The sequence below is a fragment of the Tyto alba genome, unplaced genomic scaffold, assembly GCF_018691265.1.
Source record: "Tyto alba isolate M040663 unplaced genomic scaffold, T.alba_DEE_v4.0 Super-Scaffold_14, whole genome shotgun sequence".
Taxonomy (NCBI): Eukaryota; Metazoa; Chordata; class Aves; order Strigiformes; family Tytonidae; genus Tyto; species Tyto alba.
Window position 1 is genome coordinate 58218655 of NW_024881276.1, and position 123210 is coordinate 58341864.

A 123210-nucleotide genomic window follows, 5' to 3' on the forward strand; every position below is an offset into this window, starting at 1 on the left:
AAAAGTGAACATCAAGAAGAATAAATTTCTGCGTATACCCATAACTGAATACCCACAGAGAGGTTTGGTGACATTCTTCAAAAGTGTAAAGTGCCCATAAGGGCACATGGGAAGACTGTAATGCTCAGCAGTTTATAGGATGCCTGACTTATCCATTAAGGCTTGCTGCTTCTCTGGTGGACCATGGACTTAGAAAAATTTTATTGGGATGCTGAGTGTGCACCCATTTTGTTCTGTCTCACCACAGTTGCTGGCATCTTTATGGTTGTCACTCAGTCTTTTGGACACCTGGTGTCTGGGGAGAGAATGAGGAAGTCCACTGAATTTTGTTGTCATTGAAAATATGGCTTGCTCAGGATGGAGAGGTGTGAAAGAAGGTATCTCCTGGATAACCATTCCTGCTTCCTCCTGTCTGCCTTCTGTGTCTGTACTTCTAGCTCTATCAGTCTTATCGCCTTCTTTCCTCTCCTCTCGCCTCCTCCCTTCCTTCTCCTTCAGGAGTTCCCCTCTTGCCCATACCTGATATTCAATCCCAGCAGAGTTATTGCCTTTTGCTGAGATCAGGCACAGCACTGAGGAATCACGTGGCAGGGTAAGGTTGCTATAAATATAGTTAAACCCTGCAATCACTGCCTTTGGGCAGGAAGGGGAGAAAGTGAGAGAGGCACAAGGAGGAGGAGGGGCAGAGAGAAAGTGAGGCTGGAACAGGACAAGCCAAAGTGGTGTGAGGAGAAAAAGAAAGGAAGGAGGGAGCAGGAGAAAGTGGGGAGGCCATGCTCTCGGCCAGAACATGAGGTGGTTTTAGGTAAGACCCAGAGCAGCAGCTCTGTTACAACCAAGTGTGAGGAAGAGTAGAGGCATGGATTGCTCAGAGACCATGACGCAGGACCCCAGATCGAAGTCAGCTTTGGGGGGGGGCACACCGCAATACGACTATGTCTGCTTTGAGAAATGCACCCATTACGGGATACCTTTGGAGGCAGAACGCGAGGCCGGGGGGACAGGGGACGACCTGCACTACCTGGAGAACTCTCTCAGCTATCCACAGGTAGGGCTGGACAACTGGGACGTTTGTGGCAGCACAGGTTTCCCTGGGATCACATAGGCTCTTGGGGCTCCCAGAACGGTGCTGACAGAGCACACATCCCCATCCATTCCCAATCCTACCAACTCTCCCCTTCGCTTGCTGACTCCCAGGTCAGGCATTGACTTTCACGGTTGTACTTACATCCAGGAGTGCTATCAGCATTTCCAGTCTGGGGTCATTTTCACCTGCCATGGACACAAAGCGAGTTAGAATGGGTAATCTGGGATGAGGAAAATCAACCAGATTATTAATGTATTTGTAACAACAGAGAGAAACTGCAGCTACCTTCAGCTGGATAGTAACTAGAGCAGAAGAGTGAATAAACCTGAAGAGAACAGTGATGTATATATATGGGTATCTATCTGCACAGCTGTATAACAAAGTCATGCAGACTTTTCTCTGACCAAAAAGCAATTCACGGTCATAGATCCATACATGTATATTGATAGCTTTGGTAGCTCTTAGGACAGCTGTAAGTGAGGGATTTTCTAGCCCTTAAATTTGACCTGACACTTGCTCTGGTTCATACAAGCAGCAGTTTAGAAAAATATCTGGGACATAAATGTACTCTGGTTAGGTCTTCTTGTTCCATATACCCTCTGTATCTCCTCTACCTCTCCTGGGACAGCCTCCTGCAAAGGGGAGGTTTTACAGCAAAGTCCTGGTGTCTTATTTCCTACCACTCTGCTCAGACTAAGCTGATGTAAGAGGGCTTTAGAGCAATGAAGGATCCAGTCAAATGATGAGGGAGAGAGCATATGAATGTGAAATTCATACAGAGTGGATGTTTCTCCTTACATGAATAAAAATTCCATTGCATGAAAATTTAGGTGAATGATAGGGGGATGAGGGAGGTAATGCATTCATCATCTCCTGAAGACTTTTGTGATTTACTGATAAGGAAAAAAACACATTTACCACCGATAAAATCTCTTCCAGATAAGCATGGCACTGAGGATTATATGTGCCACATTGCAAAATAATATGGAATCAGTTCCACTGCCATATTCAGAAATTTCTCTTCTGAAACTGTCTAAAACATCTGAAAGTTTGCAAATGTCTCCTATACTAAACTCTTCTAAAACTACTCTGTGGCTGATTTGGAAGCAGCAGCCCAAATGGGAAGTTGTCTGAACAGTGGTCTGACAGGAACAGTTTATGCTTTATTTACTAACACAGGGGAATGGTCTGGCTGCAGCAGCCACACTAACAGGGTGAGAACAGAGTGGGATGGATGGAGAGGTGCGTGCATCCAGCTGGATCTGAACTCCACTGGGGTTCAGCCTTTGAATCGCTGCCTGTGCTGGGTAGGGCCTGAGGTAGGGGCAGGTGGCGGGAAGGAGGCATGGGGTGCAAGTGGCACAGCGCCTAGGGCTGGAGAGCTGAGGTGGAGTAAGGAAATACACCTTGTGCTACATGAACTGTTAGTAAGTTAGGGTGGGGGGAGCTATGGGATGCAAACTGTTTCTCCAGTAAAGTACATCCATGCACAAAACTATCCCAGTTCACATGCATCCATCCAAAATGCTAGTCCCACACCTCTAAAACCACTCTCACAAGCAGGTGCAGGTGGCACAGTGAGGCAGTACAACCCACCTCTGTGATCTTGCTATCTGGCACTGGAGTATCTTTGGTCTCAGCTCCAGAGGCATGCCGGTCAATGCATGTAGATAGACAACCTCATGTACAAACCAGCCTACCATCAAATGCATTCCCATGCATATCTTCAGGCAGTAATGTCCCCAGGCAAGCATGCATTTGTGAGCATAATTTACAATCTAAAAAACAGACAGCTGTATTTATAGATTTACTGCTAAATATGCTCTAGAAATACTTTTACATAAATAATCATGTACATATGTGGATGTATGTTAACGTATGAACCTTTGTATGCAGACATACTGTGGCAAAACCAGGCTTGCTCTGCATATGTATATTTTGCTAGCCATTCATATACATGCAGATAAAGTGTAAATAGGTGTGCTAACCTTGTACAAACATGTACATTTACATTATTAGCATGAAAAACAGCCTGCTGCACACATTTTCATCCATTTCCATGCAGAGTAACCATCAAGATTTCTTTTCCCACTGTCATGTGAAAAAATAGTTGGCAAGAGAGATTTTGATTCTGTTGTGCCTTTTTCTTTTTGCTAGCTGTTGCCTTCTTTATATGTAGGTTGCAAGCTATTTCAGACAGGCTCTGTGACTTGGTTGGGTTAACACAGGCCACAGAACAGTGAAATCTTGGCCTTTGGCCTGGGACGTTCAGATAATTGATGGTCAAAAACCATTTAGTGTTTAATAGATAATAAAACAATAGTAGTAATAGGATAATAATAGTAATATATATAAAATTCTGGACAATTAAGAGAGCAAACAGTAGATACATGATAGACGTTGTAATATACATTGATAAACATATACATTCTCATACACTGTAGGATTTTGTATTGTTTTCTTTCTGCATGAGAAAGCAGCTACAGCTGGTAAAGTATTTAGAAGTTGTGTTATTTGTGGCTATAGAAAGGGTGTTCGTGGCAGAGAGCTCACTCGGCAATACACAGATGAATGTAGTGGGAGGGTTTAGGCAGTGCAATGATATAGAATAACAGACTCAGAGAAAGGTATAGGAGGCAGTGGTCTCTGGAGGTCTCTAGCCCAAACCCCTGCTCACAACAGGCCTGACTCCAAAGATGGGTCAAGTTGTCCAGGCAGTTGTCCACACACATTCTAAACATCTGCAAGACTGAAGTTCACTCAGCTGCTCAGGGCACCTGTTCCTGTGTTGAACCACCTTCAAGAGGAGCTGAATGGGGATGTGTTGTCCTTTTGCACGGACTTTCCGTTCCTTTTCCTTCACTGTGCCCCTCCAAAAAGTCTCTCTGATATTTCTCTCCAACCCCACTCTCACTCCAGGTGGTGGGACTGCTGTTAGATCTCACTTTTGTCTTCTGTTCTTCAGGAAGAACAATTATTCTGTTGCTGCCCCCTGCCCCTCACGTGTGCCTCATTGGCTCTGTGTCCAAGCAGTTGAGCCTAGACTTTTTACTGACATTTAAATTTGCTTAAAAGTGAGTTTTGAGAGGTTTCACCTTTGAGACCAAATATGGCTACTCTTTTGTTATCCATCAGAAAAAAAACCTAACAAAGATCAGTTCAGGAATAGCAGGATGGCTACAAGGCAGGAGAGGGATGAGCAGTAGCGCCTAAGGCTGTCTCAATGGTCAGGAGCAGCAGATTAAAAACAGTATGTGCTGGCACTGCTGGGGGAAGGGATTTCAGGACTTGAGTATGCTATGGAGAACATATTGTTCAATCTGAATGGCATGGGAAATAGCTTAGGCTTTGGAATCTGAAAGGAGGGCAGTTTTATGCAAGTGCTGAGGTCTCAGGAAATAGTTCCCAGTAAAGTCTTGACATTATGGTGCTGTACATATTTTTCTCCTGAGATTCTGTGCAGCTTTTCCTCCATTACTCAAGCACTGAAACTTTCCCATCTCTTTTGGAAAGACAAACCCTGCTGGTTTACAGTCAAACATTAATAAATGCCTCCTTTCCCAAAATGAACTTTACCCTGGTTGTGCTTTCTCCCTGGATGCTTTTAGTTTATACACACACACACACACGGCTTCAGTGATATTTATATCTTCATCTGGTTTTGCACCATTATCATGGTCTCACTCAGCATTTAGCCAGGCTGGGCATCGTAGTACTTCTTCCGGCTCAACCCTTTAGGTGGTAATTGATATGTCTTAAAATTCTATCCAGTTTTTCTGGTGCTCAGAAAGCCTGTGTTCCTTGTGTGTGAGAGGGAGCATGAGAAGAAGGAACAGACTAAGTCCTACTGTATTATATTTTTACTTTTACATGTCTTCTAATGGAGTAGATATTTCTTGCCTAATCTAATTTTGCTTTAAGGTCATCCTCTAATTTCTGGATTCTTCTTCTGTCCCACAATCTCCTACCATTTTAAACAGTGCTAGAGTCCTGGAGAAGCAAAGCACATGTGTGAAGCATTCTTTAAGTGAGTTGAAACTAACTTGTTCTCCGGAAAAGAACCTTCATTTTTGTGTCTGGAGATTAACTCCTTTTTTTCCCCACATCCTGAGTGCACCATGTTCCAGTCAGATAGAAGCAGTGAACTAGGATGCCTTATGAGGATTTTTACTATTCACACTATTATACTGCCATGCTCTTCCATATGGGCAGATGGAAGACTAATTTGAATGTCATACTGGGCATAGATTTGAGTTCATAGTTTGTATTAAACTGTATTTGATATAAACCCATCCCTTATGACCATGTAAAGGCAATGAAACATTAGCTGAGGTGATGTGAAGATGCATTTGTCTAAAATCTGCTAGTACTTGGCATTTCTGGCTGAAATAGACATAGTAAGAAAAAAAGAAACAGCCTGTTATTTAGGACTGAATTCTGTATGTGACAGCTTACCTTGTATATGAAGTTCTTCAACCTGATGTTTCACTGTCCTGTCTGTATTATGGGGGTTAGAGCATGGCCATTCCTCACTGCAAAGAATGTGCATTACTTAGTATGCCTAGAGTGCGCTGATAATCATGTGGTTAATAATGACATTAAATTTGTCAGGTTCCAATACAGTGATGAATGGAAGAATACTTTCAGATATTCAGATAGGATCAATTTGTTTTAGAGACAGCAGGTAAGTCACCATAAGGACAGGATGACTTAAAAAAGCCTAGGTGTATGTTCTGAAAAAAATACTAGGGTTTTTGAAGGGAGCTATTGCACATGGTTCAAGTGTCTCTTGAGGAACATATGCAAATAAATAAACTACTTAGCGCCTTCAGTCTTATTTATTATGTGGAAATATGAATTGGTAGAACACTGAAACAGATGCTCAGAGAATCTGGGGAATTTCCACCCTTGGAGATGTTTAGATGTTGCCTGAGCAACGTCTTGAGCAGCCTGATATGGCTTTGCAGTTCGCATACTGTGAGCAGAGGCCTGGACTAGAAACCTCCAGAGGTGTCTTCCAGTATAAATCTTTCTGTGAATCTCTGAATCTATTTGATCTCAAGAGAACAGGAGCAACATCTGTGTCACTTTGAAAGGAGGAGACACGAAGTTGTCAAATAGAAATATTGCCTAAGCTTGTGGTAGTGCTTTATATCTTTCATATGTCTTGTAATTCTCTAGCTGAAGTGTCTGACTTTGCTGATCAAAGCATTGCTCACTCTCCTGCTGCCACTCAGAAAATCTTAGAGAAGATGATGTGCTGGGCAGGAAGCAAAGGGTCACCTTCTTACAGGTGTGAAGTGCCAACATCACAGGCCATGCATGAGGTGATAGCCTGACCACAAGTAAAGCTGAACGTGGTTCACTGATGGCGTGAGGTGAGGAGACTTGTTCTCTGCTTCTCAAATGCCCACCTTCCCCACCTATACTTTGAAAGAGTGAGGTGGGATGGCTGCTCTTCAGGGAATCTGATAAACAAACATAGGGGCATAGTCAGGATCCTTCAAGGTCCCTTGAGATCTCATTGTTGACAAGACAACACAACTGTCAAATTTACTACAGATCCATGTATGAAATGCCATTGGTAAGCGTGTGTAGTTGGTTGTGAATTGCATGCAACCAATTACATTTCAAGATTAGTATCTGAAGACAAAGACTAGATTAAGTAGTTAGAAATTCAGAGGAACTGAGGAATTGGAGACATGTGAGGACTTAATATGTTGATTTGGGTAAATAATGGGAGGAGGTGTGCAGTATCCTGTGATATTTCTGAGCTGATGCTGCTTCTTTTCCTCTGCAGGCACTATTAGTGTCTGGGTGTCCTGCTAAGCATTCCTTGGCAGCAGGAGGAACAGATGCAGGACATTCCTGCAGCCTGTTCAATAGTGTAATACCTCTCAAAACCTTCACAGATGTTTTACAGTGCTACTGAAATCTGTGAGACAGCCCTGCAGGTGACAGCCTCATGAACTATTTTGACCTTTTTTTGTACCTCCAGAAAGCCTGCTCAATCTCTTCAGACCACACCCAGGTCTTTCTCAGGATGTTAGAAAGCAGTTAATATTCCGTGATCATATCTTGTAACCTCAAAAAGAAGATGAAAATATTTTGGAGAGATTGGGAAGAGAGAACTAGAAAGGAAAAAGAAAAAAAAAAAAAAAAAAAGATGAGCTGCATCTGTCTGAGAGTTTCTGTCTCTGTCTCCCTGCTTGGGTACATTTGGGTCTGCACCTCAGACTGTTAGTAGATCTGCCTTTTCATCTTTAGTGCTATTTGTGAAGGAGCATTTGCCTTGCCTTTTCCTTTTGATCTCTCCTGCTCTCTGTTCCTCTAGCTTTATGGCCAATACACAGACCAGGTAACCGACTTTGCAGAGAAGGAAGCAGCAAAACTACTGAATAAGAAGCAGGCCCAAAAGAACAGTGAAAGATCCTTGAAACGTGAGAGTCAAATAGAGATCAAAGAAGAACAATATTCCAAATGTCAAGGTAGGGACAATTCATGTTTCATTACCCTATGACCATATATTGGGTAAGCCAGCCAGAGAGACTGAATTTAAGCAAGGCAAAAAGACAAGAAAACTGTGACTGGGGAGAAACTGTGAAGGAAGGAAAAGGAATCACAATAGATCAAAACATTCTTTTCATGTGAGCATTCATCCTAAGAAGAGCCAAGATTTGTTTGGAAAGAAGACCAGTCCCAAGTTAATAATTTATTCTACAACAGATCTCAGTAACGGGAGGAAAAGGACTTTCTTGTGTCCGATTTTTGCTGCTAGTGCATAAGACATTTAATTCTGGCCCCCCTCCCACCCTCTGTTCTTTTTTTTTGAAATTGCATAATATTTTGCAGGACTGTGTAAAAGAGGGATGGGTACCAGTCCTTCAGCACGAAGCCCATGATGCTTCCAAATAAATCTTTATTTTAGTCAGTTCCCAGCATAAGAAAGGAGATACAGACACAGGCTATGTTCCCTCAGTTTTTCTCGTTCACTCTTCCCCCCACAGACTGTGCTAGACGCATCCAGAAATATGTTACCAAGAAGCTTGGAGAAGACTGGATTTTCTTGGTTCTATTGGGTCTGGTCATGGCGCTGGTGAGCTGGGGAATGGATTATGCCAGTGCGAAGAGCCTACAGGGTGGGTCCCATTCAGGTGTTGCAAAACCACGTTGTAAATTAGATTAATGTTTTTACAAAGCCCAGTGACTAATGTTTCTCCTTCTTTAGTATCAGTGTCCCATTTCACCCCTCACTGCCTGTGAAGTTTGAAGTATTTGCAACATAGCAGAGAACAGGTTAACTAGGGAGAGGTTCTTTAAAGGGATAGCAGGGAAAAATTTGGAACTGGGCAGAAACAAAGGATATGTGTATGACAAATCAAACCACTATTTTGACTCCCTTTCCCTCCTATTCCCTTGAATATGTAGGGGCACAGGGAAGTGGTACTATGGTCTTTCCTATTATACTGGTTCCCATCTACCCCAGCAATCCTGAGCACATGGGGAATGGGGAGGGGAAAGGGCTCTTAAATGCCCTCCTGACACTGTTTTTGCTTTTTATCTCATTATTGTTCTTTCTAATTTTTATTTCTACAGTGCCCTGCAGTTTCCTGCTACCTGGACACATAGGGCTATCTCCTCTACCTGTTTTCACACAGATCCCCTAATCACTGTCTTAATATCCCTTCCCTGCATTTTTCCTGTGGTCCCTCTCCCCTTTGCCAGCTATAACAATTACAAGATCCTTCAGTTCCCCTGACCCCATCTTGGTGCACCCACGCATACACATTACCCACTGCACTGTTCCTTTGTCCTTAACCTCAGTGTCCCAATCCTGACCTGCACATGCACACCAACCCTTTTCTCTCAGCGCTCTTGGCTGCTGATGTCCACCAGACACTGCAGTTCCTCCAAGCTCACAATACTCCTTCAGCCCAGTGTTGTTTCTCTAGATATTCTCCATCTACCAGGCTTACCCTACCAGTCTCGGAGAGTCCCTGTCCTTTATACTCACTGCAGCTAAGTCCTTTGGTTTTTTTTTTCCTTTCCCTCCACCAAGTCTCAGCCTCCTGTGGTGTGGGAAGCCAGTTCAGGCAAAGATGAACTGCACAGGAGCTGCAGTTCAGATTGGATTCTTGGCAGCTCATGCTGTTGTACCTGGCTGAGCAATGGTATCACTGCTGTTTTAAGAGTTGGCAGAGCTCCCTTCATGAAAATCAACCTTTTAAGCTAGTTTTTATGAAGAAATGATTTTTCATGTGATTGAGATGGAGGAGAGGGCACTAGCTCTTGGTGGACCACTTTATTGTCCTTCAGGAACCAAATAAGGCCCTCAGGCTCCTGAGTGAAAAGATGCTGTACAGCGATTCATCCTCACAACTGCATGTAACACACCTCTTACACCACACTTGGGCACAGGTATTACTAGTGCCTCAGAACAGAGATCCACTTCTGACCATTCCTGCAAAATGCCTGTTGTGTTTGGGAACTCATACTCAAAATGTAACAAGGCTTGTCTTAGAAAATGAGGCCTTAGAGAATGAGATAACGTTTCTCAGGGAGATTTAGTATGGGCAGGTTTAGCAACTGTGTGATTCTTTGATGTCTACCAACCTGTTTGGAGCAGCTGTGGTTACTGACAACTTTTTTGTTTGTCTGTCTACAGCCTACAAGTGGATGTACAGAGAGCTGCACCCGAATATTCCTATGCAGTATCTGGCGTGGGTCACATACCCACTTGTTCTTATTCTGTTTGCGGCCATTTTCTGCCACCTCGTCTCTCCACAGGCTGTTGGTGAGGGCAAAAGGCATGGCAAGATCTGTTTCTGTCTGTCTCGTTTTTCTTATTCCATTTGCCTGCAGGTTTTGTTCATCCCCTGCTCTGCTGTTGTTTTCAGGGTCTGGGATCCCAGAGCTCAAGACCATTATGAGGGGAGTGGTCCTCAAGGAATATCTCACTCTCAAAGCTTTTGTGGCCAAAGTTGTGGGCCTCACAGCTGGACTTGGAAGTGGCATGCCTGTGGGGAAAGAGGTAAATATTGCTGTTTTCATGTGCAGTAGCGGCCATGGTCTGGGAGGTGGGTGGAATGGAAGAAGAGTCTATAAGTGTTTTCTTTCTTTTGCCACCATTCCTCTTCTCAAAGCTCTGCTCTTTCCAGCAACACTTATCTTCCATTGGCAATTTTCCTTCTACTATGAAAAACTGCATGTAGAAAACATCAAGGAACTCAAGTCAGGTAGTCTCTGAGAGGGAAAAAAAAGATTGGAGGATTGGCTGAGATGACCAAAGAGAAATTATGAGATCTGCAATAGCTAAATGCTTGTCAGTAACCAGAGGGTAACCCTCTCTGATTTCCTCCTCCTCTTCTCTTGCAGGGTCCTTTTGTGCATATTGCCAGTATCTGTGCTGCGGTACTCAGCAAATTCATGTCAATCTTTTGTGGTGTTTATGAGGTAAGGCACATGTCTTTGCATACAGCTCTTCCACAGGTTGAACTCCTAAGACACATAAGATAGTATTGGTGGGCCACAAAACACAGAGGAAGCATATGGATTGAAATTCACTGTGATGCTACAGAGCAGTAAAATACAAACCAAAGGAAATGGTATTGGGAGACCAGATATACAGTCAGATAACTGTGCAGGACCACCAATGTTATCTACCAATTACACAGAGGCTGGTTAGGAATATGCATTTGACATGTTTTCAGTCTCATGATGCTGATACCTTTGCGCTGTGATCACTGTCTGTATAAAGAAGTAGCTGCAGACAAAGATCAATTTGTCTTTAAGCCAAATTTATGTAGCATTGGTAATTATAGACACTGACACTGTCTCCAGGCTTTTGCTGTCACAGATCAGCCTCTGTAGGCTGATCACTGTATTGGCTAGATGTATAAAAAAAATCTATTAACTGCATATATAGATAAACGTAGGAACTGCTTTACATACAGGTTTTTTTAGCAGAAATTGGCTGTGTAATACAACAATGTAAGGCGCTGCTCTACTTGAGTAGATCCTGTCTGTGCATAAGGACCAATGTCACTGCTGAAGACCAGCTGACATACTAAATACTGCACTAAAGCGTGTAGAGCCTCCTATTTGTAATAGCAATGGCTAAGTCTGCTGCTGGCTGTTGCTTTGTATCATTGTTCTGGAACATAACCCCCTGGCTTTGCTCCCTCTAACCCCAGCATGCTCTTCTCTGGCTGCACTCTGTTCCAGAATGTGCATAGGCAGTTCAGTCTCCTGGTGGCGGCTTGCGCAGTTGGAGTTGGATGTTGCTTCGGGGCTCCTCTTGGAGGCAAGTGTCTTCCTATATGTGACATTTAATGTACAACTCATTCAACCTCTTGTTGTGAGATTTCCTGTTCTCAGGAAAGGTTTTCCACAGATACCTCTCCACTCTAGCAACACGAGTACTTTCTTTTCACCTGTAACTGGTGGCAGTGAAAGAAATGAAAGGTTATAAAAAAAGTGACACCTATTAATGTGCTAATTTCTAATGAAGCAGCTTGTTCAGTCCCTGCGTGCCATGGACATTATTCAACCTGAAGAGCACCAAGGACTGTCCAGAAAATCAATAAGGATCAAGTAGAGAACAGAAGTTAAAAAAAAAAAATCATGTAAGGAGTAACAATATCGAAGGGCAGGAGATGATGGCAAGTATGAGAGGAAGTGACAATATGAACAGGAAACTACTATATGAATACTTCATCAGTGGACTGGAGAACAGAAATATCGTTGTGTAAAGTTTTGGGCTCCTCATATAAGAGAGATGTGAAGGGCCAGTAAGATGTTTAGAAGGTTGGAGTAATGGTATTTGAGAAGCTGAGGAAGCTCAGGTTGCTCAGCCTAAAGGAGAAAAGGCTAAAGGGGGGGCGGTTTAACTGATGTCATCAACCACTTAAAGGAGGATTCTAGGGAAGATTGATGCAGGGTTTTTTCATAGCAGCACAGAGCAAGAGGCAACAGGCACAACTTGGAACAAGGGAAATTCTGACTGTGTATGAGGAAAATATGTTCCCCTCCTCCAAGGGTGGTTCAGCACTGGCACAGATGTCCAGAGGGAATCTCCACCCTTGGAGATGTTCAGGACTCACCTGGACAAAAACCTAATATAGCCTTGGATTAGCACAATTCTGAGCAGGCAGTTGGAGGAGACACATCCAGTGGTCCCTTCCCACCTTTCTATGATCCTGCTGTAAAGAGAAATGTGGAAATTTATTTCTGTCCCCTCACATTTGTACTATTAGTCTCATTTATGGAACTTCCTTGACCAGCACATGTGCCAGAGGCACATGGTAACTTCTTCCTAAAACAGTGGCAATACATTACTAAATAATTTGTCTTAAAATGTTCTCCATTCTTTGTTGTGCCTTCATTTCACTCTCCCTCCATGCACTGCCTTGAACATCTCTCCATGGTTATTGTGCCCAGAAGTTTAAGGAGTTTTTGAAATGCAATGTTTTTTCTAAGTTGGTTTTATTTCTTGCTTGTACTACTTTCCTCTTAGTCTTCAAATGAATGAGTCAGCTGACAAATGCAACGTGGTCTTGCATCAGCAATAATAATGATTTTTCCTCTGGTTTGCTATTAAAAAAAAAAAAAAGGAAGTAACATGGTTTGTCAGCTGCAAATTAGAGGTTCTTCAGTTGATAGCTTGAGAAAAGATGTGCCAGGAAGAAAATTAGGTTCAGCAAGAGAGAGGCTGAGAGCTGTGTATATGTAGGCAATATAGCAAGTTGGAGACAGCCAGAGATGAAGCCTGAGGCTTCAAGGCAAAATTTGTAAGTCTGCCAAAAACCTTGAAAGAAACCAGCTTCAGAACCAAGGATTAGATCACAGTCAGGTGGAACCACTGGTAGGATACAGGAGAACGGTATCTCTCTTAATGGTAAAAAAAGAATAAAAAAAAAAAAACAAAACAACAAAACACCTTCCATAACTCAGTCTACAGTTCTTGTTTCTTTCTCTGTACCTGGAATTAATATAGCCTCCAAGACTGCAGGATGCATTATATGTAGTTCACTAGGAGAGGCTAGAGAAGAAAAGAGAAGGCTAAAGGGGCAGTAGTCTAATTGCTGTCTTCTGTAGCTAAAGGGGATACTAGAAACACAAAATATCCAAACTCTTCTCAGAAAACAGTGAAAGGACAAGAGACAACAGGCACACCTTGCAACAAAGGAAATTTTATCTATGCATTAAAAAAATTTCTCCCCTTGCCCCAAAGGTGGTTCAGGATGGCACAGGTGTCAAGAGAGACTGGGGAATCTCGACCCCTGGAGGTGCTCAGGGCTCACCTAGCACCCTGATCCTGAGCACCCTGATCTAGCCTTGAAGTTACCCCAGCTCTGAGCAGAGTTGGAGAAGCAGCATTCAGAGGTACCTTTCAGACTAAAACTTGCTGTGAGTCTATGATAACATTGTGGTATGGAAACAAACTGAAAGTTAACATAGCTTTTTTAGCTCTAGTTGGGTTCCTCTTATGGATTCACACCAAATTGATGAATGTAATTTCCATTGCATGGGAGTCATGTAATCTTTAGCTGACGTTAGTCCAAGATATAACTTACAACTTCATATCATATATAAGTGTGTAACTTCCCGGTGCTCTTGCTCGTGAACACCTCCCTGTGCATTAAGGAAGAATCCTCAAAATTAATTTGAAAATCCACTTTAGCCCTTGACAATCAAAAAGTGCCCAGCTTACTTTTTCTGAGTGCACTCTAGTACTCTTCGTGCTTGTTTTGGTCTATCTGGTTATTCCTATGCTGCTACACAACACCAGCAGTCTTACACAGTGCTAGGTCCTGGAAGATGCCTTATGCCACAGGCTGTTCTCAGTGGTTGCTATAGGTCTCTCTATCTCATACTATTCTTCAACGCTGTCCTGTCAGGCTTTGCACCTTCAAACAACTCTAATTACTTCTTGCCATACTGCAGGCGATGTTGCATGTACTCTCAGCTTCAAGCTGTTAATCACCATGTTGGTGAGCCATAAACACAACCCTCTTACTATTCCAGACACTTTGAACTGAATGCCACCCCTGCTCTGGACATGGTTATGTCTTAAGGCCATAGGGGCACTAATAAAGCCCAGAAGTTACCCAGAAGTTACAAAGCCATGGATTAGGACAGGGAACGGTCCACAGCCATTTTACATTGGGTAGTGCAAAGATAGCCTTGAGACACCTTTAGGTTGAACCTATATCAAACACCTGCTCAGATAAACAGGAATTCATGGTGCTCTGGCCTTAGAATTTAGCCTGGCCACTAAGATTCCCACCTTAACACAGGACCAACCTTTCTCAAAACTCTCATGGGAGATTTAACAGGCTACTTTAGGAACACATGGTAGTAAAAAGTACCAAATACACAGGCTTTAATACTGGTGCATTATACACTACCTAGGATTTAGACAAAATAAAATAAAAACTATCTGCTCACCTTTCACCATTTTTAGGCCCTTCAGGGCCAAATCTTGGAGAAAGAGTGGAAGAGAATTTTCTCCCTTTCTACAGCTCTATGTCTTCCAAAACTGTCTGAGGAGACACTCTACCTTTTACACCTTCCATTTCCTTTTGTTATCATGATTGTTTTTAGCAGGACAGCACAATGCTTTACTAGGTGATCTGTTACCTACTCACCTACTTGGGTGACAGGACCTTCAGCATCTGTCCACACTCAGTTCTGGACACGCATGTGCCTTGTGCACACAGACTCGCAGGGTGGCTTTTTTGAGGCACTCTCTGGCACGTGTGCACGCTGAGATTCCCTGCCAAAGTAAAAGAGATGGAGCAAAACATACTTATGCACCCTCCACCCTCTGGAGGATTTTCCACGAGACATTTCTTCTACAGTAACAGAAACGTGCATGTTTCAATGAAAGATTGGATGCTGCCTTCTCCACATGTCTTGAAGATGTGCTTCCAGTTATATGCCTGTCTCAGGACAGGTCTTGTCTTTTGAGTATTTTGAGACCATCCAGAAGGGAGAAGTAAGATAAATATAGGTATAACTCTGAGACTGGTGAGAGAACTGAGTGACAGCATGTGGCTATACCTGCCAATTCTGTTACTCAGAATTTCTTTCCTGCTTTCTTTCCTTCTTTCTTCTGTTTGTCTGTCTCTGTCTCTTTCACCAGTAGCAGCCATATTATTACACAGATGTCCTGACTGTGGGTTGTGCCGTGGGGGTCGGCTGCTGCTTTGGGACACCACTTGGAGGCAAGTGGCTGTTCTGTTTCCTTTTTCTCAGGTACCTAAATCCTCTGCTGCCTAGTCCTGTTCTCCTCTCCCCCTTTCCTGCACTGTAATTTTGATCTGTCATCTACTTTGAACAAAGAAGCTTTCCTTTATCATTACTAACGTCCCCAGCATCTCTGATAGTCTTTTTTCCACATGTTGTCAGCCTTCTGGAGGCAAGAAAAGAAGGCTGTCTATAACTGTGGTCTCCAAATTGGGGTATGCATACCCCAGGGTGTGCACAAGATAATCCATTGCGATGTGGGAAGGAAATACTGGAATTTCTATTTTTTTTTTTTAATGTTAAAAAAAAAAAGAAAAAAAAAAAAAGAAAGAAAAGAAAGAAATTAAGTTTTACTAATATAATACTCAGTAGACGTGTTGGCAGTGGTGAATTCACTCAGTCCATATGTCAGATGGCCACTTGTCACATACATTACATGAGGTGTTACAACACAGAGGGTTGACACTGTTGCCCTCACTCGTTTGCTTGTTTTCAGCATATTGCAATGTATTGCATTCAGTGTGTGCCCACTTAAGTGATTTATGGATTATATTATCTAGTGTTAACTAAACTAACCCTCACAAAATGGACAACTGGCTTTAAAAGATTCCTGCAAAGAGACTGCAGATTGAAGGTGATACTAATAATATGAGCACAGATGAATGACAAGAAAATGGCAGAGCTGACACTTCTCCTACTCCTAGTACAGGCTCAACCACATTATGAGGTACAAACAATGACCAGATAATCAGTTCTGACAAGTTGACTAAAAAAACAAAAATATCAAAATCTTTTTTAAATATGGATTTACATCCTTTATCGTTATCAATGAACCTCACCCTAACTGAGTATTGTGATTTGAGAAGTTAGCTAATGATGGTATTAGCATCAGAATTAGCAAGACATTTAAAAAGTAAGCATTCAGAACATGAAGACAAACCCCTCTACAATTTATTCAGTGATATTTCAAGCTATGTGATATTCAACCCAGTATTTTACAAAATTTCACTGAACTTAATGATACATGTATAGAAGCTTATTTTGAGGTTTCTTGCTTCGTAGCAAAAATATCCAAAAATCCACGTATCACTGCAGAAACACTTGTTCTTCCTGCCACAGTGAAAATGGCTGAAATAATACACAGAAAGCAATATGGTGGCAAAATAAAATACATTCCTTTGTCAGCAAACACTGTTGGGGGATGCATAGAAAACATTGCTGGAGGTTTGAAGAAATAAGTATCAGTGCAAATTACATAGTGTGAGAGGCTTGCTATGCAGGTGGATGAAAGTACAGCTGTTTGTTTCGTTAATGTCTCAACTTACAATATTTGCTAGATTCTATTTTGATAGTAAAATACATGAAGAACTACTTTTCTGTGTGCCACTAAAGGAAAGATCTACCAGAGAAGCTATACTCTCAACAGTAAATTACTTCTTTAATAAAAATGTTTTATGGAAAAGATCTGCAAGCATTATGACCAGTGGAGCAACTGCTTTGACTGGCATAGAAAATGATTGCATGGTAAAGTTACATAGGTTGCACCACACCTGAAATTCATTTACTGTGTTGTTCATAAGCAAGTTATTGCAGCAAAGAAATGGGAGCCAGACATGCACAGGTTGGCATTGATGTGGTTAATTACATTAAAAAAAAAAAAAAAAAAAAGACCTTGAAACAATAGAATCTTTACAATATTTCATAATGATATGAGGAGTGACCATGCAAATCCTTTGTACCATACAGTCATGTGCCGGTTAAAATAGTTGTTGAATTTAAAGACCAGATACACATTTTTCTTTTACAAAAAGACAGGTGTTCTGAATTTACTGACCTTTTCCATGGTGACAAGCATCTGTCAGTAGCATGCTACCCAGAAGTTATTTTTAAAAACAAAACCAAAAACAAACAAACAAACAAAACCTCCATACTTGATATATCCCTTCAGGGTGAACCTGATGTTCTAACAGTGAGAAAGTAAATGCTTTTCAAAAGAAACCTGTGGACATTTTGTTAGCTTGTTGGCAAATAAAATGCAAGTGTGTCACCTACAAAAACTTGGAAACAGAAATTTCTACTGTGTTTAAAAATTTTCCAGATTGAGAGTTTCAGTGGGTTTTGAACCCATTTGTTAAAGATACAAAAATTCAACACCTTCTCATTAGCTTGCAAGAACAACTGATTGACATCAGGGAAGATGGAAATTTACTATCCGAATTTCAACAAAAATCTTTGCATAAGTGGTGGATGGGATTGAAAAATTAGTATCACAACTTAGTCAGCACAGCCAACAATGTATTTCTTGCATTTGGATCTATATATCTTTGTGAGAGATCTTTTTCAGCTATGACAGCCATTAAGACCAACCATCAAAATAAACTGAACATAGAACCAGACCTCTGAATCACTGTATCACAAAATGTTAAGCCAAGATTTTAAAAAATAAAGAAGAATATCAGTATTTTTAGTGAGAACAAAAAAATTGTGTTCCATTAATAAATAAACCAAATTATTTAAAAAAAAAAATTCCTCTTTATCTCATTCTTTTTTAATTTCTGTTTTTTGTGTATGTTTTATATTGTACATAATATAGTAGTACAGTAGTACATGGATATAATTTTTAAATATATTGGGGGTTACGTGCTGAAAAATCTTTTATTGGTAGGGGTGAGCAATCAAAGAAGTGAGGATACCACTGCTCTAGAAGTCTATTTAGAAGCCTCTCGTGCTTCTAACATTACACTTCCGAATTTAACTTTGCTCCCTTTCCATCTATTTCTAGGGGTTCTTTTCAGCATTGAGGTCACTTCCACTTACTTTGCTGTACGCAATTATTGGAGAGGTTTCTTTGCAGCTACCTTTAGTGCCTTCATTTTCCGAGTCCTTGCTGTTTGGAACAAGGATGCAGGTAAGCTAAGAGCCATTCCTACTCTCTTTGTACAAAAGTTGATCTATTAATTTATTATTTTCTATCTTCCTCAAAACTACAACATTGCATGATGTTTGAAACTTCTTCCATGACATGAGACTTCCAGCATTACAGAAGAAAAGAGAAGGGAAAGTATCTTATGTCATCAGTTGTATAAGCCAACCTATTTGCTAGGTTGTGACTGAAAAATGACTGGATATGAGTCCTCAGCAAGTAAGAGGGCCATGAGGTGGTATTTTTGCCTCTACTCATCATAATGTCAAGGCTGCAAATGTAGAGGTATCTCATCACAGAAGATGTAATACATAATACAGTGTATTCTGCTTCAATCTGCTGGAAATACCATGGCCTGCTTTGGTCATCTCCTGATTAGAAGCATAAAAACCAAATAGTCTAGAAAACTGAGATTATAAAATTATTAGAAGGCTATAGGTAGAATCTGGCTGAAGGTCCTGAAAAAATAGCTGTCTCAAGTAACTGAAAAGCATGAGCACAATATTTGTGCAGACAGAAATAGCACAAGAAGAGCTTGTTCAGGAGAACATTTCAGATACTGTGGGACTGGAGTTCCAGCTGATGTAGAAGGCTCATTTCTTTGTAAACTTCTTGTTTACAATGTCTTTACCTTTTATTCTCACAGTTGTATCTATTTTATTGATCCTCCATGTGGGCAGTTCCTTTACTTAAAATTTCTATAACTTACGTTTCTTAACTTCACAGGGTTGGATTTTTTTTTTATTGTGCTAAAATGTTATTTAGCTTGAATATTCTCTTGAATGTAGAAAGTGAAAACATCTATGTGAAACACTGCCTTATATCGAGGGCTACTCAACCATCAGCTCTGTCACAAAAAAACATGTCTTTCTGTTCTTTCCAGAGGAAAATATAAGCAATTCAAAGACAGATGACAGAACATAATCTCCTATCCTTCACTTTATCTACTCTAGCTCCCTTGCTGATCTCCCAAATCATTAGAAATTAGCTTAATCCTGAAACATCTTAATTATTGTCCCTTCTTCAAAATCATCCAACAATACCCACTACAATGGTTCCTTACATTCTGCTTTAATGACTGTCTGGGTTAAAAAGTTCCATGATTCAACTGTCTATGAAAAACAGTTCCTTTTCATAGTTCTGAATTTTCTTTGCTTGTGTTGCAAGTCTCCTTGTCCTTGTATTAATTAAATTTTTTTCTAGCTAAGTCATTATTTTATGATCTTTCATCATGCCTGCTCTAACTTATCTTTCATGTCTTTTCTTGCTCATTTCCTTCTGAAAGTTACAGACCAGTTCTATTCAGTCTTTGTTCATGCAAGGGTTTTTCTCAGGCCCCTTCTCTGATGTCTTAACAATCTCTAAAGTCTCATCTACTCCCAGAAGTTATGCCCTTGGTAGATAGTGGATGTCTTTGTGCTAGTTTCCTGTATGGCTACTATTATCACCCACTAAGAAAGCCTTTGTATGAAGTAGGTTAATGTACTTGAAAGTGGAAAAAACTGCTTCCCTTAATGTACATCATGTGTATCTATCTGTAATGTTCATGTGGAACATGTAAACTATTGCAGTGAACTAATTTTTCTGCTTGGGCAAACATTTGTCATCTTCTTCCAGAATATTTTTGGGATAAAATGATCAGAGTTACAAGCAAGTGTGGCTATTGCATGAATCTATTGGAAGACATTGCAATATTGCAATGCAATACTGTATGTTGTAGTACTATTTTGGTGCAGCTTTTACACATTTCTAGCATCTGCAGTTAGGAAAAGGTAAAAAGACCATTTTCTTAGAGCTGTCTACACTGATCCAACTCTTCTTCTTGAAATACTACTGTTAAATTAGATTCCTTTCTAATGTACCAATAATCTTCCCCCACTGTATTACTTTGCATTCATCAACACAAAACATTGTCTTTCTTATTAAGTCCTCTCTGCCTCCAACCAGGGTAAACTGCTTCAGTAGCACATGCAGAATTTCCTGTCTTCCACAGAAAATTCTGAATCATAGAAAAATTTAATTTGGAAAAGACCCCCAAAACTCTCTACTCTGAACACCTGCTCACAGCAGGGACAACTTTCCACTGCCTCTCTGGGCATCTCTTCCAGTGCTGAACCATTTCCTCAAAAAGAAGCATTTTTTCATTACATAGACAAAATTCCTTTGTTGGAAGTTGTGCCTATTGCCTCTTTTTCTTTCACCGTGTCTTTACAACTTCCCCGGGAGGTAGAGGAGACTGCTGTTAGAATCCCCTTGGACCTTCTCATTTCCAGGCTGAGTAGACCTAGTTCCTGCAGCCTCTCCATCTGCCTATGCTCTGGACCATCTTGGAGCTCATCACTGGACTTGTTTTGTAACATTTCATTTGTACTGGATTTTCTAGATGTGGCTTCATCAGTGCCATAGAAGGAAATAATCACCACCCTCAACCAGCTGTCGTGCGTTTGGGGATGTGACCCAGTATGTGGTTAGCTTTCGTTGCCACAAGGGCAAATATTAAGCATCATATCCACCAGGACCCACTGGCATGAGAGCAGAGCTTTTCCTGTTCACTAGGCCCCCAGGCTGTACTGACACACTTGTCATGCCAGGTGCAGGACTAAATATTTGTCTTTGTTGGATTTATGATATTCCTACTAGTCAACTCCTCCAGTTTGTGGAGACCGCTCTGAGTGAAGCCCTCCAGGTGACAAACCACCACCTTCTCTCCCTCCCCAGTTCAGTATGGTCACTTATGAGTGAGTTCTGTCTTATCATCTAGGACCTTGATGCAGATTTTAAACAGAATCAGCTCCAATATTGACCTGTGAAGAAATCCATTCAACACCACAGGGCCTCAAGACAACAACTAACAATCCCTGCTACATGTGTCCTATAACATGTATCATTACATGTCTGATATGATAAATTTACCTTTTTTCTCTCTCTGGGCTAGCTTCTGATCCATGGTAATATTTTCCCTTTTGTTGTTTGATCAGAGAACCTCTACGTGAGTCTCCACAGCCTCATGTGGGCCCTCTTAATAATCTAAATAAATACCATTTCCCTTAATCTGGTTTTACTGTTTTGTTAAAAAGCTCCACATCACAAAGTTTTTATTCATTTGAATTATCCTTCAGGATTTTTGCCTTGGCTTTGCGATTCAAAATAGATATTGCCAGGGTTGTGCTTGCTTTCACAATCTGTATGTATTTTACCAGTTAGCCAGGTGTTAATGCACATCTCTCTTTGCACTTCACTACATTGCTCCACAACCTTCTTAAACACATATGTTATCCATTGGTCCCCCTCCTGTCTCTGGAAGCCCTGATGCTCGTTAGAGAACATGAATTATTTTTTTTAATAGCACATCTACCTCATGCCTAATCTGCCTCAGATCTTAATGCCTTTTAAGTCCACAGCTTGTTTAACATCGCTCTTACTGTAATTTTTTACCTCCAAGCTGCATCTTTGTTACCAGAGATTAGCAAGCAGGGAAACAATCACATCAGAGTAGACAAATGCAAATAAGTTGTGTAGGATCTCACCAAAATTCTTTTCTTTCTTAGACCCACCAGATCTTTACTGGCATCTGGATACTAATGGCTTTGTTGGCTGGTTTTACACCATTATCTGTACTTTCCAAATAACATTTGGCCCATTCTTGTTGGCTGCTGCAACTTAGGCCCCTGTTTGCTAAGTATGGAAGAATGGAGTTCTGCAATTTGCAGGATTTCTGTTTTATCATGTCCTGAGACTTCATCTTATTTGACACAGCATTTTACACCTTGCCTTCCTCCTGCTCCTTCTGATTGCTTCTACACTTGGCTCAGTGTTATTTTAAAGTTCAAAGCTTTTTTAAGTAGACTTTTAAATTAACTAGACTTTCTCATTTCTTTTTATTTCTTTTAACTTTCGTCTTATAAGGGTTGGACAGCTACTCTAAACTAGTTGAATTTGTAGCCAAGGGAGAGAAAAGGGAGTAGCCTTTCAGTTTCAGGATGTCTTCGTCACTCAGGAAAGAGGATGAAGATAGGTGATATGAATCTTCCTATAGAAATCTCTTTCTGTCCTGTGGGAGTAGAAAGGGAACCTAGAAAGACTCTAAGGGCTGTGGCTGTTTCCCTTTGCTCTGGTCATCTTTGCCACCATGTGGCAAAATTCTTTGAAAGTGAGCCCTACTTTACTATTTAATGCAGTGTCATTTAATGGCCTGGACTATCCATTTCCTATAGCTAAATTGAGATGATTCCTTTCTTAGGCTGATATAAAAAAGAAAAGGACATCCTGCTTTTCACCGTTTTCCATCCCTGACTATTCTTCTACCACTCCCTTGTATCATCTCTTTGTTTGTTGGACTCCTCAATTCAACTCATTTCCCTGGCAGAGGACTAATCCGGGAAAAAAGCAGATAGGTTTTCTTGTAGGTTTTAATGAGATGAAAGAACTCATTGAAGGCTTTGACATGTGTCAGAGTGGGCCTGACAGAGGGGAGGACAGTGCAGCAGGGAGATAAAGAATGGGGTGAAGAAACAGGGAGTAAGATGTTCCCATTTTGGATACTAGAATTCAGTTAGACAGGCTTATCTATCTTAGGTAACATGACCCACAGAGGTCTGATTAAATCATTGCTCTAAACATAGTCCTGTCAGACCAATTAACAAGTAATTAATACCTCCTGTAATTATATAATGCTAGATTTTCACTGCTTCTTTTCTTTCCTCATTGTGCAAATAATTCCTTCATCCAGGGCAAATTCGGGTTTATATCCATCCTCATTCAGCTGCATTTCCACTCTGCACTAGATTGCTAATTTTTATTTCACCTGTTGGCATACAGATATACATTTCCACACAGCTAGGTACCTCTAGGTACCTAAAGCAGGACAGGTTTCAACATCTGAGTCATTTTAGCAGTGCAACACTACCAGGAGAGATGAGCTAGAGAAAATGAGGCTTAGCTGATATTTTCTCTCTCTGATTCCTAAGATGTTTATTCTTTTGGTACCAATCAAAAATTTTGCAGATGTAACTTCAGAGAGGATCTGAGTTCTGTTTCCAGAAGGCAATCACAACTGTGCATGACACAGCTTCTCCAGATATGTAAGCACTGTCTGCCTCAGCAAAGAGAGTTTTCAGAATCAATGAGTATAGTGGGAAGAGTTTTTATTTTCTGGAGAATGGATGGTAGAAGAAAAGAAAACCCTTTAAAAATCCGGGATCGTAGCTAAAAAAAGTATATACATTCTCTGAAAACAAACTTATACCATCTACAGTGTTAGGATTGCAAGTGCTCAAAGTCAGGCACTACTAAAATCGGAGCAGTCTGACAACCTGTAATATTGTATGTAATGTCATGAAACCACACAGGAGCATATATGAACTAGATCCTCTGTCCCTACCCTTAACTTTTATGGCATTTAACTTCTCACCTCATTATTCCTTTTCCTCCTCTACCTCTTTATTCTCTCACAGTTACCATCACAGCCCTATTCAGAACAAACTTTCGTATGGATTTCCCCTTTGATCTGCAAGAGCTGCCAGCATTTGCTGTAATAGGGTAAGTTCCCAGGAACCTGGCTTCTTGCTCTACAAAGGTTCTCTTGTCAGTTCTGTTAGGAATTTTTTTGCAAAACAGTTACATACATCTCTTTTAGACATTTGGATTGTCACAAATAAGGCCTCTTCATTCCCCCTTCAGAAACGATGCCCATCTAGCACAATGTGTAAGGAAGGAAATGTGGGTATTATCAAGCTTTGTTTGTTATTTCCTTTCCTTTTTCAGGAGTTAAGTTCTGGGGAAAAAAAAAAAAAAAAAAAGTTAAGTCTAACTTGGTCTGGGTTCTGGGTGTAGATTCACTGAATGGCTCTTTAACTTTTATGATGGCACCCTCAAATGAACTGACCCAACAAGTATGGCCTTTTCATTTGATAAAAATGGCACAAAATATTTAACCAAGAAGTTTCCCTTTTACAAGGTCAGAATAGTTATCCTTTTCAAGAGAGGTTGGTACACTCGACATGGTGGCAAGGGTAACTGAACTGTAATTACATTCAGTGAGAAAACAGTTAATTTCATTTGTATTTTATTTATGGAGATATCTGAATTGGTTTAATTTGTGGAGGAAATTTTGGGAAATGAAAGAATAAACCTAAGAAAAACTGAGAAGGTAATTGGGAAATGCTAGAGAAAAACTGAGTTTGGAATTGCTGTGAGGAAAAGGTTTAGGTTAGAGCTTGAGAGAGGCTCCAGTGAAATCACTGCAGAGCAGTAGCGAAGGCAATACACTATAGGAACAAATACCTGTGCTAGCTTTGTGAACATACTCTGTTGCAAGACCTGGATCCAAGACCAGAAATATATCTGAGCTTTTCCAGTTCCTTTTAGTAGACTGACCTCCTATTCATTTACTTGAATATGAACTCAGTGGGATTTTTTGAAGACCTCAGATAGAGATTGAAAATCTGTGAGTATACAGGAGCTTTTGCTAGTAACATGTATCCACTTCATTATTCTCCTTACTTAAACTCGCATACTGAACTCAGGGGAATCTATTTGTTTAGACTGGCAAGGAAAAAGGTAATCCTTATGATTTACAAATGACAGAATGCAAGATTTCTTGTTGTGTTTTGAACAGAGTTGGCAGAGCTGGGTTCTTTCAGTACAGCACATAGGCTAGGAAAGGAGTATATGACAACTGTGAAATACTTTCAAATGCCTGGCTGTCCAGTGTGGTATTTTTTTGAATTTAAAAAAAAAAAAAAAAAGCTAAAGACTTGGATAGCCTTGGATAAAAACCTGATACCAACTTGGAATGCTCTGAATTCTTTTAAGTCTCAAAGTTGAACTCTCTTTCTATCCAACATATTTCTTCGCTTTCAGATAGAACAGAAAAACTGAACCACTCTAAGCACTATCAACAGGTAGATCTTGTTCTTCTGTGTCAGCAAATGTTGTTAATTTGCAAAAGACATACAGGAGGAGCGCTTCTCTTTTATTGACAAATTGATAGGAAGGAATGGAGTGGTCTGTTTTTTAATATAAACTATTATAAAGAAATTCAGTTCACTGTGCAGCCCCTGGGCTTATACTGCCTGAGGGACTAGTCTATTTTTACATTAGTGCTAAACAAAGCTGGCTTAAAATATTTAAGAAAAGCTCATTGGATATATTGAACAGCTTTATACTTAGTTTAAACTTGGTTTTATGCAATTTTCAGATGATCGAGAAGGATTTTTTCAACATACAACTTTTTAAGTAAGCTAAATTAATCTTTGAATGAGATTTGGCACAATCCTGCATACCATATAACAAAGGAAAATTCCACTAATTTTTAAAATTAATAGAATGAAGATGCTATCTGTTTATCCTCATTATTCTGTGGGTTAATTATGTGCCACATAAAATCATACTTCCCCTTACCAATTCAAAAGTGCACTGGTTTTTCACTTTTTTTTTTTTTTTTTTTTTTTTAATCTCAATTTTGAGCATTTGGCCCTATTTATTCAGGTCTCATTAAGCTACAGAGCATAAGGATCAAGGCCAGTCCTTGCACAATTGTACTTTTTTTGGCTTTATTAGGATCAGGAACATAGGGTTAAGTGATTAGGGCCATAGACATTACTTTGCACAAGAGTTGCTATTACTTTTAATATTTGATGTAGGTGTCTAATTTTGCTGAATCGGAGTTTAACTCCCTTCATTTTTACTATTTCCTGTTCCAACTTGATGTCTAAATTCTGACAATACTGGTCTTTGCCCAGTTGCTCTTTGCCAGCCCCCACTGAGATTTGTCAGTCCCTTTTTATAGATTATTTCTGTAGATTATTTCATAGGTTTTTATAGAGGAGATTTCCCCCTCTAAGAAAAAGATAATTTAAGTGGTGAAATGGCAGTGTGTGTGAAAGAGGTCCAAGATAATGGCTCCCCTTTCATCAGGGAGTCAATGTCTTCAAGTGAGTTGCTGCAGGAATAACCCTCTAGGTGACATTTAAAGGACTTCATAAAAAGCTGAAGATGAAAAACACTTAAACTCATTTTCTTGATTGATGGTTTGTTTATTTTCTGTTATTTGGTGCGATTTTACTTCTTTTTTCTCCACTTTAGGATATGTTCTGGGTTCCTTGGAGCATTTTTCGTTTATCTCAATCGCCAAGTGGTCCTGTGCATCCGGCGTCATACGGCTCTGAGCGAGTTTCTCACCAAACAGTGAGTGCCTTCAAAGATACTCTCTTTAGGGGTCAGATTTTTATACTTTACTGGTATTGGATAGTAACAAATGCTTTATGGGAACTAGTAGAACTATTTCACATGTAAGATAGTAAAGCTATAAGAAACGGAAATTATATGAGAGTAAGATATCTGGAAATATCAAGAGAATTTGTTCTGCACTGGATTTTCTTTTTGATCAGCTCCAATAGTTTCAAATCACCTCTTGATTCAGAAAGGACAGTCTGTAATATTCATTAAGAAAACAAGGGAAACTATTGACTGTGTAGAAAATGTTTTTAATTAGAAAATGAATGATCATATTTCTTAAGATCTTGCTGGTTTTGTGTATTTTTTTAGAATTTGTAAAAGAAAAATTCAACATCATTTTAAGAAAATTAAATACAACTGAAATCTAACTATGTCTTTAAAATCTATATTTTTTTTAAATCAAAACGTAAGCAAAAATATAAAATGTGCTGCAGTATTGCAATTCGTGCATATTTACGAACCAAAAGCTGAAACTGATAGTAACCAAATGGTGTGAATTGCAGCATGGAAGATAAATGCAAAACAAAGTAAAAATCTTAGCAATTAAGGCTTTACATTGCACTTGATACTTTTTTTCCCTCTCTAATACAGTTATAACCTCCAAAGTTACAACCTGAAGAAGAAAACGTGGTTAACTGTAAATGTCTTCAGCCTCTTTACAAAATTCTGATGCTGTGATATTTTTTTAAGTTGAGGAGCGTGGAGGACCCACATTTCTTAGCAAGTTGCAGATCTGAGCAGAAGAAAACTACTAGTTAAAAAGAAGTTCAAACTAACTTTATTATGTGGAAGAAAAATCATCTTTCTTCATTATGCAGCATTACCCACAATCACCAACAGAGACCTCAAAAAAAGTTAATAGACAAGTGTAGAAAAGCCTGAAAAGCAGGAATTTACTTTAAACTGTTGACTAATTTTTCAGAGTTTTGTAGGTCCTTGACTGAAAGAAATTAAAGGTTATATTTTGTCTTCCTAAATATCACAGCTTCTCACCCAGAGCTTCCTGTGTGAAACAGTAATTTTTCAGAGGAAAACTGACAAGATTAGTTCATAACACGGAGGCAGCTTAGACTCATGCCGTCTCAGTGCCCATAAAGTGTCACAGTGACCCAGAAACACATCCTGGGATTGGACACAGCAGTAGGAAAACACAGATGGCTTCAGCCTGCTGTTTAGTTATACGCCACTGGCTCAGCACAGCTAGACCCATTGGCCACCAAGGACACCTTCCCAAAAATTGTGATGGTCAGCAATTCAATGGAAAGAAAAGCAGTTTTCCTCACGAGAATTAATCCAATGGGGGGTGCATACAGAAACATATGAAAAAAAAAATATGTACATTTAAATGCACTGGGACAGGATACATTTCATGGTGGATGAAGAAGCAAGACTGGCATAATCAGGACAAACAGAGGAAGTGCTGGCTTTCCACAATAGGTCAACACATCATTGTAAATACATATCCCACCCCCCACATATTCAAGTCTGTGCATTCTGTAGATCCCTCTCTCCCTCTGTCCCTCCCATTACATCAATTCTGTTGGGAATAATGTCTTTGCTGACAGTTGAACTCTATGAATCATGATGATCAGTGGAGCAGGATATTAAATTGCCAGTAACAGAACTCCAAAGCAATGGATACAGATGTGGCAGAGAGATTTCACAGAAATAGCATTCATAGTCCTGAAGTGATAGTGCTACAAGAAAAGCATGTGAGTTTATATTTTAATAAACTTGTCTTTCTTTTCAGCCGTCTCATATACCCTGGGGTTATAACCTTCCTTATAGCAACTGTGACCTTTCCTCCTGGATTTGGGCAGTTCATGGCAGGAGAGGTGAGAGTGGCACGTGTATTTGCAAATCTACACAATTCTGAGGAACCGACCTGGTTTTGAGTGAGTGGTGAGGGTTTTTGGTGGCAGGGGAGGGGGCTACAGCAATGGCCCCCTGTGAGAAGCTTCTTGAAGCTCCCCTCAGCATCAAGTTGGCCCCATCTCTGCACCACGGCCAAGCCAATCAGCTGTGCCTCTATGATAATGTACTTAAGAAAGGACCTGGTGAGGAGGAGTCAGATTTGTGAGGAAGAGTTGCAGCAGCCGCATGAACACCAAGCTCAGTGGAGGAATGGAGGAAGAAAGGAAGGGGGAGGTGTAGTTCAGCACTGGGAGGATTGCAGCATGCAGGGGTGTCACACGCCGGAGCAGCTCGGGATGAGCTGCAGCCGTGGGAGGGACTCCAGTTGGAGAAAGTTGGTGTCCGATGCTGGAGCAGTGAGGGAAATGCTGCAGCCCGTGGGAGGGACTCACATCAGAGAAAGTTGATGGAGGACTGTCTCCTATGAGAAGGGGACCATGCTGGAACAGGGGGAAGAAGTTCCAGAAGCTGCCCCCACCAAAGATGGCAGAAGTGGCAGCGCTGACTGCACCCCCCATTCCCTGCCCCTGTGCTGCCAGGGGGAGGAGGTAGAGGTATCAGGAGCAGAGCTGAGCCCGGGAAGAAGAGAGGGGTGGGGGGAATGTGTTCTCAAGATGTGGCAATGCTTCTCACTGTCCTACTCTGCTATGTGTTGTTAGTGTCTGTAATAAATCTATGTACTTTTTTCCTTCCCCTAATGAGTCTGCCTTTTGCATGTGACCGTAATGGGTGATTTGCCCCTCCCTGACCTATCTCAAATCCCAAGCCTTTCTTATTTTCCCCTTCTCATCACTGGGGCAGAAGGGGGAAGTGAGCGGCTGTGTGATGCTCAGTCGCCCTCTGAGCTTAAACCATGACAGGAACAGTCTCCCCTTACCCTGTGCCCCAATAACCTTATGTCATGGAAAGGGGAAGAAAGAAACGGGAGGAGTTTGGACTGAGGAGGGACTATATTCTGAGACTCCTGATCTCTGTTATCTCCTTCATATAAAACTTGAAAAAGATCCACTCTATTAAGCAATTAATAAGAAAGATGTTACCACCTATGTAAAAGTAGTTATACTTTCACCAGTTCAAGTCCCACCTCTCTTCCCGAACATGAGAAATGTGAATTAAGTCTCATAATCATGAATTACTGAATTAAAAATCTCCTCCACTTTCTTGGAATAGAAGTAGAATATTTACTATGTCTAATCTCATGGCTCATGCCTGTTTTTTTGTTGTTTAGTTGATGCCACGGGAAGCCATCAGCTCTCTCTTTGATAATTATACCTGGGCAAAATACACAGGGGACCCTCAGATCCTAGGGAAATCTGCTGCCTGGATCCATCCTAAAGTCAGCGTCTTCATCATCATCCTGCTCTTCTTCCTCACAAAGGTAGGAAACTCAGCTCACCATAATCCTTCTCCACTCAGAGTGAATATTCTTGATCCTTTGTAAAACAGTTTTTGAACTGCCAGTGAGGAGTTGCTTGGTATTAAATGAAGCACTAGAGCTGAAGTGCGTTCTTACATATTTTGATGTGATGTTTTCCCGCCCTGATTATTAGGGTGCCCACCAAAATTATTAGGGAATAGTTTTCTGGCCTTAATATAGTGACCTCCTTCACTGCTCCCTAGGTCATCTTCCTCATGCATCCTGCTGAGTGACCTTTGGTACCCACTGTATAGTAGTTGGTAGCGAGGATTACATCAGGAAAGATTTCTCGAGTTCCACAAAAATAAATAATTGAGTAAGAAGCTCTCAAATAATTTATATTTGGTCTAAATAAAGTCTGATGCAGGCTACTTGATATTCCTGACTATAGATAGGAGACAAGTAAGAATATGCAAGCACAATCTATAGTTGTGTGAGGCTCAAGGATTTGTTAGCAGTATAGTAACTTGATGAAGAAATGCAGCTGAAAACAGTTTTGCTCACTTCTCAGAAAGCAACAGCAGTTAAATATTCTGAGCTGACATGGTCTGTGGAAGTTGCAACTGTTCAGCTTCTGCAAGGATCATCTGTGTAACTGATACATGACAGAGCAAGAGAGGAGATTTGAAAGAAGAAAACATTATATTCCAGTTGTGTTATATTCCTCTTTCCAGCAAGAAAGAGGTTTTCCTAAGAGGTGGGGAAAAAAAAAAAAAAAAAAAAAAAAAAGAGAGAGATAAAAGGGGAAAAATATCATAGAAATGGTGATTTTTGTTGCTGTTGTTGTTGCAAAGGAGCAAAAGAGCTGATGCCACCTTGCAGTATCAGCTGAATATTTCAGTAGATCAGGAATGGACATCAATGATTGATTGACACAGCTGATTCCACCTAAAGTAAAACGCTATATCAAATTTCTCACAGGCAGTTAAGGGTTCTGCTTCTGTGATAATTCTGATTATAGTGTACCAAGCAGATAAGGTCTCATTTACTCAAATGAAAGAGGGATGGACTACATAGTGTATCTATCCTGAGTCCATCCGTTCTCCTTCGAAAGAGCTGTAGCCTCAGACACTAAATTCATTGGCCTTGTCCCATTAACCAAACACTTTCTCAACTCACTAGATAACTGCTCCAAGCAGTTTATTTTCTTCTGGATATATTCGGAGTTGGGATAGACCACATAATAAAGAAACTGCTGTTTTGACTCTGGGCAAAGACTTGGCCTGATTCTCCACTGTACTACAGTCCCAGTTCTCAGCTGTATTTGGTCTGGGTTTGGTACTGCAAAGGCAGCTTAATTAGCAGCACTCCACTTCTCCAGCTTGCTGACCTCTGTAGCCAGACAGGAACATTCAAATCACTTATAGAAGGGAGAGCAAAAGCCAGTATAAAATTGATGTTCCAACCCATCCTCACAGCATGTTCCTCTACCATTGGCTAAGTAATGTTTTTCTGCTGGCTCTTTGTTACGTTTGTAGAGGGCTTTCCTAAATGGTAGGCTATATCTTAGCTTCATTTTCCCTTTTATGCCAACCATCCTATGAGAGTTACAACAAAAAAGCTGTCTTGGGTTGGATTTCCTCTCACCAGACTGTCTACAGATAAGTATCTCATCTGTCTACAGCTACAACAATGTCTGCAGAGGCATCACCTCCTCAAATGTGGACTTTGAACATGGAGAATTTGTCCACTCTGAGGAGATTATGGTCCTGAAACAGCTGAAAGTATTGCTCTTGATATGCTGGACCATGGTTGTCTCTCTCTTACGGGTGATACTGCTGCAGCAAGGGACATCTTGCTAGTACACTTCTTTGTACACGCTTTTGAAACAGCAGCATTCTCTGTGTTTCCCTCAACTGTGAAGATCTCTTGTCATATTGTCTGAAAAAGTATGAGCATATTGGCCTTTGAGGTGTTTGTAAGATTAGCCTGTTGCTTCCAGAAGTCTGTGTGTGCTGGGCTAAGTCAACATTTGAATTGGTCTTAGAAGTACCAGGATGGATTTTGTAATTTTGCCCAACATAATGATAGAACAAGAGGCAATAGACACAAGCTAGAATAAAGGAAACCTATGACAGTTGGACTTCAGGAAAAAGTTCTTCCCTGAGTGTGTGTCAGCAGTGATGCAAATGCCCAGAAAACTGGGGAATCTCCACCCTTCAAGATGTCCAGACCTCACCTGGATAAGGCCCTGAGCAACCTGATCTAACTTAGGAATTAGCCCTCCTGGGAGCAAGGATTTGGGGGAGAGATCTCCAGAGTACCCTTTGCCCTGATATCTTTCTGAGTTTGTACAATTTTGACAACCTTGTTCCATCAAAAGCTAAGCTTTTTGGAACTGTAGGAAATCTCCACTTCTGAGGTTCAAGGCAAAGGTGTTCTGAAGTTCATCCATCCCCTTGGTGATTCAGCTTCCCTGTCACCACAGCAGTTGCCCAGAGGTCCTCTGTGTCAGTGTTGCTGTGTTCCCAAAGTTTTTCCAGCTCCTCTTCACACCCCACAGCCCCTTTACCCTTCACTTTCTTGCTGAACTGCCGGATCCCTCAGAATGTGTTTCCTTATGGATTCACAGGCTGGTCCATAGAGTGGGGTCAAAATTTCACAAGTGCCACAGAAAAGTTGTGGGGTTGCAGGAAATGCTATTGCAGCTCAGTAACATCTGCACCCTCTGCCTCTGTTCTAGTTCTGGATGTCTGTCATTGCTACCACGATGCCAATCCCCTGTGGAGGGTTCATGCCTGTTTTTGTTCTAGGTGAGTTTTAATTTTGTGTTGCAGCATATAGGTCTTACAGGTGGAAAGGGTAAGAGAGGCATCGTGCACATGCCCATTTTGTTTCTCCCAGTGGATGATGAGTTAACACCTGATGTCTATGACAAGCTCCATGAGCAGTCCATATAACCAGCCTGAGTCTGCTTTTGTAATTTTCCCACCCTCTAAATCCAAATGCTGAGGAGGAAATCCCTGTCCTTTTACATAAGGAAAGCCACACTGTGGGTGGGGGGGGCATGCTGAGCCATGACCTTCTAATTTCTCTGTCTCTTCACCTACAGAGAAACTTTCATCCTAGAATTAGTAGTAATTGCTCCTTTCACCTCTAGAAATCAACTAGAAGAGATAACCTCAAAACTAGTACCTGCAATGTAATTCACCACTTACTCATTTCGTCTTAGTGAACTATGGTAACATACATGAGTTCTCTTTTTTAACTGGTTTTAATTCCAAGACCAAAAAATAAAAATAAGATGATGCTAATGTTATGAAAGAGAAGCTATACTTTAGTTAGACTAAATTATACAGGCTCATGAAGTTCAGCATTTAACCCACAGCTCTTAAAAGAAATGGTGTGCATGAAAGGACCTCTGGGTTCTGGCAGGTAGCAACTGAAGATGAGTCGGTAGCATGCCCTTGCAGTGATGAAGGCTAACCACAAACAAGGCTGTATTAGGAAAAGGCTAGCCAGCAAGGCAAAGAAACTGGTTATTGCCCTGCATTCAGCATTTTGGACACAATTCTGGAATACTGCGGCGTTCTGTGTCCACCAATACAAGAGATTTTGACAAAGTGGAACGAGTCCAGTGGAGGCCGCCAAGATTGATGGGGAGCTGGAGCACAAAAAAAAACAAGGAGAGCCCAGTGAAGTTGGGCTTGTTCAGGCTGCAGAAGAGAAGGGCAAGAAGGTTCTGTCTGTGGCCTTCACCACCTAATGCATCAGGGGATAGAGAGGATAGAAAGAGACACAAAATAAATAGGAGGTAAAGGCACAAGTTACAACAAGGAAAATTCTGATGGGATGTATGGAAAAAGTTGTTTCATTAGTTAAAGTGCTCAGAAAAGCTGGAGAATCTCCATCCTTGCAGACTTTAAAAGCTTGTCTGGACAAGGCCCTGGGTGACTTGATCTCACTTTGAAATTAGCCCTGTTCTGAGCAGGGGTCAGAACAAGACCTCCAAAAGCCCGTTCCCACCTAAACTCATCTGTAAGCTGTGATTCTAGTGTTTGGACATTCATAGAATGAGTGTGTGAAGGGCCTCAACTGTGATTTGGACTGACATTGTACATATTCTGAAAATATTTCCTCCTACCTGGGAGTCACAGATACCACTGTGCCTGGTGTGCCTAAGCAGAGAAATGAGGGGTCAACCATATTTACCTATCTTGGTACCTTTTTCTCTTCTCAGAGCCTAACCTCTGTATTTTGTAACTGATAACTACCCTTTAGTCCCCAGTGTCATTTTAATATAAGTTTTGATTTTGTTTCTGCTAGAAAATACCCAAGTAGTTGCCCAGCATAGCGCTGACTGTGTGTTCCTTAGATGTTAATACCGTAATTGTCAGTGATATTTTCCAGGTGCTGCATTTGGACGTCTTATTGGGGAAATCATGGCATCACTCTTTCCCAACGGGATCCTCTTTGATGGTATAGTTTATCAAATCTTACCTGGAGGATATGCTGTCATTGGTGAGTTTCCGTGTCCTTTTTGCTTGCCAGGTCCCATCCCCATGACTTTCCTGGTTGACATGACGTTCTTTTTAATGAGACAGTCGTCTTCTCTCCCTATTCCTTTTCCACCCTGCCTGGGAAAGGTGCAGCAGCTCTGACAGGAGCAGTAAGCCACACTGTCTCCACTGCTGTGATCTGCTTCGAGCTGACAGGTCAGATCTCTCACATCCTCCCCATGATGGTGGCTGTCATTCTTGCCAACATGGTGGCCCAGAGTCTGCAGCCCAGCCTCTATGACAGCATCATCCAGGTGAAGAAGTTGCCCTACCTGCCAGACCTGGGCTGGAATCACATAAGGTACAGTAGTAAAACAGAGGTGGAGGTAGGGAGTGGCAAAGAAATAAAGCAGAAGAGGATGAGACCATAGGAGAATAAAAGGTCATGAAAAGGGGATAGTACTACGAAGACAATAAAAAGGCAGAATAGGCCCGCAGCAAGGAAAAAAAAAAAAAAAAGTGGTGGTGTAGAATGAGGATTCATACCAATAAATGGAGAAAAGTCCTCTTCTGTTTTTCACTTAATGCACAGGTCTGAATAATCTGCAACATTACTACATTACTGAATTTGTATTAAGATTGCCAAATTGCTTCAGCTTAAAAATTTAAAAATTAAATGTCTAATTTCTATTTTTTTCTGAATATAGTGGGGTTTGGAATTTTTTTCTGTGGCAAATGTTTGATATATAATTTTATTTTGACATTTTACTTAAAAGAAAATTCAGTTATTTATATACATGTCATCCTCATATATAATATACATAGGTATGTATATATAAAACTTCTATATGTATATGTGTGTATTTGTATAGTGAGGGGTAATGGAATGGAATACACCTGTTATGAAAATCCAGCTACTCTGTGTTGGTCCTGTTGGAAAGTTGTCTTTGGTTACTCTCACAGAATATTATTTAGCAACTCTACTGAGAACATGTTTTAAAGAAGTGGTCATTTATATATTTCTTTAAGGAATCTATCTTCTAGACATTTTTAATACACTAACTCTTCCCCTTATTGTCCATAAATTCACAGCAAATACAATATCTTTGTTGAGGATATTATGGTCCAAGATGTGAAATTCGTCTCCTCCAACTGTAAATATCGAGACTTGCAAACTCTACTCCAAAGCACCTCTGTCAAGACTTTGCCTGTGGTGGACTCACCAGGTAAGCAATGTGGAGAAACTGGTCCTTCCCGAAGATTATCTCAGTTTAAAGAGCCAAAGAAACTAGATTTCAAATTACGCGCTGTGAAGGAGATAGTGTGACCCACTACATAAAAAAGTCATCCTAAAAATCTTCCACTATCAATGCTGAATGGCAAAAGGCTGTTTCAGCTGCTCAGACAGGTAAGGTGGAGTGTGGGCAGTGAAGCAGATCTAGCAGGTAAAGGAGGTGTGGGGGAAGTCTGTGGACTGAACTGTGACAAGAGGGAGGGATCTTGCGTAAGTGAAGAGCCTGCTGCTGATGTGGTACTGAGGAGTGTCACAACTCAGGGACGGTGAGCTTCCCAGAGCCCCACAGTGTATTGGCAGCAACTAGCAGGGCCGGTCAATGACTCTTGTATAGCTCTAGATAGTATGAGTCAAGAACTTTAAAGGGGTTGGAGGGCGGAAGGGGCAGTGTGTGGCAGGGGCCGTTCAAAACTCTGAAGTAGCTTAATGGCTTCTCTGCTCTGTGTTATGCAGAGACCATGATCCTTCTGGGGTCTGTAGAGCGATCTGAACTGCAGGCTCTCCTCCAGAGACATATAAGCCCAGAACGGCGACGGCTCCTCAACAAAGAAATGCAGCAGAAGCTGTCTGAGGCACCCTACGATGGGCACAGCAAGGGACCATGGGCAACCCTGACAAAGCTGAAGCATGAATCTTTTGCTTATGTTGATGAGGATGAGGATACAGATGAGAAGGGAGAGGTGAGGAAGAGAAGTGTAGAGTTTGAGGCATCTGGAGAGGCTGAGAAAGAAATGACATAGGGTGGACTTTATTTTCTCTCCTTTCCGTAACAGTCCCCAAGTCCCACTCCCAGTTACCCAGAGGAGCCCAATGGCCCGACAAGTCCTCTTAAACAAATGCCTGAAACTTTGGACTCACAGCAATTCCCAGGTATAGTAATTTCTGGCATGCCTCCGCCACATCCTAGCCAGTTTGTGGAAGCTTTCACGCTGACTGTGTCTACATGCCTGTGCGAGGTGCTGATTTCCCAGAGACTGAGGGAAGGAGCTTTCTCTGTTGTTCCTGTATTAAAGGTATTTTGTTAATGCACCTCAACGTCAGGGTAATGTACCTGGAAGTATCTTCTGTGATCCCTCAGAGAGCATGGCAATAGTCCCACTCAGGCTGCCCTCTCTCTGTCAATACTCCCCACTCCATCCTTCGCAATAACATCTCCTTGGACTTTTTCTGAGGACTTTTTGCCTGGAAGGGTCCCGTCTCTTCCCTCTTTCAGCCTGTGAGTGAATTTTGCTGGGAAAAGCAGCCTGAAAGCTAAACATCTGTACTTGTTTTTTGAGTAGCTTAGGCTGTCACTCAGCCATCTTTTGGACATGCATCTCTGATTCAGCTACATTAATATCATGGACAAATACTGATGTGTTGCGTTTCTTCTGTGCCACCCCAGCCTATATTAGCTTTGCTTACAAGATTGTACTCATAGCTCATTCGAGATTCATCTATTATGTATATTGGAAGCAGGACGATGGGGATACGTTTTGTCTTTGAAGTAATTTCCAAATTCTCACCTCCACTTTCCACGTGCATCCTCCAAACCACATTCTCTTTGTGGACTGCAGAAACCTCTCATCGCAGCAGTTCATCCCTTGTATCAGACTGTTTGCTGTGTTAGTAGTCTTGCCCGTGGGGAGGGGGGTTGTGGTTTTTTTCCTTCGGGAACACTGATCTATGACTACTACCCAAAAGTGTTACTTTGTAATGGTTTGTTTCCTCTGCTTGAATAAAAGCTACTGCATGGGAATATTTATTCTCACACATCCCAGACACCATTTTACGAACTGAACGCTAGATTGTGACTAGCTCAGCCCTCTCATATACCATCTAGTATGTCCCTCGTATTATTTCCCAGACTGCCTTGGGCAAAGAAATGGGCATAGGGCTTTGTATTTTTGCCTCTCACCTGCTCTTCTCTCTTATCTATGTGTTTGTTTTCATCCTTCAGGCAATTTCAGGAGTTTGAGGCAACTGATCCAGCAGCTCTTGTGCCGTTACAACCGTCCACTCGAAACAGAGAGTGCTGTCCAGGTTAGGGATACAAAGAGCCTAGTAGTACCCTGAAGAGGGAAGGGAATGCGATGGAAATAGAACTTACTCAGAGTCATTCAGCATTTGGCCAAAGCATGGACATGTTTATGGTCCTAAACTCTGGCAGCATCAGTGGGAAACTCTCCCCAGGGAGAAAGGGTGTGATTACTGTAAAGAAGTGTGAATCTTCCTAAAGAAGATTCATCTGTTCTCAGATGCCAAGGCTACCATCATGACTGAATGTGGACATCTTTTTCTCAGTGAATAACTTAATACTATTTTGGCCAATCTGGAATAAAGTGCAGTTCTATTCTATTTGGCAAACAGTTTTGTCCAGATAAAAATGAAAAAATGCTTTTGCCTTGTGCCATGTTAGGTGCCCTTGGGTATCTCACGTATCTGCACAGGGTTGGTGGATATCCTACATATCCTATGGGAGACCCATCCACTCTAGAGCAGTGGTTGGACCCTATGTGGGATATCTGAGAGCATCTAAAGCAGTACTAGGTGATCATGTTTAGGCACCTAAATTGCTCCACCAGCATTCCATAGTCAATCTTCATTGGCAAGGGAAGCACAGCAAGTACAGAGTACACCTTATAACGTATGAGTATAAAGGAAATCTGAACACTCAGTAATACACTATTTGGAACAAAAAGACCATATGGGGTGAGGAGGCTGTGCAAATTCTTCATTTCTGTACTCTGTGAAACTGTGGGTTCTTTGTCTGTCCTGAACAGTGTTTTCTCCTACAGGAGACAGAGGAAGTCATTGACATAATGAGGCCAGAAGAGGTAAGACTGAGTGCAGAAAGGGAGTGATGTTAATTGAGTGCTTCTTTTGCCCATTGTCTACCATTTGCAATACTTCCTGAGCTCTGACAACCTCAGTGATTGCCACATAGAGCCACAGCTAAAGCCGTTTTCTTTTCAGAATTGCACAGTGGTCAAGTCTCACCCAATAAGAGAAGAGATTGTTCTGCTAGATGTGCTGAGTAAGGCTCTGACTCATCTGATCTAGCTTTAAAGTCAGCCCTGCTGTGAGCAGGATTTTGGATTAGAGACCTCCACAGGTTCCCCCTTAGCTAAATCTTTTGGTGGGTCTATGTTGTTCCTTTGGTTTTTTTACACAAAGGAACAATTATCTTGCAATGACAAGGGGAAGATGCACTCTGAAAGGAAAGCTGAGATGTTCACTCCATCTTTAAGCATGAAGGAGCAAAAGCTCACTTTCTCAGAAACTTCTGATGTACTGGAATTGCTCTGTTTCCACAGAGACTTGACATCTGGCAAGAAAGAGATAGATGGGAGACCTGAGGGGTGTGATATAATGGGCAAGACAAATGAACTACATAGGAAGGAAGAAGCATTGACAGTAGAATGGGTCTAGGTTGGGTACACAAGACAGCAACACTGCTAATTACTGTAAAAGTGATTCCTCTTCTTTCCTGTGTCAGATAGATGCTTGGGAACAGGAGGAGCTGAACAAGAATGTATGCTTTGACAGCTGCCACATAGACCCTTCCCCTTTCCAACTGGTGGAGAGAACTTCCCTGCACAAGGTGGGTGCAGATGTCTCTCTGAGGCATACGTCATTTTTCTCCACCCTAGCTATCATTACAAGTCTAGCCTACAACTTATTTCTTCTCCTTGTCTTTACCTACAACTACTATCAACAGCTATATCCAACTCGGTTCCTATAACCTTCCGCATATACCTCCAATCTCCTGCAAAATGAAAGGCTATATGATAATAAGTCTGAGTGCATTTATTAAAATAGCTTTTGAACACCATATAGGCTTTTCCAGCCACTACATTAACAGACACATTGTATGCCTTGCTGCTGGGGGCATTATACTGAGATTTACACTGTGCTTTGTCAGTGGGCAGCACTGGAATGAGCACTCCTGGATTTATCAGGGTGTTTATGTCAGGGTGTAAAGTCTGCCTCAGTGCATGAGAAGATTGCTTGAAACCACCCTATATCATAGGCTCTTCACTGAACTGAAGCACAAGGAAAGAGGAACCTGGATCGTACAACCTCTAGCACAGAGTTAGCACAGAGTGTCCGGAGATAAAGGCACTCATGTATCAGGAGTAAGAGAGGACTGAGCTTTCATTCTATGGGAAGGAAGAGCAGTCTACTGAAGCAGAAGTGCACAGTTCACGTTTTTATCAATATTAATTTAATGTGAAGAGTCAGCATATGCCTTGCACAAAATTAATTAATCACTGTTATAAAAGGGGTAAGAGCTCAGCCTTGAGCAAAATAGGAACAGGTTAACATACACTGAAGATAAATCTGGTGTTTTCCAAAGGGTTGGATGAAGTGATCTGAAAACCACTAGCATTTATCTTTGAGAATATAGGGATTACAATAAATTATACCTGAAGGCTGCAAATGGATAAAGTTTCATATCTCTTGTAAAAAAAATCAAATGAGAAACTCTGAAATAACAGACAAAATCAACTTAACTTGGATGCACAAAAAATGCAGGAATAAATAATCAAACTGTCTGAGGTACACATATATAGAGCTAAATGTGAGACTACTGACAATGGCAAGAATATCACACCTTATCACGATCAAATTGTATTTAACCAGTCTGATTTTCTTTTACATTAAGGTAAAATGTCTTGTTCCTGAGAAATGAGATTTTCCCTAGTTTACATTTGAACGTGACATTCAATATCTCATGTGATGTTAAAAAAAAAAAACGCAAACTCCAGATGTGAAAGAATGACTTCATGTAAGGCCACAGGTAAAGTCCAGCTACAGCTCAGGTTAAAGAACTTGGAGGCTGGAAATATGCCACAGATGAGCACTGAGAATGCTGAAAGTTTTAGAAAGTCTGATCTATGAAGAACAGTAAAATAATGGGGCATATTTAGACTGAATAAAAGAAGGCTGTCCTTTTAAGAAGGTTTTGTAAGAGAAAGGGAATAGCTTGTTCTCATTGTTCCCACTGCACTGGATAAGCAGCAACAAACTTAAATTCTGATGGGAAATATTCTGGAAGAGGAAAAAAGAAATCTTGTAGTGTTAAAGGAATCACTGGAATAAATAATCTTTACAGGTTCTGACTTTGCATATTACTATATGATAGTTTCGTTTCCAGCACCAAAATGAAATAGGATTTGCATAAATCCCCCGATCCAGAGGGTATTGCATGTGAATCTCTGTTTGCCATATGCAGGATGGGAGTGACCTTGAGAATGTGCTCTCCATCATCAACCCGATCCCAAGTATGGCTTCACAGAAGAGGGATCAAAGGGTAGTACTTGCTAGCTACAAAAGGGGAAGGGAAGATGTAGTTTCTCACTGGGATAGCTACAGACGTGCACCTTTTTAATTCCAATTTCTAAGTCCCAAGTCCCAGCTCTAGCACTGAGTATCATGTTACTAGTTTCCGAAGTCCCTGAAATGGTCTTTTGTGGTTTTGCTCATAGACACATACATTGTTCTCATTACTGGGCCTCAGCCATGCCTATGTAACGAGTATGGGGAAGCTGAGGGGAGTGTTGGCTTTGGAAGAGGTAAGTAAAGATCCTTTCATCTCCCTCTGATCAACTGCAAATGTCTTGTGGATCATTGAAATAATTTACAAGTTCTGGAGGATCCAGCTGGGAATATATATAACTGTGATTTCTACATTTTCAATCCAGTGTTGAATTCTGAGTCAACCCCTTGGAAGCCAGGTAGAGGAATGGATGACTGTATTTCAGAGAAGGCAGCAGGTGTTGCTTACAGTGATGTTAGATGGTTCATCCTTTTCATTAACATAGGGCTCTTAATTGGATGGCTATTACTGTCTCTGAAAGTGGTGTGGAATTTGTTATTTACCGTGGAATAAAGAATTACACCACCAGTGTAAAAGACGATCTCCACAGGCCCCAGAGATAGACCTGTCCCTCCTTCTATTTGTGATGCTTTTACCCTGGAGTGTAGATGAATCTATGCTGGGTAGGGCTGGATCAGACTCCCTTTCATCCATTTTTTCTGAGCTTTTTTTCTTCCCATAGCTACAGAAGGCAATAGAGGGCTCCACACGCTCTGGGGTTCGCCTCCGCCCACCCCTTGCCAGTTTCCGTGATACGAACCGGACTTCCATCAGCAGTGAGAAGGTCAGTCAGGCCACTCAGGTGTGGAGCCAGCAGGACAACTGCATGGAGGCAGCACAGCAAGCAGCACACTTGGGCACAGAGAGCCCACTGCCTCCCTGCTCACACTCCTCCCAGCCCTCGCACTTGCATGAAGAGGGGGAAGTCCTGTGTTCCACCTATGCCACTGATAATGAGTTGGAAGAGATGGAGCTGGCAGGGCCAGTAGCTGAAAATATCTCAGACATCCTCAAGGACATAAGCCTACGCTCCACTGACCTGGATGAGGATGAAGATGAAGATGAGGATGTCCCCTTATAGCTGGTGTGAGGGGAATAGTCCATCACACTCTTCAGTTGAGCCAGTCTTCTTGTGTTTGCTCCTCAAAGAGAAGCTTTGGGATGGTCTTTGCAATCCCCACAGAGAATTGATTCAGCTGGGAGAAGGGGCATCAGACTGACCCTTTCTTCTGCTGCTTTATTTCTGTGCAAAGACTGTTGTACTATACAGGTGTGTGCAGGAGTCAGATGTGGTCTGCAAGGTGGTTAAGGGCTGGTTTGTAATGCTTACGTGTCTACACGAGATGGCAGAAGGTATTGTAACAGTACATGAATACTGTTGGACACAGGATGCTCTGGGTCAATCTGCCATGTGGAAAGTGGAGGAGGAGAAGCTCTTCTCTGCTCTGGGTCAATCTGCCATGTGGAAAGTGGAGGAGGAGCAGCTCTTCTCATTCTCCGTTGGTGTCATCCTTCCAGTCACACCTGGCTTGCATGCACCAGTGTAAACACAGCTAGATCTCCAGCCTAGAAGCATATTGCTGCTTCTGACTGAAAACCTGCCCGTGTTGCTGCAGTTCCTTTTCATTAGATCTTATCTTGAATCTCCCCCAAACATTCCCATGTAGAACATTTTTCCTCTTTCTCAATCTTTACTCTGGGATTTTCCTTGATGGGGTGAAAGTTAGGAGCTTCATCTCTGTCCTTTAGCTGAGCCATGACCTAAAAACAGATGGGAGGAAAATATTTGGTCTATGTCTCATGTCTTGAATTCAGCCAGGGCTCTAAGAAAAGCACTGGAAGGGTGGAAAGCCTCTCTGTTGCCCTTTATTTCTGGAATTTTTAAACAGAATGAGAAAATCTTAAGAGGGGGCATCCTCAGTGTTGGAGGAAGAGGAGTAAACCAGCATATATGCACCTATATTTCAAATACCTGTGTTTGTCTCTCTGAGTCACTGTTCACAATTTTTACAAAGCTATAGTCTTAAAAGATAAGAACTCAAAAAAAAAAAAAATATGGAGTGTTAGCAGGCTGACAAGAAATACAGCAGAGGGAAACCACGTTTTCTACGCTTTGAAAACAGGTTTCTCTCTGAAAACTCCTGCTCTCTTTCCTGGTAATTCTACCCTGCCTACCTTCTATACATTTCTGCATACCTCAGATCTGAGAATTCCAGCTCTAACTTCTTCCAGCTTGTCTCCATTGTGACTAACAGCAGACACCCCAACCCTTGTCTGCAGCATCCTTCTCTGTTCCAGTTCTAAATCCAGAGCAGATCTTGAGCAGTATCTTGCAAAAAGATGTCTTGTCAGTTTGTGTTATGCATGCAAAATCTTAGCATCTGAAGATAAGATGCCGCTTTGTTTAATTTACTGTCCTTGTGAGATTTTCTCAGTAAATAGGCAAAATCAAATTCTGTGTATTCTGCAGCTTTCCTCTAACAGTATACATCTCTTTCTATCATATTTTGGTGTGTCATGGCACTTAGACGCGGTCCCAAGCAGACTATGGGATGTGTTTCCACTTATCAGCAACAGAAAAGAAATCCAGGCTCTGAGGATATGCTCTTGGGAGTATTCTCCTGGATGTTGGGCCACATCACCTTTCCCTATATTAGTAAAACATTATCTAACTTAGAGTGACCAATTTCACCTTAACAGGTGGTTTTTCATAGGCTGTTCTGGGAGCAAGTAAAAAATATCATGACCTCTAACCCGGTCTCCCTAGGAAAATTCCCTCTGGGCTTCAATTCCAAGGATTGACCTTGCACCAGTTCCTCTCTGATGATGCTCATGGGTGGGATAGTCTGTGACAAGGTTACAGTAGAGGGAAATCTCCCCAGGTAGTCCTTAATGAGGGATAGATTTATCTTTGCTGTCTGGAATTCAGAGCCCACCAGCTCTGCATTGTCTTTGATCCATGATCCCCCTCTATAAGCTAACTGGGAACAGCCTTTCACTGCCTAAGTGATCTTCAGTTCTCCTAGGGTCACCCTGTCCTTGTGAAGAAATGGTGATCTGAGGGCCAGGCTCTTGTGCATACCAGCTGCTTGCCTCTGCCAGAGGGTTGTGGCACATTTCTGGCTGCCAGGCATTAGCACACAGACTCCCTGATACCTTTACATCAACTTCCCTTGCCTGCAGAGAAGAGGCAAGCAACTGCTATTTTTTTCTCAGGGAACAGCGATAGTCCTTTAAATAAGCAGGGGAGAAAGGACATTCCTTTTAAAAACTCATAAATGTGCAGTGAGTGGCATCACTCTGAGATTAAATCTGATCAGTGTCCACAAACCCTCAGGATGGACAAGTTTCTCCAGGTCAGCCCCAGCCTTATCACTAGTAAGTACAGACTTACATTTTGCAGCTTAACCAAATGCTTGCACTGAGACAGATGAGACAAGGCGAAACTTTGAGACTGGAGTCAGTACACCTCCCCCTCCTCTCTCCTGAATACCAATATATGTTCTGTTCCAGTCCCACATTTCTCCTACGGTGTGTCACAGAAGAGCTGGGATCTGACTGGCTGAGAAAGCAGATGGAGTCTAAATCAAAGCCAGAGAGCGTGTGAGTCATGACAGACAGATTGTGAGCTGGGGGAGATGAAGCTGGAACAAAAACAATGCACATGAAGAGGCTTGGGGAGACCAGAGTAGGGCACAAGCTAACCTGGAAAGTTTCTTGAGGTTTGTCACCTGAGAGTACAAGAGCACACACGTGTGCCCATGCATGCGCGCACACGTACCGATCCGTTCCTATTGCCTTTAGCTGCCCCAGAGTTACCGTGAGGAGCTGGACTGCTCTCTGTGGGGAAGCTGAAAGGTGGGTGTTATTGCTGCTCTTTGAAGGCACGTCTCAAAATCCATTCCAGGTATGCCCCCCACTCTTGGAGCTGAAGCAGCATTCATCTGCACCGTTTTCTCACCTGGGAAAAAGTATGCATACATAAATGTGTTTCGGGAGCTAGGAGGGGACAAAAAACATGCTGCAAAGATGGTTTGTGATGGCTGAAGTTTCCAGTTCTATTTTACCAATAAAATCTCCACTGAGCTGATGTCAAGTACTTTATAGGTGTGCAGTAAACTGACACTGAACCTTTGTCAAGGGAACTCTAAGCTCACACCCTCTCAGACAATCCCAGTAAGTCCCCTCCGAGTTTAATCTTGAAACCTTTGTCCAGCAACTAAAGTCACACTCATCTGTCACTCTAAAACCTGCATCTCTCATCCTATCCAAGTAGCACAGACTTGGCTACCTACACACAAAAATAATTTTTTTCCCCAACACAAAATATCCCCAGAATTTGTATCAGCACTGAGGCCTTACCATTCAGCTAGAAGGTCGAATGTCAGCTCTTCCCCCCAAAATACAAGCACAAGCCTGAACAATAAGCTCTGAGGCTGGTTAGAACCACAGAAGCTTGGTTTTCTCCTAAATAATATGTGCAGTTGCTTAGATTCATCGTTTTGGCTAGAGATTCATGTTACACCACGCTTGCCACTACCACTCAAAGCACGAAAATAGAACTGATCTTGTTCAGCATTTTCAACTCCAAGCACCTGCTGCACTACATTTGGTACCCAACATATAACAGTCTGAGAAAAACATGATAGTGAAAAGTTTCCATCAGAGCCAAAAATTTTGGGAAAACACCACCAATACCAACACAACCACCACCAAAAAAAAAAAATAAATCCTTTGACCTTGTACCTTCGAGATAAATGTAGTCTTAATTGCTACTAATTGCCAGTTTACTGATATTCAGTTAATGAAGGCAAGAAGTTATTTTTAAATTTTAACCTAGAAAAAGTTGAGCTCTTCCTTTTACATGGCATTTAAATGTGAAAGCAGAAGTTTTGCTTTTAAACCCATCAGTATAAATAATTGAAAAAATAAGGAAGACTTAAGGTTGACAATACAATAGATAGAGCCTTGGGTAATTATGGCAAGGCTAAGAGACTTGGTCATGATTGTGATGAAGGAGAAAACACATGGAGATGGACTACTGGACAAGAAAAAATTTCGTGAACAATTATTTTAGACTAAAAAAATAGCTAACCCGATGGACAAAACCAGTTAGTACAAGCAGAGATAGAGACAGACAGAATCAGGAATTCATAAAAAATAAGTCCCCATCTCTCTCCAGTTATGCAAGCACTGTATAGAAGTGTGGGTTTTGTGGCCAAAGAGTACAAGACAGGGTAATAACCAGCTGAGCAAGTAAAGTTCACTCATTGACAAATTGGTCCAACCCCAGGAAGGGTATAATTAAAACCACACTATTAAAAATACTGTCACAGCAAGCGCTAAATTTTTCATGGCCACATAAGCAAGGATTTGGGCACAACTCTCATAAAAATATAATCAACAGTGGCCATCAATAATTAATATTCCTGCACAAAAGCCATGCCTGAACATTAGCATTCTCAAATAGAGAAAAACATGATCTGAAGCCACGAGATGCAAAACTTTTGAAGGCTTTATTTGTGGGAGGTAATCTTAAATTGGTCCTGACTGTAAATCGCAGGCTGCCATTGTGGGCCCCTGCCATAGCGGGCAGACAACCCTGTGCTCGTGTATTCACAGCACACACACACACACACACGCAAGCACCACCTTTTTCAAATCACGGGTGTGCAATAGTAGGTAGCTCTTCAATTACGCTGCCTGTGCTCTGAGACACATCTCCCCCTCCCTCAGCTTGCTGGAAGCCGGTAAGCCCTGATGCAGGCTCGCAGCACGACATGGGCACACGGGATAGGTGTGCCAGCTAAATCAAGACAGTCTCAGCCAAACCTACTACTGGTTCAAGCACTGGCCTCTCAAATGAGCGTTTGCTCACATCCCACCCGTTCTGGCGTGCTGCTGGTGCAAACATCTTGTGCTCCATAGTAAAACCAGTTACTGAAACATATCTCACCAGCCTGAAAGATTGCACCTGATATGGGGGACAAAGTATGTTGAGGAAAAGTCCAGCAGCAAATTTATAAAGGGAACAGAATGTAGAGAAATGAAAATTTGAATTTCCCGCTTTATATGAACAACAATGTAAAAGCCACTAGCATCTGTCTACTTACTGAATAGCTACTTAGTTTGAAGAACAAAAGGTAAAAATACAAGACCTACTAAGATATGTTCAGAATTATATTCACATAAAATCAAGTTAGAAGCTTTTCGGTTTTTCCACACAGAAACAAGTGCAAAAGACAGTAATGGAAGGTTTATGAGAAATACATTTGCAAAAAAAAAAAAAATTCTGCTTTTTCCCCTCCTCAAACTTCCACAGTGCACTTAAGGAAATGGTCTGTGAAAAGAAACGGGAACTGTGAGATGGTTGGATCATGACCAAAAAGGTCACAGAACCTTATGCTTCAAGCAAATTTGCAGTTTCTCTAACACAGAAAATATGAATTGTCTGAGGGATGGTATAGAAAAATATCCTTCCAGCTGGCAAAGTGCAGAGCCAGCAAGGTGTGCAGCATAAGAATGGTCTTACGCCCTTTTTATTTACTGTTTTCATTAATGACATGGAAGTAACATAGGAGAGCTTGTAAGACAGTAACATGAGAGAAACACAATCGATTTGCCATCTAGTCTAAACAGGGAAATAAGCAGAAAGTAGAGATCAGAGACGGGGGCAGACACCACAGAATTAGGCTCCTGTTGGGGAAAAGCAGCTAAATCCAGAGGAGATGCACTTAATTGAGGGATAAATCTAGACTAGTATGATGGTAAAAGAGTTCTGTTAGGTGAAGCACTTAGCAGCTGGACACCATCTTTGTAGCATAATGTGAAATTAAGAAAAAAAAGACTTCTTTCCTATGCAGAGGTATGACTTCCAGGCCCAGAGACATGTTATTTTCCCAGGGACTCAAGTCTTAAACTTATGTAGAATAATAGATTTTATTTGACACACTACATTAAAAAAAAAAAAATAGTGACAACTTAGAGGCCATTTGGGAAAAAAAAAAGCCAGGAGCAAGTACTAGGGTACTTACAGGATTGACAAAACAAACAAACAAACAACACAAAACAAAACAAAACAAATCTAAAGGAGTTAAGTATGCGTGTCTTATGTAAGTCACAATTAATTATATGAACATAATTATGCAGACATACATACCAAGGGGAAGGTAGGAATCTATTCAGTAGCAAAGGCAGGTAAACTGGAAGGAAGCAAACTAACTTCAAATAGAACACAGAAATCAAAGATCAGCTAAGTAGTCCCAGTTGTGAAATATACTATGCCTTAAGCAGGGCAAGTGATACTGCTTAGCCCAGTAAGAACTGGTAGAAAAGCGCAAGTATCTTCACAAGGAAATAGGTATCTTTTATGGCTAGAACTTCAAATTCTCTTATGGTAAACAAAGCGCTACTGGATCTGGCCTGATGTCTTAAATCAGGAGCAGATGATCCAACAACGTTGGAAGTGCAGAGATGCTCCTTTCCCTCTGGGTCAACCAATTCCCCAACCTGCTATGAGGGCAGCAGGCTGGGAAGCACCAATTTAGAAGTGAAATGTGATCCCAGAGTCTTGCTATCCAGTGTCAGTGCCTTTTACAATCCCAGCATCAGCCTCCTCTTTGTGTCCTGTCCTAACTTGCTGTTGTGAATCTTCTGTCCAACTCTGTACCAGATGTGTCTGCACGTCACCAATACCAGGGCAAAACTTAATATATATCATCTGAAAAATGCTGTTTCAGTGTAACAGGAAAACTCACTCTATGCTAAACGAGAGGATCCTGTTGATATGATGCTGTCTATCATGAAATCTGCCACGATGGCCTGGGATTTGTGTCATGATAGCCACAGGCACACAGGAGATTTTAGCCCTGTACAGTCAAACATGTGATGTTCTTATCTTAATGAGAAATAGTGTTGTTACAGATTTCCTACTCTGGGGTGCTTCTCCAAGAGACCATGTATCTTTTCCAATGTCCTCCATCGGACTACCTTACTGAGACCCACCCCGTCTTCCTAGGATACTCCTTCCTCAGACGCAACTCCCCTGGAACCAGTCCCACAGAAATAAAACACTTCCACCAGCCAGGACGGCAAGATCACATTCTGTTTAATAACAACTCCATAAAGGACTGTACATGCTATTTTGAGCTACCTCCCCTCCTTTACTGTGGTTGCTGCCACATACAGGCATGGAGGTGTATAGTGCCATATAGTTTCCTAAGTCTATATGTAGTGCGTGTACATGTATGTACGTGGTTGTATATGTATGCATTTATATATCTTTGTAGAAGTGTTCTAAGTCACATTATCAAAACATGCGAAGTATATCCAACAAAAAGTTTCAGGCAAACATGTTTTGGAGCTGGAAGACCAAAGGCAAATCAGACTCATTTTAGTTATTAAGGGCTAGCGTGGGACAAGGTAAGGATGAAAGCTTTCAATAGTGGGTCCCTTTCTCTTTTTGTTTTACTTCCATTCAGTACTCTCCCCCCAAACATCAATGCACTAGCTTGAAAGAATATATATAATCACCATGCAGCCTCCCCCCTACAGAAAATGTGTACAGGCTTGGAGGAAGCTCTTTGAATTGCTTTGCGGCAACCTCCATTGTTCCATAAGTTTATGTTAAAGCAGTTTCAGATACTGAGAATACAACATTTGAAGACCCAAGCCTTTAGTTACTTTTAAGCATGCTTCAGGAATCCATTCTACATGCCACCCCTGAGATTCCCATCCTCCATCCTTGTACCTCCCAAGTCCTCAGTCTGTATCCCATATCTGAAAAGAGCTGAAACAAGAGAAATCCTGTTCCCTGTAAAATCGCTTTTGTGTCCAAATTTTATAGTGCAGGGATTCCCAGAGACCTGCAATCATGCACAACAGCCACAAATCAGAGAAGAAAAATTGAAGTCAAACAAGAAAATATACCTGCAAAAGAGCTTTTGGCTTGCTAGATTGCTCACACATGCAGTATCTGAAAAAATGGGAAGCCCACCTGTACTTGCCTCATGGGAACTTGGCAGAACCCTGGAAGAGCTGGATTTCATGCACAACAAAAATGAATCCAGAAGGCCAGTGAATCTGGACTAGATGCCTTTAGCTTATTAGAAGTAAATCCTGGTGCATGGTCATGTCTCCATAATGGAAAAGAGCCTTTTTAGATGTTTTTTTTTTGTCTTGCTAGCATGGACATTTGATCCCTTATGGGAAAGCGAAAACAAGACTAGGTTTCAGAGGGCATTTAAAATGTTCCCAGTCAAAGGAAGATGAGGAAGATCCTCAGTAGCACTTCTTTCCACAGAACACTGCAGTCCCTCTTCCTAGAAGACAGGAGCCACCATTCATCTGTAGGTAAGTCCTGCCCATGGCAGGGGGCTTGGCACCAGATGATCTTTAAGGTCCCTTCCAACCCAAACCATTCTGTGATTCTGTGATATTTACACCGAGGACATTCTTGAACAAGTCTTTACAGTTTTAGTAAACATACGCTTTCTCAGAGATGCACAACCTGACTAAATTTTTCCTTTTCCAACAACATGTATCTGATCTGAAAAAGTGTATCACATGTATTTTCTTTTGCACCAACCAACACTGGCAATCATAGAGCTTCTCTCGATTTCCAAGGAAAATATAACACTTTGTTCTGCCCATGCTGGGGAAAAATATCAGCACAAGGATGTAAATAGTCCCTAATGTTCTAAGTGCAGGTCTTCCACGTCCATTTGCTAACATAATAAACGCTTGTCTTCATCCCTACCCCAGTCAATTCATGAAGGTGGCTGTGCTACTGAGAGAGCATAGTGTCCCCAACAGTCTTGCCCAGGCTTCATGACATCTTCCGAGACAAAGAAAGACATTGATCTGGCACAGATGTCCAGCTGTTCTCTTTTGCTCCTGTGCAGATTCACTATTCCTTAGCCTGGGAAAAGCCTATGATACAAAAGAGGCACCTTGATGTCAACTTTACAGCTTGCATTCGTATTTGAGACTGTGTTTTAATGAGACTGTAGGCTGTCCTACACATACATTTAGTTCTAATAGGCACTACTTTACTCATATTTTCCCTGTTTATTGTTATTTTCCCTGAGCTGTGGCACAGAATCTGTCTCCCTTTCAGATTGCTACAGCGGAGGAGAATGATGAAACTGTTACTTATTTATATTTTTCTAGATTTAAGGGCACCAGCTACTGAAAATCTCTGTATTGGGATGGATTTTTTTTTTCCTTTCCTTTCTTTGTCTTTTGGAAAAAATCAAACAGTTTAAGGGAATGGGAATCTGGGAATGCCAGATTGTTTAACGTTGTCTGAACAAGGAACATGGGAAATTCCATCTGGGAGAAATTAGAAGGAAAAGCTTAGACTATGCCAATGTTGCTCTGCTCTCTACAATGTTTAGAGGTTGATTTAATTTAGTTTCTTCTCCTTCTAGGCAATTACCAATACAACAGTTAAGGCAAACTGAACTAAATTTAGATATTTTGGGTTTCCAATGAGAACTGTGTGTTCCACAGTAACTTTGTTTGGACAGTGACTAAGTCCTTATTTGGTGTATTTCTTATATGATTCTCCTGAAGCGTATTTTGAACTGTTTTTCAAAGATGATAAAAAAGAAGCCAGCAGGTGCCCAAATTCAAGGAGGTCTCTTTCCTATCACTCAGCCTTACAGAAAGAAGTGTGGCTTGGACTAAGGAGTACCATAAACTGCATCAATCCTGGAGCTACAGCTTGTGTAGCAATCCTACACCTGAGCCCCTTCTGCCCGGAGTCTGCCATGAAGCTTCCTACCTGTGCTGTGTAAACATTAAGATGTCAAGCTTTTCTTAATCTTTTTCCCAAGCCTTGTTCTCTCTGGCTAGACTTCTCCTTCCTATTGCACAGAGCATGCACAGTTGTTCACAAGCCTGAACCATTGCACACTACCTTCCCTCACCACCGTACCTCATACCTCTGTCCAGTGAAGGGAACAGTTTCCTTCTCTCCAGTTCTCTTCTCTGGGCCTACAACTAGTATTTTTAGTTGCTGTTGTACACAGTTCATCATGCACAGACTCTGCCTAAGTGTGAAGTGCCATTCTGGATCTCACACTAGAGTGGAACTGGCTTACAGGTAGGGACAAACCTCACCTCTAACAGCTGTACTCCACCCCTGTACGAGGCTCTGCCTCTTGCAATTACAGGAGAAGGCTTATCAGTATGTTTAGCTGCCATGGAGTGTAATCACTGAGTGCATACAAGATTTGTGCATGTTAATTTTATTAATTCCATGTCTATACCAAGTTACTCATCTCCTCCTGCCTGACTGCAAGGGTTTCTCTCAAAGGAACATGTGGAATGGGAGGGAATAGTGAGGAAAATAACAAGGCATTAAATAACAAGAGACCAAATGAGATAAGAGCATACTCGAAATTCTAAGGAAAACACTATGGAAGGAAGCAAGGAATATAGCCCCAGTGGTACCCCAGCTGGGTTTATTCTTCTCAGACAGGTATTTCACAATGAGCTTAAGCCAATTTAAGTTGCATCTGCAACTAAAGAAATATTCTTCAACGTGACCATCTGCATATTTCACCAACCCTCAGTTATGCTTGCCTCACCAAGTGAAACAATACAAGGAGCTGATCCCACTGAAACCCTTATTTGATAGGGGACTGGGTTAGTTTTTAATGGGACCAAATCCCAAGTACCCAAATGAGTGTTAGCACTGGTACTTCTTAGGCAGCATAAGTATACAACTGGTGGTGACGGAAGGCAAGAGACATGACAGCTCCTTTTAGCAGCTTAGACTCATCACGAAGTTGCCATTTCAAAGTGCACTTTCGCAGTTTCCCTAACCTGATATAAAGGACAGCTGCTGAGAATAGTGCTCTCTCTCCCTAAGGTCACAGCTGTTCCCTCTTCACTTTCATAGTAGGGTACAGTGGATAAAGTGCAGTGGCTTGCTGCGGGGTCAGCTGTGCCTCAGCATCTGCATGAGGACTGTGGGAGGTGAGCACAGTCAGGGGAGACGGTTTCCTCCTTCACAGCAGCTCACCCTGCCATCAGCTTAGGTGTACAGTTAAACTATGTTCTCTGCATCAAACTTACCATGAAAGGTGATGTTAAAGTTTTTAAGGGGGAAAAGCAAGTGGGTGACTTGTCAGCAGCTTCCCAGAGGAAGATGATGACTTAGAGGCACAGAAGCTGATAGAAGCAGATTGATTTCTCCATCCCAGAGCCTGAGATAGTGGAGTTGAAGAGAACTCACAAGGCTTTTAAAGCTTAAGATTTCTATAAAAGACTTATGAAATAAGTTGTATGTAACTGATCAGATATGAGCAGTCATGGGAGAAGGAACAAGAGAGAATTTTCTTGCAGTGGAATCTGAGATCTTTTTCAATTAGGGTCACTTGTGTTTAAGCCTTCATTCATGTTCAGTACAATAATTTCAACAAGTTCCCACTGAAGGCAAAGTCTTAGGCAGAAAGATGGGAATCTTCTACCTCTATTGCTTCCAGAAAATCCAAAATTTTTATGTACTTCAGCTCTGATTTACAAAGGGTTTCTGTAAATGAACAGCAGGGCTCAGTTTCTTAATAACTGTAGCTCAGGGATACTGATCTTACCTTTCCTTCTTATTTTCAGCCTCACATATTCAATTTGGGCTCTATTTGGCTGGACTCTTTGCAACTCATCCCTTCTCACCAGGATAAAGAAACTGCACGCCAAATTTTTCTCACAGAGCACCTGTGCCTCCCATATGCTTGAATAGGTGTAGCTATATAATAACAGCTTTTATGGGAAATGTACAGGAGGTTCCAGGCCCCTCTCTCTGATATTCAATACACACAAGCAGCAGCCTGTTACATAAGAAAAGGCCAGATTATACAAACCATTTTCCAAAAGATTCAAACTGCCTTTTCAGTTCAGCTCAAGATGCTCATTCAGGTAGCAAGTGTGGGTGGGCAGACCTGCTCCCTCCAGTCAAGCTCCTGGCAAATGTAAATACATTTCTCTTTTGGTTTGTGGAGAGGTCACGGAAAATAGCCTTTTTCTTTTTTTTTCAGAAAAAGGCTGAAATTTCATTATTCACAGAAACTCAAAACCTTTATAAAAAAAATATAGAATTTAGTAAGCTTGAAAGTTTTTATAGAGAGTAGTGTTCAAACCAGTCTGAATTCACAGAGAATGAGAGTCTATCTACAAGTTTCTAGAGATCAAATTATGGAACTATACAGCATGGTATAATTCTCTATCCCATTCCAGAGAGGTTAGTAAACTCTACACATTTTCTATTCCTATTGAACCCCACAGAATTTTCTACGAGGTCAATTTTTTTCACACCTTTTCCCATGTAGATAATTTCCTGTCACTGCCTTGCATGGAGATAGTGTACATCTTTTAGACATCAATCAGACATCTTAGTAAATGTACCACATGTCCACATTAAAGGAAAAAGAAGCCCTGGACAAGTTGTACCAATCCTGTAAACAACACACAAAGATCATTAGAAGCTACTCTGAAAGTTACTGTAAACATCCAGACTGGTTCCGGAGAGGCACGTGGGAACAAAATGGTTTGGAGAAAAAAAACAAGCCACACAAATCTTCTCCCACAAAGGAACATACCTAACCATTTTTGTTTCCCTGAAGGCTTTTTAAAAAAGCAATAATAAAAGATTAACATTTACTCATTTGTCATCTTCTGAGATGCTCTTGGGACTTGCTCCATTTCCCTGTTCTGGCTAGTGTGATTTCCTAGGCCCTGCTCCGTGGTTAGACTCAAACCAGTTCAGGACAATAAGCTAGCACTGGCCCTCCAAGAACTGTAGGAGATCATCTTTATCAAGCCCTCTTGCCCAGGGGAGGTTAGCACCTGAATGTGTAAACATCTTTAAACAGATACAGAAAGGTCATCATTCAGGAAAAGAGCTACCTCTTTAGAGAGCTGTAAGCAAGCTCGAGCAAAGATGGTCACAAAAACTTGTATCACCTCTTACCTACACCAAATTACCAGTCTTAAATATCCCAAAGGTCTTTCCTTTAGAGGTGCAGTGGAGAGGGAAGACAGATCCACTTGAAAATGGACTTGGCTGGAAAGAGTTGGGCATTCATATAGGAGACCTTCTTCATGCAGCTGCCTGTATAAGCGGGAGAAAGCTGAGTGGGGTAAAGTTCTACCTGAGAGTCCCATTTTTACTTTTCATTATTCCTGGACATCATCTGCTTTGCTTGCCAGGAGCTGTGTGAACTCTGACACTTGGTGATACTACTTCAGTCACATTTTATACTCTTCAGACATTCTTCCCTGCAAATATGCGAGTACTAAACCTGAATCAGGAAAGGAGCACGTATCACTCTCCTGTCATCCAAAAAAATACACCAAGCCTGAAGAGAAGGCAAAGAGGAGAAAATTGTATCATGATTTAAACAGAGTGGGTATGAGTCAGAGTAAGTGAGAAAGAGTTGCCCCTGGGATAGTATGGCAGTGCCCAGGCAAATTCCTTTCTCTAGCTCATCAGATCTGTCATCTGATTTAAATACATGCTTTGCTGGTGCTTCCTTGCAAGAGGTATTGCAATTAAAACACAGCACTCGTGTAATCTCTAATGGTTCTATTCAGTCCTCCAGCAAAATCGACAGCCTTGTACAATGTTTGCTTTTGCTTTTGCCCCTGTTTGTTTTCTGGTAAGAGCCCAAAATGAGACAGTTTGTTCCTTTCAAAACCCCTCCCCCTCAAAAGGAGGTCTGTAGAAACATGGTGAGGAACTGCAAGAGACCAAATTTCCCCTAGTCAGTGAACCATATTTTTTTAACAAAAAAAAATACAGAACCTGTACAAATGTGGAAAACTCCTGAAATAAGCTTTCTCCACTCCTAAAGAGAGATGGGAGGGAAAAACATACAGACCAAGCACTGAGAATGATTTACATTGCTTGGGGGTAGGAAAACAAAAGAAAATATAGGCAGGAAGAAGAAATAAATGGGAGGGGGAAACTTCCTCTCACCCCTTTTTCTCCAGTTACATTTGGCACTGGAGAAGGAGTGGCAGAAATGGGAAAGGTGCAGTATTTCTGTTAAGTGATGACTGGAGTACAGGCCTTTCTCACTATTAACTGCTTTGTTAGGAACACTTACCCAGCAATACAAAACTGTTAAAAAAAGCAAGAACTGAAAACTCCAATGTAAACTCGGTAGCTGTGATCTCATAGCTGTACACACTGCTCCTGGATGTGCTGCCTACTCTCTGGGTCTCCCCATACTGCTGGCAAGGGAAAAGACAGAAGGATACAGCAGCAGCACCAAGATGGATGTGTTCTCAAGACCCTTGCAAAAGCCAGCTTTTTATGACTGTCTCCGTAGCTGAAAATGTCTTTTCCACTGGCATCCAGTGCCCAGTGCCAAAAGGACACACCACTCTTACCAGATCCTGCAAAGGTAGAAATGTCAAAGAGACAAGTAAGTGAAAGATTAGAAAGAGATCGAAGCATGAATATCCAAGAGCAGGGCTAGATTCGTATCTGCATCCATTCTTCCATGTCACAGCAGAGCCATGCCCACAGAGACACACCATCTCTACTGCAGCACTGCCCATGCCTGTGGAGTGCAGTTTGTATCCACTGAGCCTACAATGTCATATCAAGGTGCTACTGAGGATCTGGTTACACAGCGAACCTTTCATCTCGGTACAGCCTGTATTAAATACAGCCTTATCCTCTGTATCAGCCACAATCACAATATTAGTGCAATCTATATTTGTAAAGCCACATCTTCATTTTAAACCAGTTTATATTCATATACTCTACGAAAGGGGACCACGTCCACAGAGCAACATCCATTCTGCTAAGGTGGATTCTAGCCACATAGCTGCTCCCTATACCAAGCCTGTCTCATCTGCCATATCTCCAGTACCAGAAAAGTTTGTATCCACAGCCAAGACTTTGTATTAAAAAGATTCAGAAATGATTTACCAATCCAGATCTCTCCAAGCACCTCACATATGTTGCCCAGAGCAATATAAATCAAAAATACGAGTCCATAGTGGAGAGGAAGAAGAGGTCTTCATGCGTCAAGCACTTTGAGTTTTCCTCTTGTTTAAAAAAATAATTATATGTCAGGAATGGAAGGTGTGCCTGCTTGGAAGTATGGGGAGCTGGAGAGAAGAATCCCTGTAATTTCATTCCTTGCCACCCCTCTCTTTGTTCAGCAGTGATGACAACTTCAGAGAAAGCATCAGTTGTTTGTTTCTCCCTCTTCCTCATCAAAGGACTGCACCCCAGAGGAGGTGACATCTGAGACTTTGCGGCTCAGTGCAGCATGTTCCATCTCCTCTCGAGGAGACAGTGATTCCAGGTCCCGGCACACTGCATCATCCTCCTCTGGAGAGGGCTTCTTGTTTAGGAGAGGAGCCTTCTCCAGCCGTGGGTTCCCTTCATCCTCAATGTGGTCCTCTGTGTATGTGCTAGACTCAGCCCCAACCCCACCCTGAGCAGTCTGCAGGGGCCAAACGTGGACCAGCCCTGTGCTCTGGATGAAGTTCTGCTCCTGCCGCTGTTGCTGCAGCTGTTGCTGATGCAGAAGGCTGCTCTGGATCAAAATGCTCTCCTGAAGGTTTGTCTGGGATTCATCAAAATTCTGGCCTAAGTAGGAGCCAGTTGCTGGGGAAGCGATGAGGGACTGGTCACTGGTCTCCCAGGCTTCAGATGAACCTAAGCAATACATGCCCTGCGAGACGTAGGAATGAGGCCAGCTATCATACTGAGTCTGGGCCATATGCTCTGCAAGTAAAGAAGGGAAACAACACACAGTTAGACATTCTCTCTAGGCCAAGCTGGCCCATTCTGACAGCTTCTGTGCCTGTGCATGGCACTGTACTGTACAGGGTAGATAAAACCTTTAGAGGGGAGAAGGGTGAAGAGAAAAAGCAGTTCTAGGCAGTTGACAGATGAACTTGATTACACCCACAGTTGACTTCAAGAGCTGTTAGCTTTCCACAGCTGCACCAAAAAAAGGCAAAGGACCTGGACTTTGGAGCCTCCCTGTTACGACTAGATTCTTTGGACAGCTCCACAAACAGGTGATGTCTCTGCTAGACCCCAATCCCAAAAATTGAGGCTACAGAATAAAACAGGGTAGAGGGAAAGAGAACAACATGACAAGAGCAGGTAAGGGGTATTACAAGATTAGCAAGAAGCACTGGAGCTCACCTTGGCTCTCCATTAGCTCCTGATAGTTCTCAGAGTAGTTGCCTGCTGGGTTCTCCTGATTTGAGTTTACACTCACATCCTCACCATCCATGGAGGACCAGGCCATGAGAGTTGCCTCAGAAATAGCAAATTGTTCCATCACTCCTGTGCAAAGGTGACAGGGAGGGGAAGCAGGAATGTGTGAAAGTCTCCATTTCTCACCACCCTCTTTAACCTCATCCCTTGGTCACACTGTCCCACTCTTGTCCTATCAGCAATGCCCATCACCCACAATTGGCCTTCACCCTCTCCACTCTGCATTCCGTTGGCAATACTCCAGCCATGGTGTCTCTCTCCTTCAGCCATTTGAACCACCCACAGTGTGTCTTTCAGGTATCTGCCCTTTTGGTCTTTCTCTTGGGATTCTGCTCTGGGACATCCCAACCAATCCAATCCACATACCAAAAAGTTAGCACTACCTGCAAGGAACCGGGCCTCCTTTTCACCATCACTCAGGTCTGAGTAGGCATCAGCGTCTTTGCGTGCTGTCTCATGCGTGTGCTGCTGCTGCTGGCTGTTTCCTTTGCCCCAGCCTTGCCATTCAATCATGTGAGCCACACGGCCTTGGCCCATAGCCGTTGGCTTTGTGACATGGTCCTTCATGCTGCGAGATATCCCTAAGGGGCCAGACATTAGAAAACAAGGAGGGGCTATTACACAGCTCCAGGGTTGTCTGCCATGCTGTTTACCTCTCTTGGAAGTAGAGCTTCTCCCCTCCTTTCCTGACAGGGTTCAGGCTTGGGATTGGGTGTCTCTCACCTTTCACTGTATCACTCTCTAGGAGAGTTTCTGTGTCTTTCCTTGGGCTGGGTCTCAGAAGGGGGAAAAAGGGAAACTCGAGATGTGAAACACTCTTTCCTTTCTTGCCTAGAATCCATTTAGGACACAGCTGGGCATGAAGGATGGAGCCTGGAAGTGAACAAACTAAGAAATAGAAAATGGGCTTAAACCCGAGACTGTTTGAGGGAAAGCAATTGAAGATGTCTAAGCTGGGGTGAGAGGCCACAGGAGTAAGAAAATCTGTTCTTTGAAAGAGCAACAACTAAGAGATTTCTGTGTCTAGGACTATGGTGATGGAGACTCCTCTAAGGCCTCAAAAAGGCAAAAGTCAGAAAGGAGCAGCTGGGATAGCAACAGGGAGATATGAGAAGAGGCACAAAGGCCTGTGGAGAGAAGCTGCCAAGGATAAAACCAAATTTTGAGGACCTCACCAGAGAAAGATGATTTAGCCAGAGCTCCAATCCCATAAGCATTGGAGTTGCGTTTCAGCTTGGGGAGGATGGAGGTCGTATCTTCCATGGAAAGCTGAAAAGAGAGACAATATGAAGAAATTATATACAGGAAGTAGAAAAGAAAGTGAATTGAAGTGAGAAATCAGTGTAAGGATGCCAGAAGGTAGGGGGAAGGTGAGGAGCAGAAGCAAGCAACAAGAAAAAGAACAAAAGGGAAGGAAAAAATTGAGGCTACTTAACCAAGACTGGATATTGCATAGCATTGGGATGCAGTGAGGCAAGGTCAGCGGGAACAGCAGAAGCAGGCTGTGAGAAGCCTCCCTTCAGCTGCTGCCAGTCCTCCACAGACATGCTGCACTGTCCCTAACTCTTTGTTAGAGATGCATGAGATGGCTGATAGACAATTCAGGGAGCTTACAATGGGGAGCTGACAATGTAATAGGCAAGACCCAGTAATGCATCACATATGCACCGTACTACAGATATTAATTTTTATATGTTACTTTTGGTTTCCATTTCTTCTCATGCGGTCTTAATAAAATGAATGTGACTGTATCAGTGATGCACCATGTTTCAAGCACCAACAACTACCTGTAAAGAAATAAGGTCTACAGTTCTGCTTAATTCTTTTTATTCTCTATGTTCACCCTCAGTCCCTGAATAACAAGGACAGGAAACTACTGGGACAGTCAGGAGTCACAAACATCATCATAAAACACAATCCCTCAAGATTAATTCATCGGGCTTGTTCAGAGATGCCAGGCATTGCATATGAGGCCTAATTTTCACAAGGGCTAAACAAGCATTGCTTCTGTTCTTCATCTCAACCTCTCTGAAAATCAAGTCCAGCATGTTTCAGACACAAAGATACTCAAAAGTAGTGGTCATGATACTGGAAATTTTAAATCCTGACATGAAGGAAGCATTTGGTCATAGGCACAAACCTCACAAAGGTCAGTGGAACAATAACTGGGCAGTCAAATAGTTGAAGGCAAAGGAAGGTATTGTAAAGATGTTGAACTGCATATAATCCCGCTCAATGGCCAAAATGTGAGAGGTGAGTTTCTCTGGAAACTGAGTATAAATGCAACGGTTAAGGCATCCTGTAACTTTGGAGCCAGGAACGTCTGTGTGTAACGTGAGCTGAAGAAATCAGAAAGTAGGGGAAGAATAGTTAAAAAATGAGAACATAGCCTTTGTTCCATGATGCGTTTCCTTTGGTGATGAAGCTGGTTGAAGAACGTCCATCTGTGTCCCCACTGGTCATTCCTGCCTGGGTGCTGCTGTTCATTACCCACCCATTTGTTTCAAGACAGCCTGAGGGCTGTTCTGTGAGCCACCTCATGGAAATGGCCCCTAAAAGAAAGTAAACTGCAGAAGGTCTCTACCACTATGAGGTTGGAGAGCCATGAGAAAGAGAAAAGGAAGGGAAAAAGAAGAGAAGAGAAGGGGAAGGGAAGAGAAAAGGAAAGGGAAGGGGAAGGGGAAGGGGAAGGGGAAGGGGAAGGGGAAGGGGAAGGGGAAGGGGAAGGGGGAGGGGAAGGGGGAGGGGGAGGGGGAGGGGGAGGGGGAGGGGGGAGGGGGAGGGGGAGGGGGAGGGGGAGGGGGAGGGGGAGGGGGAGGGGGAGGGGGAGGGGGAGGGGGAGGGGAAGGGGAAGGGAATTCATGAGCCAGCTTTGATACCAAAGAAGATCTATGGAATTACACTCAGAAAGAGAAAGAAGTGCATAATGAAAGAGCTCCATGGATTCAGAATGGGTTGGAAAATGGTGATCTGCAAGTAAGGAAACTGTCTTCTACTATCTACAAGGAAACATGACTGTTTCCTTACTGTACCTTTCAGCTAGACAGAGGTGCAGTGAAGAAAAAACTGGCAAATTTCTTCTAGACAGTTGATGCATGAACCATTATTTTCCTGCACAATTTGTTTCTCTAACTGAGCCTAGACAACAGATCCCAAGCCATAAGTGCCATAATGAAAGAGATGTCAGTGCTATTAAAACGTTTGCTTGTTTTTTCTTCTGCTTGTTAATTGAAGTTAACTGGTACTGACCATCTCCCCCAGGGGACATTTAAGAATTCTTTCACTTCTGTATGCAGCTGAAAATGAGGGACACATTTCTCCCAAACTCCTGGAGAAGATCAAATGATGCTCTGATCAAAGACTACTGATTTTTTTAAACTTGCTGGACAGACACCTTTTTTATCTAGCTGTGCCCAGAAATTTCAGAAATAGAACATATGAAATGACACACACTTGTCCTAAAGAAGACAAAGATAATTTAAAAGGCACCTGTAGATCTAAATACCAGCCAGAGCAAAAGACCCAGAGGCAAACAAAAATTCACCACCATTCTCTGAATTGTAGACAATTCCCAGAAATTCAGTGGCACTATAGATTTTCACTCATGTTTCCATTCTGGTCTCCACTGTATCCAATGGCAGACAAATCCTATGACTAGAAAGCTGAACAGTGGTGTGGTGTATACTCACATTGATACCATCCCATGAGAAATCTGTCCGTGTTTGCTAAACAAAGTGAAGAAAGACATCATGTTAGTGTAACAAACAAGTTGCAAACAGCCATGCATCTATCTACTAGTTTGCCATAATCAACAGTCATTACTTTATCTGATATATTAAAAGAATTTGTGTCTTTCAAGCTGGTTTCATTCCCTGCTGTTGATTATGGTGTTCATAAGTATCACAGTGTTTGAAGGTACAATAGTGAATAGGATCCTAGACAGAGTAAGAGAGAGAAAAACAAACCCCTTTCCATAAGGCTCCCCTTCTAACAGCTCTTTGCTAAATGTTGCAATGCTGGCACCCCTGTGTGGGAGTTGCATCACTTTGAGGCTAACACAAGGAGGAGCTACACTACCTATGTATTCTGAGTATAATACAGCAAGTTACAGAATTATTTCCTCCTGAAATCATTTGCTCTTGTAGTCTTTCAGTTTGTCCAGTCTGACCCACTTTCCCCTTGTAAACTACATCCATTTCCCACATCGGCCATTACAGCACTAATTCATTGAGCATTTTCTTCAGCTGGGAGGAGTCACATTTCAGCATCTTGGGTTTGGGGATGTGGTCACTCAGGAAAATTTAAATTAATCAATTACACCTATGGTACCTGTTCATATAAATCAAAATGTTCACTGAGGTATAGTTTATGCTCATTGACTTTTAGATCTGCGTTTGATTTAACTGAACTTTCCATACACGGTTGGGCCTCACAATTTCTGACAGGAGGACTCCATGAAACTCTTCAAATTACATTCCAAGACAGTAAGGTATAATAGCTATACATTAGCCTTTTATAAGGTTTTGCAAATTGTATGTTATTTTTAAATGTTATTTGACAATATTACTTATGATTCCTCAAATATTGTGTGTTTAAAATAGCTTTGATCTTTTATTAGTCATGACTGCATATCTTGAACCTTACAGAGCTGAAAATTCAGATCTATAAGATTGCAAAAGCTGCAGTAATTCAGAACAGCAAATGAATCAGCCTTAAGATACTGCATGGTAAATCAGTTGGCAGTGAGTTACTAGTAAATGCATCCCTAAAAATCAAAGTGGAGACAAATGTGTTTCTTCAAAATATTTTATGGCTGTGCTGCAGAATCTGGGACAGACACAGAGATGGACATTTCAGTGAATCCATTATTCAAGGAATAAAGACCTACAGGCTTGTCAGAACTGCCACAGTTTTTTCCATGTTCTGTTCCACTCCACTCAGGAGTGTTTAAAAGCAGTTTCATTTGCAAATTCTTACTCACAATGGATATTGTGAAGAGAGTGACTCATTTCTATTCAATGCAAGCCAAACTGCACAGATACGGAAGTCCAATCCTTGGGTGCACATTGGCACTCCAGTCCTCTCTCAGATGATGCCTCAGTGATGCACAACACCCATTTCTGAACTCAGAAATAACTGAAACTTTCTGATCCCCCTGGGTAAGTGGGTCTGGGACAGGCACTCACCTCAGTGGAAGGTCGATGGAAGTTGCTGCCATGCAGTGAACTGGTGCTGTCCATATTGATTTGGTCCACATCCTTCAGTCCTTTCCAGTCTACTGCAATTACCTCATTTCCTGTGGGAGCAGATCTAGTCAGGCTTTTGAATGCTACTACAATTTGTTCTAGCAGTCTTAAGCCAATTCAGCTCAGCATATGAAATAGACCCCCCCTGATTTTAGTCAGACCACCTGTACGTCATCAACTATTATATTTCACACAGAGAAGTTCTGGTCTTATGAAGACCAGAACCTCCATATGAAGAATGTTACTCCTGGGATCAATTCAGCAATACCTAAACTATTTGGAATGCATGTCATTGAATGTGAAAGGTTCAATTTTCATTAGCTGTTAGCTTTTTATTTACTCTTTATAGCAAATTTTCCCTCCACATACATACATAAATGCCCTTGGTCATTCTAGCAGCTCTGGCATGTTTACACTGGTTCATCACTGCACTTCCCAGGTAGAAATTGTCTGACAGGCAAGAGATGCTGTGCTCCACCCTACGCAGGCCTGAAGGAGGCAAGTAGGCACTCATGGGTGGGAAACCTGAGGCACTCATCAGGTAGAATTCAAAATGCAAAAAAATAATTTGGTCCCTTAAAAAAGCTAAACATGCTGAGATGAAAACCAGCACAAAGCAAACGCTATTTGAATTGGTGTCCACCACAGCTTCACATCTCACAGTTTTCTGCTCTGCAAGATCTCTCTTTTTGGAAGAACAAAGGCATGTTTTTCCCTTCACACGTGAAATATGTTTCTCTTCCGCAGCATAATTAGAACCAAGTGCTTTAATAGCATCTCCCATATGCCTCTGACTAGGCTGAGTAAAGTTGCTGTTCCCTGAGTTCCTTGCAACTTAAAAGAAAAAAGAGATTCTTGTACTATACGCTCCAAAGGTAAGCATTGAGGCCAGACACAGCCAGACTTCAGAGGAGGCAGGACATGGCTATGAGCATGACAAAGACCAGCTTTCAGGGCTGTGATCCTTTTGACTGATTTTCTTGACAAGCACGTGCATGCAGTTGGCCTTACCGAGCTCAGTTATTTATTTCTCATTGTGATTGCTACTAACCACAATCAATTCATGAGCTATGAGTGGCAGAGCTCAACTTGTGTTAAATACTGATCGGATCATTTGGCTTCCACCTGCAGTCATCCCCCTTCGCAGGAGATCATGTTAGGTTGTGTGACAAAAGCTCACCCGCGCACCCACAGGGAGACAAGGTTGGCAGGAGGGGGACCCCAGACAGCACCCTGCCGGGCTGCTCCCAGGCCCATCCCAGGAGCCATCAGCCCACCAGAGGACCACAGGGGCATGATGGCAGGCAGGAACCCAAATTATGGACTCCCAAGAAGGGACACCCTGTCTGGGCCCCTCCCGGGGCTGTTCTAAGGAGAACTTCAGTCCCAGGGTCCAGGCGAAAGCCCATCAAGATCAGTCAGGGGGAGAGGCTTTCAGAAGAACTTTTGTAACTGAGATGCAGTTATTGCCTAGGGGTATGGGACCCATTATGGGATGCAGGAGAAGAGCATTTGGGGATTGCACTAGATTTATGTGATGTTTAGGGGAAGAACCAACAGCAAGGAAAGGGGAGGATCTAGGTGGTTTGGGGAGAAACAAAGGTGAGAAAATAGATAAAGGTATAAAAGAGGTTAGTAGCGTGTAAACTGGCTGCTGATCAGTATGGTTGTCTGGCCATTCCCTGCGCTTATTTTGTGCAGTCTCTCCTGTCTTGTTGAAATCCATTTCTATTTTCTGGCATGAAGGATGCTCTACTCTGTGTGCATGTGTTTCATGACAGAGGTCTAAGTGCCAGGAATTGGAGAGACTGGAGTGAGTAAAATCACCTGGAGTAAGTGAGGGAGTGTGAATGAGTGCATGACCACTAGCCAAAATGAAGGTGAAGTGATCCTGGTGCCAGACATATGCCCCTATGTGCCCCCGAGGGTGAGACCACAGGGTGAGTGGGCTTATCAGAAGGATCAGGGGAGTCTCGGCTACCTGTCACAGAGCTCTGTACGTGTGTGTGCATCTGTGAGTGAGGGCTCTGTACCAGCAACTGTGGTGTGTGTCCATGCCTCAGATGTCCAGGTATCAGGCAACTGGGAAGACAGGGATCCAGAGGCAGCTACTGGGCAGACTGAGTAGCCCTGATACTGGAGGGATCCGTGCTGTACATTTTAGATCTCCATCATGCTCAACCAGAGATGGGGAGCAGGATGAGGCTGTTGGCGCTGTTTGTGTGGGTGCAAAGTATGTCTGTCTGTGCTGATCTGTGTGGCTGGCATATATGTGCATATACGTACGTATATGTGTTGTGTATGCAGGTTTATGTGTATGCACACTGGGAATACTGGGCTGCCTGGGGGCAGGGAGCTACACCAGCCTTGCCTCTGTTGGGCTGCCGGAGTCACCCCTGCTAGCACGTAAGGGCACTTGAAGGTGTGCATCAGAGCTCCCCAGCAGGTCTGGAAACATCACCGCTCCCAGGCCTCAGCAGGCTCTCAGAGCCGGGCTGCCAAGGCTTTCTCTAAATCCTGCCATGGTAGGCCTGGATGGGACAGGCCCCTCACTCCCTCTAGCTGAGGAGTACAACTGCAACTAGCCCGCCCCGAGCAAACACTTCTTTTATCACTGCATAAAGCCTAGGCACATCATTGCTACCTTCTACCCAACCTTTGGTTACCTTTTGGACCTCCCCATTTGGCAGGAGTTTCTTTTCTTTCTATTTTGCTTCGAACGGCTGTGTCTGCACCACTGTCTATTGGACTGGAAATCTTGAGTTCAGCAAAGCGAGAGGGAGGTTTGAGATGTGCTTGGGTTCAAGCAAGAGAAGAGAGCCCTTAGTAGGCCCACTCATGAGTTGTCTGTTCCTAGAGTGGCTGGAGATTTGGGATGCAAGCAAACCTCCTAGGGCTAGAAATATCTCTGGCAAAAGGAAGTGCTGGACAGAGCTGTGAAAGCCCAACTGTCAGCCCCAGGAGCACCAGCTATAAGGTTTGGTAGTGGCTTAGAATTAAACATATTTGTACTCAGTCTCCCTTGAACAGGGAAGAGATAAAGGGGAGAAGAAAGAGGGACTGCCAGAACGTGCAGATCTAGAGAGGGCAGGTACAGGAAGGAGTGGAGAGGTTGACTGTGGTCAGGGTGAGCTGAGATATCTATCAAGAGGTCAGTGAGAGGAGGAAACCGGAGTTAAGAGCAAAGCAGGAGCCTGCCCCTGCATGCTGGGGTCCAGTTGCATCTTCCTGTAGAAGCAGCCCCTGATTCTTCCCTCCATCTGCATCCCTTCACATCAGAAGCTGCCGCAGAGCTGATTAAGACAGTCATGACGGAGAGGCAGGAGAGCTGCCACATCTGTAGAGCAGAAGGCAGCTGTACAGAAGTCTTCAGTGCAGGTATGAGTGTCATGCCTTTTTTATCTCCATTTACCCCAGGTTTTTTTCCTGTACCCTCAGCAGTTTCTGAGCATAGTGCTGTGGCCCTTCTGTAAGTCTAGATAGACATCCTGGCACACAGGGCAAAACAGGCTGGAGCACAGCTCTGTGAATGCACTGCAAAGACCTCCCCAGACAGAGAGAGACCAACCTCAGAGAGTTTGGTGCTCAGCACATGCGACTTGACAGCCCCCAAGTTTGGCAAATGGCACTCAACCTTTGCTTTCAGTTCTGCTAGCCCAGTGATGGTTTCCATGAAGTGTCAGACTGTGGAAAATATTAATATTATTCTGGCAGATGGTGACATCAGATGGTTGAATAACATCAACCAATCATTTGTCTCAAAGTCCACACCTATTTCATAACAGTAGCACTAAAGGCCTATATATATTTTCTTTTTTTTTTTTCTACAGTTTAAATATCTTGTCTACCTAGACAAGGGAAGAGAATGAGTAATATGTGATCTTGGATGCACTATAGTCACAAAGACTGAATAATTATTGAAAATTTTTAGTCTAAACAGTTTCACAGGTACTAAGAAAGAAAGAAATATATTGGGAGAAAATAACTCCTTAAAATTTGTTAAATGCTTTTAAATGCAGTAATATCAGCTGGAGAGTTATAATGTCATAACAGTGGTTTGAAAAGAAAATTTCTGGGTTCTAATTGGCACTCGGTCTGGGGCAATGTTACTTCCTCTTATTGGAAGTTGGATAAAGGTTAGTGGTTTTTTTTCTATTCTGCTTGAAATAGAAAGATCAACATTAATTCACAGATGTGAAAGATCAGATTCTGCCGTGACAGGTGGAAGGAAAGAACATGGAATATCGGAAAGAAGTATGGACAGTGAAGTAGGAAAAGAGAAACTGAAAGCAGTACATTATATTTTAGTATTGTTTTTATCTAACCACTTACCAACCTCTTTCTCCCTCCAATTAGTATGGGTTTTTTTCTTTTACAATGGTACATTTCTTCCCCAATATAAATTCTTTTCTCTTATCTATCTTCCATTCCAGCTTCTGCTAATCATGATGACTATTCCATTTATTCCATTTGTAATTATACCATCAATCACCTCATACAGAAAGGTATTTACTCCTCTCCATGTAGAGCTGATAAGCATTTTCAAACACAAGTGGGTCATAAAGCTAATTTTAAAGTGGGATTTTTACAAACACATGCTACTGAATTTCTCATTGAAATGTTCTGAAATTAGATGACGAAAATTGAAAGATAACTAGGTTTCTGGTTTCCTTGTCATTGTTTCTGTATGGTGTGTATAGAAAGGATACAGAGGGCTTTAATTTTCATTGAATTTTTGAAAAATTTCTTGATTTTAGAAAGAATTTTATTATTTGTTTTGGGGTTTTTTAATATCATAAATGCTATTCTTGCTCCGGAAGACTCAGTAGATGACTGAAGAACAAGTAGGAAGCTAATTATGTGAAGCAGTTAGATCCAACCAAAACAGTTGAAATAAATACATTAAGCCACATTGTTGGCAGATCATGGCTGCTTTGTTTTTTTAACACAAATTTGATAAAAAAAAATTCTGACAAACACTCATCAGAAAAACATGTCTCCATCACAACTAATGTTCCAACTCAAGTCCTCTAAGCCTATGGGGGAAAAATATAATCTCTCTTTCTGTTATAGTACTATTAAGGTAAAAATCAAGTTTTATGTTTAAGTCAGGCCTTTCTAAATAATGAAGATAAAGATTTAAAGAGAAAAAAAGATGGGGGAAAAGCAAACACCCTTTTCCACACTTTTTTTTTTTTGAGCATCGTAATTTTGGACTCTCAAAAATTAGAAAATGTCTGTACTAAGCATTCCCAAGCAATATGAAATAATGACCATTTTGATGAATGCACTGGAAAAATCCAAGAAGCCATCTGGATAACTGTATCCCACTTTACTCATCTAATATTACTACTTTTTTCCTATTTCAGTTACTCGTTTTGCCACATACTTCAATTTAGCACAGAGACAGAATTTTTTAGTTGGACATATTTTCAGTTTCTTTGCATTTCTGTGATCACAGGAAATTTACCTTGTTTTGAGATACTTATTACTTAACAAGTCCATACTCCCTGGGTCTCCTCTTGACATTTTCTCAATTCTATTACCGCTGCGTATTCATTGATGCTGTATTTGGTACCTCTGCCTGTATTTGTTCATTTATCAAGGTACGTGCTTGAATCAAGCATCTGCATCTATGCAGAAGCCTTTAATAATCTATTTTGTTGTAGTTTTTGTTCTGGATGATAAATATCTTCTCTAATTTGTCTTCTCTATTTTGTTCCCTACTAAGTAGACAAATACTGTTCTATTGTCTTAAATTCTGTTTTTTCGTTCCTGGCATGATGCTGGTGAAGATGTACACCATATACCAAACATGTATTTGTGTCAATTGCTTTCTGATGTGTCTTGACAATTAACATAAGAATAAACATGTTAATTAAACAGTGAATTTCCAGCACTGCTATTATCCACTGTTAGCAAACTTGCTTCTGTTTCTCAGGTTTTATTTTCCAGCAGAGAGTAGAAACATTATCATTCAGTATTGGTAACCAACGGTAATGTTGGTAAAGACCAATATTTAGAGTAAATGGTTCAATTATTCTTTTCCATTCCCTTTTTTCCCCTGAACAACTAGGAAAACAGCAAATGTAATTGCAGTAATTATGATCAGTCTTTAAATCGTTCTTTCCCTGACATCAATTTTCATTATATTTGTGGGAGTGGAGTATCTTTGTCAAACACAACATCGCCATGTCCTGTCAAATGTGGTTGAAATAAAAGCAGCTGAAGCTACTGTGAGGGACTGACAGATGGATGGATAGCATAATCATGGAAACCTTTTCCTTCCCTGCATGCTTTACAAAGAGCCATTCAAAGCTAGCCAAAAGATCAACATCAAGGAAAGGAATAAACCTCTGTCAGGTGAACTGTCCCTGAGGTGAGCCTCAGATGGAAGCATTCAAATTCTCCCAGGTAAGGCTGAGAAATCAATGAACCACAGTTATTCACATAACTGTGTAAGTATTCTAGCTTGTACTGGATGAGGAAACATAGAGATCAGTTAGCTGTTTTTGTCACCTACCAACAGAATCACTTGTGGAAGATGAACAGAAAAAAGTCTGTTTTCATGGATGAGATAAGGCTGAACAGTTTGGTGCTCATTAAGGCAGAGAAATGTCTTGGTCTCCACAAAACACATCTGTCTGTGAAATTTTTAATCAAAATTTAGAACACCTACAGTTCTGAGATATCTGTAAGATTATAAATCAAATGGGCAGTTCTCATCATCTTTGCTTTGTATTTCGGTAATCTAAATTATTTTCCAGACCATTCTGCCTCTTTCTGAAGGTAGGTTCCTTTTTAGAGCTGTTTAGGAAATAGAATTAATGAACAAAGCTCCAACACCAACATTTCTCTTCTTGACTAGAAACACTTTCAAACCATTACTAAAGGCTACTGCATACCATGTCTTTGCAACTAAAAGGAAATGAACAGAGAGCCTAATGTTAGACACACGGAGTTCTGTTCTGAGAAGCAGTGATGTCATCTAACCTAAGGAGGTACTGCAAAATGAAACATATCCAATTAATACAATTTTTAAAAAAGTATCTCAAAGCCCTGTCTCATTTGCAGAACAAGTATCAGCCAGCATGAACAGCAGCATTGGGTTTATCCTCATTCTTCACTGCTTCTTCAAAGTGAAGGGAATGTGTCCCCAGGGGCCTCATTCAGCACAGTAAGTATAAAAACATCCATATGAACCAAGGTAGCAGCCCTTTTTTGCTGGCCTATAGCCAAAATTACAAAAGTAATATGCAGCAGGCAATTTCATATGTTACTCTCCATATGCGTTTAAATTTTAATCTCTGTGGCCAGCATGTCACAGGGCCACTGTCCTAGAGCATACGAATACCGTTAGTTGTGATGTCTATGTCCCATAGTTTCATCTCTACCAGTGGGGAAGAAGAACCATCCTGAATACTCATCAGGAATTAACCAGCAGATCATAATGCACGTTTCTCACCCCAGGGACGCTCTTGGCCCTCCTCTGTGGGGTGGGCATCACCACTGACAAGGCGATGTCAACAGGCCAAGGAGAGACTGCACGTTTGGGCCCACTACCATTCCCCAGCCAGCAGGACAAGTTGGAAGAAGCAGCAGAACAAAAACCTACTCAAAACACCAGCACATGGGAGGACATAGCATCCTGTCAGTTCCCAGCTTCACTCTCCTCATCTGTCCCCTTCTCAGCTGTGGGGTATCACTCTGGTAGTCCCAGAGTATACAACCAGGTGGCTACATCCTTCTCCACCACAGCCATTGCACACTTGGGCCACAGTCCCCATTGAGCACCTAGTTTTGGAACAGCAGCAATGACCAGAGCCAGCCAGGAGGCACCGAAACTGTTGTCTCCCTCTCACCACCCTCCCCAAAAAAACAAAATGTGGTATTTTCCAGAGGCAGTGATGCCCTAGGCCATGACAGTGGCCATAGTAGGTTTTCTTCCTGACAACACAAGCCACTCCATGGGAGGCAATGGGTAAAGGGCTCTTGGTGAGGGGCTCTTCATTCTCCTCAAGCCCCTCCAGGTGCAGGGTGTAGGGGTAACACTAACTTCTGTCTCACCCCTCTTCCCAATGATCTCCTCATTATCTCCACCTTGTTTGCCCTGAAGAAGTTGGCATTTCCCATTAGACCTCTCCTGCAGGGCTGCAAAGAACAACTCCCTCTGCCAGCGAGTCCCCATCCAGTGCGGGCAGAACATGGCATGGAGAGCTGCAGAGTCCTTTATCATTCAACACCAGGAATCCTCTTGTACATCCACAGCTCCTCAAGGGACATTCAGGGCTTCCCTTGCTGAGCCTGTGACACTTCTGAATTGACTGCTTTCTGGCCCAGGAAAGGGTCAATAGCCCTCCAAACAGTGAAGGATGGAAGTGGCCACAACATAAGCAGATACCCACCACACCTGGGGGAACCCCACACAAGGAGGAAGAGGGCTGCTTACGGGGAAAAACTGTTACCTCTCATGCCTCCTTTCTCTGTGCGCTGTTGCCTGGAGACCCAAATCCTCTCTCCACTGACAGCCCTCATCTTGTGGACAGATATGGAGAACCTACCTGTGGGCCCAACATCTCCCATCCCTTGAGAGAGGACAGACCTCCTCCACATCCTCAGAGAAGACCACTTCAAGCCATGGCTGGACCCTCAAAGACAGACAGGAGGGCAGGGCTGGCCACAGCTAGCGAGGAGGAATGAGGCTGTTGCTGTCATTCCTCTATGAAGGCCCAAGCTATGGGATCTCAGAATGGTTCACCCATCTTTGTGCCTTTGGTCGCTCCAGTCAGCACTGATTTCAAGATCCTTGGCCAGTGAGGGGACAGGCTGATATCTTTGACAACACAGGCCCTGCCTGAGATATTACTGCCTCACCAATCCATTCTTTTCCACGCCAGTGGCCCAGAGCAGCTGTCAAGAATGCCTTGGCTCCCTTCAGATGTACAGGGTAACAAGGGAGAAAGTGTTTCCAGTCTTAGACAGTCACCAGCAGGGTTTCAGATGTCCTCACCAGATAGAACACCATAGCTCCCTAAGCAACAGGGGAAAATGACAAAAACCTGCTAGCACTGAGACTTCAGGGGCTGAGCTCATGAGGCAGAGCTGCTGGCACCAGGTGCCCAGCCCTGCCCCTGACTTCCCACCCCTATACTTGTTGGGGTGAGGACATAGCTCACCATCATTCCCACCCCTAATCCCACCCCACGATTTTCTCTGCTGCCTTTGAGGGCATCCACACCTCCATGAAGCAACCTTCAGGGGGTACTTGCTGTTCATGAGACCCCTCTGATCCCCAGAGAGCTACCTCACTCCCTCTGCTGCTTGTCCCTGAGTCAGGGGGAGAGCCATTTCTCTCTGCCAGACACACTGGCTGGGCTGGGGACCTTTACTTGACAGGAGAAGGACAGAAATGTCCCACTCCACAGGCTTTTGGGCACTACAAGGACCGTGGGCTCACACAAGTCTGCAGGCTTCTCAGACCCATCACACTGAGGGACAAGCTGTGCCACCCGCTGAAGATTCATTGCTCTGGGAAGAAGATGCAGCTGGCCCTTGCCATGGCAGATTACAACCTCATCTTCATCAGTGAATGCCCTATTCAAGGAGGAAAGTGAACCCAGGGGGCAGTAATCCAGTTGATGTCTGTACCCTAAAACCAGGCACAGTACATTTATAATTCTTCTAGCTTATATTTGCCACCTTTGTTGGTCTGGTTCCTCCCAAGTGCTATTCCTGAACAGGGTCTTTAAAACATCCCACTGAACTGGTCTGGTAGGGGTAGATATCAGGCCACAGCAGGTGTCCATTTCAAGATCATGCCCTGGTGCAAACTCCAGATGCCTGACTATCCTTCCTCCATCTCAATCTAAGTGGCAGAGCATGAGCTGAATGGCATCTGTTTCACACAACATGTTGTAAGCTTATTTTTCTCACATCACCATCCGTGTTGCTCGCCACCACCTCCTGTAGGATGAGACTGACCTACCAATAATTTAACAACCTGTTAAAGAATATGAGCTTTATTGTAGCCTCCCAGGACCTCTGGATCAACATGTGAAAGAAGAGCCATCCTTTCCCTTGTCCCAAAGGTGCTAGAAGGTAGAGTAGGAAGTCTGTGGGCCAAGTTCTTCTCCTACAACTACATGATGGCATCAAGGCAGTGGAGGAACATGGCAGAACAAACAGGATATTCTCAGGCTAGAGAGGCAAGCTCAGGAATTCAGTGGGTGCCACGTGCAGCAGGGCAAGCTCTGGTTCCTGAAAGAAGTTCAGGTCCAGAACATCATTGCCTGGTTACAGACTCAGCTCCTTTGGGAGATGGATCATGGCACTTGCTTCTTCCAGAAGTGAGGTGACAAAAACACATTGCTTGTACCCTTGCAAAGGGTACTGATCCTCATATTGGTCCAGAGCAGAAGCAAGGAGGAAGGACTTCACCTGCAAGGCCACTTCTGCTTGGATAACATTGATTTCTGCATTTTCCATGTTCTGAGCAAAAGCAATGGCTGACCAGGACTCACTGGAACTCCTTCCTACTGTGGCCGAGACCTCAAAAACTCTCCACTACACACCCAGTAACAAAACTCCAGGGTCTCCAAGGATGCCAGGCTGATCCTCTCAGGAGTGAAGATCTTTGCTTCTCATAAAGGAGAGGCATGAGAGTTCTTCTGCCAAAAAAGCCTGGGCCCTCTGCAAAGGGAGGGACTGCTGCATAGTATTTCTCCTCAGCACAGATTACAGAAAAAGCTATAATGTAGCTGAAGTCTGCACTGGTGTGTGTGGTCTACCCAGAGCAAAGACACATGATTCCAGTCCAGAGCATGAAACTGTATGATCTAATACCACAAAGAGAGAGTCTGTCATTAGCTCTCCTCCTCCTGGTCCCCTGGAATAGCAGAACATGTTTAATAGAATAGGTAATTGTTGGAGAATGGCTCAGAGACAAGGGTCCTGTGCCTTTAGCCAGTAAATTGTAAGCCTGCATGCCTAAATTGTGCCTTGTCATGTATTAAGAAAATCTTTGAACGAACGTTAGCGCAGCCTCTGCTCATACAAAAAGAAAAAGGGGGAATTGTTGGAGAATGGCTCAGAGACAAGGGTCCTGAGCCCACTGAGCAATTGTATGATCAGAGCCTGCTCTAGCTGCTGATGCTGAGCCTCACTAGGGTTTGCCTGCAGCTGCTCGCAGCTGCTGATACATGAAGAATGTCAAGGACGCTTCAGCCCTGTGTACCGTGGTGTGTCGAAAACAGGTTAAGGGGAATTAGGAATAGTGGTCTGAGAAACCTAGTGTTATGGTAACGGTGGTCTGAGAAACGTTGTGTTATGGTACTGTTGTGTACTGAAAACAAGTCAAGAGGAATCAGAAATAGTAGCATGAGAAACTTAGTGTTATGAGAAGCTTGTGCTGTAAGCTAACTGCAAGTAGGTGGACCGTGCGAATACGACCTTTAGAGCTTAAGCCAATCAGCTAGTGACTAGTAGGCATAATAATTATCATTGTCTGTATAAATATATGTACCCTGGACCAATAAAGACACACGGTGATTGATGCTCTATCTCCCACACTGAACCCGTCTCGGCGTGTCGTTCGTCCGCGGCTCCGCAGGTAACGGCTATTTCATGGGGACCCTGAAGGCATTTAGTTTCAACTCCTGCATCATGACATTTATCCAGCAGCTGTGTACAACTGCAGAGTGCTTGTTCAAGCTCAGCAGGGTCCTCTTGGCTTCAGAAGGGGTGAGTCAGGGCTGCCCTGTTCCAGGCATTGCCACTCCATCACTATAGAGTCCTTCCTCTGAATCGTCTGTTAGGGCGAGATGGACCTGACGCTCACAGAACTAAAGTTGTGCGTAGTCACATGAGTTTCATCTTGTTGACATGCCTCCTCACACTCTGGTACCCAGAAGACCTGGCACACATGGGTCAACCAAGTCACATATATGTCACATCTTCCTCTGCCCAAGTCAACTGGGTCAAGAGGTCTCACCATGTGTTTGGAAGCAGATGCTAAGCAGACAGCTAGCAACCTCCCCGCTGCACTCCACACCAGTAAGGCACATGCCTCTTGCTCTGAGAGCCTACCTCTGTGCTACCATCCACTTCCTACTAGCTGGGATAGAGTCAAAGTGTCTGAATAGCTGCAGAGGTGGTCAGAAGTGATGCAGCAACTTTTGCCTTCGGGGAGGGTTCTGGTTGTCATCAACCAATGAGTGCTGGCCATGATTCAATACTGCATCAATACCCTGTGTCCTATCCCTACAACACTGACCAGCCTCCAAGAGAAAGTACTGGAGCTCTGGATGATCTTTTATGGTTCAGACAGTCCAGCCCGGATTGTGCTGGCATGTGTCTTCCCCCATCATCTCTGAGATGTCTGTCATTCTACACCAGTGACCCAAGAGGCCTCTTGTGAGACTCTTCTTGAACTACATTTGTTTTACAAACCCTCCTCAGAACCTGGAAGCTCTCTGGAGCAATCAAGTCCCTCATGATCACCAGCAAGGGGGAATCTCTCTATTGAGCCCCAGATGAACAAAATTCTCCTCCAACTGCAGGCAGAAACCTCATCACTGCATGGAAGGATTGTCCCTGCAGCATCACTAAAACTGGGGACCACTGCGTCTATGGTCAACTCCACACTGCTTGCCTGGTGTACCGTGTAGAACACCCAGATTATACCACCATCTCCTACCTCGGGCAAGTCCCACAGGAGGGTAGTCCCCTCCAACACCTAGGTCCACGGAGATATCTCTGAGGCCTTGACCTGTGACACCCTGTCCAACTCACACAACATTTCACTAAGCTTTGAATAACCAGATGATCTCCTTTGAGAACACCTCTACACATTCATGCATCAACTGCTCAGCTTCCTACCCCTTACACCCAATCACGATATATGGTTGTAGGACCACTCACTGTCAGGGGAGGATGAGGAACCCTCATGGCCAGTTTCAACTCTGAGCTAATTCCATGGACCACTGTGAACATCAGCTGGAACAATCCTTCATCAAGCAGAAAGCACAAGTTTGTTCACAGGACCCCCTGACTCATGTCTCATGCAATTAGAGGGAGACTAGCACCTCTGCACATCAAACATGCCAGTCTTCTGACTCCTCCAGAACTTGTTATCAAGATTCTGGATGCACTTCTCCCACCTTTACTTGTATAGCTCCCATCCCAAGACCTAATAAATTCTAGGCCCTCTTTTTAACTTCCCCATTTCTCACCAAGCTGGCTATCACCAGCTCCAGGAGGAGGAAAACCCAAGATCCCAGCAACTAGCAGTTGCTATTTCTATTCCCTTGTTCTGGGCAGGGTATCACTAGGCAACATCTACCAGTCCCTGGATACCATGGAAATACAGGGGTGCTCTGCTCACTGTTCCTCTGTGGTTCCCCATTTTCCTGGTTTTAGCCTGCAAGTCTGTTCTCTTTTCTTATTTTCTTCTCCACCCCACCACCCCACCTCAGTGATTGTCTTTTTTTCTTCCTGGCTGCTTTTCTTCACTCTCTTCTTCTTTTGGGGGGTGGTGGGAAAGTATGCATTTAGTATTTGTTTGGGATGTGTATCAGTGAGAGTAGATGTGTAAGAGTATAAGAACAGGGGAAATGGTAGTAATATTTTCCCAGAATACTTGTCCTAGCCTGCTGCAATTCACACCTCAGGTAGTTCCTGAGACAGAGATGCTTCCTCTGTATTTAGTCATCTTTAAAGGAGTTTTCTTATATTCATCTGTTCACTTTTTAAAGCAAAGAAAACTTTTAGAACACATACCACCCTATGTCAAGGAGTTCCACAATTTAACTCTGCATTAGATGAAGTGCTGACTTTTGTTTGAAACTTGCCACTTGCTAGTTTCATTTGATGTCTAGATTCTGTTTTGAAATAGATAATGAAATATTCTTCCTTCTTCATTTCCTCCATCTGCTCGTATCACAGAGAAAATGTACGATTTTACAGATATCCATCATAACTTTTCCTAATCATCTTTTCCTTCTTAAGAAAACCCTATCTATTTAAATGGCCTCTCACATATAGGCCACACCATGCCATTGATTGCCTTTGCTGCCTTTTTTTGAATCTTTTCCAGTTCAGTTATATCCTTTCTGAAACGGGAATGGACAATCAAGGATGACACATTATATTCAAAATAGGGGTGTAGTATGGATTTATGCATAGTATAAACTCATTTTATTTTCTATTATTTTCCTAATTACTAACATTTGATTGTCATTTTTACTGGTACTTAGAATTAAGCTACTCATTATAACCCCAAGATCTCCTTCTTGCATGGAAATGGTAAACTCAGAACCTCCATAATTGCAAATGTAGCACTAGAATTGCTTTGCCTGTGCGCATCATTTTACATTTATCTACATCTAAATTTCACTCATAATTTTAACACCTAGCCATTTGATATTGTGAAATCCTTTTGCAAACCTCTGCATACAGCTTTTTGTTTGCTCCCCCAAATGATTACTGTCATTATAATACTTTGTTACCTAATTATTTACCCCCTTTTTTCATATCATTCATGGATACGCACAAATCTGAAAAAATATCTCTGTGAAAACTGGCCATTTCATGCTCATCCCTGTTTCCTATTTTTACCCAGCTACTTAATAATTTCAGGAACTTCCCTTTGATTCAACAGCAGATTCACATCTTTAACAGCCTGGGGTGAGTGACCTTTACAAATGTGCTTTGCAAATCCAAGTAGACTATAGCCATTGGGTCTTCTTGGTCAATGTGCCTGTTGACCCCTTCTAAGACATACAAGGTATGATAACCCTTAACAACAGTAGTGTTAACACTGCCTCAGTATATCCCATGCATGCACTAATTCTGCTCTTTAAAGTTTATTAGCTGGCCTGCTAGGCATATCTTGTTTACTAGCCTATAGTTTCCCAGATATCAAATCATTTTAAAAACTGGCACCACAATAGCTACCTTCCAATCTTCTTGTACCAAAGTAATTGGAAGACATTACAAATCATAATAAATAATCAGTTCAGCTCTTTCAGCCTCATATTTCTCCAGAAGTCTTGTATTAATACCATCTGATGACTTGTTATTCTTTTGTCTACCTGCTCTACAACCTCAATTACTGAGGCTTTGATTTGAAGCTGATCTTCTGATGCATCCCCAACAAGGAGAAGTTCCTCATAATAAATTCCACAACTTCCTCCACAATGAACAGATACAAAATTGTTCTTTAGTTTTTTGAGGTTGGGGGCCAGGGGGTGGTCATGGTGGTGTTCTGCTATGGTCTTAATCTCTCGGAGTCACCTGAAGCCTCTTTAATAGTAACATCATGCAAAGTCCTCCTAATCATCACACAAGGCAAGTTACTTGTCTTTTACAGGCCTTTTGAGTGGTTCCTGAAGTAAACATTTTATTAGCCAGCCCACATGTGGGATGAACTGAAGTCCGTGTTACTGAGTTTCCTGCCTTCACAGCCTCTTTGATCTTCCTCTGGCTGTCACAGTTCACTGTCACCATCCTGGCCTGTAATCATAAATGGTCAGTAATATAATCCCTAAAACTATTTTTCCCATGTGGAATGTCAATGCACGTGCCATTTGGATCACGAGATTATTTTCTACAACGTAGTTGAGAAGTTCTGCACTGAAGCTTTCCCCATAAGCCACGTCTAATCAGCATTGATCATGGTTGATTAGTTCATTGTTCATAGTTCATTGGTTCGTTCATCGATCATGGTTGATTACTGGTTTTATCTTTTATCAATCTAGTATTTTAAACCCATTATCGTGATTGTAGGTAAAGGTACTTCTATCACAGACATACTTGGCTGCAGGGACTCTCATAAAAGTCATTAAATGAAGACAGCTTGACAGGATATGTTTTGCATAAACCCATTCTGACCTGCATATTGTCCATCTAATACTTTATTGGGAACTTTATCAGACTGACAAAATTAAGTACCTAGGCCATCTCACAGAACTTTTAAAGTTGTGATAAAACCCCAGCTTTTCACTTCCAGATCTTTCTCACTATTTCAAGACTTACTGAAAAACAAATCTTTGACTTTTTATCCAACTGCTTAAAAACTCCTGACTGCAAGTTAAATATCAGTCTATTGGTTACTGTTGGATAGCATATCCTTATCAAATGAGACAAAAACTATTTTTCTCCTACTTCTCCCCAAGAAAACAGGCCCAAAGTATTTATTGATTAGTTCACTTTTTCTCCTCCAATACGTGTCAGTCTATAGAAGTCAGACTCCCGGCTCTATCAGGCCAATGAAATACTAATCATTACTTCCATTTTCCCATCAGTTCCTTTGTAATTTCCCTCATAATTCTCTCATAGTACCGCCCATAAGAGTTTACAAAGTCAGTATGCTGTCCTTCAGTTCTGTTCCTCAAAATCACGTATGTTGTGTTGTCCACATTAAAACAAACAACAAAAAAACAAACCAAACAAAACAAAAAACAGTCTTAGGTCAATCAGCAACATGTCACAGACTGTTTTCTTTGTCTTCTTATACTAATGACCATTGTTGATACACTTATCTTGCACATAGTTTTAGCATGGTTTACTTACAAACTTATGCAGTCATGCTATTTGTTAGTCCTCTCCCCACAACAACTTCAAAACCACTAGCCTATTTCAGTAACCCTTACAAGAGAGAGAGGGGACTTGGAGATCATCAGTTTGTACACACTTCATGATAACTGACTGCTAGGTCTGGGAGACAGTCTCTGTTCATATCCTCACTGGCAGAAATAAATTCTTATCCCAGAGCTCTTTAGTTCAGTTCTTAAAGTGATCAGATTTAGAACTGCTCAAAACAAGAAAGGCCAGTCTGGGAAGAAGTAGGGGTAATGAAGTGAGAGCAAGCACAAAGCAGTCTGATCTGGAAGAAAAGGTGTCCCTTTTGTCCCTCTGTTGTGCTTGTCTCTCCTCCAGATAAGAGAGGAACAAGATAACCGGATGACTTTCTTCATGTATTCCCACTCTTTTACCCACATTGACTATAAAGTGGAGGTTTCTGCACAGAGCTCTGTGCTCCTTCCCCTTCCACCAGTGTGCCTGCAAGGAAGTTCATATATCCCAAATGCCACGACACAGTTTCCTTCTGCAATACCATTTCCTCTCCTAGGCTTCTCCCTCTCTATTTATTTTCACTGACTCACATATTGAAAGTGAAGGAGGGAGGAACTGGACACTGAGCGCCTTGATATGATGTGTGTATGCAGACTGGATGTCTCACTTTTTCACACTCCGAGTGCACAGATATGATGGGATTGCGTGAGTGGCAGAGGGTTTGGTACCGGGAGGGGTGGGGGAGGCTACAGCGGTGGCCCTGCGAGAAGCTCCTCAAAGCTTCCCCAGCTCCAAATCGGACCCACCTCTGGCCAACGCCGAGACAATTAATGACGGTGGCTGTGCCCCTGCGATAACATATTTGAGAAGGGGTTCCTGGGAGGAGGGGTGGGAGTTGTGAGGAGGAGTTGTAGGGCAGACACCTACGCAAACACCGATGTCAGTGGAAGGAAGGAGAAGCAAGGGGGGAGAGTCGCACTGGAGCAGAGACACCCCTCCCCACCCCGTAACCCACGGTGAGATGGAAGGGGTCACCCCCCTTAACACCCACAGAGGTCTACAGTGGAACAGATGTCAACCTGCAGCCTGTGGAGGACCCCACGCCGGTGCAGGTGGCTGTGCTTAAAGCAGGCTGGGGCTCTGCGGGAAGAAGCCTCCACTGCTGTAGTTCAGCGCTGGGAGGAACACGCAGCGGGGACCCACGCTGGGGCAGCATGGGAATGGCTGCGGCCCATGGGAAGGATTCCTGACAGATAAAATTCATGAAGGACTGTCTCCTGTGAGAGGGGAACCACACTGGAGCAGGGGAGGATGCAAGGAGTCCTCCCGCTGAGGAGGAAGCAGCAGCAGACGGACCGTAACCCCCATTCCCTGCCCCTTGCACAGCTCAGGAGGAGGAGGTGGAGAGATTGGGAACAAAACTGAGCCCAGGAAGAAGGGAGAGGTGGGGGAAGGTCTTTTTAAGATGTAGTGGTGCTTCTCACTGTCCTACTCTGTCTAAGTGTTGTTTTTAGTGTTTGAATTAAAGTGATGTTCTTTTTTTTCTTCCCCTAATGAGTCTGTCACTAACAAGCCCGTGACCGTAATTGGTGAGTCACTCCTCCTTGTCCTTATCCCGATTCCCAAGCCTCTTACTTTATTTTCTCCTTTCCAATCATGAGGGGGAAGGGGCGAGTGAATGGCTGCATGGTGCTCAGTTGCCCTGTGGCCTCAAACCAGGACAACAGACCACACTCACCATACCAGATCTCACTCCACACACCTTCAGATCTGTGGGGGGATGAGTAAGGAAAAAAATGAAGGGGATGTTCACGGATTTCTCCAGCTGCTTACCCCCTCTCCTGTCAGTCTCCTATCCTGCTCCCACTCTGATGAATCTAAAGTGGCTGGATTAGAAGTGGGTGGGCTTTGGCAGGACAGATTTGACCCAGAGATTTATAAATGAAGAGCACTGCCTTTTTCATTCTGCATGGCCAGTGACTGATGCTCTGTGCATGGGCCTAAAGCAGCTATCACTTGAGTTGTTTCTTGCAAAATAACTAGACCAAAAAAACATGGGGAGGACTTCAGCTGACAGCTGGGGTTATGGTGAAGGACTTTGTGGTACATGGTACTCTCAGTAGTTAAAGGAAAGTGGTGATGGAGAGAAGGGATAGGAGAGTACTAACAACATGTAGAAGACCTGGGGTCCTCTAGCAGAATGGGACTAAAGGACCTGATCTAACCTGACTCAGAAAGGCTTTAGATCCTAAGCAGGATCTAAAGATCACAGATAACAGAATAATTCAGGTTGGAAGGCACCTCTTGAGGTCCAAAATCCTGCTCAAAGCAGAGTCAGCTATGAGGTTAGACTGGGTAACTCAGGGCTTTACCCAGTCTGGTCTTGAAAACCTCAGAGAATGGACACTGCACAACCTCTCTGGGAAACCTCTCCCAATGCTTGGCACTCATGATAGTCAGAAAATTTTTCCTGCTCTCCAGTGTGAGCCTCTCTAGTTTCTCTTCCCCCACGCACCAAAAGTACTATTAGTTTTTAATTTCTTGAAATATTTTTCCACCATTGTATATCACTTCACAAAACATGTTTGCTGCAGGCTTCTATGCAAAGACGTGAGAGAAATCTGAGACATCATTGGAAAAAAATAGAGCAATATTGAGCTTAATAGGCTTGAGCTTTCTATTCATTTAAATCCATTCAAGGAATTAAGAGAGATCATGTCACACTAGTCAGAACAGCCAATATTAGGAGATGTCTAAGCAGTGGTCAAAGGTACACTTGCAGTGCATTCAGATACATAGGTGTTGCAGTTACCTTAATAAAGTAGCTTGAATCCTAGAATATTATTTTGAAATTAGTTTAAAATATGATTTTGATTTTAAAATAGAGTTATAGCAGTTCTGAGAGTGTAAAGCACACTAAGGCCCTTAGGATTAGGTAGCTAGTATGCCGTGTGCCTTGAACACTATAAGAATTGTTATGGACTCTGAATCAAACCAGTGGGTACTGGTTATGGATCTTGATTTGAAACAACAGGTACCAGAAGAAACTGGTTTTGGTTGGAAAGATCGGTCAAAGAAGAAATGAGCATTGGCCAAAGATGAAATGAGCGTGCGCAGGGATGGAGTTCAACCAGCGGACACAGGGAGGAAGACTATCGACGACCACCAGAGGACCCCCGTCCAACGTAACCACGCATGCATTAGAGACATTTGCATATGATAATTATTTCCAGAAAATATCATGAATATGCTAATCATTACCCTCCCCCCATTCTATTCAAATCAATCAGTAAAGATGACCAATGATTTCTGTAGAATTGGAAGAGAGGTAAGGTGAGGTAACTGAAAGCCAATCATTATTAAGGTCAAACTAAAATTTATGAATTTTGTTGATCTTACGTAACCATGACTCTGCTGAAAAAGTGTGTAAATATGTTGTGCTTTGTACCTGTCAGTGAACACGTCTTTGGTGGAGCTATCCCCCGTGTTCCCCAGCGCTGGAATAAAGAGGTGCCTGCTTATCTGCTTGGTGTAGATAAGTTCTATTCGCAATTGCGACCGCTAACAAAGGCAGGCCTGAAATCTTAAATTTGGCTAATTCAGTTACTGACAGTAATCAAGTTGGTCTTTGCATTTAGTTGGCACTCAAATATCTACAAGTTCCCAGCTGGATTTTGCAGCCTTAACTGTCTGGCAACCTCAGTGAAAACTGCCTTTACATTCCCTGGAATTGAGTCCCAGCTATGATGAGAGTCACTCCACAGATCTCTGGGAACTACGACGGGGTGATTATCGCCAATATACAGACCTGACTTGTAGCTATTATCAGAGGCAGAAGCCAGCTGCAGTGCTCATTGCATAATTGCTTTCATACCATGTAACACATAGCACATGTATGACACTGAGGTGCGAGTGGGTGCATTTGTAGAGAGGATGATTTGATATCAGTTTAGCCTTTTAAGATTACTTTTCAGCTTTTTTGTATCCCGGGAAGGAACTCCTGATCTGATCATTGCCATTGTGATTTCTGGTGTCCTCTCTAAAACTGAAAGATGTTATATGACTCCATTTCAATTTTATGCATACAGAGCTGCTCTGTTATGACCCTCTCAATTGCTTTTCCTTGGGGAAAACTAACCAGAAAACTCGTATTTAGGAAAGAAAATGTAAAGTTGCACATCACTAAACATGTGCAAACTATGACATCTAACTAGATCATAGAAAAATGTCCCTGCGGGATATGGAGAAATCATGTGGCTTGCTTAAAACTGGAATGGAAAAAGGCCCAGAGCAAGCTTAGGGCACAATCCTGCACTGGCCTTTGTGTGGTGAATAAACAAAATGTGACTGATTGCAGGCTTTCTATCACTAATTAAAACCTCCCAAATTCTGAGTTCAAAATCTGCTACATGCAAATTCAAGGTAAAACCAATACGATCTATCTCTAGGACCTATGTAGTCTTGGAAAAGCAATACAGAGCCTGTATATTGAACAATTTCTGCAAAAATCTAACCAGCTACACTATACAGCAAGAACACAAAGCTCTACTCATGCTAGGGTGTTAGTTTCCAACCACTTCCTAGAGCTTAGACCTAGCACTTAAAAGCACTGACTTCCCAAAATAGGTCTGAAGAATCCTCCCAATAACTCCAGGAAGGCTGGAGTGAAAAATCGAGGCTGCTAAGTAAGAATTGTTCTGAACAAACCTCCTTATGTGGGGGAGTCCAAGTAAAACTCAAGGATCCCCACCTTTACCCAGTCCAACCTCTAGGACTCGAAACAGATGAAGTCCCTGCTGAGGCAAAACAGCGTCAAAGTTTCACATGAAGCAGGCATCAGGCACTATTACTACATTCATACCTGACTCCCATAGAGATTAGAATCACAGCTGTGCAATACACCTTATCACACACCTCCATAAGACAAGGTCAAGGAAAATTCCTCAGTTAGCTGTATAAATATGTCCCTAATGTCCATTGTGCTCTCACCATCTAGAATGAGCATTTATTGCATAAACCAAAAGTCACTGTACTATGGAAAGTCCAATATCTGTACCATTAAGGTCTATGTTTAAGGAGTGAAAATAGCAGACAAAGTGAATTTTCAGTTATCATTATCCCACCATCACTTTAATGCATAGATGCTCTGCTATATTTTCATTTATGCCCACACAATCGCATTACATTTATAAATATATATATAAATACATATATATTCTCATATATTTATATATATATGAGAATGATACTTGCAAGTATACAAGTTATACAAGGCTTTTTTGTAACACAGATTCCAGGTCACAGATCATAAAAATACTGCCATGCGTAGGAACAAATACCTGCATGGTTAAGTACGACAGATTAACCACATCTTAGAGTGAAGAGTGGCTATTACTAGATACGTGTTTGTTCTTTATTTGAACAGTGTCGTGGGGAGAGGGACCAAGAATTAACACTGCTAGTTCAGACATGTATCGATAAAAGGGGTATAGATAATTTGCCAGCTAACAGGATAGTAATGTCCTTGGCAGTGTGTATGTGTGGAGGACATGGGAAAGGCAGGAGATGGAGGCAGTGCATGTTTTGATATGCTATAGAGACACAGATCCAAGTGAACGTGGAGAATCTTAAGGGAAATATTGCAGTGATCTTTGCCATGTGGACATTATAGAAGACACATGAGATTTCTTTAGGCCATGAGGACATTTGAGACCAGTAAGAGACAGAGGCTAGATGTGGGAATTAAATCTCAAAGCAGAAACTGGAGTCTGTAGTTTAAACTTCCCTGCTTCAGGAGTAGATGGTTCCCTGGAAGTGCTCACAAGGGACTTTCTCATTGAGGCAAGAAGTGTCACAGCACCAGGCTTTGACACAGTCCCTCAGATTTATTCTGGGGAGGTGGTTCAACTCCCTTGCCCTCAGAGGTTCTCTTTTCCCACAGATGTCACAGCAGAAAGGCTTCAAAGAGAGACGTGTACTACCAAACGAGCTGTGTTTTTCTCTCAGAGGTTGTTTCGGTGGCTTGAATGACACATCCCCATGTAACTGATGTCTGTGCACAGAAAGAAATTTTCCTGTGGGAAGAAAAGTGTGCCACAGGATGCTGTTTTTACCTGTAGAGACCTGCACTTAGGGACCAAGTGATCACTTGGTATCCACATGTGTGTAGGAGGGGAGAGCTACGTTAGATAGCCAAAGGGCTTGGGATCCTCTGCTGTAAAATGTGCACGGCCCAGTGGAAAGATGCGATTCCTCCCACTGTGTCACCTCGCAATGGTTTTGTGGAAGGGAATTCAGTTTTGTTTGCTGTTCTCCACTGAGGTCTACGTAGAGGGAAGGGGGAGAGAAGAAGACGTGCAGATCACGCAACGTTATGTACTTTCGGGTAACAATAAACCACTACCGAGCGAAGGAGGCAGCCGCCGGCCGCCTCATCCCGCTTCGGGAGGCACGCCCTGCACCCACCCCCTGCTCCGGACCCACCACGCTCACCCACATGCTCCGCGACCTTCCGCCACGGGTGACACGGAGAGACGTCCCCCCCAGCCCCGGGCATGCCCCGCAGCCCCGCTTCCCGCCCCCCCCGTCCCGGCTGCCAGCACCTAGGCCAGCGGCCGGGGCGGACACGGCGCCCCGCGCCCGCCGCGCCGCCCGGCCCGTGGGACGGGGGACCGGGGCGGGGGGAAGGTTGGGAACCGGTCGCCCGCAGCCAGTGGCCCTGGACGCGCCCCGGGCAGCCGGGAGAGGCCCTGCGAGCGGAGACCCGCCGTGCCGGGGGCCGTCCTGCCATTACCCGGGCGGGGGCCGCGGCTGCCCGAGAATCCTCCAGCGCCGTCCCCGCCAACGCCTTACCCACAGTGCGGGATCCGATGCACCCCATCCCTCCGGCAGAGCTCCGGGGAGAGGCGGCAGCCTCAGAAGCGAGGAGGCGGAGGAGGGAGGGAGGGAGGGAGGTCGGAAAGGAGCAGGTCCCTTCAGCGGGAAACGCCGGGGTGGCCCAGCCGGGAGCGGCGCGGGGTCATGGTCAGGTACGAGCGCGGGATGCCCCCGCCGGGGCGCCGCAGGAGGGAGGGGAGCCCGCGACGCAGGCTGTCATCTGCCCCCGCCGTGCCTTCGCGCTTTGTTCCGCTCCCCTTGCGGCTTCCTCGCCGCGGCCGCGTCCCTGCCTCCGCCGTGCCTCCGCCGTGCCTCCGCCGTGCCTCCGCCTCCGCCGTGGCCCCCTCCGCCCCCCCCCCCCCCCCCCCCGCGCTACCACCACCACCACCACGGCGGCTCCTCGACGGGGAGGCGGGCTGAGATTGGGTAAACAGCTCCGGCCCGGCAGCGGCGCTCCGATTGGCTGCCGGCCTCCGCGGCCCGGGGAGGCAGGGCCGCGCCGCCCGCCCGCCCGCGGGCGGTGGCCGGGTAGGGCTGGCGGCGAGGCGGAGGCGAGGGCCCGCCCAGCGGCAGGACAGGTGCGGGCGGCGCGGGGAGGGGGCGGGAGAGGCGGCGCGGGGCCCCTCTGGCCCGCCGGGGAGCGGAGCGGGGCGGGGGCCGGTACAGGTGAGCAGCGGGGCGGTGCCGCAGGCCGGGCTGTACGAGGAGATGGGGGCAGGGGGAGGCTGGAGGGGGAGCGGGAGCGTCCCCGGAAGAAGAAGCGAGGGGCGGCGACGGCGCTGGGCGCGGTGGGGCGGGGGCCGGCGCGGGCTCGGTGTAACTACACTTGCCGACCCGACTCAATTACAGGCAGCCTCCCCCGGGGCGGGCCCGGCGCGCTCCTTCGCTCTCGGTGCCGGTGGAGCTTGGGGCGGGCGGGCCGGCCCCTGGGGAGCGGCCCCGGCGCAGCCCTGCGGGGACTGCGGGAGCCGCCGAGGGGCGGGAGGCTGCGGCCTGGGGAGCGGCTCCGGCGGCGGGCCCGGGCGGGAGGACGGGCGTCCCCTCTCTGATCGGCCCCTTCCGGAGCCCCGGGGGATCGCAGAGGTGCGGCCCTGGCCCCCCCCCCCCCCCCCCCCTCCCCATCACCCTGCAAAACAGCGAAAGGAGGGAGCTCAACTCTGTGGAAGATCGTTGAGGCCTTTCCCACGCCCTCCCCGCTAACATCGCAGTGGTGAGGGACCTCTACAGATGGAGATGCCGTTGGGTGTGTAGCCTTCGCAGCCCGAATTCTTCCTCACCTGATAGCGGCAACAACAGGCAGCATCCTTCTGGGCTGCTTCCCCGGTCTGCTCCTTACGCCTTTACTCTGAAATGCTCATGATTTCTCCCCGTCCCTTTGTGCTTCCTTCATCCCAAAAGCCTCACTGATCTCACCAGCTTCCTTCCACCAATCTCTAGTTAACAGCAAATTGAATTTTGCCGGTCCCAAATGAGCCATTTTGTTCTAATCCTTGGGCCTGGAAAATTCAGTTTTTGTCTGCATTGCTGAGAAGTCACTCAAGACAGCTGAACAGCCCAGATTAACAGCAGTAATAGGGAATAGGTAAGTTAATTCGTTGTAAGTTAATTCGTTTTCCCATTCACAATTTACAGTCAGCCTAAGGAAGGAAAAAAAGAAAGATTAAAAAAAAAAAGGACTTCGCATAGTACATATTTTGCCTGACTGTCTGAAACAATAAGCAGGAAGTCTACTCACACAAAGTCAGTTTACAAACTAAAATGTATGTAGGAAGGGCATGGGCAGAAAAAAAAGATAACAGTGTCTGCATATATGCAGCTATTATATTTTTTTCCCTTTGTGGTATTGAAGCTTTACTAAGTATGGTGAACGTGACACAGCTGAAGTGTAAGAGATCATATTCTCCTGTCTGGGTGCCGGAGGCCAGTGAGAGTCTGCTCTGGTGCTATAATGCTTATCACTGAGCACAGCACATTAGCCTTCCGCTGAGGATGAAGTTTTTCCACTGTTAGAATTCTTTCCTTATTCTACTTCTCCTTCCACCTCCCCCATATATTTCCAAACCTATCAGTTTTCATCTAGTCTTTCTGAATGACTCACTATTTTTCCTGATGTATCTGTACTCTTGAAACCTAAGTTGTAAAAATGCTGGGAAACCATAGATCTGGTGGAACTTTATGTTAACCAGAGGTGTTTCAGCAGATCTATATTGACTTCCAGGGCTAGATGTGAGGAAAGGGGAAAGAGAAGCAAATTGGAATGGAAATATTAGGACACAAGGTCTGTCTCAGATAAATAATTTTTAAGCTAGTGGCTGTCCAGCCAACTGTTGTCGTCCACAGTTTCCTGTAGACAGACTGATCAGGACAGCTGTCCTCAGGAATTTCACCTCAAACCCCGCCAAACAGCATTTGCAACTCATCCTAGCCTGAGAAGATGTATTACTGACACAGCTGTGGGCAATTTCTTCGGTTCAGAGAGATTCTGGTTTCATTTTAATTACCTTCTCCCCCTCACCCACCCACCCAATCTAAATCTGTTCCTCTGTGAACCTCCTTTCTACACCAAAGTGATCTCTGCCGTGGTTTGCTTTTCACTGAAGATTTCAGGTAAATCACATTGACTCTTCTTAATTTATTCATTCTGTGTGGTGCTTTAGCTTGTCTATCACTTTGTCTCGAGCTCAGAGTCATACCCCAGATCCTAGCTAGTGCACATTTGGCTCTCCTTTTATTAAGCTAAAATACCTACATCAGTTTGCTCTGACATCTGCCTCAGCCTGTGATTCCACAGACAGGTGAGCAAGTGCTAGCACTTACCCAGCCTGAAAAGCAGCTTTCCAGTTCTTGATGGGTTTGTCTTCTGCTGCTTTAGGGAGGTGGTATACTACATAGGGAGCTGGCAAGCACTCACACTGCTTCAAGGCAAGTGTCAGGCATGTACAGCAGAGAAAGAGAACTGTAAAGGAGGAGGATTATACCCAAGTGTCCGTTAATTCACTCCATAGAACTACTGACCTGTCCCATGGCTGTCTCCCATGTCGTGATGCCACCAGCTCTCTCTGGGTTTTTTTGTTTGGTTGGTTTGTTGTTTTTTTTGTTTGTTTGTTTGTTTGGAGTCAATGTCACTCAGCTGCTGGAAGCACTGCCTGTCTTGGCACCTACAGCCATGCTTTGTCTGCCATTTGTAGCATAGTCAGTTTAATCAAAGGATAGACTTTTCATCATTTTTTGGTTCTTACTCATACATTTACTCATTATGGACCTTGTGTACATAAACCTCCATATTTGAAGTAAATGTAATTCTCATCAGAAGGTGGGAAGACTTCGTTAGACTAAGCTATCAGTTTTGACACAGGTGTTTGGCTCTTCCATACAGTAGGTTCCAATAGGAAGCTCAACATCAGTGAAGAGTTTCTAGTTTTTAATAAGCCGATACCTACCTTTTGCTTCCTAAACTCCATTAAAATACATTTATCATACAGTAACATAAGAAAACTAGCTATTTAAATTCTGAAGAAATATATGATTTCATGAGAATAATCATGTAGGAGGGAAATGACAGGATTGAATCTTTGAACAAGGGACTCAGAGCCTAAATCTAGCAGTCCCCCACAGTTTCTGTCCTTGCTCTACCTGAGCAACAGTATTTCCACTGCTGCTGCAAGGAACAGGAGGTAAATGACAAAACATAAATCGTTTTTCTTTGAAACACAGTGACAGGCTCTGAATATTTTCTTAAACAATGAGGCTATAATTTCATGTAGGAAATTGTATACAAAATACATTTTGTAAGTGCTGATTCAAATGCTGGTCTGAAAGATCTTTGTAAGTTTTCATACAGGGTTAGGAGATGTAGACGTTTAAGTAACTAGAGAGAGAAACATGGGTAGATTCTTACATAGCTGCGTATCTTGAAAGAAGCGGTAAGAAACAGCCACTTGCAACCTCCTAAATTTTCTGTACAATGGGTGAAATTATGTGCCCCTCTGTTTATTGTAGAGCTGTAGACCTCCCCCTCCATCAACCCTGTTGTGAGAGGCATGCTGGCCAGGAGAGAAGGAAGAGCATGGCTGCCTTTGAGCTGTCATGGACTGTAGGTTGCTGCTGTTACAAACTTCTGTTTGCAGAGCAGAGCTTCGGGTCTGCCCCAAATAGGTCAAAGATACTGCTGGTGTAAGGGCAACAAAAAGCTTCCTTGACCTTTGCCTTCCCCCACTCCTGCACCTTTGCCATGAAAGCAACAGAGAAACTGAATAAGATACCGTAATCGAGTCATTAAGCATGTGCTCCTAGGTGAGTAGTACGTGGTTTTGAGGTTGAGTGCCAAGGTGAGTTGGGAACAGACAAGGATCTGTGCCTCCAGCAGTTTCTTCCCCCCCCCACCCCGCACACAGGCAGAGTGGTCACTCTGGGTCTGAGCAGGAAAACATACTTCAAACAAATCTAAAGACAGAGAGACCTCGTGCCTGGTAAAGGGGCTGGTAACAGCACAAAGCAGAACAGTTTCAGAACAAGCACTGATTTGTAGCAGCTTGTTCCAAATCCACACTGAGGCACCTCCATTGTAACCTTGAAGACACACTTGTGCTGTAAATTGTTAGCTGTTTGTTTGCTTTTTAAGAGGTGCACATTCAGCATTGTTTATCTTTTCTATAAGCCACTGATGGATCTATTAAACTTACTCTTTCCAGATGTTCCTTACAGCTCTCTATAAATATAAAGATCTTATAAATACTGGAACAGCTTCTTCCGAAGAAACACTGCTTATAAAATATAGAGCTATTATCACTGCTGTACCTGCTGGGTAAATTTATTTTTTTCATCAATTATCAGGGATGCAGATTATATCACAGTAGTTAATGTGCCCCTGTCACCTCCCTCAGCTGCCAGTTAAAATGAGAAAAATTACCAATATAAATCTTATGACATAATGTTCCAGTTTCAAGTAAACATTGCCAACCCCCAAATAATTTTAAATGTCTTCCTTCTGTCTGTCATTCATCCTAACATTAGTTCCTGTCCCCAGAGGTCTCATTGGCAACTACGTCTATCCTCCCATGAAAAGGCTCTGGCAAATGATTGTTCACCAACTTCTTCTCTGATCCTTTTTAAAAGCCTTGTTTAAAATCCTGTGGCCTGACCAACTACTATCACAGAAAGACATGGAGAAACTTCCTAAATGCTTCTTGCAAGATGTGTCTTCAGCTGTGGAAAATATACTGAGTAGTATGAAGTTCATGAGTAGGAGATGTTTACAAAAATAGTATCTGTATCAGATCTATAGAGGCAGGAATCGTCCTCTGGGGACTGTTGTTCCAATATGCTTCTCTTCTGGCCTCCTGCCACTGGCAGTGTGGATTCCCCAGTAAATACTGCTTCTGGCAGAGACCTCTGCTATTGCTTCATAGAAGTAACAGAGTAGATGCCACAAGATTTAATTCTGCATCAAGCTGTATTAGCTACTGATAGGATTTTCATGTGGCCTGAAAAGGAAATCACATAGCAAAATGACTCACACAGTTGTTCTTTCTTGTTCAAAGCTCCTTCAGTGCAGGAGACAAACAGAAAGGCTTTTTATGAGGTTCGAAGAATGAAAAAAAAAATAGTGCCAGTGTAGTTTGGATCTTGAAAGTGGTGTAACTTATAAGTGGAAGGCTGGGTCCTTTCAAACTGGGAAAATACTTGAGGCTGTGTGAATCAACTGAAGATTAGAAAGTACAATAGGCAGAGGTATAGATGTTGGATATATTTGCATTATATGTTGTGATATAAGCTCATGCTTACCTACACGCACATCTGAGCACATGTGATCTCGTTCTGCCTACACCCAGAGGTCATAAAAACCACTATGAGAGCATATTAGTTCAGTGCCGAGACAGAACTAATCAATCCACCGCATCAATAGTGTATTTATGAAAAAATCCTCCTGGGTATTTTGTCCCATATTGCTGAAGAGATGTAATGGTGAGCACCAAAACATTATTTTTCCTCTTCCCCTGCGTGGTGAGTTTTCAAATTAGCCTATGCTGCCAAAGTAGAGACACACGTGTTGGATGTCCTAGTATCATCTATTGGAAATTGATCATTGACGAGTGTCCCAAATTAAGGACAGTCTTACTCAGAGGAATGAAATACTTTGATGTTAGCCAGATACCTTAAAAACACACTCATTTCAATGCAAGTTAAATTTTTTTTAAAATGTATTTCTGAAATAAATTTTGCAGAATTTCTACAGTGGAGAGGTATGTCATTCCAATACATAAAGAGCAGGCAAGCAGTGGGCTACCTGTAATCTAACAGTACTCCCATACCTGCTTTGCTGCAAGATCCCTGTTGTGTGACTTCACTTATTTGGTGGTGTTCTATTAAATTTAATCACCTTTTTTTATAATACATACGTTTGGTGTATTGTTACACACTTACATAAATGTTCAGTGCTCAGTGTTCACCATTCTTTTCTCACCTTATCTTGATACTTGCCTTCTACTAGTTTTTCTTACGGATTTGTAGCCTCATGGTTTTTCAGAACAACATTGCTGTTTTGCAGATATTTGGCAAGTGTAATGTTCTCTCAGTATCTTCATCCGCATTTGATTTTTATCCAGAGTCATGCAGAAGTGTCATGTTCTGTTCTATATATATTAAGTGAGATCTCATCTTTCATACAGTTCCCATTTCTAGACTTTACATAAGACCTAGAAAAGGAATTTACCATGGGGAGCTGCAGTGGTGCAGTTTGTTCTGTTAGCATTTCACCAGTGCCTCTGTAGCACACTGACCTACTGCGTGTGATCATGCATCACCTTCCATTTGAGCGTGGAGAACCGTCACTCTCTGGAACTGCAGCTCAGTATCAAAGAATTAGCAGGTCTAGCCTACTTCATCTGTCACAGATTTCACCCACTCAGCAACACCATTCTGGCAAGTATCTTTCATAAATCTATTCTGCTTCCTCATATGTCCTCACCTTGTGTCTCACTCAGCTAAATGCCTGCTGACATGGAATGAGACTGGAAGTAGGCTGAGCCATGCTCTGAAATTGCAGTTTCTTCTGCCATGGGCTGGGGCTTTTCCAGTGGCACATGAAATGGGAAGATGAGTGAGTTCACAGACAAGGGACTCTTTCCCACTCCGTCCCTCACAGGAAGGCCTCAGCAGATGCTAACAAATAAGGAGGAAAAAAGAAAGGAAATTCCAGGAATGCAAGAGAAGGTGAACTTGGTGAATCTCTGACAGCCACACTGAGAGTATGCAGGTTCCTCGCTATCAGGTAGGTAATGCCAAGAGGGGAGGTCTGAGGAGGTGGCTTTGGAGGGTCAAAAAGGGTATGTGGTATGCACTAGGAAAACAAATGTCACCAATGGCATAAGTGTGAGGTGTATATTATGGTGCCGACATCTTTGATGCAGTCTGAGTTTTATTTTGCCTTTTTAAAAACATTTACTTCGTTCTCTAGTGAACGTTTCATTTCCACACGGTGAAACATACAGCAGCTACTTCTCCTAAAATGTCAGTTGAATCTACTAGTTGTGGTCCTCAAACTGCATTTTAAAAAAATAATCTGCAAATAGTTAATGTGCTTTTTAAATTCACAGTGTTACATAAAAAGGCACAATATTTTTAGCCTTACAAAATATCAGTTGTCATCTCCTTACTTTCTCCTTTTGATATACTGGAGATGGGGGACTAGAAGCTCACAGAAACCGTAGATATCAACTCTTTTAAAAATAAAGGCTTTATTCTGCAATGTGGTTTTGGAGTTATACAAATCTTAATGAAAACATGAAAATACCCAAAACCCTAAAATCAAGTCTGAACAAAGAAAGTACTTACTTAAAAAGCTTATGATTCTGTCCTCACTGCCAAATTCTTATGGTTGGAATAATGATAGTATAATGTATCTGGAAGCAAAATACCGACTAAAACTGTTCATTCATGCACTGAAAGAATGGCCCTCATATTTAAAAAATCTCCATAAAGTACTCTCTGCCATATAACATAGAGCACACAGCTGCTGTGAGTAGGCTCTGGCAAATCAACATTGACTCAAACTATTTTTGGAATCAAGTCAGGCCTGCTGCTGTCTCTAGAGATGTGAATGCATCTACCTGCTCTTCTGTGCTGCACTCTATAAGGAATATGGTGGGATCCAGAATGCTTGCCTCTGTGCTTATTTGGAGGTCACCTTTCCTTTCCCATCTGTGTTTACCAGTCTTCTGAGGTCAAATGTTGTTACCTGCTGACAGTCACATTAATAAGCACATTTGGGCCTTGCTTCTTTCTGTGTTCTCCACAGAAATTTGAGGAACAGGATCTCAAGAGGCTGCCTTGCTACCTTTTCTTCTTATTGCCTTGCAAGCCTTGACATCCTGATGGTACCCTCAGGTGCTTCTGGCTAGGAGGCATCCTGACCTCAAACCAGTTGTGATCGTAGCTGGTCCTTGAAAGAAATTGCCTGGCTTGCTGGGTTTTGTGGCACTAATGCAATTCAAGAGACGGCCGCTAGAAACTCATGGAATAATAATGTTTATTGTTGCACCGCACAGCATTGTAGAGGCATAGATATCGGTACTGGGCTAAGGCAAAGGCCCTGAAGTCCATGTACAGGAAAGTAAAGACAATAGCCATCAATCAGGGCAGCATTATGTGCAGCAACTGGTAACCACGTTGCTTCCCACACATATGAAGGAGTGCTGATGCCTTGGAAAAAGGAGACCTGAATTAACGTGCAGTTAATGCAAGAGCTTGTCTTCTGCATTTTGCGGGATCTTAGCTTTTCTCTGTTCTCATGGAAGGCTGATCTCCTTTCTGTCTCCCCAAAGTTGGTTTTAATCTGCAGTAGGTAAGAGAACATTTATCATCCTTTCATATTTACTACTTCTTCCTCAATTTACTGTCAGCTGGGAGAAAAAGTTGAAACAACTGTAGATGAGAAGAATTCTGATCTCATGGCCTCTCAAATAACATAAATAATGTCTTTAGGAGAGTGGAGTTCTTCAGACACCAACTATGTAACTTGAAATTCCATTTCTTGCTTGGTGGTGCAGGAATTTGGAGAAGAACAATTTTCAAGTCTCAATCAAACACAAATGGAGACTCTGGGACTCTGGTATAATCTGGTAAGAGAGCAAAGCAGATAGAATGCAATATACTGTAGGCTTCTCATCAGTGTAGGCTGAAAGACAAAATGAAATTTGAGTATAATGAGGGAGTCATTCCAGCCTCAAAACCAAGCCAGGAGCCTGAGAATATGGAACACAGGAGAGTCAAAAAGAGTCTACAAATTAGCATCCCTCTAATCTTGACCACAAGCTAAGGTCATTAATTTGAATTTAGGCTTTTGGCACCAAAGTGCTGATATCTGTCTGCAGTGATACCAAGCCTGAGGAGTTCAAGGCAGTGAACAGCTTCAACCACACCAGACCTTCATCCATATTTCTCAAAACATCCCTCTCAGTACTGAACTGTACCCTGTACCCTGCTCTGTCCCATTCCTCCAGAAGATTCATTTTCAGTGTATAGTCTAGCCCCTGTGGATTGTGTCCTTTTGAAACTTGGGAGGGAATGGATACAGACAGTAGCCCATATTTACATTCAAATTTGGACCTCTATGGAGGTTTCCTCATTCTTCGATCAGGAAAACATTGGAACCATTTTACTGTACTGGAGGAATACAGGCTATCCAGTGTGTCCCAAAGCAAGTGGATAACTGGTACCAACTAAGGATAACTCCTTCCCTTTCTGAATGTTACATCTGAGGTTGCTGTGGCTACGTCATCTTACACTGCTTGCCTATACACTGTTTGAATACGTGGCTGTTGCACTGTTTCAAATTTACCACATGCTTGCACAAACCCACAATATTTTCTGTTTTACTTCAAAAACATGTTTTCAATACTTTCTTTTTTATAAAATCTCATTTTTGTTTTATATTCTTAAGATAGAGGCTTGATGACCACCTTGGGAGGGCACGGCCATAAGGCCAAATAAACAGGAAGCAAAAGGATTATTGATGGTAGGACCCAGCAATTCTTTTCATGACTTTGAATACTATGTACCAAGATGTTGGGAAGAAAGCTGTTTGGTGGGAGGCCCAGGAAGAGCAATTATTTCTTAGGCAGCAGCAAGTCTGACACTGTCTTTGAAACCATCAGTCACACTGCAGAAAATGGTTTGATAGGGCTTTCCTCATAACCTGACCCACCTTATTTTCATCAGCAGCCTGATGAGATTCTGCTGGCTTAGTTTCCAGACATATTTCATTACCTTCTGCTCCCAACTTTTAGCCAGCACTGTCACAAACATTACCTGGGACTCAAGAATCCTAGGGAAGAAGTATATTTCCATATGAAGCCTGAATGCAGATGACCTTCACGTAGATTTCAACTGGCTAAATGCATACTTAGTTGTTGACATGAAAACTGAAGTATTTTAGATAGAGGTTCCAAGTAACCCTTAACTTGGAAGCAAAGGCTCAGGAGGTTTGCCAAGTACCTAGGAGACATTGTCATCATGCTGGCCTTCCTCAAAGCAACTGGAGAATGCCTTGGTTGAAGAAAATGCATCTCCAGAAATGTACATCCATAGCTGAGTTCTTTAATGCTACGTCTTGAGCCCTTGCCCAAGCATCTACTATGGACAGGCAGAGATGGTTCACAGCTGAGAGGAAGAGCTCTTTGCATTGGTGTAAAGGGGTGATAGCCAACTGGTCCAGAAATCAGGCGATGCCTCTGTCATCTCAGCACACCTCTGGAGAACCCAACATGCAAATTGTCAATGACTTTGTAATACGAGATGGAACGAGGACCTCTTGTGCAATTTGAACAAGAGCTGTGGCTACTGATCTCTCAATATCGTTTAGACTAGCTATGAAGTGCTGGCAGTGGTGGCCTGTAACTGCTATCACCTTATCTTCCACAGTCAGTGGCTTTCACACAGTTCTTGACCACTTTGCTAGATACAGAATGAACTTAGCACAAATCTTCAGTAAGGCCTGTCACGCCATTGTATTTTCAACCTACTGAAAAGTCGTGCTCTGCTTGATGACAAGCTCTCTCCTGTAAGTTGTCACTTGTCACAGACTCCTAGCTGCCACTGAAAGGACAGTGGCTCTGTTGCAAGGCCCTGCTAACTATCCTGACAACCCCATGAAACAGAGCTTTTTGCCTGGTCTGTAGTCAAAGCTGTACTCAAATTGTGGTTTACTGTGTAGATAACATTTGGCCTGATATTTTTGGCAAGGAGACTGTTGGACCGTATTCTATGTTGTCTGTTTCGTTGGTTTGTTGCTTTGCTTCAGGTTCCTTGATCATCTACACTGAGTACATACTAGGTTTTGCCAGAATTTGTCTGGAGTTAACCAATTACTCGGTTTTCTGAGGCTCAAAAGAGAGGGTAGTTTCCTTCAGGATCCACACCCTATAGATAATGCAAGTGTGGACCATACCGGGCTTCATTCTTTCTGACCAGAACAATCTTCTTATGTATTCCTAATGTGCCTCACAAGTCCAATGTGCCCTGGCATATGCATGGCACATCTTCGTAGGCACACCACAAAACAGAGAATTAGCAGTCTCCAAAGCCTGTCCCTGCTTATCTGGCTATCTCACTTCTTATGCAAGAAAATAATAGCACTGGGATAGAAAGGGGCCACATGGGGACTGGAGTGACCAGGATCCTGTTCCAGGTTAATGTTACTGAGACTGTAGCTCAGCATCTCTGTCCCTCCAGCACTGAGCAGCTGCACCAGATGCTTCTCTGGGAAGCCATCACAGAACTCCTATTATATGACATAGGAGGAGGCTCAGCATGAGACCAAGGACATTAAGAGCCTCCTTTTGGTTCTCAGCTTTGTCACAGGGAGGATGTGGGGGAAGAACCCTTTTCCAGGGACACGACAGCCTCCCCCAAATACACATAGACACTGAAATTATTCCTGGAACTTTTTGTCAAAACCACCCAGGATGCAACAAGGTGTACACCCAACTCTGTTGAGTACATAAATCTATTTGATTACACTAATTTGCAGAAGGGAGCATAGTTTGTTTGTGCCATGCTCGCAAGGCTACATAATGAAGTGAAGAAAGGAGACTTCTATTGAAAGAGCATGGCACTCAGGGGTGGAAAGAGGCTTGCACCACACACGGGAACTCTAATTAGCAGGCTGACATCTATTTCTTTGACAGGCAGTTCTGACAAGCAATATTTGCCACAGAACAGCCAAATATACTGCTTGTCTTGCTGGTGGCAAGGAGTGGGGCATACAGTTGAGGAAATGGGTAACATCACTTTGCCAGATTTGAAGTGGAGAGGTACCATGTGGATTAACCCCTACCTGTGGTAGAGGAGAAATAGACTGACAGTCAGGGCAAGCAGTTATAATGCTGCGTGTCTGCTCAGCTGTCAGTTGAAATTGCTTTTGTAGTGCCCTCCTGTTCTGGTGAAAAAAGTCATGAGAGATGCGAGCCTGTTGAAGTAATTGTGGTGTTGCAAGGTGAACAGTCAGGCTGTCCACCTTTACGGTTTCCCTCTGCGATGGGTCCAGGCAGCAGTGTATGAGAGTGAGTATGTAAGATGAAATAAGGGAGCGTGTGGTTCTGAATATGCTGGTGCAATTCTTTGAGCTGTGAAAAAAGAAGAGGGTTAGGAACTTCCTTCAGGAAAGCTCCTTCCATTCGCTGGACTATTCCAGCAACATAAAGAGAATCACAGATAATATTTAGTTTTACAAGTTCAAATAACTCAAATGCCTGCGTGACGGCTGCTATTTCAGTGACCTGAGGAGACCCCGACACCACTCGCACATCCTGCTGCCACGACCCGTCATTCACTCTCCAGACCACCACAGAACAGCCCGTGCGACCGGATCCGTCCGTGAATGCCACAGTAGCATTATCGAGCGGGATCTGTGGTAAAAGAACAGGGGCTTGTAACGGGATATCACCTAAAGAGTTCAGTAACGCATGCCTAGGCAGGTGCATGGGGAGTTGGCCCGTATAATCAGCTGGTGCAGTCTGTATTGGTAGCGATTCATTGATCAGCCAGTCCAGGTCTCTTTTATTCATAGGCAGGTATATGACTGCAGGGTCCTTCCCTAAAAGTTTGTGGAGGCGCAGCCGTCCTTTTTGGATCAGAACTGAGAACACGTCTATTTTTGACATTACTGTTTTCAAAAAGGAATGAGGGAGGAAAATCCATGCCAAAATGAGTAAGGGATCTTTCTGTTCTTTATTCCACTGTGATAAGAGGGCGTATGGTTGAAAAGTGCTGGGTATCATTATCAGTGATACTGGGAGAGATGGACGGTATCTGCCACCTTGTCGATTGCGCCGCGCATCAGCAACTAGTTGCAGGCAGGCGACTGCTTCTGATGTTAGCTGTTGTTTAGAACTGAGGTCTGAATCTCCTTCCAGCAATTGGAAAAGAGGGTGCGGAGTTTCGTAGCGATTCCCAACAGCGGTCTTATCCAATTTATAGTTCCTTGTAATTTCTGAAGATCATTTAAAGTGGAGAGCTGTGGGTTTAGCTGTAATGGTTGAGATTGTACTGACCGCGATAGTATTTTACATCCGAGGTACGTCCAAGGCTCCTGTTTTTGTAACTTTTCTTCTGCCACTTGCAATCCTGTGTCTTGAATAGCTCCTCATATCATTTTCACCACCCTTTGTAGATCCGCTGTTTTCTCAGCAGATAACAAAATGTCATCCATGTAATGATAGATGATGACTGTAGGCCACTGTTTCCTAACAGCCTGGATTGCATTAGCCACCACAAGTTGGCAGATAGTAGGGCTATTCAGCATTCCTTGCGGCAATACAGTCCAATGGTATCGTTGCTCTGGTTCCTGTTGATGTATTGAGGGAACTGAGAAGGCAAATTTCCGTGCATCATTAGGGTGTAAAGGAATGGTGAGGAAACAGTCTTTAAGATTGATAACAATCAATGGCCAGTCCTGAGGAATCATGGAAGGGGAGGGGAGGCCAGGCTGAAGAGCCCCCATAGGTTCTATTATGGCATTAATGGCACGCAGGTCATGCAACAGTCTCCATTTTCTGGACTTTTTTGGTATGGTGAAAACAGGAGTGTTCCAGGGGCTAGCAGTAGGAATTATATGCCCTGCTTCCAGTTATTCTTCTGTTAGCGGGTGGGGGTGCAGCAGTTTGTCGTTTTTCAGGGGCCATTGATCTACCCAAACTGGTGTTTCTGTTTTCCAAGTGAAGGCAATAGGCCGCTGCTTAACAGTGGCCCCGATCACAAATTTGTCTTCAAGTACATTCCCCATTGCTGCAGGACGTCCCTCCCCTAAAGGATGCAGGGAACGGGGAGCACCAAGGGAGCGACCTGAGCCACCCATCCCTCCAGACCTTCTGTAGTGAGCAGATGAGCGCTCTGTTTTGGCTGTTGTGGTCCCCCGACCCCCACAGTGGCTGTCGCTGCTTGCTGCAGGGGCCACTCAACTGGCCAGCTGGAGGTGTTAATAACAGCGACATCCGCACCCGTGTCAACAAGTCCCTTAAATATTTGTCCTCTTATCTTACAGGATAATAAGTGGGGGGGGGGGGGGGGGGGGGGTGTTCCCTGTTACCCAAGTAGTCCAGAAAATGGCTGCTCTCCCTGTGCTTCCAAAACCCCCTTTTCTTTACCCCCCCCCCCCCCCCCCCCCCTTATTTGTTTGGGCTGTAAAAGGTATCAGTTGTGCGATTCGTTCCCCCTGAGGTATAAAGTACAGCAGGGATGGAGTCCTCACCATAATTTTGATTTTGCCTTGGTGGTGAGTGTCAGTGACCCCAGGGAGCACTAAAAGTCCTGTTAATGTTCTGGAGGATCTCCCTAAAAGAAGAGCACTTCTCCCATGGCCAGTTGGCCCCGTAACACCAGTGGGGAGGAGGTGAACTGAAGAATCTTTTATGGTTATTGACTTGTTGACGGCCAGGTCCGTTCCTGCACTTCCAGCGGTTGCTGGCTGTAAATGGCAGGCCCACTGTGCCGCTGCGGGGGACCAGGCGTATTTGTTGTCCAAGCGCGCACCCTCGCACTCGCTCTCCCGTTTCCCAGTTTTCCCAGTGGTTTACCCTGCGAGTTATATTTAGAATGACATTCATTCGACCAATGCAATCCTCTCCCACAGCGTGGGCAAGGTCAGGCAGGAGCTCAGCAGTCTCCCCTCTTTTCTTTACAATCTTGACGAAAATGCCCTGGCTTCCCATAGTCGTAACAAGTTTGCTTCTGAACAGCAGTGACCGTTAGCTGCGACTGCATGGCCTCTGCCAAAAGAGTTGCTTTATGTGACTCAGCCCCGATATCTTGACATGCTTTGATCATGTCTGTAATTGTGGGATTAGCTCGCTTAATTAACTGAAGAGCATTTCGTCAGTCAGCATTCACATTTTCAAATGCTAGCTGTTTAAGCGGTGTATCTCTTGCTGACTCATTTTCTATCTGCCGCTCAAGGGCATTCTGCAGTTGGTCAAAAAAGTTTAAATATAATTCTTGGGGGCCCTGCTGAATAGTCGCAAATGAGGACTCATGATTTAGGGGCAGGCACTCGCCGAACTGCTTTTAGCACTAAGTCTCGCTTGATCAAGTCCCGCTCTGTCAGTTTGTGCCTGAGATTGTGGAGTAGCCCAGGCTCCTTCTCCCATTAGTTCATCCATTCCTATAGCTAGCAGATTTTGTAAGTTATCCAAAGCTTTAGCAGTAGCAAGATCTTGATATTCTGTCATAAAAACCGTGTATTGCATAGGGGTCATAATCATTCGGAGTAGTGACTTCCAGTCACGAGTGGTCATCCTATACGCATCAGCTGTGGCTTGCAATAAGTTGATAGTGAAAGCTGGTTGCAGCCTGTATTCTTTGGCTGACTTCCTCAATTCTTTAACTGCTTCATAAGGCAATGGATCCCACCGGGGTGGGTGGTTGGGCCGATATATAACAGGAAAAGCACCCAACATGTCTTAAGTCCCCCTGTGAGAGGGCTTCCCATTGGCATTTGTCTAGAATTCCCAGGCACGATCGTTCCATCTCTCCCTTATTACTCTCACCACCGCGGCTGTTCTCATTCTTATCTGGAGGAAAGAGGTCCGGCTCCTTGCTCTGTGTTTACTGGGCCAGGATCGAAAGGGTCCTCTGGCTCAGAGGCTGCTGTCATATTTTCAGGACATGGCAGAGAGGTTGAAGTAGACGGCGAAGCGTCTGCTTTAGCCTTTTTCCTCAGTTGCTCTAATGAATCTGACACCTGCCGCCAGGTTCTTAAATGCGGCAGAGCCTTTTTGTCTGAGTCAGTAGCAGCCTCCCACAATTTCGTGCCTATATTAGTCCATACGGTTTTATTAAATGTGCCTCGAACTGGAAACTCGGGAACGTTTTTTTCAGACCCAATCCAGGAGCGTGACTAGCTCCAGAATTGATGTATTTCGGCGCTGTTCTTTTAAGATGCGCTGTAGTACATCTAAATTGTTCTGTTGCTCCCTTGTGAGCGAACTACCCATTTTGGCTCATTCCCGATTGCTCACCTTCTGTCCTGCAGAGAGGCGACAGCAGCTGCGCAAAACTCCTTAATGTCGATCCTTGGTTCAGTCGGGCGACCTCCTATCCACGCCCCACGGTGGGCACCGTCTGCAGCATATGAAGGCACGGGCTCAAGCTTAGATCCAAGCTGAATCAAGCTGAACCGTTTATTAATACAACAATAAAGCTTATATAGATCTCTGGGGCAGTGTGGGGCAGTGCTGGTAATTTTCCACTTCTCTCTTTTCAGATGGTATTTTCTTATTTTGCAGCTGCAGGGATGCACATAGCTATGTCCAATCAGCACTCAGCTCGGGTGTCTTGCTTGCTGTACAGCTACTCCTTTGTCTCTCGTTTCTCACACCCTGGCTGCCTGGCCACTCTGATCTCCTGTCTCTTGCTGGCATGACCAAGGTCAGACCACAGAGATACTTTGCTCCCTTTTGTTTGTATATGGCTTATCTGTCTCATTAAAAAAGGTTTCCTGGCACGGCAAGGGTTTGGGGTTTTTCGTTTACAGCTTATGGCTTATTCCAGTGTTTCAGTCAGGGTAATCTAATTGGGTGTGTATGGCCAGAATGGCCTTTTGAAGTATGTACATAGGTGTGTGTGTGTACTATGTGATACTTTCATAGAGGGATTTGAAGACCTGCAGTGACACATTTCGGAGATCACAGAGGTTCTCTGTAGCTGCTAAACAGCTCCCCTTCTTGGGGAGGGACACTTTCAAAGCGTGCTTTGCACAGGAGACTCAGTTTTGAAGGGAACCAGCAGAGAAACACTAGTTATCTACCCTGGGTAGTTGGTTGTTCAGGGACTTCTCCAGGAGAATTCATGACCTTTGCAAATAGCATTCCTGACTGTGTTCCAGTTTCACAGATGCAGGAGGATGACTAGGCTCATAAGGACCAGAGGCTCTGCTGTCCCCAGCGCATCTCCCTGTGTTTAGCACCCAGCTGTCGACATGCATCCCGCAATGGGGCTGAGGCATTCCAACTTGGAACTGCTGTTCGGTCAGGAGAAAGACAGCTCTGTGTACATCAGAGCCTCTACGAGGACCGGGAGCAACAACCATGGCAACTGTCAACTTATGCCAGATGGAGCCTTTCACATGGAGAACACCCAGTATGAGGGAGGGAGGGAGGGAGGGAGGGAGGGAGGGAGGGAGGGAGGGAGGGAGGGAGGGAGGAAAACACCAGGAGAGGGCTGTGCTGGGGGAGCACAAGAGATCCTAGGAGAGCTCTTCCCACGGTGCAGTACATCCATTGGTCTGTACAGATCCAAAAAATTTCCTGCAGGTGGCCCTGCCCTGGACAGGGTGGGCCTAACCTCACCAGTACCTCTTGGCCCAGGGATCCAAGCAGACCCATTATATATTCCCAACCCTTCCAGGCCCAGGCATAGCATTTAATACAGGACGGGAACCTTATGAGTAACAGCATTAATCAACAAAATGTAATTAGACTAAACAGAAGTTGTATGACTAAAGAAGTATCAGAGTTGCAACACAGATATGAGTCAGAACTTTTTATTGGTTAGGAAGAACATGGACTCCCACGTGGCATCACTAATTGTTAACTCACACTGAGATAAAATAACACTAATTGATCTGTTGATATGGATGGAAATTGTACAGGTGGAGATGTTTTACATTATTAACACAACTAAAGCATCTTGTCCAGCATCCAGATTGTTTTCCTCTCATGTTAAACCTATTAACACAGATTCACATCTGCAGCTACCTGAACCCTCTTGAATCTAGGTAAGACTTTCTGCCTGACAAGTTTCATTTCTTGATAGTGTTCTTGCAAATAACCCTTCCTTTTGCATTCAAGGGCTTTTTTTTTTCTTCTCTTATATCTATTTGTATTTTCATCTTATAGGCACCTAACAACCGTTAGCATACTCAGTGTAGTACCTGAATTTGACACATCACTTCTGTATGGAATTACTCTTTTTTACTTATTGCATTGCACAGCTTAATTACCAGTGAAGATTATTTATATCTGTCTCCATGAAAACTTAGTCTCTTTAAGGTGGGTTCCTTGAACTCTTAAGAGTTCCTGAACTTTGATTTGACAGCCAGAACTGGGGCTTCCTGTCACTCACCTCAAAGAAGTGTCCAGCTAGAACTGCATATTCTAAATCACTCCAACACCTGCTTTGTAGTGTGCTCTCATTTCACCCATGGTGCAAAGTAGCATTCACACCACAATACGCTCCAAAACACCAGGTCACTTTTTTCATGGCATGGGACAGCCAAAGTGTTTTATGCAGAGGACTGCTGCCAATCCCAGAAATTACAAGGTCTGGCACATCAAGCTCAGTATACCTGCTGATCCATCTCTGTACCCAGACAGCTAAATACGTATACAGGACTAATACTTTGCTTCAACTAATGAGATTGACTACAGCTCTGTATATCTCAAGGCACTAATTTCAGTTTGCAGCAGAAAAATGTCTACTCTTCCAAGCAAAGAATTGCATGAAGGAGGGTTGCTAGCATAAGGAAATTCTTATTTTCTTTCCAGAGGAACCAGAACTAACAGGGAAGCTGGGGAAGCTAGTTCATCTTCATTTCTGATTACAAAAGCACAAACTTTAAATCCACTATATGGCAAGCATGAAATCAGATTAAATTTTCCCCTGTGTATTATGATGTATTCTGATTTGAGAATTCTAGCCTTCATATGTCCAACCTGCTAACCACTTCTCTGTTTTGTATTTGTTTCCTCATAGTGAGGAGATAATACCAAATGTCTAAGAGAGTCTGCTTTTCTTCTTACTATCCCGAATGCACTTGATCCGCCTTCATTAGCTTTTAGCATCACCACATTGGTGAGACAATCAAACATGCAAGCATGTGGATTTATGGGGATGTAACCAGAAAGTATGAGAGCACAGATTTTTTTTTTCATATTCTCTCAGCACTTTTTAAATCTCAGTCTGAGACATTCTTTGTTTTCTCTGCAGCCAGGCCTAGCCCAGGAAACAGTGGCAGAGTACTCTGAGGTCAGGCTGACTGTATAAGGTGAGCTGTGATGTTCCTGAATTTGGTTAGTGATTCCACAATGAAATCTTTTTAGCCCTGCACTGAATTTTTAGCTTTTTAGCTTTTTTTAGCTTTTTAGCTAAAAATTTGTAACTTTTTAGTTCTTCACCTGAACAAGAGGGAGAAAGATTGTCTGCACTAGAACAGCAACAGTGTTAGAAGACCCAGCCCAGAGGTACCTTCTTTATCCTATAGAATTACTTTGTGCATTAATTATGTGAGGTAACTGGGCTGATGCCATGCCAACAAAAGCGGCAGTAATTTCAGAATTATTTAGCCCCTATACAACAGCTATTTATCTGTAAGCAATTCACAGCCATAGTTTGATAGTTCAACAGTTGCAGCTCTGTAAGGAGTGAGATGTTTGGTGCCACACATTGCTATGGGTGACATTTTCATAATGGTATGTAAAAATCAAAAACCTCACAGAGGGCCTAATTTTTCAAACTGTATCAGCTAGAGTTTACCTCTTTGTGCAAACCTTGCCTGCAAAATTAAAGATTTGTTTAGAGTGAATTTCTTAAGCCTTGGCGAACTTCTTTTCATAGCTCTCTAACGTGAGTATTTTTCAGTAGTGCACACTGGGAGTCTAACCAGTGTGGTTTGTAGTTTACCCGCCATGAGTAAATTACAAGTACTGAAAGGTACTTACGTTGATAGGTAAATTCTGGCAGAAGACAAGCCCCAGATCTCCAGAGCATTACCAAATACAGTAATTCTCCAGGGAAGTTGCAACAGCAGGGGTATTGACCCCAATATTAAAGCCAAATTCCAAAGACACGGCGATCGTGCAAAGCACGGGAAATTTGTCTTTGCTGGTATCCCTCCTCAACGAGAGGCTCGGAAGCAAGAAGGAAAGACTGGGGTTGAAAATTACATGCTCTGTTGTGCTGGGTCAGGTTGTCCCTGGTCTAGAGCAGAGCCGGACACCCGGCCAGCACTGGGATAAAAATAAAACCGATGTGCAGCCCAGGCAATCCACAAAATCGATTCAAGTGGCTAGTGTTTGATGCAAAACAGTGTAACGTTGGCCTCGCAACCACTGCAAGCACGGTGGAGTCATCTGACGTTTGCTTTCCTTTCTGGAAGATGAGGGGAGTGCGAGACCGCTGCTCTCGCCGCCGGGTGGCCCGAGGAGGAGGGCGGCAGGGGCCCCGGCCCGCCAGAGCTGTCCAGCACGGCGGCTGGCGGCGCCGCGGCGGGTCGGGGCCGGCCCTGGAGCCGGGGAAGGCGGGCGGAGCAGGGCCCTGCCCCGGCCGGGCGGCGGGGGCCCGGGCGGCCCGGAACAGGCGGAGCGCTGAGGGAGGGGCCGCGGTAAGGCGGCGGGAGAGGCCTGGGGGGAAAAAAACCCCCCGACAAACGTTTTGTCTTCGTTGAGCGCAGGTAGGCAGAGAAAGTAACTCCCGCCCCCCCCCGCTTTTCCCGCGCAGAGCCGGAGCGGGCCGCGCACAAGATGCCAGCGCGGAGCTGCCGGCGGTGCGCGTCTTCCCCGCGGTTACCTCATCGCCACATTCCCCAGTGAGTGAGCTCAGCTGTTCGCGCAGCCTCTCTCCTTTTATGGTCAAACAACTTTGCCTGGGCGAGGCCTTTTTCTCGAGTTGGTAGGAAGCGTTTGGGCTCAGTAGCTCCCCCACCTTTCGTTCCCGCTGCTTTTCTCAGCAGGCGGGCGGGCGGGGGCCGGTCGAGCGGCAGCCCTGGGATCTGTAGGCCCGGGGGAGGCATTTCCCCCCTCCCCGAACCTCGTTCCCTAGAGGTGAGTCTCGGCTTAGCGAAAAAGCTTTTGTCTGCAGCCCCGGGGCTGGCCTTGAGGAGCGGGGCTGCGCGCCCGCGTCGGGGGGTGCGGGTTTCCTGCCGCTCCCGCCGGGAGGTTTGCTCACCTCATACAAAGGCCCTCGATCTCTTTAAGGTTGGTTGATGGTTATGCTTCTTGGGGTGTTTTGTTTTTTTTTTTTTTTTTCCCTTTCGCTGAAGAGACGTTCGCGTGCGTGTCTGGTGAGTTTTCTTCTCTCCCCGTGAAATGGAGGCAGCCAAGCGCTCCTGTGTAGCTCCAGCAGTGGGGAGGGGGTGTTGCTTGGTTTTACTCGGGACAGGCTCTCTTTTGTGTGTGTAGGGATGAGTGAGACACCTAGGGAGCCTTTTTCCAGATGTGCTTGAGAGAGACGAATCCGGGGCTCTTTGTGCATGGAATTTGTTTAATTTATGAATTTCTGTGTCTCTAGGAGTGCCCTGAGAAAGTGAAGATGCGATTGCTTGCCAAGTCATAGAACTTCCTAAAGTTTTAAATATGTTTGTGTAGCTTTTGGGAGTTTTTCCTCTTTTTCTGCACAGGGAGGAGGCAAGCCCAAGCGTATGTGGGAGAAGCTTGTAACTCTAAATGCCCCCCCTTCCCCAGCCCGGTTGTTTTAGGGCTCTACCTTGCAGCTTGCATAGCTGATAGGACTTTGCTCTCTTTGAAGCTTAGAAACTTCGGGCCAGGCTGGGAGAACTATCTGGAATTAAACTGCATGAGAGGATGAAAATAAGCGTAACTCTTAAATCTGTTTAATCTGTTCACCTCATATTTTATATTCTTTGCTGTAGTTCTCCTGAGCCCCTCTCACTTGGCAGGAAGTTGGCAAATGGAGGAAGCACAGATGCAGTGTGTCAGACCACTGTGCCGGGCTAGCTTTTACAGGGGCTCCCTGTGTCCCGGTGTGACTGGAGCAAAACTGCTTCTCCCAACAGAGGTGAAAAATAACACTCGACTCACTGCTTCCTCAGATTCCTCTTCCCTTCGCTACCCCAGGAAAGGAGCTGGGCTTTTGAAAGTGGTGTCTTGGAGTTGAGGAACTGGAAGCCTGTCTGGGTGCGTAAAAGGTGTCAGACCCACAGTGGGACCTTCTGGGATGTGACCCTGCTGCTGTGAAAAGTGTCACTTTGTTCTGCCCTCCTACTTCTTGCTCTCTGTTAAACAGTGTATGAGACAAGTATTCTGACTGTGTCCTTTGGGGACATCTTTTTTCATGGCTCCACTTGAGTCATCTTAAATGCTGTCACAGCAGGCAGTAAAAAATCTCTCCCTTCAGGGTAAATGTGAGGATGAGAAAGATTTGAGATTAGGGCTGCTGGTGTGACACTCCCTCTCCAATAGCTTTTACAAGCAGTACCACAGCATTCACATGAGCTGTGTGTTTCTGGTAAGGCTTAAATGGTATTGGCAGTGCTGCAGGGTTGGGGGGTAGGGGGGGTGGTGGTGACACAGCCAGCCTTTCTCAGCCTGTTTGGTCTGTGTGGGGGTGGACCAATAAAAAGAATTGAGGATGAGCATGGGCAGCTGCTGGATGGAGACAGCTCTGAGCAGAAAGGATCTTGAGTGCGACATACCACACCAGGAAATGGGCTGCTTCGGGTTAAGGGGAGATAGCAGCTGCTGGTATTAAAGCCAGCACTTTATTGTGAAGCAGCTGATGTCCCAAGACTGTCTGTCTCTGTGTAGATTAACCCTGGTATGGATCATGATGAGAAGTGACATTTGCACTGAGGTGTTCTGCTTACAATGCTGTCAATTCTGGTACAGCTACTACGAAGTGGTTCATTACATCACGGTGAGACAGTGAAGCATGAGGCAGAGGTCTCTAAAGAAAGGCTGGAGGTGTTTTTTAGAGGTTCTATATCAGACTAGAGGGAGTTGGTCAGTCCCTCCTGACTTGCAAGTGTCTTGACCCCTACGGGTCTGAGGTATTGAGGACAGACCTTGCTAATTATTCTTCTGCCTTGGTCCTTTCCCATGCTGGATCATGTGAGAAATGCTCAGCACAGCTTTTTGGCTGCTGCTTCCTCCTTTTGAAAAGCCCAGAAGAGTTTGTCAAAGTGCGTGCAACCCATCAGCTCCGCACAAAAGGAACAAAACATGCAGCAGTGTGGGCTTGACATTTGTCTGTGTTGTCACGAGCTTGTGACCTGGAGAAGCGGTTACAGGGCACTAATATTTTGCCATACTGCACTGAATCACGGGAGGGCTCAGGACAGGGCACGCAGGTCTGATCAGCAGCTGTGGGTGCATTACCAGTGGGCGGATGTTTGTGGCACCAGGACTGTCTGACCCAGCAGCTGTTATTGTCCATGTGAGAGAGGCCAGCAGTGCGGAGGGGGCACCGATTTGAACACATGAACTTGAAGTGCTGGCACAGAGCCTCTGTGCTGGCAGAAGCACTGTTGTGCTGGGGTGTTAGGAGGACTGCAGGCGTGCCAGGTTTTACAACAATGCATCTGGCTTCGTGGAGGTTTCTAGCGCAGATGAGATTTGTGGCCTGGGCTGAGGGAATGCTAGAAATGTGGCCCACCTCATGGGACCTACTGTTCGTTCACAGCTGACTTGGCAGGGTTGCGCTCTGGCTGTGCGAATCGGGTGGTGGAAGGGAGTGAGTGCCCTGGCGGGGGCAGAGCGGGCACCGTGAGGGGTGGTGGGAGCCGCCGTCACCCTCCCCGGGGACGGGAAGGAGAGAAAGCAGAGGCAAGAGTCGCAGAGCTGGAGGCTCTGCCCGGGGATGTGGCACCAGGGAGCCCTCGTCCGCCCTGTTCTGCCTCTGCCGCAGCTGTCTGTGCGCGCAGGGGTCTGGAGGTAAAGGATGGAAGATGCAGGGGGTGTACCGGGGTTGGGGGGTGAAGTGGGACATTACGGGGGCTGTCACAAGCTGAGATCAAGAGGAACTGGCTGGTGTTACCGGGTGAGTGGGGGAGAGAAAATGCTAATTCCAGTTCTGGAGGAGTGGGGGGGCGCGCTCCTTATGGTGTCTGGTGCTTGATGTGTGCAGGGGATAGCAGTCATTCTGGTGGCCCGCTGCTGTCCCCTCCAGCATGCATGCATGCATCCAGGGTTCTTGTGCAGCAGAAAGTTTGGTTTTCTCCGTAGCAAGAACGCCTTTGCGGTTAATGCCATACCAAGTTGAAACAAGTGTTCTGGCCCATTTGAGCTGTCTGCAGTTTCCGTTCCTCCTTTTTCCTGTGCTGATCCTGGAAGTGCTCTGTGCACCTACCTCAGGCACCTCAGCCTCCGGCCAGACTTAAACTGGTGTATCCCTCTGTTTCACATGTTCTACTCTGGCCCAAGGCTGACCTCATAGAGGTTTCCTCCTTCTTCTCTCCTGCCAGGTGCTGAGAAGATGGCCTCCCCAGGTGCCCCGGGGACCCGCATGACATCCACAGTCAGTATCAACATTTCTACCCCTTCCTTCTACAACCCACAGAAGAAGTTTGCACCTGTGGTTGCCCCTAAACCAAAAGTGAATCCCTTCAAGGCTGGGGGTGCATCGGAGTCGTCACTGCCCCCGCCTCCTGGAGCTGGTACCCAGCGTGCTCAGATAGGGAAGGTGGGGGAGATTCCGTCCGCATCCATGCCCCTGCTGGCAGAAGGTAGGTGAAGGTTGGTGTGGCGGATGTGTGAGCGTTTCTAAATTTTCAGGGTGTGAGGTCTGTAACTGGGCTAAACATGAGAACAGGCATAACTGCTGTAAGTGACAGGTACTCTTCCTGTAGAGGCTGGTAGGTTCCAGAATGAGATAACATTATTGTAAAGGAATCTCAAAATACATAGTATCTCCATTAGGAAAGGAGGCAGGAAGGCAATCCTGTGTTGCACTGATGCTGGAGGAATGCAATGGATTTTTCATAGTATTCCCTGAGTGTGTAATTGCGTAACTTCAGTCAGTGTCTGACCAGCACGTCTGAGAGCAGGTATGTTGCAGGGAAGTTTACCCTGATGGTGATGCGTCGTGCTATTCTCCTCCTCCTTGATTCATCTTGGCTCAGGTTGGTTGTCTGGACTGTAGAGATCCTTCTTGTGGCCTCTGCAATAGCTGTCTTTGCTGCTGGAGACGCAGACAGAGGAAGATACAATTGCATGAAAAAATGGTGGAAGCTGTCATAAACAGGAAGTGAGACTTAACTTTTTCCCCATGGTTTGGGTTGGGTGTGTTTTCCTGTGAAGTGACTTCTTGCTTTAGTGTGGTGTGGGTTTTTTCGTTTTGTTTTGTTTTGTTTTTTTAATTTCCTGTGGTGGGGGGGTGACTTTTATTTTGTTCTTTCTGGCTAGTTGGTTTTGTGTCCTCTAAGAAGCAGGTTCCTGGTTGTGTGGTTCCCTAGTTGGAATTGATCAGCATGGGGCTACCGCAAACTTCCCTAGGGATGTTTTGCTAGTGCTTGATGCTGCGTATTACCCCGACTCTCTCAGGGTGCATCTCAGTCAGGACATGTGTGTTCGGTTAATGCTAACTGCTATTTTAAATTTATTTCTTTTCACTGGCTAGCGTAGACTGTGCAACGCTGTTTTCTAGGTTAGCATGCTAAGTTCGTGGGCAGCTGACCTGATGGTGGGACAGCTGGTTCTGTGCTCAGAGGAGACAAAATATTAAGCCATTTCTTCAATTTCTCAAGTCACAAGGGCCTCAGAATGTTGGTGCTTCTGTGTCCTAGAATTGTACCAGCTAAATCTGGTGACCTTTCTCATACGTTGTTTTTTGGAATCTTGTGTCTGTAATCCAAGGTCCCACTTTAGGCTTTATGATTTTCTGCTGTAGTTGTGCAGATTAGGGCTGTGTCTGTCAGAAGGTCTCAAACTGACACAATTACCTGAAGTACAAAAGTAGACAAGTGGATGTTAAAAATTATTTTTCAATATACAGTGCAAGTGGAGGATTGGGTGATGTTTGCTCCACTTATCCCTCCTTTATAAAGCTTATCATGGAGGAACTAACTTGACAGAAAGGTTGGCAAAAGAACCATTTGTCTTAAGCTGCTGTGTCACCATTGGGTGAAGGCTGCCAGCAAGAGACATCTGAAGTGCAGATGAACCACCAAAACTCAGTCAGGAGAGAAGTGCATCTGATTTGATTCTTCTGTGATGCATCTCTTCAATCCTTCTCTCCCTTCCTTATATACTTCCCCAATTAGTATAACATAAAGCCATAGCAATTGGTCTTTGTCTTAAACGGCAGGATGGCTAAGTTAGTATTGCAGTAGGAATGTTATATTTAGTATCGATCATTCTATAAATCTGGTATAGTAACTTTGTGGGGAACTCTTTTTGTTTGTATGAGTAATTCATAAAGCAGGCTTTTAGTGCATCTGAAACAAAGTAACAGCAGATCAGGGCTTTGTTTCTGCAATATTCTTTATCATTTCAATAAACTGAGAGGCAAGTGTGTACAAACCTGATCTCAAACTGTAATTTCAAGGAAAAAATACCAGCCTAGTATTACTTCCCCTCTCAAGCAGAATTTCTATGGCACAAGAAGGCTTGGAAGAGGTGCTGCATACCAGTGCAGTTTATGCATTCCACTGGCTAATAAGATCTTGGCTTTCATTTTCCGCAAAGGCAGTACCGTTTTCCTTAGGTTACAGATAAGAAGTCCTTATAAAGTCTGTTGACAACAACTGCGTATAAAGATGAGACAATTCGATTACTGCTGTTAAAAGCTGCACATGGAGTATCAGGAGTGAAAAACGTGGTCTTTCACCCTGCTGCTGGTTGGGGCTAGCTAGGAACAGAGATGGGTGTCCAGAAGAAGGGATGTGGAAGTTTTGCCTCCTTGTCTTCAGAGTTTTTTGCTGCGTGGATGAAAGGAGGACAACTTTTTCCCATACATACATGGTGAAGGTGGAAGCTTTTCAGCCTGCTTAAAAGGGTTCTGGAAAATTTCTCATGTCCTCAGCTGTATTGGGTATGGGGCCATTTTAGCCTCCAAAAGGAAAGCTGTTTTCATCTCCCAGAAAAATAAAACTGTTTTAAAGATTCCTCAGACGTGTAAGGGATAGTTGGTCTGATTTGCTTCCCCCTCCCTCCGCCCTCTTGTTTCTTGTAGTGCTTACTAGCCAGGTACAAGGCGCCAGCTTGTTTTCCTGTCCTGGGTTGTCTGCTGGCATTCCTTCTAATGCTGCTCTGTATTCAGCAATCTGAGCCAGTTACTGGCAAGAGAAGCATATGTTAGGGACCAAAGAATGAGAGGAGTGGGATATGGCATAGTAAGACATGTTTCACAGTTATACAATAACTATTCCCAGTGACTAATTGCAGTAGCTACCGAGGAAAGTTTATATGATGGAAAATAGCTTTGCACAAGGTGAAAGCCAGTCTGTGGAGTTCAGTTGTCCCTGATGGGTGCTGGCGTTCCCTCGGTACTCGGAGGCTACTTGTTTCAAAGCCTGTCCTGGGGTTTGTACTGGCTAAGAGTAAGAAATGATCCAAAGTTGCTTTTATTCTCATTCTTCCCCATAGAGCTGCCACTGCCACCGCCTCCCCCACCTGGAGAGGAGGCAAGTTTCTCCTCAAACTGTGCTTTTCCTCCACCCCCACCACCCTTTGAAGAGCCTTTTCCACCAGCCCCAGAAGAAGTTTTTCCTTCTCCTCCACTTCCGCCGATGTTTGATGAAGGGCCTGTGAGCAAGGTACCTGCCCCACAGGTGAGTGAGGTCAAGGGAAGTATAGTTTCTTGTGATGCTCTGAGTTGGGACAGCCTCTCACTACTCTCTGAAGGCAGCTGCAGGAAGCCCTGAGACCTGTGAAAGCAGAAAATGCTACCACCCCATGGTCCGGGATAGGTTAGGGTCAACTGGCAGGGCTACAGCTCTGCAGATGAAGGACCTGGAGTTCCTGGTGAACAGTGAGTTGAAATTGAGCCATCAATGCACCCTTGTGGCAGTAAATGCCAACCACATGCTGGGCTGCATTTGTGAGAGTGTACTCAGCAGGACAAGGACACCCTTTTCAGTGCTAGTGAGACTGCATCTTGGAGAACTGTTTCCACTTGGGCTTCTCAGTAGAATAACCCCAGAGGAACACTGAACTAGGTGCAATCCAGCAAAGTGTCATAGCAGTCATTGAGGATTGGAGAACATGATGTGAGAGCTGGGTTTGTTCATCCTGCAGAAGAGGAGACCAAGGCAGGGGTCTAACTGCAGTCTGCAATACCTAAAGGAGGGCTGGAGACAGATCTTATTACTGGGGTGCAACAAAAGGCAATGGACACAAGTTACGGCAAGGAAAACTCCTGTTGGACAGAAGAAAAACCTGTTCCCCTCCAAGGGTGGCTCAACACTGGCACAGGTGCCCAGAGAGGCTGGGGAATCTGCATCCTCAGGGATATTGAGAAATCACTTGGACGAGGCCCTGAGCAACCTGGTCCAGCTTGGGAGATAGCCCTGCTGTCAGCTGGTTGTTGGACTAGAGACCTCCAGATGTCTTTTCCCACCTAAATCTGCCTGAGTTTCTTTGAGCTGTACGTTTTCCCGCTATTTGTAGACCTTGGAGAGCGTGCCCTGTTCATCCTCACCAACTTGCTATCCACTCAAAGCAACCATCAGATCTATACCACAGTCCAAAGTGTAAAAATCTGCTATTGTAAGGGGACACAACCGGTTCTCTGGCTGTTTCTGTAATGTACTCTGCTCCCTCTTTCCTCATGGATGGTGGTGTAAGTACATGGCCAGATGAGCAGTGTTGATCTTGGGACTGACTCACTGCCAGTAATGTTGGATGACATAGAGAAGAACAACCCCTTCAGGTCTCAGGTGAGCTCTCCAGAATGTCACAGGTGGAAGAAGAGATGACTGGTTTGCTGAACAGAGGTGGTGAGAAGGGTGCTACTGAAGATTAAAATGTCTGTGTAAACCATAGCACGAAATTGTATAGGAAGGACCAGAAAGCATAGATCTTGCAGCTTGTCAGGACTGCTAAATAAGTAACAGTGGGAACTGTTAGCATTGTGGGTCTGGGATAGCTGCTGCTGTTACTGCTATAGACAGCATATTTGCTCTTCCACCTTGCTGATAACTGCCTTTCTCTCTCTGTGGCTTCCCTTTACAGATATCTCCAGGATCCACAGGTTCTCTGGAGAAACGATCAGCCCCAAAAGCCCATGTGGAAATACCATCTGCACCCAGAGATACTCCTCCTTCCTTTCATTCCAAATTTACTCCAAAGCCAAGTGGAAGCTTATCTTTCAAGCCCCCCGGAGTGGATTTTTCTGCCTCCCCAACCCCATGGGCAGCCCCACAGCAACAAAAGGAGCCCCTAGGACCAGTCCCTCCCTCCCACTTTGTCCCTCCTGCTCAGCCTACGCCTAAATTCACCCCACTTGCTGTTGCTAGCTCTCCTAAGTCTGGGTCTAAATCAGGAGTCAACATTCCCATGGCTCCCTCAAACGCTACGAGATATCCTACCTCCCTTCAGACTCAGTTCACAGCCCCTTCACCTTCAGGTCCCTCCTCGCAGCCACAGCCTCTGAATTTCACCTATGCCCAGCAGAGGGAAGGACCCCGAGTACAGGAGGAGCCGCATCCCACAGAACAACCTGCTCCTGCAAAAGACGTGGTAAGGGATAGAGCCAGGGGACCAGTGCCTTTGGACAGGCACAGCATCACTGGGAGTGAAGTTGGGGGATGAGGAGGGAGGGTCTGTCCAAGGCTAGGGGAGGCTGTTACCCATCTGAAAGAGAGGTGTAACTTGGGACAGTGGTGGAGAGGGATAGGACTTCACGTAAACGTGGAAGGAAGCAAGCACAGTGGATGGCAGATTGTTTCCGAGAGAGAGCGAGGAGAAGTGAAGGGGAAAGAAGGAGGTTTATTAGGGACAGGGTGGAAAGGAGTCTGTCTGCTTTTGACCTTTGTGACTGAATGTTTCCTCTTCCTGCAGCATAGACCCACGGGCTCCCGTTCAGATCCACCTAGGGGAAATTCCTGTCTGACCATGAAGGAGGTAGAAGAGCTGGAGATGTTGACCCAGAAACTAATGAAGGATATGGAGCAGCCACCCCCAGCAGAGGCTGCTACCTCTGGTGCGTGTCCCTCAGTGGACAGCAGTAGGACTAAGACCGGTGGGTTTTCATTTCTCCTAATCCCTTTCTTCCATTAACAGAGTTCTGCGGCTTCTGCCAGAAGCCTCTGTCACGAACCCAGCCAGCTGTGAGGGCCCTGGAGTGCCTCTTCCACGTGGAATGCTTCACTTGCTTCAAATGTGAGAAGCAGCTGCAGGGGCAGCAGTTCTACAATGTGGATGAGAAGCCCTTCTGCGAGGACTGCTATGCTGTGAGTCACTGAGATAAAAGCTACTGGGAAGAGCCGAGCTTGCTGTGGTTGCTCTCTCCTGCTTTCCTTTCCTCCTTCCATCTTGCCTGTCTGTGGTGTAGCCCCTCAGGGGTGGGCGATTGGACTGATGTGTCTTACTTCTTTCCTCTGGGCTCAGGGGACCTTGGAGAAGTGCAGTGTCTGCAAACAGACCATCACAGACCGGATGCTGAAGGCCACTGGTAACTCCTACCATCCCCAGTGCTTCACCTGCGTGATATGCCATACCCTTCTTGAGGGGGCCTCTTTTATTGTGGACCAGGCCAACCAGCCTCACTGCGTGGATGACTACCACAGGTATGGAGAGAGCACATGCATGTGGTGTCTGAAAGAAGGCCGATTCCCTCACACCTGTTTCATTTTGCTGCAGTATGAGGTTGTGTTGCCCGTGTGATCCGTTGGATGTGAAGTTAAAAATTAATCAGCAATGTACCTTGTAACAACGAGGGTCTTTTCCTACCTGAAGGTCTTTTCCTACCTAAACTTTGTTGTGATTAGTTATTCCTCTGCTGCTAATACTCTTGTATGGCAGTGAGAAACTTGCACTGAATGCCACCGCAGTGGTCATGGTCTCCTCCATATTTTTGTGTGTTGCAGGAAGTATGCTCCACGCTGTTCAGTCTGTAGTGAGCCGATCATGCCAGAGCCTGGAAAGGATGAAACAGTGCGTGTGGTGGCATTGGAGAAAAATTTCCACATGAAATGTTATAAGTGTGAGGTAAGGAACTGGGTACTTTTGTTGTCTATCCTGACGAAACACTAAAGTTTTTTTTTTTTTGAAGTAACCTGGAGCATTTTTGAAGCAGGTTTAGAAAAATGCTAGGTGTTCACAGACCACAGGTCCATGAGCTCATGAACATGAACAAGTGTTGTGGTCTCTAGCAGCTCTGAATACAGCAGCTGTGTATACCAGGGGAATTATGTGGGGATCACAGAAGGGTCTTTTTCTTCCTGCAAAATAGTATGTCCCATTAGCACCATCAGAGACAGAGTCGTGGGCTGTGAGCCATCATCCTGATCCAGTGGGGCATTTCTTACAGCCTTGAATGCATCTTCCCTGCTGTTGGCTGTCACTGAGCTCCTTCCCTCTTTTCTTCCCCTGTTTAGGACTGTGGGAAGCCTTTGTCCATTGAAGCAGATGAGAATGGGTGCTTTCCACTGGATGGGCACGTGCTGTGTATCAAATGTCACACTGTTCGTGCCAAAATGGCACGCTGAGGAGCTTGGAGTGGGCTTACCTTTGAGACCCCTGCACTCAATACTCTCCCCCTCCCCACCATTGTCCTATCCCTCTTCCTGATAAGGCAGATTGCTACCAATGGAAACTATGCCAGCACAGTTCTTTACTCATGTCTTCACTCTGCACACCCACCAAGAAAGGACCTCCTGTCACCTCTTCCTGGCCACAGTGTATTCCAGGCTGGGGGGGGCTGCGATCCAGGTGAGTGCACCATCTGTGTTCCCTCAAGACTCTGGAGGAGAAAGACCAGACCTCCACCACCTCCTGGTGGAAGGAGCAAGAATGACCTGGTGGCAGGTTCTGGGAAAGGCTGAGTGTTCCACAGAGCCAAGAACCATGATTCGACTCACAAGGTGGAAGCCTCCATCTCAACACCACTTCTGTCTTCGATTTTTTTTTTTTTTTTTTTTTTTTTTCCTTGTGACACCTCCTCTTACCCTGCCCCTTCACTTCTGGGTTAGAGCAAGGAGGTGGAACATATTGGGAATCTCTGTTATTGTTGCTGTAAGAAGCTAACCTACTATAGCTTTTCTGTGTCTAATGGATTTTATTGGCTTTTTTTTTTTTTTCCATAGCCAGATTAAACTGGCAGTGTTTGGAATTCTGCTCTGTTCCTGAGTTTGGAAACTTTTTTTAAACAATCTTTTTCCCTCCCCAACATGAATCCTTTCCCAGTGTGGTTTCTGGACAGCCAGGCTGGGCACCAGAGTAGCAAAGCAGTCCAAAGAATGCTTGTTTACAAATAAAGACCGTCGTAAGGATGGGCAGCACGTGGTGAGGTGACAGCACTGGTGTCAGTGAAAGCTGCACTGTGATTGTGATGTACTGTCTGGCTCTAAGTGTTGCTGCACTGAGCCCCATTTCCTGGACTAGAAAATCTCAAACTGAATCAACCTTTTGAATAACTACGCTGTTCGACCACTGTTTGCATTCAATAAAATGTGGGGTTTTTTTCCATTAACGTGTCTGCTATATTTGTTCAACTACCCATGAGAATTGCTGCTTTAGGCAGTAGAGAACGTATAGTTGCTATTTCCACCTAGTCTCCAGGTATGAGGAGTCTGAAAACGTCCTTTCTCTCCACTTCTTGGTCTCCTTTTCAAACTGCTGGACTTTCTTGATTTTCTGTGTCTGAAGAGTAGCTTGCATTTAAAGCAGTGGAAGACTGCATCTCGGTCCAGCAAGACTGTAATGTGCTTGGTGTGTCACTAGGAGGTGAGTTACTACAATCCACTTGCATCAGACTGGAACAAAGTGGTCCATTTGCTTGCTTTACCCTCACTATTGCTCTTCAGAATGTGTTTGTGTATGGTTTTAAGCATGGTACCGCCTTGGTCGCTGCAGGTGAAACTCCTCTTTGTGGTAAGCACCAATGCTTCTACACTTCAAAGACGTGAAACCTGCTCTTGTTCTATTGCCAGTTCTGGGGAAATCTTTGATGACTCCTTGCAGATTGATCCAGTAAATGCTTTGAGGTTTCCTATAGGGTGAGCAAAGAATAAACAAATTGTACATTTGCTTTCTTTTTCTTACCGGAGTTCTTGCTGGTTCGTAGGCGTTGTTTTGAGTGGTTGGTTCTAGATTATGTGATTCACAGCTCATGTCCACGAACACCAAGGAGCACAGAGGAGAGATACAATGACGGGAGAGAAAAGCACGCTAACCCAGCTCCTCCCAGAGCTGTCAGAAGGCTGTACGACCGGTGTTGAAACCTGCCCAACGGCGCCAATGGGAAGGGCTCTCTGGATCCCCGTGCAGATTAAGGGGTTAGTCTTTTTTGAGGAGCATGAGGTGCAGGGGAAGAGCATTTTGGGACTGTACAACACTTGCTAGAGGGTGCATAGGGGCAAGATCAAGGGCAGGAAAGGAGAATGATCAAGGAGAGGAAGGAGCATGGGAAAGCCAGGGAAAAGAGCACATAAAGGGCTGGCTGCACATACGCGCTCCACGTGCCTGGCCGTGTCCTGCATGTCATCAGTGCAGTCCGTCCTGTCTTTTTACTAAACTTCTTTTATTATGATGATTTTTCTGTGTGAAAGGACTCTGCTCAGAGCATGGGGAGATGTAAGTGCCAGCAACTGGAAATACCTGAGTGCATGTGTATTGTGTGGGGGCGTATGCCCGTGTGTAATCACGAGCGAAAATCGAGTTGGAGTAGTTGGCGAGTGAGTAGAGTGAGAGACTTGAGAGCCGTGAGTTGGCGTGGCTGCGGGTCTGGCCAGATGCTGGAAAGACCAGTCTGAGTCGGCTCCTAGAGCTCCCGGCGGGTCCAAGCCAGCTACTCCTGGGTCTGGAAGTCAGCTACTGGTAAGCCTGCGCCAGAGTTTGTCCTACATCAGGTGACTGGGAGACCAGCGAGTCCTGGGGCCAGCTGCGGGGTAAAGCCAATGTGTAAGGCTCTAACCGGCCTTACTGGGGGGCTCCCACGTGCGTTGCGTCCACGTGAGGAGTCTGAATGCCCACTGCTGGGGTGGGAATACAGGCGTTGAGGACTCCTATGTCCTGGTGCCAGCAACTGAGGAGACCAGCTCAGGCTTCGGATCATGGAGCCACCTACTTGATGGCTGGTCTTGGACACTAGAGGGATCCATAGTATGTATGTACGTGTTTCCCACTAGCAGGTTCGTCCTGATCGGCCAGTGAAGGGAACTGGATCAGGCTGGGCTGTGCTGTGCTTGCGTGACTGCTGCGTTTTCTGCCTCAGGTCAGTCATGTACAGTGTGTGTGCATCTATATAAATGCACATACTATACACACGTCTGTTTTGTGTGCGTGAGTGCCTATTGGGAATACATGCTCAGGCTTGCTACCGCCTGTACCTGAGGGCACGGAACTGAGCAGCCTCTTCTCTAACAGGCCAGCTGATCCAGCAGCTTCTAACAGTTGAAGTTGGAAGGGACCTCCCTGCCCGGAGCAGGGTCTAGACCAGATTGTTCAAGAATGTACCCTGTCAGTTTTTCAATACCTCCAAGGATGAGAACTCCACAACCTCCCTGGATAACCTGGTCCAGTGTTGAACAACCCTCGGAGTAAGTTTTTTCATAACTTCAGATGGAATTTATTGTATTCTGATGTGTTCCCACTGCTTGTCCTTTCACTGGATACCACTGACGAGAGTCTGGCTCTCTCTTCTTCGCTCCCTCCCATCAGGTATTTACACACAACGATAAGAGCCACCCAAACCTTCTCATCTTGGGGCTGAACAGTCCCAGTTCTCTCGGCCTCTCCTTGTTTGTCAGATGCTCTAATCCCTTGAAAATCACGGTGGCCTTTCACTGCACTTGCTCCATGAAGTCCATGGCTTCCTTCATACCAGAGAGCAAAAAACCGGACACAGTGCTCTGGGTGCCTGAACAACACTAAATAGAGGGCAAGAATCGCCTCCCTCCAGCTACTGGTGATGCATTTGCTAATGCAACCCAGATACTGTTGGCCGCCTTTGCTACAAGGGCACGTTGCTGGCTCACGGGCAACTTGCCACTCACTGTGACCTGCAAGTCCTTTCCTGCAAACCTGCTTCCCAGCCAGTTAGTTCCCAGCATGTACTGGTGTATGGGGCTATTCCTCCCCAGTTGCAAGGCTCTGCGTTTCCCTTTGTTCAACTTCATGGGTCTACTCTCTTCCCATTTCTCCCGTCTATTAAGGTCCCTCCGAACGGCAGCACAACTATCTGATGCATCGACTGCTCCCAATTTTCTCTCATCTTTAAGGATAGGCTAAAGTTTACATATGCATGACACAAGCTCATAATCCTGTGACATCCTCATCAGGGCTTATCTTCTAGCCTGGATATCTGCCATGGAGCAATTTTATTATCTATACTTCAGAATAAAGACACCTACTACTAAGACTGAACTCCCTGATACGCTAATGAGACTTACAGTAAGAGCTTGTATTGTTGGCTCTTACTACAGTTGTGGTGACTTGAGTAGCTGAGGTATGCATATACCATGGGTCCTTGTGTATACCGTGCTGCTTCTCATGTTGAATAAAAAACAGCCTTCTTGCTTTAAGTTGTAGTTACTGTGAGCTCTGCTTCTTAACTGTCCTGTCATTTATCTCTGAGCAGGACCTTCCCAGGAAGGTTAATTTTTAGCCTTAAGAATTTGGAGCTTTTTACAATTATGGAAAAAATTAGAGCTACGTACAGCAAGTAACTGATTGCTGAATGGCTAGCACTCACCTTCTTCACCAACCTAAACTTGGCTCGAGCACTGAAAAATAAATCTTAAGGTGACTGCTCTTCCCAGGCAGGAGGAGAAAGTTTTAGGAATATCAGTGAGATTTTTTTTTTTTTCCCCCCACTGGACAGTCTATTCTACAGAAAGAAGCACTACTCGCATGTATTTCATCAAACTACAAGTAGTAGCTTCTAATACTTCTCATGATCTAGGAATAAACACAGGACCTGTAAAAAGTTGGGCTTGGCAAATGGACGGA

General features: G+C 44.0%; 3 protein-coding genes across 13 annotated transcripts; 2 read left to right on the forward strand and 1 right to left on the reverse strand.

Moving 5' to 3' along the window:
* Nucleotides 1-877: 877 nt before the first annotated feature.
* On the forward strand, nucleotides 878-44291 carry CLCN1 (chloride voltage-gated channel 1). The gene is made up of 23 exons (XM_032997519.2): nucleotides 878-1048; nucleotides 7422-7575; nucleotides 8095-8226; nucleotides 9753-9881; nucleotides 9985-10118; nucleotides 10463-10540; nucleotides 15237-15315; nucleotides 18120-18245; nucleotides 23714-23798; nucleotides 26346-26447; nucleotides 28249-28333; nucleotides 29641-29790; nucleotides 32513-32582; nucleotides 34180-34290; nucleotides 34416-34629; nucleotides 35361-35494; nucleotides 36016-36242; nucleotides 36336-36432; nucleotides 37502-37584; nucleotides 38340-38378; nucleotides 39041-39145; nucleotides 41034-41120; nucleotides 41607-44291. The coding sequence occupies exons 1-23, from the start codon at nucleotides 878-880 to the stop codon at nucleotides 42003-42005; spliced, it is 2991 nt and encodes a 996-aa protein (XP_032853410.2). The 3' UTR covers nucleotides 42006-44291.
* A 4723-nt stretch (nucleotides 44292-49014) lies between these two features.
* FAM131B (family with sequence similarity 131 member B) lies at nucleotides 49015-87187 on the reverse strand. Of its 7 annotated transcripts, none has more exons than XR_006164914.1 (9): nucleotides 86852-87187; nucleotides 63368-63477; nucleotides 61871-61906; nucleotides 59357-59450; nucleotides 58905-59054; nucleotides 58565-58762; nucleotides 58107-58250; nucleotides 56871-57677; nucleotides 49015-50854 (listed from the first exon to the last, which is right to left on the reverse strand). XR_006164914.1 is itself a non-coding variant. In XM_042788421.1 (8 exons), the coding sequence occupies exons 1-8, from the start codon at nucleotides 86877-86879 to the stop codon at nucleotides 57133-57135; spliced, it is 1305 nt and encodes a 434-aa protein (XP_042644355.1). In that variant the 5' UTR covers nucleotides 86880-87187; the 3' UTR covers nucleotides 49015-57132. The 7 variants fall into 7 exon arrangements, 4 of the variants coding, with proteins under 4 accessions (XP_042644355.1, XP_032853417.2, XP_032853419.2 ...); XR_006164912.1 differs by having other exon boundaries at nucleotides 49015-55040; nucleotides 56038-57677; XR_006164913.1 differs by having other exon boundaries at nucleotides 54900-57677.
* Nucleotides 87188-87292: 105 nt separating this feature from the next.
* ZYX (zyxin) lies at nucleotides 87293-119731 on the forward strand. 5 transcript variants are annotated; one of them, XM_042788726.1, is made up of 10 exons: nucleotides 87293-87453; nucleotides 94020-94145; nucleotides 111564-111824; nucleotides 114685-114869; nucleotides 116272-116778; nucleotides 117100-117241; nucleotides 117322-117491; nucleotides 117649-117827; nucleotides 118128-118248; nucleotides 118638-119731. In XM_042788726.1, the coding sequence occupies exons 3-10, from the start codon at nucleotides 111575-111577 to the stop codon at nucleotides 118746-118748; spliced, it is 1665 nt and encodes a 554-aa protein (XP_042644660.1). In that variant the 5' UTR covers nucleotides 87293-87453; nucleotides 94020-94145; nucleotides 111564-111574; the 3' UTR covers nucleotides 118749-119731. The 5 variants fall into 5 exon arrangements, with proteins under 5 accessions (XP_042644660.1, XP_042644658.1, XP_042644661.1 ...); XM_042788724.1 differs by lacking the exon at nucleotides 94020-94145; XM_042788727.1 differs by lacking the exons at nucleotides 87293-87453; nucleotides 94020-94145 and adding an exon at nucleotides 87522-87541.
* The last annotated feature ends 3479 nt before the right edge of the window (nucleotides 119732-123210 follow it).

What these genes read in the sequence shown, in the direction of transcription:
- CLCN1 (XM_032997519.2), top strand. Translation starts at nt 878, where the DNA reads ATGACGCAGGACCCCAGATCGAAGTCAGCTTTGGGGGGGGGCACACCG. An exon ending in TGCTCTTCTTCCTCACAAAG is followed by an intron (nt 29,791 to 32,512) that starts GTAGGAAACTCA and finishes CCTCTGTTCTAG; the next exon opens with TTCTGGATGTCTGTCATTGC. An exon ending in ATACAGATGAGAAGGGAGAG is followed by an intron (nt 36,243 to 36,335) that starts GTGAGGAAGAGA and finishes TTTCCGTAACAG; the next exon opens with TCCCCAAGTCCCACTCCCAG.
- FAM131B (XM_042788421.1), bottom strand. Translation starts at nt 86,879, where the DNA reads ATGGGGTGCATCGGATCCCGCACTGTGG. An exon ending in TCCATCGACCTTCCACTGAG is followed by an intron (nt 61,907 to 63,367) that starts GTGAGTGCCTGT and finishes CACTTTGTTTAG; the next exon opens with CAAACACGGACAGATTTCTC. An exon ending in GGCTAAATCATCTTTCTCTG is followed by an intron (nt 59,055 to 59,356) that starts GTGAGGTCCTCA and finishes GTTCACTTCCAG; the next exon opens with GCTCCATCCTTCATGCCCAG.
- ZYX (XM_042788726.1), top strand. Translation starts at nt 111,575, where the DNA reads ATGGCCTCCCCAGGTGCCCCGGGGACCCGCATGACATCCACAGTCAGT. An exon ending in AGCAGAGGCTGCTACCTCTG is followed by an intron (nt 117,242 to 117,321) that starts GTGCGTGTCCCT and finishes TTCCATTAACAG; the next exon opens with AGTTCTGCGGCTTCTGCCAG. An exon ending in TCTGCGAGGACTGCTATGCT is followed by an intron (nt 117,492 to 117,648) that starts GTGAGTCACTGA and finishes CTCTGGGCTCAG; the next exon opens with GGGACCTTGGAGAAGTGCAG.